Here is a 128,890-nt window from a genome sequence, read left to right on the forward strand (position 1 = left end):
CATTGGTCAAGAGTTTTTCTCTTGTCTAGAGTTTTATCCAGATCTAACCAGATACCAAAATTGGTAATTGGTACTTTGGGTATCTTGTCCTCTGGGACAAATCTTTGAGAATTTCTTTCTCCATCTCTGCCCGTAGGGGCCTTTTGTATAGGGAGTTTCACCTTTCCCTTTTCTCTGGTGATGGAAGTTTTGGAGCTTTCTCCTTCTTCCATTTCAACATCTTGGTAGGGAAGGAGTTTTCTTTCCTTTCCTGGATTGAAATTTTTCATTTCTTCGATTAGTTTTTCTAATCTTTCTGGATTTTCACAGAATTCTGCTTCTTCATAGAGATCATAGAGCTTTTGTGCTCTAAGCATATTGACTGGTCTGTTTAGATCAGCTTCAAGGTCTTCTTCAGTAATTGGATCTTCAATAGTGGATTTTGTGCCACTAGTACTAGCTTCTCTAGTGCTGTAGCTTCTTCTGAGAAGATTTTTGTTTATCCTGATATTCTCAGGACAAACATCACTTTTTCTGTGATTGTCAAAATTTAGACTGATTTCTCCAGTCTTTCTGCTTTCATAAATTTTAGCTTTTGCACTTTCTGCTGGTAGCTTCGGACCAGATAATTTCCATTCAATAGGAAACGTTACTTCATTCCAAGTAACCTTGTGGATCTGTTGTGAATGGTTCTTCTGACTGGTGAGGAATCCAGTAGTAAGACCAGGGATGTTTGATATCCTTGTCTTTGGCTCTACTGTGGTACTCATCAGTTTATAATATATTCTGTATACTATTGCCAATTCTTGCATATCATTTTTCATAGATATGCCATCTGTCTTGACTCTCAGTCTGAGACAATGAGCTGCATCTTTCAAGCTAGTTGAGAAGTTGGGGAAGCAGTTGAAATATACCACTTGGTTGCACAAAGATGCTTCAAGGGTTCCCAACAGACTGGCTTGAAAATCTGTTAGTCTGTTGTCTTGCAGGACACACAGGACTGAACAGTTTATGCCTTCACGAGCTAGAAGCTTTATGCCTACTTGGACTGCTCCAATATGCATAAATTGATAATTTTTTGATCTGGCTCTGGCGACTTCAGCTGGAGTGATCATCAGTAGATATGTTTCTCCTGTTGTAGAGGGGGTTGTAAATTCTAGCAACTTGAAATGATGGCTGTCCATCAGGTCAAATGTTCCCCTTTTGTATATTTGCTTGAAATCTAGCTTTGGAATTGAGGCATTTTTTACCTCATGCTCGATTTCATTGTATTCAAATTCTTCAGAATTTAGGAGTTGTACTCCTTTCTTTTTCCCGAAGATGCTCATCATATTGACATCTCGAGTTTCTTTAGGGTTTTCATACCGAATACTAGTAGAACTAGTTGAGGGATCCAGAAAAATCAAGTTTGGAACAGGATTCTCTGGTCTTTCTAATGGTTTGAATCCATTAGCTTTCTTTTTTACTGTAGGCACTTTCTTGTCCTTCAGTATATTTTTCATAGAATCCAGCGTTTTTTTGCTGTTCATTGATTTTTTTACTAACACTTGTTAGCTTTTCTTCTTCCGTTTTTGGAAGCCCTTTGATATAATCTAGTTTGTTTTCCAGTTTTTCTAACTGGTGGATTATAACAGGAATTTTTTCTAGATGTTCTTGATATCTAGATATTTCTTGCTGCAGGATCTGATATTTTTCATCAGAAGATTTTAATAGAGAATTCAGTCTCTCTATTATTAAATCAGACATTGTCCCCATCGGGGATTCCCCTGCTGAGCTATTTTACAAGCTCTGATACCAGTGATTTGCGGATCTAACCAATGCTCAAATAATCAAGAGGTTTTTGTTCCTCTCCCAGAATATATAAAAGATTTTCAATGTCTTCTTCTAATTTATAAATTCTGATTTGAAGTCTATAGATAATATCCCAGTAGTTGGGAGTCTCTCTACTAAGACTTTCTCTATATTCTTTTAATTTTCTCAATTTTTCTTTTTCCTTATGCAGTTCTTTGCTAGTATTTTTGCAGATAGCATTTAACTCAAGTCTGTCGACAATCGAAATTATGAATAGTAAAAATAACTGTTTACCTTTGAGTATAGAGGATAGATTTATACCTGCAATATGTTTAAACAAACAACATGCCCACTACGCTCCGTCAATTTTAATTTTTACTGAAGAAAAGGTAAATAACAAATAAGAAGAAAAGAGAAAATGTCCTTAAGTGTCTAAAAACAAATGTAGTGGAGTTTTTTGTGTTTTGGAGTTTGGTCAAGGGGGTAGGTGTAGTTTCCCCTAAAAAATTGGTGTACTTTGATGTTGTTTTTATTTTAAAATATAATGGTATTATTGAAACATTGATACATTTTTACTTTCCTTTCCTGCACCAACCAAACACCGGAAGGGAAATCAAATAGTCTTTCCTAAATATTTTCCCTGCTTTACCAAACAGAGGAAATAAAACCTGACAGGAACTTTAGTTTCCCTTCTCCATGGAAAATATAACGGAATTGATTTCTCTTCCATGAACCAAATGAGGCATTAGAGAATTTATTGTGTTTCCTTTGTGCACTATCTATATCATAATTAATTCATTGACCTGGTTTAAACTTTAAACTGTTTAAAGACACCAAATTAAATTCGAACCAAATTAGTCAAAGCAAATAACACCAATAGTGTAATGAATTCAAAAATGGATGTCGGAAAGCAAGATGCTAGCTAGAACATGATTTAACTCAATCACTTCAGCTAGAAAATCAAGTTAGCTAAGGCCCAGTTTCACATGATTTCTGTTCTGCTAAAAACTGTTTAACTTATAAGTTAAGTAGTAAAACATGTTTGGTAAAATTAAAAGAGAAGCTCATTTTAAAATATATACTATTAAGCTGCTACTTATAGAACTTGGTAAAAAGCTAAGTTATTCCAAATTGGAACTAACATGAAGTTTTTTTTTTATAAGAGAAAATATATTAAATAGCAAAGCCTTTGAGACAACCAGAGTTTACAAGATCAAATAATAAGACCCTAGAGGCCTGAGGGGGAACTCTATCTCTCCAAGTGGAATACAAAGTAGTAACTTGTCCTAAGTTGGCTAAGGCATCAGCAACGAGTTTAGCCTCCCTCAAAACATGTTTGAAAGAAATTGAGAGGAAACTGGTGGCAATGTTTCTAATATCTTGAACAATTTTGATTAATCTCCACGGAGGAGTAATCACTCTGTTCACTGCATCGATTACTAATTTGGAGTCTCCTTCCACTTCCACTTTCCTGAGACATTTTTCCTTTGCGGGAATTAAACTATTGCGGAGAGCTGTTGCCTCAGCAACTGGAACAGTTGAGCTTCCAGTCGGTATAGAGGCTGCAAACAGAGGCTTACCAGGCCAACATGGTTTCTAATGACAAAACTTCCCGCCGCTGGTTCTCTATGGATAAAGCCATCAAAATTTATATTCACGTGATCTTCTTTTGGGGCTTCCCATCTGATTGTGAACAGTTCTGAAGTTCTCCGGTCTCTACCTGGTTTCACATTAGCATCAGTGAAGCTTTAAGCATGGCAGCTGAGGTTGCAATGATAGATGAAGGATGCTGAGTTATTCCTCTGAAAATGAGGTCATTTCTTGTTTTCCAAACCTACCAGCAGATAGTGGAAACTAACAAGTAGTTGTTTATGTATATATGAACTACAATCCATCACATAATCAATACTAGAACAAAACACATCCGATGGGTGTGAATAATTAATTAAATAAATGTGAAAAAAATTTGAAAAGAATTGAAGAATTACTACATACAGTGAGAAGTTTTGTTACGGGTGAAATGCACATAATGGATAAGTGGGAAGTTATTCATAGAGGAGTGAAATATTGTAATCTTATATTTTTCAATTTTAATTTTGTTATTTACCTTATTTTCCCTTAATTATTAAATACAATTTCAAATTAATATATGATATAATTAAGGATCTATAGATAATTTTACAACCACTTTAATTAACAAAGCATTTCTCTCTTAATAATAGTATCGATAAAACCATTAAAAAAATGAAGAGAATCAATATATATCCTATTGGCGAAATGAGTATTCACACGTCCGAAATGAAAACTTAACTAGCTAGGTAGGAAGAAATTAAGAGAAATTACTAAATTTATAGTCTCTGCAGCAAATACAAGGAGGTAAAAGCTAGAATCTGAATCTGGTTTTGTATACAATTTTAGTTGTTGATGCTGTTGGTTCCTTTGCTGGGTCCAGAAGGCGTCGTCGGCCCTTTCGGAAGCATATTAAAAACCAGCGGCACGTACTTCCTGTTCTTCGCCGCCGCATCAAATCTCGGAGTCGGAGAAGCTCGAATTCCGGTAATTACTTCAGTCTGCTGGTTGGAGTTGCCTTCGCCGTCGGTGTGGCACGGTAACACCAACACAGGTGGGTTCTGCAACACGTTGTCGACGTTCAAGAGCCTAGCAGATGCTGATGAAGACACTACGAGGAAAAAGAAAAGCAAGATTTGAAGCTGCGCTGCCATTTTTTCGGGTATGAACTTGAGAGATTTGTGAGAGTTTTGGAATGAGATAAGTGATGGGGTGTCGAAGAAGAAATGGGGGTTTATATGGGAAGCCAGCTAGGGAAGAGTAGAGGAGTGAAGAAGTATGGAAACTTGCTCTAAACTCGATTCGTCGTTGGTTTAGTTGACAAAGTCGGAAGCTCATAAAAGTCGTACAAGTCCATCTACCAAAATGAAGAGACATACGCACTGCTTAGGACACGTTTCTACCACTAACTCGGAACTTGGCTATCTACTTACTAACATCGACTCCCATACCTCTAAAGACTAAAGGCCTAATTAACGAGTCCGGAATTATATGCATATTGTTTTCTCTTGGTGTTTGGTTTATCTTGTAGTTTAATTCTGCTCAATTTTCACGGTCTGACGTCAGGTGAGCCGAGTATAAAACCCACTTCGTGTGCGATTTTCAATCGTAAACATGGTCTAAATATAATTAAATGGAATGTCATAGTTTAGATCTAGCTCAATGATAAGCAAAATCTCGATCTTCCATTTCAGTTGTTTATAAGTCGGACATAAAAATATCAAGTTCAGACCTATTAATTATCCAAAGTCTGACATTAAGTGAGCTCAGTATGACACTCACCTTGTGTGTGATTTTCAATCTTAAACGTGATCTAGATAGAATTAAATGCGATCTAATGTCATAAATTTAAATACAGCTCAATGATAAGTAAAATTTCTGTCGATGTACGCATTTCGGATATGAAAACGCCAAATTCGAGCCTACTATTTTTCCGCTACATTAAACATAGTTTTAGACATTGAAGAAGATCTAGTTTCTGTGCCCTAACTTTTTTTTTTTTTGACTTTGTCAAGAGGAACTCAAAGGCTTCCTAGGCCTAAGATAAACTTTTTCGGCGCATGTGAAATGCTCAAACTAACTGTGCCCTGACTTAATACACATCTTTTCCAACTAATATTCAAGGGTCTTTGAGTTATGTTACGGTCCATGATTGGAAATTCTTGTACGTTGAGAAAGCGCGTGGAGAGGACTGAGAGTGGACAAGGTCCCCGTGATTACACCTGCACACACGTCACAGGGCTTTGACTATTGAAACGTTTCCAGCTTTAGTCCAACGTAGATTCTTTCGTAGGACAAAGTCCGCGTAAAATACTACTCTACAGTCTGCACGATCGATTCTTGTGACGCACACTTCCCTCACACTTCCTCCTCCTTCTTTATTTAACCCACCGTCACAAAATTTTGTTCTAATACTTTGGCCTATAACTGATAGTAAAAAATGAAAACCATTGTAATATTTTTCCAACATTAAGTGATTCTATACTGTAATAAATCAGATCGGTATGATATCTTTTGAAATCCAAAGTCATAAAGTGAAAGTGAAATTCATAAAATTCACATAATCTAAAACAGAAAAAATTAATCGCATGATCATTACTGGCACATATGATGTGCAAAACATAGATATTTATGGCCTTATTAGGTGTTGAATTGAATATTTTGCCACACTTAATTGGATTCATAGGACCAACTGTGACCAATATCTTGGACCATAGAGTATGTGACTGTGTCTTTTTCAAGAGGAAAAGGTGATGCAAGAGGATGAGGCTCACCTGCTTCTATTAAACAAATACGTTTGGGTTGACAGCCAATGGATTAAACCGCGTTGATGTCACATTTTCTACTTTAATTTGATTCAAAGTAGGAAACTAAAAGAGTAATGGAATTTAAGCTTCTTTCAGTTCTATATCCATATATATTACAAAGCAGATCTTCTCGGAATCTTATACAAACGTTTATCAAAATAACATGATTTGATACTAGACTATACTGTGTTTGAGTACAAATGAACTGATAGTGACTAATGAGATGGCTAGGCGGCCGTAGCTATCGATCTCCAAATCGAAACGAATTGGTACCGGCCGCAACGGTGAAGTTAGCTAGGAATTTATGTGGGGGAGGCTAGGGCCGAGTTTTTGTTTGTCGATCTATTAGATCGAGCATCAACTAAATTCAAATATATTGGAGATGGCTAATTTTTGTTTCTGTTCAAATGAAGCAGATGCACTTGTTTCATTTCGTTTTCTTCCTTTTTTTGCCAAAGATAAGATTTGGAGAGAATCCGGTCGCTCTCTAAATCTTAATCAAATGGTACATTAGTACCGCATTTAAATCGTAATATGTAACTGAGGTTGATCGGCGGTTGGTTGACCTAGCTCTGAATATTAGTCACCGACATTGGAAACATTTCATTTCATTGAATTTGAAACGAAAGCGGGAGGAATCTGATCAATTCTCTGTATTGATTACGTAATCATATATGATCGGGAACAAAAATGAAAATGAACAGGGACTAGATTTGAGTACCATAAATGCGTGATTAGGTCATTCTCTCGTAGTTGTTGCGTCAGTTCTTTGATGTAGTAAATGATCGGTGGGGTTGAAAGTTTATGTCGGACGTTAAATTTGGGATTGAAAATGGGAGCTAGTCTACCTCGTTTTTCTCTTTTCTCTAAGGCTGTTGGGAAAGATCGACCGGTGAAAATTATATATATGAGAGTCAGCAATACTTTTTGTAATGGCTTGAATTGCTGGATCAATGTCATTATTAATTGGTTTGGACTGGTAACCGAAAGTAGTAGTTATATTGGAATAGCATTAATTGTAGCCTTTTCGATTCCATTCCTCTGGCCTTTTGGCTAAGATCATCGCCAAATTAAGACCCTTTTTTAAAGCAAGAAGAAGAATTGGAGAATCAGCCCCATGACTACTTTGACAAGTTCTAAGAAACAAATTTACATGATATCCCCAGTCCCCACCACTCTACCCTTTAGTCGCCTCCCTTAATTAACCTTATCCTTCGTCGGTTGTAAAGAAGGAGAAGGATAAGGAGGAGGAGAAGAAGAAGATAGAGGTGAGAGTTTTCACCTTAATTTTGACAAGGTATAATGTTTGACTCAACACCTTCACACATGTATGTATATTTGCAGGCAGTAGGGGAGTGATGGAGGAAGTACGTAGCAAGATTATAACAAAGAGGTGCATTCTTGAATAGTAATAGTATATATACACGCCTCCATATATATGTCTTGTGTTATATATTATACATTTTCTCGAAACATCTTTTTGCTCTCCCAATCCTGAAAAGCACGTAGAATGTACATATAACTGTTACCAGAATTCGATCGGGAGATTTCTTTTGTATGATCACCAATCTTGAATTAATCCTCCCATACAGTTGATCGATACAGGTGAATGCTTAACTACAACACAAGCTCATTAGATTTGTTTATCAATTTTTTTGTTTGCAAACACAGTAAATTTATTTAAGGCACGTTCCTAGTCTTAATTGGTGGCAAAAACTCTTGGTTCCTTTCGGACACGTACACTAATAGGACTAAAACTCCTAAACCCTAAACTTTGCAATGATCGACACGAATGATATGAAGTCCTGCGGACTGGGCAGGCATGGTAATCTGTTCCTCAAGGAATCACGATGCATAGTTTTCATCGCAAGATTCCATTCATGCAGTAAACAGTAATCGATCGAAAGTCCCTACGTAGTAACCTTCTTTGTTTCACCCACCATTTTCCAGTTAGATGTTTGTACAATTACTAAAGCATTTGCTGCCTCATCGAAGGCAGGCATGGTTATTTTACTCTTACACTGAAGGCAATGACCACCCAAACAGTACTATAATCAATGCAAATATATATAATTTGAGTAAGCTATCAGTGACTGAAGAAGCTGTCTAAGATTTTTTAATCCACGTTTTGGTAATTAAGTAATTTCTGGCGTAAAGAAAATCTCAATCAATTGGCAAAGCTTTCTACATACGATTAATTTCGTATGTTTTAAGTGTCTGGACAAGTTAACATGCATGGCTTCTATATGGCCCCAAATTGTAATGATGGATATATATTGGGGTCAAAGATTGAGAAAAAAGTATTTAAAAAAACTCAAGACTTTATGATATTGCTCATTACCAAAGCAAATAAACAATGTAGAGTCGTGTTTCTACATCAAGTCATCAACTGTATGTTTGTTGGTCCTCTTTCTGGGCCAACTTTCAATTATGAAGTTTAGCTTTAATGTATATATGCATCTCTCCCTATTAGCTTTAATTCTTGACACATTGACACCACCACCTTATATGATCATGGCATGCACTAAATAAAAAACCAGAATTAATGGGGCATGCATATATATGTCCTACCCTGGCCTCCTTCTTAAACTTGTTCTTCTCCACCACTCATACTTCAACATTTTCTCTTCTGCAGAGAGATTATATATGAAATGATGATGGCTAGGAGGATGGAGTACTGCCTCATGAGTATTGTTGTGCTACTGGTGCTGGTTCTTCTGTCTTCTTCTACGGCGTTTCCGAGCGCAGCAACATCTACCGGAGATGGCTTTACTGGAACAACGATGTCGTCTCAAAAGGGTATAGAAGATACGGGTCATGAAGAAGCTGCTGCTAATTATGGTGGAGATTACGATTATTATCGACAGTATGGTGATGTTCCAAGCCCTGGAGTTGGTCACTGAAAATGATCAAGTCTCCCCTTCTGCTAGCTATGCCTTGTTTTGTTGTTTTTAATTTTCTGTGTGCATCTCTCTGTTAGATTTGTAAGTACCTTCTTGTTAATATATACATATATATTATATATATATGTCCTCTTTATATATATATACATACATGGATCGTTTATTCTTTCTAAGAATAATTTTCTCTTCATCTTCTTCCTGCTACATGTTTCTTCTGAAGCAAATTTAGCGCTGTAGCCCCAAATTACGTATACAATTGGGTTATATATGTAAGATATATATGGGTTATTTTGCTTATAAATCTTGTGGAGTGAAGTGTTGTGTGGCTTTTACTTTGTAAAGCCGGCCTGCAAGATAGATCAAGCATATATATTCGTTCTTAACCAATCGATCGATCAACTCCTTTTCCCATTCAAATTTGTTCAAATTTAATTCAGCAATATTCCGTTTGCTTCAATTCCATAATTCATCAGCACTTTTCAAGAAATTAAGTTCTCAACAAATAACGAAGTCCCACATGGAAAAGGTAAGTTAAGAAGGAGTGGAAGGATTAGTATAAAAGTGGTGGACTATGAGGTTTCAAAGCATACATTTCTCGGCCTCTTGGCTAAGATCAAGTGTATTATCTGTTCTTATCAGTTTAATATCTGATATGTGGGTCACTTATCCACATGATATTAAATTAATGTGTTGAAGGGAGAAGGCCTGCAACAATAGCTTGCTATTGAGAGGTCTTCAAGCGTTGGCCATGCGTTGCACTATAGCATGGTGTTGGCGCACCCTACAAACTTAGGGGGTGTATTGTATTTGGATTTGTGTGGAGTTTTTTTAAATGATAGACTTTTTCAAAAGTCCATGGACTCTATAAAAAGTTCATAGACTTTTATTGATTTTTTAAAACCATTGACTTTTAGCATAGATTTTTTATTGATTTGTAAAAATCTACAGACTTTATATGAATGACTTCTATAGATTTTCACAATACTTTAAAAAAAAAAAAACCAAGCTAGTTTATTAGTCAGAGAATAAAATACAATGCCGTAGCTATGTTAACTAATGTCTATCAGGTGTGTATATCAATATAAACATGCACCAATGTCTTATGTTCATAGTCTCCTTAATTGCTTTCTGACACAACAAATCAATAAAATAAAGAAGAGTTGCTGGTATCCTTCATCAGCTTGAATCTATTCATATTAAGAGCAATGATTTTGGCTACTAGGGATAAGGAATAATTCTGGTAAGAAGCATTACTTCAAAACGCGTACAACGTTTTTTTTTCTTTCTTTTCTTTAAACATGCATTAAGCATACAAAACTACAAAAGGAACCAACTCAGACAATTGGGTGTAGAGACAAAAATAGCAAATTTTGATACATTGTTCTATCCAGCTTCTCTTTGATTAATTTTTCTTTGTTTCATAATTCATTCAATTACATTTTGATCCACACTTGTTTGTTTTTTATAGCATGGCATACAATATAATTATCAACAGTACTCAGAAATTGCACAAATCAGACTCTCTCATAACCCCAAAACTTGATCACGATCTGTTTCCATGGGAGGTAATTATAATTCCCTTAGCTATATAACCCTATCAATCTCATTTGTAACAACTGCATTCCAATTTAAGTCCCATCTCAATGCAGGGTAAAATCACACACACTATTTTAGGTATAGAAAAGGAGGTCTGGTATATAGGACGGCACAAAAAAAAAAAAAAAAAAAAAAAAAAAAAAAAAACACCCACCGTTTGGCTTATCTACCCTAACTTAAGAGCAACAAGGCCAAAGCAGTAGCAAAAAAAAAAAAGAACCATGCCATATAGGACGGCAACAAATGCAAAAGAAACATAAAACCTAGAGAGAAAAACAAATAAGAAGAAGAAACATACACAGCAAACAATTAGGACGACAATAGGTAGCAATAACCACAATAGTGTAAGATATTATGATCGAACCGTAAAAGCATTAGGCATATACATATAGACGACAAATTTGGCTTTTACGGTTTTAGGAGTTGGTGATAATATTTGGGTTATTAGGGTTCCAAGCATCACAATTGAAAAAAAAAAAAAAAAAAAAATCAAATTCAACAACAACAATGAACATGTTAGGTATTAGAGGTTGATATCACAAAATATTAGAGAAAAGAAAAAAGAAATCATGAAAGAGAGATGATGAAGGACCAACCTTTTCACGCGCAGAGAGAAGAAGTTTGACAGACTTTTCCACGCTCAAAATCTTTGCTCTGGTGGCTGGAAAAATATTGGAATTCGGTATTTATACTGAACACTACAAAGTCCATGATTTTCCATGATTTTCTAATTCCGTATGTATGAATGATATTTTGAATACCCCTAAACTTCTATTCATTTTTAAAAGTCCTAATTGAATACCCCTAGACTTTGGTGGAATTCATAAAGATTTTTTTAAATCCTAATTGAATACACCCAGACTTTTATGGACTGTTAAAAGTCTCTATTGAATACACCCAGACTTTTAAATTCCATGGATTTCTTTAAAAGTGCCAGTAATTCCATATACAATACACCCCCCTTAGTTCAAAGTTTTATGATTTATGGGCAAGCATGTTAGTATCTACAACCCTACTATTATGGATGCGTAAATGCAATTCCTCTTGAAGGAAAAACAATATTAAATTCAATTTTATAATTCAGTTTTGTATTTTTACTAAAAATCATTTATTTTATATTTTAATGGTTTTAATTAAATCTGAAGGCTAAAAGGTGTGTAAAAAAATGTGTCAAAATATATGTACATTAATCTTGACCCTATATATTCTTAACCAATCAGTTAATGAACTCCTTTTCCCATTCAAATTTGATCTTCAGTAGTTCAGCAATTTTCTCTTTTTCTAAGTAATTAAGTCCTCAACAAATTACGGAGTCCCACATCGAAAAAGTGTGCTAAGAATGAGTGGAATGATTAGCATAAAAGTGTAGTATCTGTTCTTATCAGTTTAATATCTAATATGTGGGTCACTTATCCACATGATATTAAATTAATGTTTTGAAGGGGGAAAGCCTGTAACAATAGCTTGCTATTGAGAGGTCTTTAAGCGTTGGCCATGCGTTGCACTATAGCATGGTGTTGGCGCACCCTACAAACTTAGTTCAAATGTGACTAGGGTGTTGGCGCACCCTACAAACTTAGTTCAAATGTGACTAGACGAAGTTCACTCGCCAACACCATGCGTTGCACTATAGCATGGTGTTGGCGCACCCTACAAACCTAGTTCAAAATTTACATTTGTATTTATATTTTCAGAATTTATTGAGTAAACATTCTTTTGAACTATTGCTTATTATTTGATTGTGCACGTAGCATTGAGGCTTTTCGCTGCTTTTGCAAATCTAATCGATACATTTTTATATTCGTATCATTCGATTGTACACGTATTATTTGCACTCTTACATATATGTATGTTTTGCTACTCTAAAGTCTAAGGTTTGTCTATTCTTATCCTTCTATTTTACACGTATTATCGTACATGTAGATACGTGACATGTTTTTCTACTCTAAAGTCTAAGGTCGATCTGTATGGGCTCTTTCCACTATGATGGGTTTGACACCATTGTTTTTTCCTTTTTATCATATGCGTTTGGCTCCATGATAGCAATGTCACTCGGGAGTTTGATCCAATCCTTCGTTACAACAACAAAGTATTGTTATAAAATTGAATTAGCAGACAAAAATAACTAGAAACCCACTAAACATTCCCATTCTGATCCATCAATACTTTTTGAAAGTGACAGATTCCCGCTCATGTCTCAGGATCAATACAAGTCCTCGTAATTCTTAGACAGAATCAATATCCTAAACTGAACCACGTTCTCCCAGTATTAAAATGCTTTATACAAATCACTCTTTTCTCAATAGAATAGGGAATAGTGTGAAGCTTTTATTCGCAATGGTCGGTTGGTACACACATTTCAGAGACTCGGGTGCGTTAATTTAATCTTCATATGTATAACCAAATCCCCCGCGATTCACTCTCACTGTCATATAAGCATTTTTCATGAACACTCAAATCAGCACCAAATCCACCCCATTTGCTGGCACAAGTTGAGGTACTAATTTTTTTGTTTGTTTGTTTGTTTTGCTTCTAATTTGTATGTTTAAATATAAAGTTGATGACTTTAGCTTCTGATGTTGAAGCACAAAATGGTTTATTGATGGTTGATTTCACAAGGCAGAATCTTGAAGAAAGGAGCTGGCTTTGGGACAAAAATGGAGGCCACAATCCTCATGCTCAGCACAGCGTCGTGATCGGTGAGGAAATCTAAAAGGGTATTAGCCAAAACGGAAAAAGGACAAAGTGGCCCCAAGTGGGTGATAGAGACTCGACCTTTCTGCCTTTCTTGAATGCAGGAGTTAGGCAAAAGCTAAGCAATTAGTACAGTAGTAGTAAATTGCTTCCATGTTCATTATAGTACTCGGCTTTTGAAACCGACCCTGATGCTTCACATGGCTTTTGCCTATGTTGATTAGACTAGATAGCCCTTGTTTGCAAATTTAGGTGCTCTTCAATTCTTCACTATGCGTACGTAGTTGCTGGAGATTCACGTAAGGAATACTCTTAAACAGTGACAGCGACCGTTTAACCTTTTTATTTTCTCTAATTTTTGCTATTAAATGAAGGAGATTAGCAGTTAGGTGGGAAATTTGGTAAGACCAGAAGTCATAATAATAAGCTATTTGATTAATGAAAGATTGTGGGTGGAACTGGGGATAAGAAAGTGTGGCTGTGAGTCTCTGATAAATGGACCTTCAATTCAGCTTTATCTGCTTGGGCACTAGTTGGATGCTATATAGAATTTTTTTTCTTCTTGGGTATAAGTAACTGTTCTTTGATTCACGTGATTCAGCGTTTTTTGTCTCCATAAGAATTTTTCCTCCCATTTGGCAATGTTTTGCTCGTGAAACTTGAAGTGTTTGGTCATTTGCACTGTTGCAATACACTGTTAAATCGGAGGTTGAGATTTGCGCAATCTTTGTTCCATAGAAGGCGTAGTCTTTTTGAGAGAGAGATGTTAGTTTTTTTCTACGCTACCAGAGTAGAATAGGGTAAAGCAATAGTGACCAACTACCAAGGAACTGACAGAGAAGGAATACGAGGGCCCTTCTATATTTATGAGTCATTATCTGAATAATTCTAGTGGATTCTAGTGCAGGTGATGTTCAACTCTTTTGGTTTTTGTTGAGTTCCTCTTCCTACCAAAGGCTGTGGCTTCGGGCTCTATCCTTTTGAGTTTTCTTTCTTTTTCTGGAAATTTGCGAAAAAATTTGCTCAGCTTTCAAAAATTTGGTGGGAATGTGGTAGAGGTATGGAGGTCATGTGGGTTTATTGGAAAGTGGGTTATGTTCTTTCATCTCTCCTGAATAGGGAACTGGATAGTTGTTCTTGGAAGTGCAATCATTAAATGGCTTTTAAAGGATTTAGTAGATTCTGTTTGAGCTGATCAATAAAGGTTGTATTGTGTCAATGCAGATCTGAAGGGTAACTGTGTTCAACAGATGAAATTTAGTTCCAAAGTAGAGAGTTGAGCAGCGCCATGGATCTTGAGAAGGCCAAGTGTTGGGACACTTCAAAGGTTAGTGCTGTATCTTCACTAGTTCATGGGTTCTTAATTTTACTAACTTCAGTAAGTTTCTCGAAATGAGCCCAGTTCTCAGAAAGTTGAACTGCATTTTCAGAAGAACTCTTGGAAGAATACTCTGCTCTTAGCATACCAGAGCCTTGGTGTAGTATATGGGGACCTGAGCATTTCCCCTCTCTATGTCTACAAGAGCGCATTCGCAGAAGATATTCAACATTCAGAGACCAATGAAGAGATTTATGGTGTACTTTCCTTTGTGTTCTGGACCCTTACTCTAGTCCCTCTGGTCAAGTATGTCTTCATAGTCCTTAGAGCCGACGATAATGGAGAGGGTAAGTACTCGTGAACAAGTGAACAACCTTATATCGTCTAGTCTAAGGTCTGAAGTTTTAACCTTTGATTCATGTATGTTTCTGCAGGTGGTACTTTTGCACTCTACTCATTGATATGTAGGCATGCCAAAGTAAGCCTTCTACCGAACCGTCAGCTTGCTGATGAGGCGGTCTCTACTTATAAATTGGAGCACGCACCGGAGAAGGAAAAGAGTTCCTGGTTGAAAGTGGTACTTGAGAGGTCCAAGACCTTGCATACTGCTTTGCTGGTTCTTGTTCTTCTTGGCACTTGTATGGTAATTGGTGATGGAGTGCTCACTCCCGCCATGTCAGGTACACTTCTTTCCAATTAAAACAAAAAGCTGCAATTCCTTGTGGTTTTCTGAGTACTCATGCCTTTGTTTTCTTGCAGTATTTTCTGCAGTGTCTGGCCTGGAATTATCCATGTCCAAGGAGCATCACTTGTGTAAGCTTCTCATCTCCATGTTTACAGGTCACATGACACTTGCTGACCAAATCTATAATTGTGCCAATTTGCAGATGCTGTGGTTCCGATTACTTGTTTCATATTGCTGTGTCTATTTGCACTTCAACACTATGGAACACATCGAGTTGGATTCTTTTTTGCACCAGTGGTGGTGGCATGGCTTCTATGCATCAGTGCTCTTGGCTTATATAACATATTCCACTGGAATCAGCATGTCTATCAAGCTCTTTCTCCATATTACATGTTCAAGTTCTTGAGGAAGACAAGGACAAGTGGATGGATGTCTCTAGGTGGAATATTGCTGTGCATAACAGGTAATATCTCTTGCATAACAGCTATATACGTATTGTTTTTCCTGCATGCAAAGCATAAGAAAAGCCAAAATTGCGTCTCTGAGAACCTGAACTGGTCTGCTATTCAAATGTCTCTGCAATGGGATAATGATATTTATGTCCACAAATAATCCGGTTCTGATTTAAAGTCACCAATTTCAGCAAAAAAAAATCGATGGAAGTGTGTGGGAAAAGAGGAGGTGTATAGTTATTGATAGATTGAAATAATATAATTCAATAGTGAATTCAAATCTTTTAACCAGTCTACACAGACTGGATCCCCTTTTTCTATTGTTGCATAAACTCTTACGACTCAATTTGGCCACAACTTTTTAAAAACTCTATATACCTTGTCATTGGTTTTAACTTGAGGTTTGATTGTTCTAGAGCTTAACTTCAGTTTGTTTTCTGATACCTATACTTTTTTGGATACTTTAGTTATCCTAAAACAGAAATCCCTAGAGTAGCTCTGAATATTTTCAGTGAATAACTGCCTACAGATCCCGATAAAGAGAGAGAAACCAAATAATTGCTACTGATCGATATGTGTGACTATACATGCAGGTTCAGAGGCAATGTTTGCTGATCTCGGCCACTTCTCTTATTCTGCCATTCAAGTAATTCTTACATTCCTAGACCCTATTAGTGTCTTGTATATATCAGGAATACTGATCTGCATACTAATAAGTATGTTTCAACAGGTTGCTTTTACCTTTTTGGTTTATCCAGCACTTATATTGGCATATATGGGTCAAGCTGCTTACTTATCACAACATCACCACAGCAACCACCAGATCGGCTTTTATGTCTCAGTCCCAAGTATGTTTTTGTCATTTTTATTTTAATGGACAAGGATGTTTTTAAGAATCAGGCAAAGGGTTGATCAAAGCTTTTATCTAAATGTTCATGTCTTAAATCTTTTAGGATACCTGGTCATACTATAGTCAAGTAGTTTATATTACTTGTTGTTGAATATGTAATGCCTTAATTTTTTGGTACAGAAATTGTGCGATGGCCAGTCCTTATACTAGCCATTCTTGCTTCTGTTGTGGGAAGCCAAGCAATCATCAGTGGAACATTTTCTATCATAAACCAGAGCCAGTCACTTGGTTGCTTCCCAAGGGTCAAGGTTGTTCACACTTCTGACAAGAAACACGGCCAGATATATATCCCTGAGATCAATTGGATGCTGATGATCCTCTGCATTGCTGTTACCATTGGATTCAGAGACACAAAACACATAGGGAATGCATCAGGTAAGTTACTGTTTTTATATCTTGCTAGTTTCTACGATAACTTCGTCACCTTTTTCTTAGAGTAAAATTAATCCTTGAAAGTTCTATGTCATATGAAATTTTATTTCTAGAATGTCTAGGGAATCAAGCAGTTTTAGGGAAATCTACTACCAGCTTGCCCACAACTTATATAGCAATGCTTATAATGATGTCAGATCCTAAAATTTTTAGATTATTTGTGCTGAAAGAAGCAGATAAGTAAATTGAGTTGTGTTCTCTGAAGGATTAAAAAGTAGCTCTTTTTTCTTTGGTTGCAGGGTTAGCTGTGATGGCAGTTATGCTAGTGACCACATGCCTAACTTCCTTGGTGATCATCCTTTGTTGGCACAAACCACCTATTCTAGCCCTTTGCTTCTTACTCTTCTTTGGGTCAATTGAATTGCTGTACTTCTCAGCTTCACTCACCAAGTTCCGCGAGGGTGCCTGGCTTCCCATTCTTCTCGCCCTGTTCCTCATGACCATCATGTATGTTTGGCACTATGCAACTATCAAGAAGTACGAATATGACCTTCACAACAAGGTTTCATTAGATTGGCTTTTAGCCTTGGGTCCAAGCTTGGGAATAGCTCGAGTCCCCGGAATTGGTCTCGTGTTCACTGATCTCACCTCTGGCATTCCTGCTAACTTCTCCCGCTTTGTAACCAACCTCCCCGCTTTCCACCGCATCCTAGTCTTTGTGTGTGTAAAATCAGTCCCTGTTCCTTATGTGCCTCCTGCTGAGCGATACCTAGTGGGTCGTGTTGGTCCTGCAGCTCATCGGTCCTATAGGTGCATTGTTCGGTATGGATACCGAGATGTTCACCAGGATGTTGACTCCTTTGAATCCCAGCTAGTTGAGAAGCTGTCTGATTTCATCCGTTATGATTGGTATCGAACTCATAGAACTAGCTCAGGCACGGAAGATGATGCGTCACGCTCTACTGATGTTAGTGACTGTAGATTGGCTGTGATTGGAACAGTGGCATTTTCTGGTGTACCAGCTTATGAGATGGAGGAGACTCAGCAGACAAGTGTATCTGGTTTTGCAACTGTTGAAAGTGTCACAGATGTTATTGAGATGGCACCCGTAGAAAGAAGAGTGAGGTTTGCAATTGATGATCAGGAGTCTCAGGCTGATACGCTGACTGACAATGACATGTTACGAGAAGAGCTCCACGATCTGCATGAAGCTCAGCAAGCCGGGACCGCGTTTATACTTGGGCATACACATGTTAAAGCAAAGCAAGGCTCATCTGTGATGAAGAGATTGGCCATTAACTTCGGATACAATTTCATGAGGAGGAACTGCAGGGGGGCGGATGTGGCGCTCAAGGTGCCACCAGTGTCGCTTCTTGAGGTTGGCATGGTCTATATTGTTTAGGCCACACATGTAAGTACCAGATAGTTTTGCCTTTGTTTCAGATGAAGGGGGTTGTGTAGTTAAAGATATTTGTAGAAAAGAGTTCTGCTACTGTAATCATAGATGCTGCGTTTGCCATCACTTGGCAAGATGAAATTACTAGCTATCAGAAAACTGTAAAATTTTATGACTTTTACTCTAATCCATATCAGGCTTGACTTTCCATGATGATTGTGTCCTCTAGCAGTTGCAAGAGTTTTGCAAACTTAATTATGTAGGGCAATATTTACTGTAATCCAAATGTTTAAAGAAGAAGCTGCATTTCAAAAGCAAATAATAAGGTTCATCAACAAGAAAAATCCAGTCTCACAATAAGGAACCGAGTGACTGATAGTCAATTTGGTCCAATTCCCAGTCTCAATCAATTGGAGACACGAGAAAAATCAAGACGCTAAACAAAGTGGATGTAGTTCGTCGTCAATTCATCTTCCATCGTTTCAGGTCTTTTCATTATTCAGAATGAGAGACAAAAAGAAAGACGTTAAAATCTCACATCTAGAGCAGATTTCTGATTGAGTTTGGTATTTATACCAACCACACTAAAATACACTATAATCCAGCATAGGGGTCATCATTTGACCCTTTGGCACTAAGCCTAACCCGACCCTTGCATTAAGGCGGGCCGGCTCGACCCTTTCTTAAAAAGGGTAGGGTATGGGCCATACAAATGAAGTCCGGCCCGACCCTTTAAGTCCCACCAAATTAAGCCCTAATAATTTTCTATTTTTTCTATTTATTAAATATGTTTCTCCTTTTTCTATAACATACAACTTATCTCTTTCTTTGTAATTGATTTCCTAAGCTTTATTTTCTTTAATTTTTGTTTCCTTTGTTAAACAACAATTAATTTTGAGAGATTTAAGGAAATAGTTAATTGAATATAACAACCTTAACTAATATTTATAAATGTTATAAGTTAATTCCAACATATATGTATGTATCAATGTATGTATATGTGTGTGTGTGTGTGTATTAAATATGATCAACAAAAAATAATGAGTCTTGTATTATTATCTAGATAATCATTGAGTCACATTTTGAGAACGGAAAAAAAAATGCATTTCGACTCATTTCGGCCCATATTTGGCTCTATTCGGAAGGCCGGCTCGACCTAGCCTTTTAGGCCCTAGTTGCTCGGGTTTTTCGGGCGGATAAAGATTAACACATTTAAGCCCAGACCCGACCCTACCCGGCCCTAAATTTTGTTGACTTTGACTAGACCCGCCCCGAGCCGATCCTAAGCCTTAAAATTTAGGGTAGGTCCGGCCCATGATAACCCCTAATTCAGCATCTAATAAATTCTTTGTTTTTTTAAGAGCATCTGATAAAAGCAACGAATTCCACCAGGCTTCTTAAAATCCTAATTGAATATTTATAGCCTCTCTAGACCTGGGCAGGTAAAGCGTAGCTCATCTCTCACCACGTCGTCACAGAGTGATTCCGATTTTGGCCCTGCATGGTCTTTTACGTAATTGCCCCGACGCTTCTGTTGAACTCTTATGGCACCACGTTGTTTCTCCTCCACCAGTGAGTGAGAGAGAGAGAGCAGGCGAGCGAGAGAAGGAGAAGGAGGCTGTGCCCTCCGGCGGAATCTCCGTTCTCATCTTCTGGCTCATGAAGGAGAACACCGCTAAAGTATTCTTCTTTCTAGGGTTTCCTTTTATTCGGATTTGATTGGTTTTGTGAGAGAAAATTGTTCGGAAAAGATTTGGGGGGGTTTGTTTCAGGAACCAAAAGAGTGAGAATGGGGAAAGGTCCGTTCTCGTTGAAGCGTAGCAGCAGCAGCCGGCGGCAGCGGCCGAAGAAGTTTATCGGCCCTCCACCTTCTCCTTTCCCTTCGCCTCCTCAGCCTCGGCCCATGGGATCCGCCCCCTCCTCGCCCTCGAACAACAACAGTTCGGCTGTCAAGGCCAAGAAGAAGGCCGGCGGAGGAGCCAGGCTCTGGATGCGATTCGATCGCTGCGGCGGTTCCGAGCTTGTCGAGTGTGACAAGAATGCTATCATCCGACGCGCCGCAATTCCCCCTCGTGACTTGAGAATTCTCGGCCCTGTTTTCTCGCATTCCTCCAGCATCCTCGGTAACATTCTCTCTCTCTTTCTCTTTAATCCACCAACATCATTTCCGCCGTAACCTAATTGATTTCAATTGCAATTGCAGCCAGGGAGAAGGCCATGGTGGTGAATTTGGAGTTTATCAAGGCTATAGTTACCGCCGAAGAGGTTCTGTTGCTTGATCCTCTTCGGCAGGAGGTTCTTCCATTTGCGGATCAACTAAGGCAACAGCTTCCTCAATCAAGGGTTGATGAACAAGATAATCAACTGGATGCGTCAACAGCAAGGCAATGGCTACCTGTTCCCGAGGCCGTTGAAGGTTTGCAATGTGATCTCCCATTTGAGTTTCAGGTTCTCGAGATTGCTCTAGAAGTTGTCTGTACGTACTTGGATTCCAGTGTGGCAGACCTTGAGATGGAAGCCTACCCTGTGCTCGATGAACTCGCTAGAAATGTCAGCACCAAGAATCTTGAACTTGTTCGCAGTTTGAAAAGCAATCTCACCCGTTTGCTTGCACGAGTACAGAAGGTATATTTGCTCTGTATTCTATTTGTCCAACCGATCCATGACTGCTGTTAACATGTCTACTTTCCTCAAGTTTTAATCCTTGGAGTGAAATTTAATCCTCTTCTGCTGTTAACTAAAGTGAAAATAAAGAGAGGAAAGGGAGATATATACAATGGAGGCTAAGGTTTCAGTCACTATTTTATCATCCAGTCTATACCAAAAGTTACAGAACCAAATTAGCCATGCATAACATTACAATCACAAAATAGAATGATCAAACAGATAAGTCAAAATTTGTAGTTTCTTATTGGTAGGACTCTCGTAATAGGCAGTGTTACTCTTGTGAAAAGTTCTTCTCACTGGGTTTGAATAGTTTTGCACGTGTGGTCTATATGCCACCTTATAGAAACTATTACTATTTTTCTTTTCAAGTGAAACATATATCTATTTAATTTCAGGTGAGGGATGAAATTGAACATTTGTTGGATGACAATGAAGACATGGCACATTTATATTTGACAAGAAAGTGGATTCAGAATCAACAATCTGAGGCCTTGTTGGCACGTTCTGGCTCAAATAGAAGCAGCCCTACTGCACCCAATCTCCGTCGGCTAGGCTCTAATAGAAGCAGTAGTTTGGTAACTAGCAACAACATGGGTGAAGATGATGTAGAGGATCTAGAAATGTTGCTTGAGGCTTATTTTATGCAACTTGATGGAACTCGTAACAAGATATTGTCTGTAAGTGCAAATCCTCTCTTAGCAACCTTATAATGAAGTACTTGACTCTTAAATTAAATTTTCTAGAATTCCAGAGATATCGATCCTTTTAAAAGAAAGTACCTAAAGATAATTTGTTGTCACTCTCACATTCAGCCTTATAAATTGCACATTTTTCTGGTTGCACTTGATCCTGGAACAATCTGGAGGCTTTAGACCTTGGAGGATTTTAAGTTGGAACTGACTTAATTATCATTTGTATAGGATTTTTAATTTACAAGCTAGTTGGTTTCTAAAACAAGGGAAGAGTTACGGATTGTAGAAGATTGATCAGTCTTTAGATATTAATCTTACAATTGACCAACCCACCACTTGATAATAGCCTTTTTAGTGGTCTTCTTGACTTTGAATATGATACTCTCTTTGAGGAATCGGTTATGTTCAAAGATGTGATAGTTCAGCTAAAAGCTGACTTTAATGTGAAAGACGTCATCTGTGATAGGTTTATGATCTCTTACTTGTTTAAAATGTCAGGGTAACTACTGGTGATTACTTTTATCTTCTCTCTCTCTTTTATTGTTTATTTTGTTTTATGTAAATTTAGATAAATGGCAGAGGATGTAACTGTAGTGCTTGGGTGACAGTTGTATTGTTTCTTCATTGGATGTAGGTACGGGAGTATATAGATGACACAGAGGATTATGTCAACATTCAACTTGACAACCAGCGAAACGAACTCATTCAGCTCCAATTAACATTGACCATTGCATCATTTGCTATAGCCGTAGAGACCTTGATCGCTGGAATATTTGGTATGAACATTCCCTGTGTATTATACGACAAGAAGGGGATATTTGAGTTCTTTGTTGGAGGTGTCACTGCATTTTCGGTATTGCTTTTCTTCCTTGTTTTTGGGTATGCAAGGTGGAAGAAGCTGCTTGGTTCGTGAGTCCCCTTCATGATCTTTCGTAGATATAATAGATTCACAAACTTGTTTACCTGACTATCAACCTCTCACCAAAAAAAAAAAAAAAAAGGACTGCTGTAGCAAGTTGCATCGACCTGACTTTTACGACTGCTCTAACATCATTCGAACTTTCTTGTATGTAAAATATATGTTAGTGTACAATTATTGTATATTAGAATACAGAGAAAATTTTCCATTATGATTACATCAACTGGGTTCAATTATTGGATTAAAAAAATTTCAGGTATTGATTCTCAACATTATGATTACATCAACTGGGTTGTCTTCCTTTGGTTCCTGGGCATCTGTTTTCGTAATAGTTTGTGATGTTTGTGTATATTACTGCAGCTTAGTTTTGGTCTTTTCATCAAGTACTTTATTCAAAGTTTTAAGCTAATATATGGCGATATAACCATTTAAAGGTTTTTTTTTTGTTGGTACTAAATGATTTATCTTAATGACATTTGAGTAACGGGATATCTTTGATTGCAAGGGTGCATGACTTGGGATGTTGACAGAAGTCTGGAAGTTAATAGTGTCATAACAGGATTGTAGATATGTGATAGAGAAACCGTGCTTAAAAGAGAATAAAAGTTTGCGTCCGACTAAAATAATTCACTTTTGCATTGAGAAAGGTCGTATGCTTTGAGAATAGATGAGATGCAGCGCAGCATTGGTTATTGTGTTACCACTTCTACAATACTTTCTATCATTTTTACAGTATACTAAAATAATTCACTTTTGCATTGAGAAAGGTCGTATGCTTTGAGAATAGATGAGATGCAGCGCAGCATTGGTTATTGTGTTACCACTTCTACAATACTTTCTATCATTTTTACAGTATCAACTACAAAAAATACGATGATCTCGCATCTTTTTGTGTGCTTAATCTCGGCATTGACATCGTTATTCGTTAGCTTCACTTATTTGCATGAACTTAATTGCCTATGTAACTTCGTTGAACGGGCCTCTCTTGCTTTCAAGCGATGTACGTTATTAGCATCACTTGCTTGCATGAGTGTGGCTAGCCTTGCTGCAATCCGGAGTTAATTAGTTAGCCAGCATATCTGCAATCTTTTAGCTTGATTTTGCGGAATGTTGCAAGCAGGATTTTTTATTTTATTTTTTTATTTATTTAATTATTTTTTCCAAAGACTAACCATCCCATTGACTAGCAGGTTTCCAATGGTTACAAACAATCATCCCATCAACTAAAGATAGTAAAATAAGATAGATATTTCATTTCAGTAAGACTCACAACTCATTACATTATTTTTATAAGTCAAGTATAATGATCAGCAGAATCCTAGATATAGATAACCCTCAAAAATGAAAGAACGGGAAAATGGCCATTGGCCGGCATCTTGCAACAAGGTTCTCTCGGATTCCTAGAGTGCACCCCGTTCTACTGGTTCAGACTTGTTATTGCACCCTTGCATTCCAAAAACCTGCATTATCAAACATGCTTCAGGACATTCAGATACCATCAAACTATGCAAATCAATGAAGTGAATGAACAACCAGGAAGAAGTGTCTCCTCCTATACTATATTTTTACAGTTTCCTCAATTGAGAGAATACAGAACTGCAATGTTTAAAGAAGATGTTCATTTCAAAAGCAAAGAAACGACAGAATCAGAAGAAAAATATCTTAACATTGTTCTCGTATCAGAATGAAAGAACATTTTAAATGGTCATATATATCACCAAACATCAGTATCATATAACATTAGATTCTACAGTACGTTAGAGATTGAAGAAACAACAAAATAAGCTAGCACAGCATCAGCATGCAGATCCATTTAAGCTGCATCGTATCATCTCAATAAGGTAAGGAAGGCCAGTGTCACGCATATAAAAGCAGGTCATTATGTTTCTATGCTGTGTTTTTTATATTCTGAGACAATGGAGATTTAAAGTAGATCATTGGGAGTCTCTTTCAACAAACACATCACAAATTCAACATCAGAACCAAAGAGACAAGTACCGTATTCAGTTTGCTTCAGACCATCATCATTGTTCATACATTTACTTAAGTAACCAACTTTCAAGGCTCGACTCTTAGTAGAGGTATAAATTTAATCCCATAGCAGTTGATTATTTAAACCAATGCAGATTGCAGAGTATAAGCAAAGTTCCCAAATAATGAAATACAACGACCACGTTGTATATGAAGCCAGTGAAGCAAGCATCAAGTGTACACGGAGTCGATAACAACGGAAATGCATCTTTGTGTAATAGATGGACTGGTCCACAACCAAGTATGAACTCAAAAGGACACTGAAAATTGAGTACTAAATAACAGCAACAAAGAAAAACAAAAAACATTTTATCATATGCATCAAGAGAAAATTGAATCGTGATCAAGAAGAGTTGAAATTGAGGAGTAACACTAACCAGAATTTGAATCATGCATGAGGCAAACATTCCTATTCATTTCAGCAGCTGTATGTTGGGTTTAGTCCTTTGACCTTATCTTCCTTCACCCCATTACAACCATTAATCCAAAGTAGAGTCTCTTCATATACAATCAAGTCAAGGTTTCTACCAAAGTTGTTTATCTCAATGACATACTTCTCTCCTTCACTATTCCAAACAAAATAGATGACAGGCTTTCTTTCTTTATGATCAATCCTTACCACCCAACATCTCCCAGTAGCCAATCTTGCCAAAACGGAACTACTTTCCATAACCAATAGTGGTATGAGCATGAAAGAGGTATGCCGCTCGGAAACCTCAAATTCATATAGCTTAGTCCAAGACTCGCACACACCATATTCTTTCATGACCCACAACCCAATAGGTTTTATGTGTAGGGTCCCAATGAACTAGATACAGGCATCCTCCACAAACACCAAGATCATAAACCGAACTATTCTCCTTGTCTTTGTCTCTCCCACGCCGCCCTGTTCCTTCAAAATCAGGAAGACACACCAAGAGTGCCTCCAAAAGCTGTTGGGCCCAATGGGTACTAAAATTTGAACTCCAATGGGTCGGGCCCAACGGCTTTTGGAGGCACTCTTTTGGTGTCAAAGGGTTTCACCAAATTTTGAAGTGCCTATAATACCATTCAATAACATAATTATCAAAGTTTCTATTGAGACCTCCAAATTTGCTCATTTGACATCTCATGCTCTTTACACCTCCTTTGTGCTTTTAAATACAAATATTTGCTCATTAAACCTTCTTTTGAATTCCTCAAATAACCTTAGTTATATTATTCACATACAAAAAAATAAAATACTCATTATACCTCAATTCACTAACTACCTCTTGTAAAGAAGAGGACCTACTCATACCCCAAATGCGGTTATGCTAGTTAGAGAAAACTTATTCCCATTACTGGAATAAAAACAAATGAAGAAGTTAGCCACTTAGCCCTATTCCAAATTTCAACTGGACTCACAAAATTTATTAATTAATTATTTTTTTTAATTTGTTTTTTTTTTAGTGAAAGCTAATTTGGGAGAAGATTGAGATATTTTCATTAATAATAAGGACCTCTATTTATAGATCCTACAAGTATCCCTAATATCATCCAGTACAAGTAGGAATTACAACCAGGCTAAATAATTCTAAACCTATTTGGACAATTGGACTAGACATACAATATCTTGATTTCCTGCAAAACAGAAAGTGTTGTTTTTTTTTTCCTGTATGCTTACACACAATAAGGAGAATATATAAGTGACTCTTTTTTCCTGTGAGTTGTGACCTGTTGGTAAGTTACAATTCCAAACATTGTAAAGGTCATAGGTTCAATTCTCACTGACATATGTAAGAGTAGGGGGTGGACTAAGGGTTTTTTTTTTTTATCAAAAATAAATAAATAAATCTCATTCGGGATTAGTAGATGGAAATTGGCTTCTTTGCTATAACTATAATTTGCTAGAAAAAAAAAGTGCATCATCTGGCCCTTAAAACTTCTTGATGTTTCTTGATGTGGCATCAGCTGACCCTTAAAACTATATCTGACGGTTGTGATAGAATTCAAGCAAATTATAGCATGTTATATTATAGCAGAGAAGCCAAGTCCTAGTAGATGACTCTTAGGGCATGTTTACTTACTTGGAATGGGAGTGAATGATTACGGGGTAAATTTATTCCTGCGTTTACTAACACATAAAGGAATTGGAATGATTCCGGGTAAAAGTATTCATGCATTTACTAACACATGAAGGAATCAGAATGAGTGTAGATCCTCCCTCCTTATAATAAATCGATTCCTGAATACTCAGGAATTTAATTACGAAGGAGGGGAGATGAGTTTAGGAATCAACTCCTCCGGAATCAATACTGATTCATTTATTCTCTCATTCCAGTTGTCTCCGATTCATGATTATTTCAATTCCAAGTAAGTAAACGTGCCATTAATTTACAGTAAGTAGACACGAGAACTACGAAATGACGATGCTCTTATGGTTGAAGATTATGGCCTGACTGTAAGATCAAATATGGACATAACACATATCATCATAAAGTAATTGATGATTAGCTTAATATCAATCCTAGTTTAACATGGATATAAACAGTAAATCAATACTAGTGACTTAATGAAGTAGTGTATCAATTCATTAAGGATAGTAATCCATTGCTTAGTCGACAAGAAAGGCTATAAGTTGTGATACATTAGGAATCTAATAGTGAAACCTAAACCGACAAGGAATGCTTTAATGGGAAGCTTCTTGAGGTTTAAGTCTCATATATATACAGATGAATTGGTCCCTGATTACTACCACGACTATTGCATAAGTTCTGTCCATTGAGAAGCAAGTTGGTAAGTAACAGAAGACCACATTCAGTGATCGAGTTAAGCAGTTGCATAAGATGGAATCCATGTCTGTTATTGCTGAAGGTAAGCCTTAATCCTTTTATGATTGTTGTGCATATGTTGTGAGCATGTAACTATGGTTTTACAATTGGTATCAGAGCATAGGCTCACAAATATGAAAAATCGTTTTAGGGTTTTGCAAAACAAACATAAAATTTTTTAAGAGTTTTTTGCTTTACGGGTCAAGTAATTGATCAGGTTACTGACCAAGTCACTGGTCATGTAACTGGTCAGGTATCTGACCAAGTAAGTAACTGACCAGGTAACTGACCAAGTAACTGGTCAGGTACCTGATCAAGGTAAGTTACTTAAGTCGACTGCTGCATCTGGTTAATTATAAAATTCACGCTTCCGCTATGATTTCTTAAGCAGCAAATTGGGGAAAAAGCAAAAACAGGTTTTTCTGTGAAAATTGTTTTCGATTCATAGCATGATAATTAAGTTTTGATTGTGCCCAAGAACCCTAGTTGCATTCCCGGCGTGCGTTAGGCTAGAGTAGATGGTGACCGGATGAAATTTACAATTTCTTGATTGTTCCCTGGTTTCTTGGAATCGAATCAACTTTGGTTATGCTTGAATATGCATGTTGAATTGATTGATGATATGGTATTGTATCTGTGATTGTGTAAAATTGTATGAAGAACAGAAATCTCCCAGATTTTGTTTACACGTTAAAGTTGACAGATACAAGAGCTTAATTTTCTTACAAGGATGAATCTGGATAGAATGTAAAGTAAAAGAGCTCATATGTTTTGTGGTTTTCTGTTGGCATAAGTGATTATGATGCACAAAGCATCCTTCATTGATGTTGGCAGAAAAACATTGATCAGGTACGTGTAACTGGTCAAGTAACTGACCAAGCAACTGACCAAGTAACTGTACCTGATCGAGTAACAAAACTGAAATTGTGTTTTGTGTTTTAAAACTATGCTTCAGTTTTATCTTCCAAAGAAGTGGTTAAGTATGGTTTTAGAATACAAAACAGCAGTATGAATGCTTGATGAAAATAAATACGGATACTTAGAAATTTTTCTTCTGTCTAAAGATGTGGATAAATTTCTTTGGATAACTTGTTTTCATTGAACATGGCATATTGATAAAGAACTCCAGGATATTAAGTTTCTGCTCAAAAGTGATGCTTAATATTGTTTTGTTATGGACTGACATGAATGCAAGTATGGTTGTTTAGGTTTTCTGTATGTTCTTGTTTTGGTTACTTAAAGCTAAATAAAACACAGAAAACTTAAACATATTTTCTTTACAAACTGAGAACTCACTCGAATTTTTTGTTTTGCTCCTTAGGCAACTCTTACATGAACTTGAACAGTGTCTTGATGTTAACTGGAACCAACTATAGAGCTTGGCTAGACTCTGTGGAAAATTATATGGGAATGCATGAGAACATAGACTACTGCTTTACTGAGGATAAGCCTGAAGAGTTAAATGAAAAGAGCACCAAGAAAGATACTGACCTTTACAAGAAGTGGCATAGATCCAATAGAATGGCTAAGAACCTCATCAGAACATCTATGTCTAAGACTGTCAGGGGAAGTATAGAAGAGCCTGAGCTAGCATCAGATTTTCTGGAACTCATAGGTGCTAAGTTTAAAGAAAGTGAAAAAGCAGAAGCAGCTAGGCTGACTAAGGAGTTTCATGATTTGAAGTACATGGGTTCAGGGGGAGTTAGAGAGCATATTATGAAGATGATCAATATAAATGGCAGACTCAGGGAACTCTTAATGGGGGTTAGGGATGAGCAAGTAGTGCATTATGCACTACATTCCTTGCCTAACAGTTTTAGTCATCTTAGGACCAGTTACAACTCTCAAAAGGGAAACTGGACTCTAGATGAACTTATATCCATCTGTGTGGATGAGGAATCTAGGATCAAGGAAGAAAAGGAACCTGCTACAACCATTAACCTCATTGAGAAGCCTAAAAGGAAAAAGCCCCAGAACAAGCTCAAGCCTACCAAAGCCATAACTAAGAGTTCAACAGCTGCAGTGGCCAAGGAAAACAGGCCATTCAGGTTCAAGTGCTACTTTTGCAAAAGAGTAGGACACATGAAAAAGGACTGCACTGGCTATAAAAATTGGTTAGCCAAAAAGGGTAAGATTTTTTCTAATACAGTTTTTTCCTTAGAAATTAATCTTATAAATGTTGAACCACAGTCTTGGTGGATAGATTCAGGCTCACCTATTCATATTACTAATTCTTTGCAGGGATTCATAAGGAGGAGAATCCCAAAAAGTGATGAAGTGAACCTGTGTGTAGGCAACGGCATGAGAGTGGCAGTCAAGGCTATTGGAACCTTAAAGCTCGATTTAGGATTAGGAAAATTATTAGTTCTGGACAATGTTTTTTATGTACCTTCCATGAGAAGGAATTTGGTTTCAGTTTCTCTTTTAGTAAAATCTGGTTGTAGACTTGTTATGGATAGTAATGGAATTCTTATTTCTAAAAATTCTGTTCAAATTGGTTCTGGTGTTATTATGAATGATTATTTACAGTTAAATTGTTCAATGGCTCAACAAGAAATTTTACTTGTTGAAAATAACACCAACAGTACTAGCACTTTAACAGGTGTTAAAAGAACCAAACTAAATGAAAAGTCTGCATTTTTATGGCATAGAAGACTCGGCCATGTTTCAAAAGAGAGATTGAAAATTTTGGTGAAAAACAACATCCTAAATGAACTTGATTTTTCTGATCTAACAGACTGTGTTGAATGCTTTAAGGGAAAAATAACTAATACTAGAAAGAAGACTGCATATAGAAGCCAAAATTTATTAGAACTCATACACACCGATATATGTGGACCATTTAGGCATCAAACTATCTGTGGGAATGTGTATTTTATCACATTTATTGATGACTTTTCTAGATACAGTTATATTTATCTACTTTCAGAAAAGGCACAAGCATTGAAAGCCTTTAAAATCTTTAAGTCTGAGGTAGAAAATCAACTAGAAAAGAAAATCAAAACAGTGAGATCAGATAGAGGAGGTGAGTTCTATGGCAAGTACACTGAATCCGGCCAACAAAAGGGTCCATTTGCCTTGTTTTTACAAGACAATGGAATTAAAGCTCAATATACAACACCCTATAACCCACAACAGAATGGTGTTGCAGAGAGAAAGAATAGGACTCTTTTGAACATGGTTAGATGCATGATGTGTACAACAGGTTTGCCTAAATTTCTGTGGGGTGAGGCTTTAAAAACTGCAAATTATATTTGCAACAGAACACCTAGCAAAGCCATAGAAAATACTGCTTTTGAGCTTTGGTGTGGCAGAAAACCTAGTCTTCATCACTGCCATGTTTGGGGATGTCATGCAGAAGCTAGGATTTATAATCTAAGCTTGAATAAACTTGATCCTAAGACAGTTAGTTGCTATTTTATAGGTTATCCAGATAAATCTAAAGGCTATAAATTATATTCTGCTTATCATTCACCTAGAATTTTTGAAACACATCAAGTAAAGTTTCTAAGTGAAAAAGTTCACAATACAAACCTTGAGGATTTATCCTCAGATTTTGAGGAAATTGTGTCGGATGAGAATATAAGCGTAGCATTGCCTTTAGAACAAGAAGTAACTGATCAAGTCACTGGTCGAGTAACTGACCAAGTAACTGATCACGTACCTATAACTAGTCAAGCAACTGACCATGTCACTGACCGAGTAACTGTCACTGGACAAGTCACTGACCATGTAACTGGTCAAGTATCTGACCAAGTCACTGGTCGAGTACCTGTAACTAGTCATGTCACTGACCAAGTAACTGGTCAAGTACCTGTCACTGGTCATGTCACTGACCATGTAACTGACCAAGTAACTGTCACTGGTCAGGTAACTGACCACGTAACTGACAACCCTCAGCCTAGAAGATCACAGCGAGCAAGAAAACCAACTTATGGGGGGGAAGATAGTGACTACATTGTTTATCTGCAAGAAGCAGAAATTGAAATAGATTGTGCAGAGGACAATGATCCAACTACATTTAACCAGGCCATTGAAAGTAGTGAATCTCATCAATGGCAGCTAGCAATGGAAGCAGAAATTAATTCCATGAGTCAAAATGCAGTTTGGGAATTAGTTGAACCTGACCCAAATCAGAAACCTATAGGTTGTAAATGGGTTTTCAAAACCAAAAGAGATGCAAATGGCAATATAGAGAGACATAAAGCAAGATTAGTTGCCAAGGGTTTTACACAGAAGGAGGGCATTGACTTTACTGAGACTTTTTCTCCAGTTTCTACAAAAGACTCATTTAGAATAATCATGGCTTTAGTTGCTCACTTTGATATGGAGCTACACCAAATGGATGTTAAGACAGCCTTTTTGAATGGTGAACTAGATGAAGTGATTTATATGAAGCAGCCAGAAGGTTTTGTGCAAGCTGGAAGTGAAAACTTAGTATGCAGGTTAAGAAAATCAATTTATGGCCTTAAACAAGCTTCTAGACAGTGGTACAAGAAATTTGATTCTGTGATTTCTACTTTTGGATTTACAGAGAATCTTGTTGATGAGTGTGTTTACTTGAAGACAGTTGGGAACAATTTTATTTTCCTAGTTCTCTATGTGGATGATATACTTTTGGCTAGCAGTAACATTAAACTGCTTAAAGACACCAAGAGCTTTCTGTCAAAGAATTTTGACATGAAAGACTTAGGAGAAGCATCCTATGTACTAGGCATTGAGATTAAAAGAGATAGAGCACAGAGACTACTTGGTTTGTCTCAACAGAATTATATTACCAAAGTTTTGAAGAGATTTGGTATGGAAAAGTGTGCAGCTGGAGAAGTTCCCATGTCCAAAGGTGATAAGTTAACCAAGAAGCAGAGTCCTAATAGTGATGTTGAGAAAGAAATTATGGAGTCAAAGCCTTATGCTAGACTTGTAGGAAGTCTCATGTATGCACAAGTCTGCACTAGGCCAGACTTGTCTTTTGCAGTAGGGATTTTATCGAGATTTCAATCTAATCCAGGCCATGAACATTGGGTAGCTGGGAAGAAAGTGTTGAGGTACCTGCAGAAAACTAAAAGTCACATGCTAGTTTATAGGCAAGTGGAGGATCTGAAACTCGTTGGATTTTCAGATTCTGATTTCGCAGGGAACTATCCAGACTCCAAGAAGTCAACTTGTGGATATGTGTACATGCTAGCAGGAGGTGCAGTTGCTTGGAAAACCATGAAGCAAACACTAGTTTCAACCTCCACCATGCAAGCTGAATTTATTGCAGTATATGAAACTGTGTGTGAAGGACTTTGGATCAGGAATTTCTTGATGCAGACCAAAGTGTTAAGTCACATTGTGGCAGGCACACTTGTGATTTATTGTGATAATGAAGCAGCAGTTTTCTTCAGTAAGAACAGTAAAAGGTCAAATAATTCTAAACACATTGATTTAAAGTATTACAGTGTTAGAGAAAGGGTTAAGCATGGTGAGATAGCTGTTTTGAACATTGACACGAATTCGCAGCTAGCAGACCCCTTCACCAAGGCCTTGTCAGTAGCAGCATTCCAGAAACATACAGCCAGCATTGGAGTTTTAGCTAATCTAGATGCTTAGGTTCAGTATAGAGTTAATCCAGTTGGAGCAATTTAAATTTTTAAAGTTTTTGAGTTCTTGTATTTTTTAGTTGTGATCTTTTGACTTTATTTATCACAACTTATTTGTAATGACAAATTTTATTATTAATAAATTTTGAGGTATTTTCAGATTCTGGTTATTGCTGCAGTTTTTGTTGAATGTTCTGAAAATTATCGATTTTGTGTTTAAAGTTATACTTGCTATCAGATGGCTTAAATCATGTGAAGCATGATGTTAAGGTTCAAGCAATATTTTTAAGCCATCAGTGTTCAGTGAATTTGCTTGAGTTTCTGGTTTTAGAAACATAAAGTAGGACCTAATATATGTTTACTTGTTGATACACATTAACATATATTATATCACTTCTGGTTGAACATATGTGGATTGCAGAAGCTTGTGTTAGTGGTTTTGAAACTCTGCATTTTTGTTAAAATGTATACTGTTTCTTGCTCTGCATAAGTAACTGTGATCTGACCATGTTGGAATGGATTTTCGATTTGAGTTTGTTATCTGGCGCGCACTTCAGTAAGTTAAGTAGGTTTTGATGTTCTCTGGTGCAAATCATCGAGCATGATATGTGTGAGTCCAAGGGGGAGATTGTAAGATCAAATATGGACATAACACATATCATCATAAAGTAATTGATGATTAGCTTAATATCAATCCTAGTTTAACATGGATATAAACAGTAAATCAATACTAGTGACTTAATGAAGTAGTGTATCAATTCATTAAGGATAGTAATCCATTGCTTAGTCGACAAGAAAGGCTATAAGTTGTGATACATTAGGAATCTAATAGTGAAACCTAAACCGACAAGGAATGCTTTAATGGGAAGCTTCTTGAGGTTTAAGTCTCATATATATACAGATGAATTGGTCCCTGATTACTACCACGACTATTGCATAAGTTCTGTCCATTGAGAAGCAAGTTGGTAAGTAACAGAAGACCACATTCAGTGATCGAGTTAAGCAGTTGCATAAGATGGAATCCATGTCTGTTATTGCTGAAGGTAAGCCTTAATCCTTTTATGATTGTTGTGCATATGTTGTGAGCATGTAACTATGGTTTTACACTGACCTCACATTTTGGGACGCTTTAAAGGCTACGTGTTCAGATTTGAGGAGACTACTCTAAACTTCTCATTCGAACAATTCAAGGGGTGCTTTTCAAATTCTTGACAAATAGCTTCAATCAGCTTCCTTCGCTCGTGTTTCAAGAAGCAAATATACTGGCAAATAAACTAGCTAGCAGCTTATATTCATATATAAAATAGATCACAATTCTGTATAGTTCACAGTTTGTTGTTAAAGATCCCAAAAACGTCATATTTGTTACACTTGATTCATAGACCCTTTAGAGTGTCACGATTAAAACCTCATGTTATATTGCTAAACGCTAAAGCAGATTCGAGGTAGCACGTACACTTCGAGTATCTAAAACCTCATGACCATTGAAAATTGGAGGCTCAGGCTCACCGGCCATCACTTTCAAATTCCATTACCATTAGATACTTGAGCTTTGAATGAATGAATGACTCGAGAAACACCGAATGACTGCTATGATAATTGGCCACGTACTATTATACTGACCACGAGGTTTCTCTTCTAAGTGGCAGTCCTGCAATGTATCTATACACGTGGCCGTTAACCAGTGGTCCAAATAGGCTTAATACAGACACCCTCGAATCCAAAATATAAGGAGCAATTAGCTTCAGTAGTTGCAGAATCAGATTATCAAAGTAAAGCAGACATGGGAGTACTAAGAACACTTCCTGTGACACCCCCACGTGGAAGTTTCCTTTCAAATTTTGGAGCTGCAGAGAGTTCATCTAAATCCAACTTCAAGTTCAACAAGAAGTCCCAGTTCAGAGTTTTGGCCAAAACAGAGAAGGGTGAGAAGGAAGAAGAAGAAGAGCCCAAGAAAAGGAAACAGTCACTGTTTAGCAGTGTAACAGAGGCGCTTGATTTCTCTCAAACCAGGTCTGAAGAAGACGCTCTACTTCTCGAAGATGCGAGACAGGCCACCAAGTCTGGAGAACAGATGTCAAGAGAACAGGTATGTGATGTTAAAGTGATTTCGAAGTTCGAATCCCTTGTTTTTTGTGTTGTGGAATTGCTAAGTGGAGTTTCTCATTTTTGGTGTAGTATGGGGCTCTCAGAAGGAAAATCGGAGGCACTTACAAGGATTTCTTCAAATCCTATGTTGAAGGTATATATGTTCATGAGACTATGAAATTTTATTTTGCGTGTAATTTCACTCTAAAGGAGACATCAGACATCCATGTATGTATAGCATAGGAGAAAGCATCATAATTAATTTTGCAAACCCCCCAGATTTAGAGTACTTCTAGCTAACAGAAGAATGTACTTGCATTGGTTTCTCGCTTATATATACAAGAACTTAGTGCAAATCATAGATTCGTAGAATCGTAGGTACCATAGATTTAGTATACATGTTACGCAGTTATGCTTCCGATGTTTTGCAACGAAAGTACCAAAAAATTTGCACTAAAAGTTACCTACAAGTTTGCTTAGCAACTTTAGAAGACAGAATTAATTGAGGAAGAAACTAGACTACCATGGACAACAGACCTTTTCAATTATCATGCTTCTATGCTTTGGTGATTTTCCTAACTTTGGTTTCGTTCTATTTTCAATTAGTGGATGGGCAATATGTAGAAGAAGGGTGGGTCGACAAAACGTGCAAGGTGTGCAAGAAGGACACCGGCGGCGAGCCAAGGCAAGTGGACAAGCTCGGCAGATACGTTCATGTGGCGTGTATGGGGAAACAGAAATCCGGCAACTTCTTTACCAGACTTTTCTCAAGTTGATGAAGAGTAGATCAAATGTTTGGAGTGATTGTTTCCGAATGTTCATTGGTGCATGACAGATAGCATTGTGGAAGTTGCTTTTATATCAGATATCCCAGATCCTAACTGATGATATCAACATTTTTTTTTTTTTTTTTTTGATAAAAGGATAGCTTCATTAACTAAAGGCCAGAAGACACATATATCAGATGTTGTCTCATACCTAAAATCTAGATGACACAATCCGCCAAGCAAAAGACAAGTACCTTCACTGTTAACACATATGCTCACTTATTGAGCCTAGAATACAAGAAATCCAATTCTCACTACTAACCCCATTTGAAAAGAAAATCTAGTCGCCTAGAGACCTCAATTGGTGTACAACTAAGTAGACTGAGAAGAAAGTAATGATGAACCCAATTTCCAGTAGTAGGCAAAGGAACCAGGAAAGTCTAAAGCTTTCCTTTGCCATTATCTCTAAGGCTAGAAAAAAAACCCTGTAGAAGGTCTCCTGGGTCCCAAATCCAGACCCATGGAGAGGTCTGACCCACGAAATGGTGAAAATGGGCCAAAGGAGTGACATAGGCCCGATAGCAGCCCAAAAGTTGGGAAACCCAGATTGATTTGGACACCCACAGTAGGGCACCCAAACTTAGCCGCCCTCCACCGTCAGACGTCGTCTGCCTCCATCCCAGCCACCAAATCAGAGACCGCTGCCTCCTTGGAAAGCTTCTATCAGTCCCAGCGGTACCAGCCATGCATGCCCAAATGGATCTGAACACCCAACCATAACCATCGATCTCCCTATTCGTTGCCACCGCAAGTAGCGAATTCGGTATCGTCGCAACCCAGTACAGCCACCAAAGCATGAGCCAACTGCCGCCCAGAGATCGATGCCGGAGACGGCCACGTCTAGGTCGTGGCCAGAAGCCACCCAACCCAATTGTGACCATCAACCATAGCCACAAACAAACCCCGAATCGGAGGAAACTCGGCTTGAAAGCCGTAGGCGCGGCGGCAAAAGTCGCCGCTGGTGGGGAGACTCCCATAGATGTCGTTTGTCTTTGGCGGCGCTAGAGCAGCGAGAGCTTTCGCTCTCGAGGGTTTTCATATTAAATCAATATATCCTTTTAGTGTTATTAGGGTTGATGATATCAACATTTTTAGATGTAATGTGATGAAAGAAAATAGCATTGTTAGAGTCTGAATGAAAATTGTGGGTATTGCAGAAATTTCCAGAGTATCACATTAGAAAATTGGTATGGTTTTTATAAAGTGATGATGATCTTGTCAACATTAAAAGTTGGAATCAGATAAACGAGTGGACTTGTGATTGATACATTAAGCACTTATTTTTTTTTTTTGAAAAGGATTTGATATTATTAGAAATCAAAGCCATAACCAGGCCAGAGTCTAACAAAACACTTACACAAGAAATCTGATATAGGCACCAGATATCCTATCTAAGTCTATACTAAACTCATTAAAGTCTAAAGGGACACTCGCTGGAGAGCAAGCCTAGCTAAGCAAGAAAAACTCGCTTCCTAAGGAAAACTCAATCAACTAGCCTAATCTGCCAACACTCAATTGTGGTACAAACAAAGACTAGAAACATCTTAGAAAAGCTCATAGAGAAATTTCCCGCTTGAAAAGACTTGCATCCAGAATGTCTAGGCACCATAAGATTTAAGACAGCACCATCTCCTTCCCCTTAGGGTTGGAGAGAGTACCAGCTTCAATCCCTTCAGCAGCTAACAACCTCGGCATCAGGTTGGTCTTCCTGCTCGTGTTTGGAACCTTCTTTGCCGAGTCACCCTCATTCTTAGTATTTTTCCCTTTTCCCGCCATGCCATACGGCAATTTATTCACACTTCCTAGAGGCCGGCCTCTCTTTCTTTTCAGTTGTTCAACCTGCTTGGACGACCCTTCCAACAGTCCCATAGTTACTGCATCCATAGTCTTTTTGCCAATAGCCAAACTCAATTTCATTTTCTTGGGAGAGATAAGTACCTCATCACCATCTTTATTCCGGGGTTTGACCAAGGACAGACTCGACCTGTTGTTGTGGTTCTGTTAGCTCCCTAATCTGTACCTGTCTCTTTGCTCGCCGGGCAGCAACTTATGGAGGGAGACAGAACGCTGGAACAGTGCTAGGTATTGTTGCTCTGAAGATTAGAGTCGGGCCAGGAGCCAAAACCTTAGATACATTGGAGCTGGTCCCAGGTTCTTCACGAAGGATCGCTAGGGCAGATGGTTGTGCCACTACTCCCGCAACCTCCTCTTCAGCCTCCTCTAGTTCCGGGCCGGAGCATGGGAGGCCAACGTGGGTAACAAATCCACACCGTCCACACCGTCCGAAAATCTTGTCATATTTGAACTTGACCAGAAACTGGACATCATCTTCAACCCAGAACCTCTGTTTGAACAATATAGGTTTCGCATACTCGATCTCCACCCGTATACGCAGAGTCCGTTGTCGGAAAGCTGTTCTATCAAACTCTTTGAACTCGCCCACGGTGCTACCAATAAGCCTCATAATTCTTTCAGATCGAAAGGCCGGAGGAACCCCCAATAACGTCATCCAGTACGACGACGTCCACAATGGCACCTCCGAGATCCGTCCGATGCCATCGTATTCTGCAAGTGCAATCGGAGCTTTATTGAACCCCCATGACCCTCCCTTCCAAACCCTACCTCTATCGGCCGGATCTGAAAAAGAGAACAACACACGGTCATCTTCTCTAGTTTCCTCCACCCGGAGAGTGCCATTCACCCTCCATGCAGATCGGAACATCCCCAGAAACGAGCGGCGCGTATAGTCCCGCGCTGTGAGAAGCTTCCCCACCATGAAAGCCTCCTGTTGTCGCAGTCCTTTGGATGGACGCAAATCCACAGGCCTCTTCCCCTCCGCCAGAGCAAGAGAGGCAGCGAGACGTGAGGCCATTGCATCAATTGCCATTGATGTTTGAATGAAAGCTGCAGACGCGAGAAAACCCTAAACCCTAGATGCGGTTAGAGAGAAAACGCGGCTGCCTAGGTTTTTTCGATTGAGTTTTTTTTACATTAAGCACTTATTGATGTAATACGAAATATAAATTAAAGATTGATCATTAAAAAAAATCCAGAAACTCACTATTTGAAATTTCTTTAGTAAAAAATAAGCGCTTAATACACAATTTTTCACAAGTGATAATATAGTGCTAGGATCCCGACGAATTTATTATTCATACAAAAAAAAAAATTATCAAAACATTTTCATTCAAAAGACTATTTTTAAGTTTTTAACGACATGTTGTCACCAAAAGTATCACTGACGATAAATGTCGGCCACAGCAATGAAGCATCCCTATGATAAGCTTTTAATCATAATGCATCAATTATCAATACCTACGATAATTTTCAAATATTTACCGACGATATTCCGTCGCCAAACGATATTTTGACGCCAAAAGTGTTGCATGGGTATTTTTTTGGGTTTTTGTCCATTTACACTATTTTTAGAGATTTTTTTCCCACTTACCCCACTAAGTTTTTTTAATTCCCTCTTACCCAAAACACTCTAAGGAGGTCTTCCCTAATACCCCATTAAGTTTTTTTTTTTTGTTTTTATTATTTTTTTAATACCATTTTACCCTCACCTTTGTTACTTAGAGAGAGAGAGAGAGAGAATGGAAGAGAGAGAAACCATAGGGGACTTCGCCGGAGTCCGATCACCGGCAGCCGAATTCCGGTCACCGACAGCCGGATTCCGGTCACCGGCCAACTTCGCCGGAATCCGGTCACCGGCCGCCGGATTCCGATCACAGGCTACCACCCACCGGAAAGTTTTTTTGCCCCCAATAGACGTCTATTACCCCCTAATAGACGTCTATTGCCTCCCAATAGACGACTATCAGCCATGTATTGCCCCCCAATAGACGACTATCAGCCATGTATTGCCCCCCAATAGACGTCTATCAACCATGTATTGCCTCCCAATAGACGTCTATTAACCATGTATTGCCCTCCCAACAGACGACTATCAGCCATGTATTGCCCCCCAATAGACGTCTATCAGCCATGTATTGCCCCCCAATAGACGTCTACTATCGCCCAATAAGACTTTCAGTTGCTAGAATGAGAACTAATCTCTTTAAATTTAGACAAATAAAACTTTGATTATAGGAAAAAAACAAGGAGATTACATCAATTCAAAACGTCTATTGCCCCAATAGAACCTTTTTTTTTTTTCATTTTTCTTTCATTTGGTCTTCTGCCCCATTTTATCTATAAAAAAAAAAAAAATAGTTTGGGCACCCAGAGAAAAGCTCTGGGCACCAAATCCTTGTTATCCTCCACCAATTTCCCGTCTACCAGCAGCCCGGCCGCCACCTCGAAGAGGGATGAGAGAGAAAGTGCAGATCGGAGAGGGATGACCGGTCTCCGCTTCCTGCTGCCGGGACGAGTCGAAGGCGAGGTCCAAGCAACCGGTGACGGCTTCGTGCCAGAGAGAGAGAGAGAGAGGTGCCGGCGACAGAGTCGTCCTTCGACCCAGACCTAGAACCGGCGCCGACGATCGAGGCTTTGACCGCCGGAGCTCCATAGCACCAGCTCATCTCTTGCGCCGACGATCCATACCTGAAACCCGATGAGATTTCTTCGATCCGGTGTGAGAGCGTGAGGGACAGAGGCTGAGTCGGAGCTTTGCAGGTGGTAGTAGGTGGAGTTGGTGTCGGGGCTTTGCAGGCCGGGGAGGGCCGGGGAAGAGAGAGAGAGAGAGAGAGAACGCAGATCGGAGACTGAGAGAGAGAAAAAGAGTATCGGCGTCCAGAGAGAGAGATGAGACAGAATGGCAGTGGGTAATTTTTTAATTAGTTTGAGGGTAAAATGGTGATTTGAGCTTAAATTGTGTATCTGAGAACAAAAATCTGTTGCTGAGGTAAGTGGGGTAACTTTTGCTTATTTTGGTGCTTTGGGTCAAGGACCCTATTTTTTTATTTTTAAATTTTATCTTCGTTTTTTAATCACGTTTCCATTCCACTTGGGCTTGTGTTCCAACCCAGACCTACCTCAAAGACAGGCCAGCCCAAAACTTATGACAGAGCCCTATGCCTCCACACCGTCCAGTAATCTCTAGGACCAAAAAAATGGCGGGAGCAAACAGGTTCTAGCGGGAAAAACCCAACCACCTCACTTAAAAGCGCGGGAAGCCGATCCCAAGAGGCACAGAGAAACCAGTGAGCGAGTTTGAGAAAGAGAGAGAGCAATCAGATATGGTGGGAGTAGCGTACGACTGCCTGGCCAACCCTCTCGGCGCCGTCCGATCAACTTTCGAAAAGGCCGTCTCTACCGGATCCGACCCGATCAACTTCGCCGGCAGCGACTGGGGTGCCGTCGACCTCTTCCGCCGCTTTCTCTTCGACGACGGCGGCCTCTCTCAGGTCAAAATCCCCAACCTTTGACTTCCGGTCTTCAATTCAAAACCCTAATTCTCTTTGAAATAGCAGCCTCTTATGTGAAATGTGTGATTTAATTTGATTATTTTTTTTGTGATAAAATTTAGGTTCCGATTTTGAATTCTTCAACTATTAGATGGATTCAGCCGAATACTCTGGTTCGGTTTCGGGGGATGGTGCAAGATATGCTGGGAAATGAGCTCTATGTGGGTGCTTATAAGGTAACATTATGCCCTAATTTGGTGTTGATATAAGCAATAGAGGCTGATTTGTATAATAGGGCTGAATCGATTTATTGGGGGTGTTTTGAAGGATGGCTCGGTTTGGAGAACTAACAAGTTTGTGGATGTGGCTCAATACCCTATTGATTCTTGTTCCGAAACTCGGATATGGGAACGCCGTATGCTCTACTGTGTTCCGGTGAGTTTTCTATGAGGTTATAGTTCGGTTGTTTGTAAATTTTCATTTTTTTGTTGAGTAGAGTGGCAATGCTTAGACTTTAAGGAGTTTGCTAGCATTTTTAGTTTGGATATGAGGAATTGAGGATTAAGACTGTGGCTTGTTATATGATTTGATTCATGTTGGATTGGTGTCTTGTTTGCATTATTAGGTTCCGGGACTGAATTCGTGGACTGAGCCTCCGGCAGTGGTGTATAGAAGTGTGGATTCGACAACCCAACATGGAGAGAAGCGCCAGAGATTGGATGAATCTACAGATAACATGGATTTTGATGTAATTTCTATTCCTGAGTAATCTGTGTATTCAGATGTTTAATTCGACTTACTTTTAAAGGATAATCATGTATTTAAGTGGAAAATGGCAACTGCAAATACAATGCAAAACCTCTTTATGCTTCTTTGTGCTCGGCTTTAAAGCAGCTGAAAGCAGATATTATCTACATTTAGGATTTCTTCACTTGCCAAAATGAGTAGGAAACTTGTTCATTTCAAAAAGAAAAATTTAGGAACCTTTGTTTCGTTTCAATGAAAAATTGGATTGTCATAATTTAGTTAGTAGGTTAAGAAGCATTCGCCGTTGGTACTTTATTTTGGGCCTTGACATACTGCATTTATTGGCAGGTCTCAGATGAGGGATTTCAAGGTTCTCCATCCCCCAAAAAACTGGTAAGTAGGAGTCACTTTCGATTAATATTCCTCCTTTTTTTTAGTATTTAACATCTCTGATAGAATAATAAGTTTTCTTCATTTTTCTTCCCTTTTCCAGAAAGAGGACGGACATCCTTCCCCGTCTCAGGAGTTGACCGTTGAGGGCACCAGCTCTAGTATGAGAATGCTGCCTGATGTTAACAGGGATTCACTTCCTTGTCTTGTTAAGGTACATTATGCAGTTACTCTAAAACTACGATAAACTGAGATGGGCTCTCACTTATTCTTGAAAACTGATGAAATTTGTATTATTCTGTTTGATCAGATATATGATTGTCCAGAGTCTGACATGAAGCTAAATGAGGTTTTTGAGTTTGTTGGAGTGTTCACTTTTGATCCAGAGTTTAAAGTGGAAAATGATGATGATGAGTTTGCAAATGGTTTTAGTGAAGATGTCTTGGTTCAGTTGCCCCCCAATAAGGTACATCTCCATATACAAGCACATTTGCTTGTTTTGCTCTGTACATGTAGGAACCTAAGGGAATTGTTGTATGAGACTTATACTTGGCCTATTTATGCAATCCCGTGACATATTGCATAATTTAGAATATTAATACAAGCAACATTTATGAAATAGCAAATTGGTGGCAAATATGTATTTCCATAGATTGGTGTTGTCAACCACTCACTTACACTTTCACACTCTGCTGGTTAGAATCTGGTGTTAGTCTGTTAGACTACAAGTACATTTTCCCCTTTAATATGTTTGTTCTCATATTCTTTCCTTGGTGCAGGTGCCACGTCTCCATTGTCTTACTCACAGGAAGCTTGCAGTTCAGGACTTCCTCCCTAGCTCCCCCACAATGGAGGTACTTCCATGCTCACTTTAGTCTCATATTTCTTCAAAAAGGACGGATTAATATGCTTTACCTGTGTATTTCTGGTTCTCTGGGATCTGTAAATATTATCATGCAGTTTCTTCTCTTTTTTATTTTGATAGTGTTTATAACGTTGTTACTTTCTGATCTTGTAGGTAAAGCCCAACTTGGTGAAAGATATCAGAAATGCTCTGTTGAGGCATCTTACTGCTGTTCTTGGTAATGATGGTGTAGCTGCTGAATTCCTGCTCTTGCATCTTTTGTCCACGGTAAGCTCATGTCAGAATTGTCAGTGCTGGATCTACATGATGGCACTTCATTGTTTTTTGCACATCAAGATCACTTGTGATTCCCTTTTTTATTTCAGTCTCTTAAACTACCGCTGTTTCTGTAGCTCTCCTGAAACCTGAGGTATATGATAGTCTTTCTTATTTGTCAGGTGTATTCTAGAGTTGGCACTGTTGCTGTGGGGAAGCTTTCTCTAAATCTCAATTGTTTCAACAAAGAAAGTGTGCCTGTGTTTGGCCCTCGGCTTCTCCTTGCTATCAAGAATCTTTTACCTTTCACACACTGTATATCTCTAACAGTGGATTATCTTAACACTGCTTCTCTTGCACCAAAAAAAGATTATGAGACAAACAGGTGATCAGACTTCTGAATATGTTAACTGAGTGTAATTTTTCTTTTAAATTTAAAACTATAATTTCATTATAGTTTCTAACTTTTCACGTTGCTCCAGACTGATTACTGGAGCTCTGCAGCTGGCTGAGGGTTCACACTTGATCTTTGATGAGACCCAGTTGGAAGCTGGGACTCTCAACTCTGTTGGGGTTGAAAATGCAAGATTGCTTAAAACTCTAATGGAAATGCAAAAGGTGATTTTTCTGTTGCATTATGCTGTAGTTTTTGTGATATCTTTTTGTATTACTGAATCAAACTTGGCATGGTTACCCGTGTTTTTGCTTCATGAGATCGTTACTAAAGCACTTTGCTTCAACTTTCAGGTGGAATATGATTTTCAGTACTATAAATTGGACATGGACGCTGATGTCCAATTGCTTGTTCTTTCTGAAGGCAAATCAAACATCTTACCAGCTGACATAGTTTTACCTTTCCAACCCTCTTCAGTGGATTTGTTTGAAGCCACTGCAGAAGCACTAGAGGCTTGGAGATGGTACTTGGCTACTATTAGATCATTGCCCCATTCTATAGAGCCAGAAATACAGAAGGTAAAAATGTGCATAGTCTTATGAAATATTAAAATCATCCATCTTTACTTTGCTGTTATAGATGTTGTGGTTTCTGATTTCATCATTCAATACCTTACAGGTGATAGAAAATGACTTGGTTGAAGCAAAGCAAGCAGATAGGAGTATAGGCACCCAAGACTTCAGCAGGTTAGAGACGAGAAATTTTTCCAAAATGTTCTTTCATTTCAAAAACAAGCCTTGTTAATAGTCTCCTTGCTTGCAGATTGCTGACAATGGGTCGACTGTTGTCTATGAGTTTCGGTGAAACCAGCCTATCATTGGAACATTGGCAGATGGTCAAGGAACTGGAGAGGTTAAGAAGAGAGAGGATCAAGTGAAAGTAAAGTTTAGTTACTGATTTATGTTACTGGTGTAAATTCTAGCCAATGCGCTGTACTTCAAGTTCAGAGGCTTTTGTAATCAAATGATGTGCCGTTTAATCTAATATGCTGCCTGTCAATTTTACACCGAAGTTAAGAATTGATGATCATTCTATTTGGTTCCTGATTAGTACTTTATAGATTCTCTTAGTCTTTCATCTTATTGCTGGGATAAGTGTGAGGTCACATAGAAAATGGAAAATTACTGAGTACAGAGTGAAGAGTAAAAGAACTGGAGAGGTTAAGAAGAGAGAGGTTCAAGTGAAAGTAAAGTTTAGTTACTGCTGTTTGAGCCCAAAAGTAATTTTGGCAATATCCTTTAGTGGATCTAGCACAGCGGGCCGATACCTGCGGCTCAAAAATAAGCCTACTGGGGTTTGGGTTACAGCTTCGCCCATTCCGGAATCCATGAGGAAAACGAAACCTTATTGGAGTCAAGTAGCAGAGATTGACTAGGAAACTTCAATCAATAATCCTTCTACAACAAGGAGCAGTCAAAACCCTAGGTATATATACCAGGTTTCAAGGACGAATTAAGGACCTCTCTCATATCAATCAATCCTAGCGATTACAAAGCCTCCCCGGAGCAAATCTTCAACCTTGTTGAAACCCGGTGACCGTGCGCCAGTCCTAGTCTCTCCAAGAGCCGACTGTCAGCATCACCAGACCAACCCGGCGACCGTACTTCCAGTCCCAGTCTCCCAGCGAGCCGACTGCGAGCGCAACCGCCACCGTTACTACCAGCGAAGCAAGGGTAACGCCCTCGCAACCCAGCGAAGCTAAAGTCACGCTTTAGCGCAACCCGTGCTTTCTCCAAACTACCCAGTGATTGCTCTGCTTAGTCTGCAATACTAAGTATCGATTCGGTGACGCGAAGAGATCACACTCAAAGTCCTTATCCGTAAGGCAGAAAGTCCTTATCCGTAAGGCTAGAGAAGAACCCTGTGGCGAGGTTGGTGCTCTCTGTAGACACCAAAAATTTAATGAAAATAAAATTCATTAAATAATTCGGTCACCACTTGAAATTATGACCGAACAAATTTAGTCAGCATGTGGGTCCCGCAAATTGTCCACATGGCTTGTGAGTCAGCAAAATCACGCAGACTCAGAGAATGACAGTTGGCGATGCATGAAAGGCTCGACGGCAATAAATGAATTTGCTTCGGCTAAATCAATTGATATTAAAGCGGATCAATCAAATTAATTGATTCCGAATAAAATCAAGCATTAAATCTCGTCTGCTGATTAGATATCAATTTATTTAAATTGATAATCAAGATTAAAATCAGCCATCAAACTAATTGGCTAATTGCTTAATAGTCATGATTAAATCAGTTAATTAAAGCTGATTGATTTGATTATGCTATTAATGAAATACAATTAAAATCAGCCATCAAATTGATTGGATAATTCCTTAATAATCGTGATTAAATCAGTTAATTAGGGCTGATTGATTTGATTATGTAATTAAGGAAAATACAATTAATTACGTGTCATCAAGGCATTCCAAATTGAGAGAGGCGCTGACACTATAAATAGCCCCTCTCAAATCAAGAGAAGGACTTCAGCAGAAGGAGAGAAAAATCACTCCCAAAGTTCAGAAGTCTTCATACGTGTGAAAAGCCCTCAAGCTGCAAAATAGCCGGTTCATCACCAACCTCAAGCCAAAGCACTCGTCACGTGTCAACCCTCGTGGCCATCATACGACTCAAGATCAAGCGTCAATCGCCCTTGAGTCAAGTACACCATTGACGACGACAGACAGAGGGACGCAAGCAGACGGAAGAAACCTCTCCAAAGCTTAGAAGTCTCCCAAGTTCGTGAAGAACCATCAAGCTGCCAAATAGCCGGTCTCTTCACCTCGCTGACTTCAGACAAGCAGGGGAAATCACCTATAAGCTCGAAAGTCGTCAAACACGTGGAGGATCAACAAGCACCAAACACACGTGCTGATTCATCCACCATCAGAAGCCATACTCGCCACGTGACACCGCTCGTGGTTCAAATCTGATCAAGTTCAAGCCTCTACAGCCCTTGATCATCCGTCGTCTTCAAGTCGTCAACAAAGCAAAACTTCTGCCAAGTTCTTCATCAAGCTCTTGGAGAATCAACAAAGCACCAAACACACGTGCTGGTTCATCCCCTACCAAAGCCGAAGAACACTCACCACGTGACACCACTCGTGGCCTAAATCCGATCAAGATCAAGCTTCTACAGCCCTTGGTCAATCATCTTCCTCAAATCGTCAACATAGCAGGAAGTCCACATTGCAACCGTTTGATTCAAGATCATGTGCTCGCCACCCTTGGATCAAATCAACGTCAGAGATCGAATCAGAGGAGAATTTTGTGAAAGAGCATCTACAGAGATTGTAACCCGCAAATTCATTAATAAAAATATATTATTTTGTACACGTGTCCTTCTTTCATTCATTGCATGATTTTTCGTGTTTACACTCTCCTCGTCCACAAACGCTTGAAGAAGAAGTCAGGTCAAGGGACTACCCCGACGACTGCACCCCACGGTGCTGGCACGCCTGCGCACACGCTCAAAAGAGACAGTTTGCGAGCCAACTGGTTTTGGAGCCAAACATTTTGGCACGCCCAGTGGGACCAACTAAGTGTCTCTTCGTGAACGTTAGCCATTGGGAAGTCAAGCGAAAACCCTTACAAAAAGGGCTACGCTAACTGCTCAAAACACAAGACCTCCAGTTACAAACCGCATCCTCGCGCGGATTGTCGTGGTCTGTCAGAAGAACAAGTGATTCAAAGATTCTCTCTTCATCCCCAATTCTCCGATATGTCAACTGAACAGGGAGAGAGTCACTCGACCGCTACTGAGGGTCAAACTGTCATTACTAATCAGGCCAGTGAGCCTGTCGCTACCCCTGTCTCCAATACGGTGGGGAGTGAAGAATCAGAGGATTTCGTTGAGAAGCCTATTCCAGAGGGAGCGACCGTCGAGGTTGCATGCGCGATCATCTCAGAAAACATTGAAAACCATCGCAAGAAGATGGCTGCTGATCTGAAAAGGCAAAACGCGAAAACAGATAGAATCTTACGCGAAATAAACCAGCGTATTTCCCAACAAGCTGTGGAAACTGAGCAACTGATGTCGCAAACTGAGAGTGCATTAAAAGCTCAAGCTATAAGCGTCGCAGATGCCCAGAGTCAGCAGCAGAAAAAGATCATTGATGCTCTTGCGAATCATACCAAGCAAACAACATCAGATATGGCAGGTCTTCGCAAAGATGGAGCAACTCTCGCAACCGAGGTGGCCATGCAAAGAGCTGAGTTGAACCAAGCTAAAGAAGTGTTGAATAAGACGTTAGGAGATCCTAACGCTATCCTTGGTTCCCTTGGCCAACCATCTGGTTCAGGTAAATATGTGCCGCCAAATCAGCGGGAAAAGGTTAGCAGCAGTACCGCTACACCTGCTGCTACACCTGCCGCGACCGTTGCTACTACGCAATTGAGAGATAAGGAACGAGCCTTGGTTATTGGCGGCAGCAAGGAAAAAACCACACTGTCAGGTGGACAGACCGCCAGACAGAAGCAGCAGGCATCGAAAGGTGTTGAAACTTCGTTCGACTCCGCTGTGTTCATTCAGTACGACAGCGATGGGGCAGAGAATGTATACCAAGAGCTGCTAGGAAGCTATTATGGGATTGACCAGGCTGGTAACCCGGTCAAGATAACAGCTTTGGATAAAGAGATGCCTATGCCAGCAGTGACTCTTCAACAACCAGCTACAACCCGCGTTGTGCAGATAGGAGAAGGGACAGCGGCTGTAAACCAAGCAATACCTGTGCAGGCTGTTCGCCATACAGTGGCAATACCACCTCCTCCTCCTCCGGGTCCAGAATATGTGAGACGAGATGAGGTAGAGGAGATGATCAGACTGGCTAACCCTAGGGCCCAGATGGATGGGGTCTATGAGGGACCTTTCCCACCGCACATAATGCTCGCGCCCTTCCCAAGGGGTTATAAAAACATCATATTTGCTACTTTTTCAGGGGAGGATACTGAGAATGCGGCAACTCATCTGGCCAGGTTCAGGGTACAATGCGGCCAGTACCAGAATGATGACATCCTCAAGTGCAGGATCTTTGGCACTTCCCTATCAGGGGCTGCCTTTAGGTGGTTCTCCAAACTGCGACCAGGAACTGTGGCAGATTGGCCTGCAATGGAAAAGCTCTTCCGAGAGACTTTTGGGGCCACAGAACCTGAGGTAGACTTGGCTTCTCTCACCCAGATGGCCCAACAGCCCACGGAGTCCGCTGTGGCCTACCTTCAGCGCTTCCAGATTCAGAAGGCCAAACTGAATGTGATCCTGCCGGAGAAAGAGTTGATCAAGTTGGCGATTAAAGGCTTAGAGCCACGCCAGCGAAAGAAGCAGCATGGAAGCATGATTCAGTCAATGGGAGAGCTCATCACAGAGGTGGGAAGCTTCGAACATCTCCTCAGAGAAACTGATGCCAGGAAGAATGCGTCCAGAAGGACATATGTACCAGGGAAAAATCGCACCATAGCGGCCCTGAGCTACCAGCTGGCTACGTATGATCCTTACTATCACTATCATACTGAGGATTTGGTTCAGGAGGACGATGAGGAAGATGAGAGCGACATCGCCGCTTATGAACTGACAGGGAGAAAGAACCCAGCCTTGAAGCAACTGAAAATCTCCAAGGAACCTGTCAAGCTCAAATCGATGGCCCTCACTAAACCTGAGTTCGCGGCGTATACATATGATGCCAACAAGGCACACAAGATTCTAGATGAGATGATCGCCGCGAAGATGGTGAAGACCGACTTTGGACCTTTCCCTCGACCAGATCAGCTGAAAGGAAAGAAGTATTGTAAATTCCATAACTTGTGGAACCATAATACAGTTGACTGTGTGAAGCTCAAGGACCAGATTCAGGTATGGCTCAATAACGGTAGTCTTCAAGTGGAGGCTCCAGTAACTGCAGCAGCGCTTGTTGACCTAAACCCTTTTCCTGATACTGGGATCAACATGGTCGATGTGAACTGGACCAAGCAGAACCAGAGGAAACCAACCCTGGATTTGAACACAAAGGGGCGAGAAGGAGAGCTTAACGAGGCCCCTGCCCAGAAGAAGGCTAAACCATTTGGTCAAGCCTCACCCGTAGTGTTATGCTCGCGGTGCAAGGAAGAGTGTGGCATCCAAGTGTCGCACGAAGAGGTCGAGCAGACATTTCATTTTGGCTCTCTCCCGCCCATCAAGTGGGCCTCGCCATCGCGAAACTATCAACCTTCCAGCCCGAGAGAAAGGGAGGAAATGGGGTCACCTACAAAGGACTCCAATCTATTTAAGAAGCTGAGGGCAGCTACGGTTGATCAGCAGACAGAGGAGAAGGCTGCAAACAAGCACAAAGACATTCTGACAAAACCCTACATACCACCTGCTTCAACCGCTACCATCAAGGAAGGGAAGTGGTACACCAGGGAGAAGGGGAAGGCAGTGGAGATAAGTCCTTCCAAAAAGCGAAAACTGCAGCGCAGGTTTGGGGCAGCCAAGCGCGCGCTCGAGGCTTTAGACCAGGGCCTGATCAAACCTTCACAATTGGTCAAATCGCCTGAGCAGTATCAGAATGAGATGGAAGCACTTGCTGCCAAGCCATTAGTGGCCCCTCGCAGTTTGCGAAAGCAAGCGAGCTCAGCAATAGGGGCTTCTGAGCCCAGTGTTTTTTGCAGAATTACTAAGGAGAGAACACTTCCGCCAGCCAGAAAGGAGAGCTCGCCGTCCAGGCGACCGCACGTCTAGCGCCGTGTGTTTCGCGATGAACCAGAAGCCAAATCCTCAGTTTTCGAGAGACTGGGGGGCAAGGATAGGACTACCGACACTTTACAGTGGCGACCTAAGAAAGTCCAGAATGTAGTAGCTGCTCCCCTAGAGGCGGATTTTGCTAGGAAACCAAAATCAGTTTCCCCTGAAAAAGCTCCCGTGGTTCAGGAGCATGAGCAGTGTGAGGTAAAAGGCCTCACTGAGGAATCCTTAGTAGACAGGTTGGCTAAACAGTTCAACACGGTTATCCCTGTCAACGAACCCAAGCTCAACCTGGAGGACGACATAGGTGAATTAGATACGTCCTGCAATATGGTTTATGTGCTCCCAGCGCGGTATGCAATACCGGTCGCGGCTCAGGAATGCGTAGAAGCTGAGGGATGTAATACACAGCCCCTGCAGATCACGTCTGCGGTCACAACACCGGTAGAAGAGACTGTCTGTCTGGAAACAGAGGACGCCAACAGTAAAGAATTCTTCATGAGCTTCACTAGGCCAACGCCTGCTATGGTCCAGCACATGAGACCTTTATACATCACGGCAGACGTTGGCGGTACCAAAGTTAGCAAGATCATGGTTGATACTGGAGCTGCTGTTAATGTCATTACTACTAGGACCATGCACTTGCTTGGAATCAAGAAGGAGAAGATCCAGTCAACGTCTCTCACTCTCAAGAACTTCGCGGGGACTGTAACAAAGACCCTGGGATTACTTTTCTTGCGTATCAAGGTAGGTCCAGCAGAGGGAGTTTATGCTTTCTTTGTGATAGATTGCTATGCGGCCTACAGCGCTATCCTGGGAAGGGACTGGATTCACCGGAGCTACTGTGTTCCGTCAACCCTCCATCAGGAACTTATTATGTGGAACAGGGAGACAGATAAAGCTGAGGTGATCAAAGCGGATCCTCGTCCATTCCCAGTATCCACAAACTATGTAGATGCCAGGTACTATTTGGAGCCTATCGCTCCATTGCAAGTCAGTGGCCTCGATAACAAAGGCCGCCCTACAGGGGTGACGGCTTCTGAACTGGCACAGTGGGGGCTTACGCTCGCAAAAGAAGGCTTGGAAAGGCCTGGCCACGCTGTGCCTAAACCCTTAAACGATTAATGGATTACGACCTTCCAGAGGAAGGGATAGAGGCCCTCCACTCGCTGTACGAAAGATTATCATCATATCTAGTGGAAAAAGAGGCCTATGAGCGAATCGCGACTTTGGAAATCGTTGAAGAAGAACTCTCTGATCAGGAACAAGAGGATGAGGTGGAGATTCAGCTCGCTCCGGCAGCGTTGGACGACACGCCTCCCAAAGTCAGAGACCCTACCGAGAAAGTCAACCTCGGGACAGCAGATGAGCCCATGGAAGTGGCTATCAGCGCTTACCTAGAGCCTAGCGAGAAACAGAGGCTTATCGACTTATTGCTAGAATTCAAAGACTGCTTTGCGGAAAAGTACGAGGATATGCCCGGCCTGTCACCGGACTTGGTTTGCCACCAGCTACCAACACTCCCTGACAAGAGGCCTGTGAAACAAGAACCGCGAAGAATGAATTCAGAAACTCAAATCCTCGTCAAAGAGGAGGTTGAAAAAATGCATAAATCAGGCATTATCAGGGTGGCCAAATACAATCAGTGGCTATCTAACATAGTGCCTGTCCGCAAGAAGAATGGCAAGATGAGGGTCTGCGTAGACTATAGAGACCTTAATACTGCTACACCTAAGGATGTCTACCCCATGCCGGTCGCGGATATGTTGGTCGACGCCGTTGCGCGACATGAATTATTGTCCTTCATGGACGGCACTGCAGGATATCACCAGATTCCGGTCGCAGAAGAAGACAGACACAAAACCGAGTTCCGCTGCCCTGGGTTCGCGGGCGTTTTTGAATATGTGGTTATGCCTTTTGGACTGAAGAACGCTGGTGCGACTTATCAAAGAGCCATGAACCTAATCTTCCATGACATCCTTGGAAAGATTTTGGAGGTTTACATTGATGACGTGGTTATCAAATCTCAGAAAAGAGGGGATCACATCACAGATCTCAGGAAAGTATTCGAGCGCATGCGACAGCACAAGCTTAAAATGAATCCCGCTAAGTGCGTTTTTGGGGTTCAAGCAGGAGACTTTCTTGGGTTCATTGTCCATCAGAGGGGAATTGAGGTCCCTGAAGACAAAGCGAGAGCAGTCATCAACGCATCTCCGCCACGCACGAAGAAAGAGCTGCAACGTTTGCTCAGTAAAATCAACTTTTTGAGACGCTTTATCTCTAACTCTGCAGGTAAGATCCAGCCTTTCTCTCCTCTGCTGAAGCTACAGGGCCAGAGCGAGTTCGTCTGGGAGCATAAACACCAAGAGGCTTTTGATAAAATCAAGGCCTACCTGGCGAGCCCACCAGTGCTCATTCCTCCTAGGGCTGGATTCCCATTAAAACTATATATTTCAGCAGCTGAGGCCTCCATTGGCAGCCTGCTCGCCCAAGACGATGAGGATGGTGTCGAACATGCCATATTCTATCTTAGTAGGACACTCACAGACTGCGAGACAAGGTATACTCTGATGGAAAAGCTGTGTCTCACATTGTACTTCTCAGCATGCAAGCTGTGCCACTACATGTTATCCTTTACCACTTGCATCATCGCTCAGACTGACTTGGTCAAGTACATGCTGTCGCGGCCTATTCTGAGAGGCCGCATTGGCAAATGGGTATTGGCTTTATCTGAATTCTCGCTACAGTACGTGCCACAAAAGGCAGTAAAGGGACAGGCTATCGCAGACTTCCTAGCACACCACCCTACCTTGGACATCCCCGTAGTGAAGGAGTTAGAGATAGCAGCTGTGACCATAACTCGGCCAGATTTAGCGCGCATCCCAGAATACGCTATTCGGTATCAAGCCACAGTCTCCTTGCAGCCCTGGATACTGTACTTTGATGGTTCAAGAACGGAAACGTTAGCAGGGGCAGGGATTGTTCTGGAGAATCCAGCGGGCGATCGTTTTTCTTATTCTTTCCAGTTGGAGTTCAAATGTACAAACAATCAAGCAGAGTATAAGGCCCTGATCATTGGCCTAGAGGTTCTGCTAGAGTTGGGAGTAAGGGACGTTCAGGTACACGACGACTCTTTGCTTATAATCAACCAGCTCCAAGGAAAGTACAAGTGTGAAAGCTTCTTGCTTATACCCTATTTGCATCGCGCCATTGAGCTTCTGGATCAATTCGATGATGCGGATTTGGAGCACATACCCCGTGAGCGCAACTTTGCGGCCAATGAGCTCGCTCAATTGGCTACAGGCATTACATTGAAGTATGGCGTTCGCGAGCGCATTCTGAAGGTCGAGCGCCGCACACTGCCTTCGTGGCTCGCGCGGCCTGACCCACCGGATGATCCAGTTGTCGCGGTTCTCGAGCCTATTGACGTCGATTGGCGCATTCCGCTGATTGACTACCTCAAGCAACCAGACCCTACAGCAGACAGGAAGACTCGTTTTCTTTCCTTGAATTATTTCCTCAGAGGTGACGAGCTGCGACGACGTGGGGAAGATGGCGTAGACTTTCGCTGTGTCTATGGCCGCAAAGCCAAGAGGTTGATGCGCGAAGCGCACACGGGAGTATGTGGAGCCCATCAAGCAGGCCCCAAGATGCGTTGGCTTATCAGAAGACATGGGTATTATTGGCCCATCATTTTGAAGGACTGTATCGCGTTCGCGAAAGGTTGCCAAGACTGTCAGGCGCATGGTCCAGTGCAGCACATTCCCAATATTCCCATGCAACCCATTATTAAACCTTGGCCTGCCCGAGGCTGGGCTTTGGATTTGATTGGGATGATTCACCCTCATTCCTCGCTCCAGCATAAGTTCATCATTGTAGCCACTGATTTCTTCACGAAATGGGTTGAGGCTGAACCTTTGAAGGAAGCTTCCGGCGCTACCATTCGCCAGTTTATCTTTCAGAATATTATTTGCAGGTTTGGCATTCCAGAAGTGTTGGTCTCAGACAGGGGGGCAGCCTTTATGGGCGGTGAGGTAGAGAAACTTGTCAAGGACTTAGGCATCCAGTTCGTCCACAGCACACCATATTATGCCCAATCCAATGGTCAAGCAGAGGCCAGTAACAAAATTATTATCACCTTGCTCAAGAAGATGCTTGTTGCAAACCCTAGACAGTGGCACGATACGTTGTATGAGACCTTATGGGCTTATCGTACCTCCAAGAGGAATCCCACTGCTACGACCCCCTATGCACTAATGTTCGGTCATGATGCCATCTTACCTTTGGAAATCAACGTCCAGTCTCTGCGCGTCCAAGATCAGCATCACTTGATCGGGGAAGATTATGTTCAGGCGATGTGGCAAGAACACGAAGATCTCAGCGAGCAACGTTTGGCAGCTTTGGACAACTTGGTTTTGGAAAAGCAACGGATTGCTCGCGCCTATGACAAGAGGACGCGTGGCCGTAGTTACAAAGAGGGTGACTTGGTTTGGAAGGCTGTTTTGCCTTTTGGCGAGTAGTTGACCGGCCGCGGTAAATGGACTCCGCGATGGGAAGGACCCTTCGTTGTTCATCGCATTCTGGATCGCGGGGCCTTTCACCTCAAAGATTTGGATGGCGACCTCCACCGCAATCCCATTAACGGGCGTTTCCTGAAGAAATACTACCCTAGTGTTTGGGAGTTTGAAGATCCACCGGATCAACCTTCTTCTCAGACAGGGGGGCAACCTTAGTCTCCCCAGGTTCGCTTCATCCATATTCAGGCCTTTTCTGTGGCCTTAGTATCCTGTACTTGCTTCACCTACGAATACTAGGGGGGCAACACTCTGTACATTCAGGCCTTATTTGAGGCTTTATTTTCGGTCAACAATTTCAAATTTCTTGTTATTGTTGTCAATTTTTCTTTTCTTTGACATTATGGTGTTAAGAATGCATGTAATGGCCTATACCTGAGGCCTTATTTTATACATTGATTTGCAAAAAGTGTTAAAAACTTTCATTCATAAAGTGGCTTTGCGGCCAAAGAGCAGTACAAAGTGCAAATCAAAATAATTACATTTGCGGTTTACAAGACCAGAAGTGGCTTAGAGTAAAAACCATAAAGTTACAGATCTACTAAGAGTTTCTGGATCTTGTGGCAGCGAAGGGGCTGTGCTCGGGCATTCATACTCTTCCTCTCTTCACCCACATGCCTCCTCTGATCTGAGTTGCAGCCGCTACCGTCTGTACCGGACGAAAAAGGAAGGAAATAATCCATCGCAACCCTTTTGGTTGGATTATCCTCTGGGATGGAGATGGTCTTCACGGAGAGTGCGACTCACAACCACATCTACCTCCAGGGAAAAACATAAGTCACGCAGTCAGACCCTGGAGGTAGGCTGCGGAGCAAGAACAGGCGACCCATATTGGTCTTCCGCCCTTCTTCCTCCTGCTCCACGCGGGCAATCTGAGAGAGGGGACCCCTCAGAATCGGGTTCCGCCGCGGCGGGAGCACCACATGTTCTTCAGTCTAAATGAAACCGGTGGATTTCACCGCAACTTCCAGAGACCAAAGACATGTGGTTGGACCTGAGGTTAGGCCATAAGACCTACCCAGGTATTGAGGTTAAGCCATAAGGCCTAGGAATTTGAGGCTAAGGCTGATATCGTGAGGAGAAGATTGTAGAAACTGGAGGAAGAGAAGTAGAGATTGTGATACTATTTCTAGGAAACCCATATTCATTTGTGTATATCATCTCCCCAGAGTGCAGGTATTTATAGTGCCAGTCTCAGTGGCCTTGACCGTACGATGGGTGGTTGTGATATTCTCACTGCCATCAATGAGCGTATCAATTGGTGTTAAATGCTAAGATCTCGGAAATGAAGATAATTGAAAGCGCGTGGGAGGCGGGGCAGTCTCCAAGGAGGTAACCGCTCCATTTCGAGATTATCTTTTCAAACAGTTTTAAAAGCATTAAAACAAATTAAAACGCTGAACAGTTTGAGAAGTTAAGTTGATATGTATTTGGGCCAAGCAATGTGGGCTAAATATTAAGTTAATAATAATATTATTGTTCACACGAAACATGGGCTTAAATCTAGAGGCCCAAAAGTCTGCGGCCTGCATGGGTCAGGCGAAGGAAAAGTTCATCTAAACGAAAACTAGCATCCGCAGCAGCTTGTGCGGCTTGTTGGGCTGCCACGCGAGCCTGAGCCAGTTCCTGGGATAGCGTCTCGAAGGCAGCGAGGGGTTGTTGTAACTGAGGCTCCGCATGAGTAAGCCTTGTAGTAACGTCAGTTAACCGGGCTTGAAAAGCCTGAATCTGGGACCTCAAGTGGTTCCTTTCGAGCGTCAGTTCCCTGATGAGGTTAGCTTGGTCACCCAAGAAATCGCGCGCGGTCTCTGTGTGCTGAGTGAGGTTCTGATAGTGCGTCTCGATCTGCCTGGCCTGCGCGTTCGCGACTGCCCGCTCATTGAGCCCTTGAGGGAGATTTTGCAGCAGTTGATCGACCTCTTGGAACTGATCTTCAGTGATGGCTCCCTCGCGGAGAAGTACCCTCAAATATTCTAAGACTCTCACGGGCGCACCAGGAATCAAGATATCAGGGCCCAGGAAGCGACGAAGGCCTTCTCTAGCTTCATCTACGACCCCAGGAGGGGTCACTTCGAGTACGCGAGCTAACCTTTCCAGAGTGGAGGGAGTTGGTTGCTCAGCGACAGGGGCCTCAGGAGGTTCAGCGACAGGTGCTGCCTCTGGCATTGGTTCAGGAAGGTCTCCCAATTCTCCGGCTTCAGTGACTTGGGGGGCAGGGGGAAGAAGTTCCTGACCAACCATATTAAGAGCGGGCTCAGCAGCTTCTGCCTCTACAGCTTCAGCTACAGCGTCCTCAGTGTTGAAGGCATTTGGATTCTGGAAGAAGGTATTGTCAGAATAGAATATTTAAGCCAGGAAGTAATAATGAATTAGTTAGTTAAAGGAAATACCTCCTCGGCTGGGGGCTCACGCACAACGACCGCTGGCATTGCCTCTGGGTTAGCTTCGCTGGGAATAGGAATTGAGTCAGGCGCTATCTTTTCCAGGACATGTATATCGCTTGGTTCCTTGCGAGGTGCATCCGGTAGCGGTACTCTATCTTCGGCCTCAGGCGAGCTATCATCTATGATCTGCACTGGGATCAAGGCCAACTGTGCACTACTGGCAGCACCCGCAGGAGGTGGAGAGTTGTTCACAATAGTTGGCGCTTGGGCTTGGGAAGCAGATGTGCCTTCACCAGCAGCTGAAGATCCTTCTTCAGTGTGTCTCAAGGACCTATGGCGAACCTGCGAATGAGGATTGTTACATGGTCGCATAGAATGGAAAGAAATTGCTAACAAGTACTGAGTATGCTTGTGTCTTACCAGTCGGTCAGCGATTGGTTCATCTTCTGCCCATAGGTCAGTTCGAGGATCAGAGCGACTGCGTTTCCGAGCCGAGAGGGCGGCGATCTGTTGGGGTCAGAAGATTAGGTTTGATTCGTGGAGGAAGTATGATTTACTCAAACAAAAAGTTCTTACCGTCTGCGAGTCATCATCATCAGAGGAGGATTCTTTGTCTTCAGGCTCTGTCATTACTGCCTTTTGTTTCCCAGACTGGCCAGTGGCTTGGGAAGTGTTGGCTGCGCGACTGCCAGAGGATGGCGCGTTTCCCTGGAATAGTAAAATTTTGAATTAAAAGGGAAGAGCAAATGAACAAAGGACAAAACACGAGTCAGGATATTTACCTCTTGAGGGGTTCGCGGATTACGATACCAGCCTGGGCCTGACGTGGGGCTCGCGCGGGTCGCGGAGCCGGCTCGGCAGCAGGAGGAGGAACTTGTGCAGCGTCTTCAGGGACGCGAGCAAGTAGATCGACGTCGGCAGTGTAGGGGTATCGCAGTTCCCCGAAAATGGCAGCGAATAGCTCATCATGCTGTTGCCTCCAGCAGTTAACAGAAACTTCTGCCCACCATGCCTCGTATCCTCCCTCAGTCCCATCCACAGAGTCAATCTCTTTAGCCTAGTCAGGGAGGTCAACCAGTGCGAGTGTGCTTTGTGCTGGCGGAGGCCCAGAAAGAGGCCCAAATCTACGCCAAGAGGTGTTATAGTTCCAAGCATCATACAGAGGGAATGGCACTAATTGAACAAGGCCGAGTTGGCGAGCGAAGTGGTTGGGAGCATAGAGTTCGTAACTGAGTTCGTCAGCGGCAATCCTGATGTCGGAACAGGAGATTGCGCGGCGAAAGGCCAAGCGCGCGCGATCACTGTAGCGAGAGGCGCCAGGGAGAAATCCGTGTTCAAGCGGAGCCGGGAATCTTCTACTCAGCACTAAGTCGCAGTATGGCATCTCGTGCAGAAGGTACAAGTATGTGAAGCACTCAGAATAAGGAGGGGATGTGTACCTTTCATCGCGACTGAGCCATCGTCCCAGGAGTTGATCAGTAGGTGGAAGCAATGGGATGTCGTCGCGACGAAAATATGGGAAGTAAATTTGAATCCAGAAGTCAAGAATCCAGAAAGGGCCAGAAATGCCAGTCTCGAAGGGATGCATTGTGGCTTGGTACAAAGTGCGATAGAGGGCACCCAGCACTGGTTGTCCTAACCCCACGCGGCAACCGTTGTAGAGGGCCGTTGCCAGAAAGGTCCAGGCACGAGTGGGCTTACAGGAGGAAGTACAGAAGATAAACTTACAAAGCCAGTACTCCAAGAAAGCAATCCCGCCAGTCGCATTGTGCTCCTGGCGGTAATAAGCCAACCACCGCGGATAGGAGCCGCTATGAGCGCTGCGACCATGTTGGGCCATGGTGGAAGTAAAAGTATTAGAGTCGAATTGGCCATGCAGATAAGGCTCGCTGTCGATGGGTAGGCCAGTGATGGTGAGAATGTCCAATAAAGTGATACTCATTTGGCCAAATCGAAAATCGAAGGTGTTGGTGGCGGTGTTCCAAAAACAGAGAAAGGCAGCGAGTGGCGAACGATTGCCACCGCGCGGAAGACGAAAACAAAGATCGATAGTATGGGTGATACCTGCTGCGTTCCAGCGAGCCAGATCTCGAGCTCGCGCTTCACGATACCAGGAATGCTCCGCCGCACTGATAAAAGATGGCCAATGCCCTATTTTTGATCGATGATTAGGGGCACTCCAACTGGTAAAATCCCCAGGAGTCCTTCGGAGGACTGGGATGGGGCGGCGAACAGGTAAGCCATAGAAGGCGATGGTGTCGGCCGGGAAAGAATCTCGCGGCGTTGGACCCAGTCCGGCATGGTTGTTCGAGAGTCTGAGGAGCAGGGGTCTCTGGATAATGGTCTGGAGGATCAGGCTGGCACCGATGTTGGCTCCCCAAGAATGGGCGGCTTGTTCATTCAGTTCTTCTTCTTGATCGATAACTATTTTTTTCGGGGGAGCCATTTCTGGGTTTCGAAGAGGAAGATGTGTGCAAAAGAGGGTTTCTGGGTTTAGGAGACTAAAAGAGTTTCTGATGTGACAGGTCTGAAGTGGCTGCGGATTTAAATAAGAGATTTTGTGAGGGAAACGATACTACAGAAAGGCGTTTCGCGAGCGAAAGGACGCAACCCTCATTAATGACATCGTTTCAAGCATTGAACGCGTCGTTTTAGTCCCCTTCAATCAGTTACATTTTCATGAGCCTGATTTCGAGGCCTGGGGGGCAATGTTTGAGCCCAAAAGTAATTTTGGCAATATCATTTAGTGGATCTAGCACAGCGGGCCGATACCTGCGGCCCAAAAATAAGCCTACTGGGGTTTGGGTTACAGCTTCGCCCATTCCGGAATCCATGAGGAAAACGAAACCTTATTGGAGTCAAGTAGCAGAGATTGACTAGGAAACTTCAATCAATAATCCTTCTACAACAAGGAGCAGTCAAAACCCTAGGTATATATACCAGGTTTCAAGGACGAATTAAGGACCTCTCTCATATCAATCAATCCTAGCGATTACAAAGCCTCCCCGGAGCAAACCTTCAACCTTGTTGAAACCCGGTGACCGTGCGCCAGTCCTAGTCTCTCCAAGAGCCGACTGTCAGCATCACCAGACCAACCCGGCGACCGTACTTCCAGTCCCAGTCTCCCAGCGAGCCGACTGCGAGCGCAACCGCTACCGTTACTACCAGCGAAGCAAGGGTAACGCCCTCGCAACCCAGCGAAGCTAAAGTCACGCTTTAGCGCAACCCGTGCTTTCTCCAAACTTCCCAGTGATTGCTCTGCTTAGTCTGCAATACTAAGTATCGATTCGGTGACGCGAAGAGATCACACTCAAAGTCCTTATCCGTAAGGCAGAAAGTCCTTATCCGTAAGGCTAGAGAAGAACCCTGTGGCGAGGTTGGTGCTCTCCTCGTCCACAAACGCTTGAAGAAGAAGTCAGGTCAAGGGACTACCCCGACGACTGCACCCCACGGTGCTGGCACGCCTGCGCACACGCTCAAAAGAGACAGTTTGCGAGCCAACTGGTTTTGGAGCCAAACAACTGCTTTATGTTACTGGTGTAATTTCTAGCCAATGGCTGGCTGTACTTCAAGTTCAGAGGATTTTGTAATCAAATAATGTGCCTGCCAATTTTACACCAAAGTTATGAACTTATGATCATTCTATTTGGTTACTGACTTGACTATCACTTTATATGTTCTCTTGGTCTTTATTGCTGGGATAGTGAGGTCACATAGAAAATGGAAAATTACTGAGTAAAGAATAAAGAGTAAAATGGAAAATTACTGAGAAATCAATCAAGTATTTGATTAAGGCGACAGAACAAAGTAGCTGCCCAAACTGGTTTTACAAACCTTCAAAGATACTTATCAATCATCACATGGAAAATTGCTGTTTCTAGAAAAACCATAAACTCACAATTTCCACTATATAAATTTATATCATTATCTATATAGGCCTAGCAAGCGGGTGTTAATGAGCCACCTCAGCAATAGACGCCCACGTGGCGTTGCCTCTCCCTAATCTACCCCACAAATCTCACCCTCCTCTTTTCAATCACAATATTACATATACAGTCACCAGTTTTCACCAGAGACCTCAAATGGTAACTTGGTAAAAGTCTAGAATTGACTGCCCGAAAATGTTTGACCGAACTGCCAGTTACCAGGGGCAACGTTGTTGCTGGTCATAGTCCTACCGTCACTGGTTGTGACCTGGAAAGAAAGGGTTTGTCCATTGAGGTAGTTGTTGCTCTGCCAGTTCTGGCCCCAGTTCCTTGACATGGATTGCCAACCAGTCTTTGAGCCCTTGATCGAAACCGAGTGCACATCTCCTGCTCCTCCAACGTTTGTGATCAAAACCAAGTTGAAGTAGGAGTGGCCATTGATTGTGAATCTGATTCCTCCCTTTTTCACACAAGCAACCCTGAAAAAACAATAACCGCAACCATGTTAGACTACGTTGTCGCATTACGTAACATGTCATATTGTCCAGTAAATAATATTTCATCTTCGAGTGTACTTTAAATATCGTTTTTTTTTTACCTTCTGAATGAGACGGGGACGATTCCAGCCCGGTACTGAGCGATTTGCAAGAAAGCCGGCTCAGCCAAATCGAAGTGCTGGAGGGGAGGGTTGCACCAGCCACCATTGTCATTGGACTGAGCCAAGTTGGGAGGGCAGAAGTTGGTGGCGGTGACGATGATGCTTCCGGGAAGGCACCATTTAGGGTCATTGTCACATCGCATTTCGTAACAAGACCCGCAGCTCAAGCCATCGTTGAACAGAGCTGTGCTCAGTGCTGCAGTGTTGGTTCCATACCCTTGGCTGTACAAGTTTCCATATCCACAAGCACCTCCTGCAATAACCAAAAACATACCAATTAGTCAAACTGAACTAGCTAGCCACTAGCAAAAGTTTACCCTTTTGGGCATTTTGGGTTTTACTCGTACACAATGAAGTTTTCAACTTTAACCATCAAAGTTAAAAATGAGATTCACCCATTGTGCCAGATGCATCACCACCTCCATAGAAAGTGGCATGGCCACCAACCCAACCGCCTCCATAGTCGCCATAGGTGCCTCTGATGCAGAGGTTGAGGACACAGACCAGAAGAGTAAAAGCTAAGCATGAAGTAAAAGCCATTTTGTGAGAGAGAAAGTGAGAGCTAGAAGAAGAAGAAGGTGGAAAGTACTATTGAGTATTGACTGCTCAAACACTTGAGTGATATAGAATTTGGGGAACTGGGGTTTGCTTATATAGGAGATGAGAATTAGGCAAAGGGGGTGGTGGGGTTTATGAACCAGAAAGAGACAAGGCAAGTGAGCAAAGTTGAGCTTGGAGGGAAAGAGCCAAAACCACAGAAACAGAAACAGAATCACATTTTCAGGTCAGTTTTCGCAAGAATCAATGGTGCACATGGAAATGTTCCAGTTAGACTACCAACTGCAAAACCCAAGGACCCTACCTGCACATGCAATTCTCAACTGATTTCTTCAACAAACAAATACTTTATACCACTATTTTTGTTTATATGATTATTTAGTGCTTATTACGTGTAGAAATGGGTATTTTCCTTCTTTATTTCATTTAGTTTTGCCCGAAATTGCGCAAAATTAGTAAGCCAACAACTTAAACCCTTTGATTGGGGTTGTTTAGTTTCACATGAGTCCAATTTGGTGGGCAAGTCCTGTCTTCATCTTAAATACCTTGAATCCATATTGCACGCTTAAGAAAAGGTGATTCCACACTTTTTATAGTTTAAACCGAAAGATTATATTATTCATTGTTACCCTAAGTCTACGTGTAGTTCCGCCACTAAATCAATTCGGCGATGTATTAGTTATCCTCTGCGCAAGAAATGAAGCATTACCCTATTACCCATCGGAACCCTAGCTATAGACCTACATGTAGTTTCACCCTTGTATTACTTAAGGCCTCGTTTGGTTCACGGAAATGAAAGTAATTCCTTTGTCTTTTTTATAGGAATGGAAAGTTATCATTCCGATGTTTGGTAACGTAAGGAAAGTTATCAGGAAAGTTGTTAAAAAGTTTATAAATAATATAATAAAATAATATGTTGTGAGTAATAAATGCAAGGAAAAAATGGGGAAAGTGATTCCTTTGAGATTTGGAATGAACCATTTTCCCCCTTATTTTCCCTTCCTTTAGGAAATGATTTCCTTTCCTTTTGCATCCCAAACGCAGGAAATGAACAAGTTTCCTTTCCTGATGCTTTCTTTCCGCGAACCAAACGTGGCCCAAAAACCAAATCTCTAGAGAACAAAATGAATAACATCAAATTTCAACAGTGCAACCAGCACAAAGAGAGAGAACAAATCAATAAAAACGAAAGTTAGGGAGATCAAATTTATCTCGTCGACATTGGTCATGAATGAAATGAGGAGACTCGTTCCAAGCCTTGTATTACTTGTTTGTAAGTTTCGACAACTTATTATTTACCCTCTCCTCAAGCAATGAAACAAACTTATTTACCCTTTTCGTTTCTTTGCTTAATTTTTTGCTAGAAACTCAAGAATGTTACAAGAAACAATCATGTTATTTGATGCATGAAGGATGCAATGAATCAATGAAGATTGTTCTGCTGAGGATCTTCTAGTGAATCCGACATGAAAATCATTAGCATCTTTAAGGTGAAGATTGAGAATCATGAACTATTAGTTCCACGTGTGAGTTTTGATCATTATTGGCATCTTCAAAGATAGAGAATCTGTAAATATGCTTGATTTGTTAGACATGAGTCAAATTAATCAAACAAGTAAATCTAATTTCTTGCTACAAGTTATGAACATAATTTTAATCATTCAGATATGAGTCACCATACTGTAGCAAAAGGCCAAATATGTAGAAAGATTTCGAGAATAGTTTGTCGGTTGAAATTAAAAAACGAAAACGTTTAAGACAAATTAAAGTATAAATAAATTGCTAGTTGAATTGTCAACCCAAAAAAATAAAAATAATGACTAGGGTTAATGTAATATCACTGATGCACGTTTGTTACCTTCAATACGACGATATGTGAATAATTAAAATAACAGTAGCATGTTACTTGTTGACGGTGTAATCTATGATTATTAAAAGCTTCTTTCTAATAAATGTTCACCTCTTCACAAGTAAGATCTTCTTCCTAAACATTTATTTATTGATGAAATTAGCGAGTGTGAATGAAACTGGCAAACCAATTTGTTTTTTTTTTTTTTACTTAGTCTTTTTTTCTTTTTCCTTAGATTAATTATTCCAACACTTTATTAGTATATTCATACACTCATAACTTTCTTAGATCTCTTGCTTGCATTTCAAGAAACTTATTACCTTTAGACGCAGGCCGAGAATACAAGTCAAATACATGCAATTATTATACTTCTCAATCTTTGCAAAATATAAGAGAGAAAAACATATCTAAATCTACACCTCATTTTTGTATTACGTTAGATTCAAATAATAATGTACCGAAATCCGTACACGCGTTTTAGTTACTGTCCTTTCTTAAACTCCGGCAGTGTTCACATACCATCTCAGATCACTATTACCAAAGTAAACCCATACAAGTAGTTCCTAGTTTTACCAACTCTCTTCTTAAGTTATGTCAACGGTGATGAGTGAAAGTTACTTCTCCTCCTCGTTAGTTAGAGGCAAGTATGTCATTTTCTCAATCAAGATTTTATTCTTTTAAATTAGCAATAGTATTTCTTTATCTACTACTCGGGGAGAGAGAAAGTTGGAGGAGGAGTCAGAAAACTTGGATTTATTTCGATGATGATGGACCTACCATGTTAGGGCACATGCAATTCCCGCCCTTGGCGGTCCCTTAAATCCGTGCATCACTTTCAGATAAATTTGGTGACCAATGCTTTCAGTTTCTAAGATATGATATAAAAACCACACAGATGAAACTGGGAATGAAAAAATGCAGATAAATCTGTGACCGTGACTTGTGCTAAATGGAAGATAGAAACAAAGAATAATCGTGAATATTTATATATAGCTCTCCTATTTTAAGAGAGGATGATATAACATCCATAGCATGCGCAATAGGGATTTCCCAAAACCAAAATCGTCATATCTGTCTCTTCTGCACAGGAATATTATGGGAGATGATATCTAGAATCAAAATCTTTATGGTTCCTTGAGTATCAATGTGTTTCACTTCCATGGGCTTCTTTTCTTTTCGGGGGATTATTTTCTTTATTAATGAGCAAGCAAATAAATGACAATGGTCCAAACTGATTTTGCTGCACCGAATTCGGTGCTCAGTCAAAATTTGTGGCTTCATTGTTGAATTCATGGAAAATGTTGTAAAGGAAACATGGATATAAACATAAACCTTTTTATATCTTTGACATGAGAACATGACTTTGAAGTTTCTTCTCCAGTCTTCTGTCCATGGAGAATCGAGACCGGAAAGTTTCATGCATTGATAACAAGGAAAAATCAACTTTCAAGCAATAATTCCATGCATAAATATAACGTATTGCTTTCATCTCCGGAATTTCACTATTATAACCAACGGAACATGACATTTGTGTCATTTAATATATGTTTTGCGATCGCATTACAAGCTTTGAGCCATATGCACCCTACCAGGAATGTCTTCTCCCTTTCATAATAATGAAAGAAGGCAGAATTCTAATGTAATATATGTGAACCTAGAGTTGCTGAGACCACCTTAATACAAGGACAAGGTTGATGGAGTCATGGAGCTCGAATTGAGATCCACAAAGGGCATGTGAAATTGTGGATAATCTCCGAAATCTTGTCTCTAGAGGACCCATGAGAGTGCCCTTCGCTAGGGGTTGTCTGCTAGTCTTTGCATGAAGTTCAAAGTTCAGAAAAACAAAGAATGGACCATATGGCTATTGGTTAGAGGATTTTGAAGGGTCACTTTCTATAGGGTAGTTAATAACATGGTCACTGCTTGCAGCCACAAACAGACCCACATGTACTCTAGCTTCCAATATAGGGGCAAATTCAGACCAACAGTGTCCAAACCCTAGTGTCTATGCCCTTGTAAAGTGACATGCTTTCCATTTGGTGTTGTTAGCTCTGCTTTCATGTATTCATGTATCGTATGTATCTAATAGAATGATGTAAGAAGTGACATGGAGTAAAAATATCTACATTTAGAATATTACTCATGGATTAGTTGATATTCACAGAATCCCTGAATTTAGTTTGATATTCACGGAATGGATCATCTATAAAATGAACGGTTCAAATGAAAGAGAGGAACATAGGGTGGAAATGATCATTCAGTAAGCATTATTCCTCTCACTATCAGCAAATCTTTAGCTTTCAATGCATCCAAATTCGTAAGGAAAAGGATCAGCAAAGATAAGATTTGGCACCGTTGAGAACTTATTTAGATGGATGAACTTCACTGTTTTAAAATTGACTATTACTTGCACATCTTTGTTAACAACATAACATCCATAATAACTGGGTGAGATCAACATTTAAAACGAAGGTGAGGGGGCTTTAGTTACACCTTCGATAAGTTATTCTCACCGGAACAGTATTGTCACCATGTTATGTCCAAGATTCCGAGTATCTACTTCATTTTGTTCATCTTATTCAAACAAACTTACATCCATTTGTGGAAGTTCATACCGAACGCAGAACCAAATCCACAGTTGAAATTATGATGAACAGTAACATGTGCGGATTAATATCCACTTGTGTCTAGCTAATTTGCAGGAGTATTCATTCATCATGATGTCCTGTTAAAGACACCATGTCTGGGCTGCATTCTTTTTTTCTTCAATTAATCCACCACAATTTACAATACAATCTTTCTACAGATTTGAGAATTGCTGAAAGTTAAAGCAAGTTACTACAATATAAGAGAGAAACGTAGAGTTCAACTAACGAGAACAACACTTCACAGAACAACACATATTATCCACAGCATGACATTTCCAACGGTCAACAAATGAAAAAAATACATTATAGTTAGGGAAAAGGGGTCCCTGGCATGAAAAGCTGCATGTATCTCTTTCAATCACAAGAAATTAGAAACAATGCTCTATTCCCATATGAGCAACCCAAAGGAATGGACTACGAAGAATCTACGAATCACTCGAGGCCTATATCAGCTACCAAAAATTGCAAGAGCAATCAATTCAAAGAATCAAGGTCCAATGAAAGGTTAAACCATACCTTTGGCTGAGGTCAGTCTATGAACAATTCAACAAATAAGGTGACCATGGGTCGGCCGGCAATCAAAATCTTCTATTGGTTTCTCCAGCAGATATAGAGGAGCCTTCGGGCTTCACTAGATGAGAACCTCCTCTGTTATTGATATCGAGCCCCTGGAATCGGCCAATTGAATCCTGCTGCATCATCTCTGAGCAAGCATGTGATTGGGCTGCTGCACCAAGCATAGGCTGATGCGGAGCTTGCATATTAGACTGGAACTGATGAAACTGTGGCAGCTGAATGTTCTGAGAATCACGTGACCCAGACTGTGGCTGACCGGGAAAGTAGGAGGATTGCGAATATGGAAAATGGTGCATTCCCAGGTTGTAAGAATCAGTGTGTGTTAGTGCTTCTCCAGTTGCAATCTTGAGCCTCTCAAGTTCTTTCTTCAGTGCATCATTCAGAGCTGTATTGTGGAAACAGTACAACAAGTGATTGGTGGTTAGCAATTGCCATAGTAATTTCAAGGTAAGAAATGCACATGTTAATTCCTGGTTCAAAAAACTGTAGTGACCAGACTAATGTGCTCAGAGAGACCACATCATTAAGTGTGTGAGACAACTGATGTTAGCACCTACTTTTAGTACCTCAGACTCAAAGGAGTCTTACACTAGTATTCTGTACTAGTGGATAAATTTGACTGGTAATAACCAGTGATGACACTGAACCAGCTGAGACCAGTACCCAGATAATGGTCCATTTTGTAGTAAAAACAGGAAAATCTACGACAAGTTGCTGGAAAGTGAGATGCAGCCATCAAAATAATATAAATGGTGGGTATGCATGAGACGTACCATCGCGTAACTGAGCCTGTTGTTCCATAGCTTGCAACCGAATCTTAAGCTCTGTGTTCTCAGACGACAATCCCGTTGTATCTCTCTGAAAAATACAACAAGAAAAACATAAACCTCACATAGAGCTATGTAGGCAAGCAGGTACAAATTGTAATTGGGAGAAAATCTTGTAAGTTGGACTTAAAAAAATTTCCATAGGTAAATGTAGGAAAGATAGATAATTTCTTAAATCCACACCAAGGTGCGTGAATGAAGAATAAACAACTCCTAATTACAAGTTTTATCAAAGTAATCCCTCTCTCTCTCTCTGATGTGGCATGCAGCATGCCCATGCAGATGAACTATACGAACTAAATTACTATAATAGGATAAGCCAAACCAGCCGAGTATTTCAAGTAAGAACCTGGAATAGAGTGAGTTGAGCAGATAGAGTAGTCGCTTCTGTTTGAAGGGTCTGAACTTTCCTTTCAAGTTCTGATATGTACCGGGCCTTCCTCTCTTTTGACCTAGCAGCGGACTGCCGATTTGCCAAAATCCTGTATCAATTGGCAACTTGCTTAGAAAATCACCACCATAAATTTCATTCAACTAACTATCTACACATTCTTGTGCGACAGAGTGAGTGTTCACCATTAAGTATTAAATGAGCAACATGCTGTATGTGAAGCTGTATACCAAAAATCCAATGAAAAACTACTTCAATGAGCCATAGCCATCAGACAACAACCGAAGGATGAATGCTTTTAGCCATGTGACTGAATACAGATCTGTGTGTGTGACTGGGATATCTATGTGTTCAAGTAGTTAGACCTTAGAAGACATAAAGGAACAAAATGATGATGTTCCTACTAAACACTAAATAATTGAAAAACTTCTTGGCCATTTGATGGAAAACATAATAGAAATAACCTAAGAATTGTATGCCAGCTCTTGTGGATATCAGGATCAGATCTACTTCTAATCTGATAAATTAAGTTCCTTGGTTTGATAACTTGAACAATAATAACTCTTCTACCAAGAATAATACTTTCTCAACCACAAAAGACATGGCTAATAAATGTTTTTCCATCTAAGTCAGAGTGTGCTAAACTTCACTCTGATGGCTTGATTAAGACAAGATAGCAACACAAAACGCACTAATTAGACTAGTAGTCATGCTAGAATATAAGGATGCACAAGTCTTCATTCAATAAATCGGAGCTCTACTGCAATATATACTGAAAATTATGAATAACCAAACCGTTTCGAAAATCTGTTCTTTACATATTTAGCTCCAAGCTGATTTATATGAAAATTTTCAACCACAGATTAAATTCAAGCTACTACAATTATCAAACAAGTAATCTAAATTCGATACTGAAAGACAGAGAAGAATATACCTCTTGGCTCGCTTGGGATCGACGGCCCAAAGCTCAGCGAGCTTCTCAGGAGCCATGGCCTTCTTAGCCTCTATCGATTCCAAGGACCCGTCCATGGAGCTGCTATGCCTGTGCCTCGGCCTGGCGCTGCTCCCCTCGCCGGAGCCGGCCTCCGCCTGCGACGTTGACCCGGCGGCATTCTCGGGTTTGGGGCCGGAGGATCCATCCTCGAGCTTGGATCCGAGCTTCTCAATGTCCATGTAGGTGCAGAAGAGGTCGTCTTCGGAGCCGAGCTCCTCGAAGCTGGCGGATGGGCCGTCGAAGGGGTCCTGGAGCAGATCCAGGTCGTCGGGGATCCGGAAATGGACCTCCGATTGGGCGCGGCGGTGGTAGGAGCCGCGGAGGGTGAGGCTGGGGGTGGGGTCCTGAAACGACGTCGTCATAGGGAGGCGGGAAGAGTCTTGAGAGGCGGCCGGGTTCGGATCCGGTTTCGGGTTCGCCGGATCTTGCATTTTTTCTTGGGGTCCACCTCTGGGAGCTCTCTCCGCGCTTCGGGCTCTCTCTCTCTCTCTCTCTCTCTCTCTCTCTCTGTCTCCGTACTCTCTGGTTCTTTTGGGTGTTTAGAGTGAGTGTTACCTTTACTCGTGATCTTGGGGGGACCTTTGGAGCGAAAATGAGAGGTGGGGATACACCACGACGTCGTATGGGGTTGGTTGACCAACGGTTTGGGCTTGAGGGTCAAGGACATGGGCCTACGTCCAAAACTCCAAACCCTTTATGAGTGGCATGTAATAAAGAAAAGTTTTACAATTATCTTATCAGTAGTTTCAGTACTATTCACTGTTTTTTGGCTTTCAAGTCCACCCTTTGAAGTTGGCTAGTCAAAACTATTCACTGCTTTTTACCTTTCATTTCCACTATTTTTCTTGACCAGTCAGATACTGTTCACAAAAAGTCACCACTCTGGGTCAATTTCTTGACCTGCCAACTGACATTTGGTGACTTTTTGTGAACAGTATCTGACTGGTAAAAAAAAAAGGTGAAAATGAAAGGCAAAAAGCAGTGAATAGTCTTGATCAGCCAACGTCAACGAGTGGACTTGCTTTAAAATGTAGATCAACTTCAATCGATTAGTTCGATATCAGGCTAAGCAAATATGGAGCCGTTTTATTTTTGTATTTAACTAATTTACTTGATGTACAAATACAGTAATGTATTGTAGACGAACTTGTAAATTTATTGTCGAAGATTAGAGTACGTTTTGAATGTCTTGGGGGAATTTCAATATCCTCATTGTAAAACAAAAATCATTCGGAAATGAGTTTTGAGACTGGCTTAAATTTAACTTATTTTGTGTTGATTGAAGAAAAAGCTGTAAGTAGTGGACAATTAGGAATTGAATTATCCTATGAAAGGAAGAGTATTTTTTTTAATAAGGGCTAGTGCGACTGCCCTCAAACGTTGATTAGTGAAAGCATTGAATACATGATGCCTAAACTCCATATTATAATACTCTTAAAGATAACATCCCTAATAATATCAGAAATCTTCACAACTGAATAAACATGCAACAATTAGTAAAGAAAAGAAGAGTATTAACACCTTAAGAGCTCTACAATCATGGCCATAAAGTTTTGGAAGGAGAAGCTGTGCGTTCAAATACCTAAGTAACAAAAAGCAATAGAAACTATAAACACGTAGAATTCTGCTCATTGCTCATTTAGAAAAGCAAAACCCCCTCTTGAAGATTGCCTCTGCCGTTAAATTGTAGCTCAATCCCATGCACGTTTTGGAAACTCAAGGGGAACCAAAGTACCAAACTTCTCCCATGTAAAAGGGGAAGGAAGTGGTGGAGAGTTCGGTTCGTAGTCATATTTCACATACTTCTCACGACGATCCTCGGCGGAGGAATGATTTTTTGGTGAAAAATTGAAATGGATGTTGTGCCATTCGACAAAGGCAATGTCGTCGTCCATAGCCTCTGTCTTTATGTCGATACATTCTCCATACCCATACGGTATTTCCTCCAATGCAATATATCATTAGTGGAATGAAGTTCCGCTGTCAAAACAAAACCGACTAGAAAGACTAGTTCTAGTTCTTTCTAATCGGTTTTAAGGCCATCAACAACAAAAGACTGCTTATTTTGTGATGCCTCAGTCGTAGAAGGCTTCCCAGCAACTTTCCTTGCTTTTCCTTTGTGCTTTGAAAGCATCACCCTTTTCCACAACACAAGCTCCTGTGGTAGATATTGTATGGGTTAGACCAAATAACCAAATATAACTAGACCTGAAATGTATAAATGGTCTAAACCACCATCAACTATATATGTCTCTAGCCTATGATATATAGTGTGACATGTTTGGTTGTTTTTAGCTTGTGGCAAACATCGTGGTCTAAACTACCAAATGGGTCCTTTTAATCGGCTACGAAGGGACCAAAGTACCAAACCCAGAACTATTATTGAAGTAGTATAGTACCTTAACTATTACAAGATTAGCAACTGTCGACATTAGCGTTACCTCAATAATAATGTAATAAGAATATAAGATTAGATCGTTCTGGGATTTGACTTATTTTGATAAAGAGTACGTGTAGGAGTGGAACAAGCACTTGTTCTGGGAATAACCTTTTCTTCTAAACTCATACTTGAGGTTAGATTAGGATCAGGTACTTTAATCCAAAATTCTTAGGCAACCTTTTCACTCACCTTATTTTTTGGTTTTGCAAATGACTACCTTTTTCTTTTCCTACATGATTCTAATATTTAACCTTGTACGTGGGTAACCGAAAATTCTAGTATGGATCAAGGTCCACATGCACCATGAGTGAACAGTACTGAGAATTAACTCATGATGCATGTGAACCTTGGTCCATCCAAGACTCTTCGGTGTATAACATCTCAACAATAATGCACACCAGAATGAAAAGACACCCATCTTAATCTCATTTGGTATCCTATCTCCAACTCAAATGCCCATTAGCCACAATCCAAATACTACAAGACTTTCACTGTAATATTTGTCCATATATAACCCTCTCACAATCCACAAAAACTATGATATATCAATCACCCTCCTAGCCTCTCTCTGCATCACTTTATCTTCTTCCCTCTTCTTTCTTACAAGTCTGTGTTATAAAGGTGGAGTCTTGAAGATTTGCAGTATAAACTAAGGTGATCAATTAGTTGATTACCCTTCAAGTTTCAACCTTTATAGTCTTTGATGAATAGTACTATTCATCACCCTTTACCTTACCACCAAATTATGCTCTTTTCAAAGTCATATTAAAGGCCCATATCAGACATTAAATCCTCACTCTTTTCTGCTATTCCAGCCTTGAGCATCAAAAAGGAGCTAGAAGTGGAGCAAAAAAGAGAGAGCTGTGTAGCTTTGTACATGGGGGAGATGAATTCCCTTCTCTCAATCTCCTTCGTGGTTCGATTCTGTGCCAAAGAACCATGGAGAAGCCCAAATCCAAGCCATTTTGCATAAGCTCAACAAAAAAAGAAAAGGTACGAAGTTTTTAGACTACTTGCTCAAAATTTTCTTCTTCATCATACCACTCATCAATGGTAAGCACTGTTCTTCATCACCACCGTCCACACCGCCTCCTCCTCGACCCAGGCCAGCCTGCCAATGAGAGCAGAACACATAATGGACCATACTCGAACGAAGCGAATTTCGACACCAACATGGTGATCATCCTAGCAGCTCTTCTCTGTGCCCTGATATGTGCATTAGGTCTAAACTCAATAGTGAGGTGTGCCCTCAGATGCAGCAGGAGGTTTTCTTTTGAGACCCCAGATGAGGCAGCAGCAAGGTTAGCAGCCACAGGGCTTAAGAAGAGCACATTGAGGCAGATACCCATTGTGTCATATGGGACTGGGGTGCTTAACATTCCTAGTGCCACTGACTGCCCAATTTGCCTTGGGGAATTTTCAGATGGGCAGAAAGTTAGGGTTTTGCCAAAGTGTAACCATGGGTTCCATGTGAGGTGCATAGACACATGGTTCTTGTCACATTCTTCTTGCCCAACTTGCAGGCAGTCATTGCTGGAACCACAACCACAAGGTTCAGATTCTTCAGAAGCACAGAATGATGCGGTGGTTGCTGTTGCTGGTGATGAAGCTAATTGATCAGTGTTTGGACTTTGGACATTAGGCAAAATAGAATTGTGAATATCTTTTGTTTTGGTTAAATGTAGCTAGCTAGTTGTTTTTAGTTGATTATATTAGTTATGGTAAGAGATCTATCTGAGGTGCTATAAGCAAATGCCTAATGAGGTTTTTGAGGTTGATAAATGTTTGTTATCTGCTTCTTCTTTTTTTCTTTTTTGCCGAAATTGCACTATATATGATGGATAATCTGCTCTATGTTGCTCTAGAGGTGGTATTTAACTTGAAAGTGAAAATCCCTTTTCCAAGCCAGGGAATACCAATTGGAAAAAGTTTTCGAGTGTAAACTTCAACCCTCTAATCTCCATATTTAAGGTGTAAATGAATCCCTTGCACTCTTGGAGTTCAGGGGAATTACATTAACACATCCTTGTTAGACTTCCATATACACATACTTCAAAACTCGAGTACATGTTATAAATATAATATGAGCAGCAGATTTAAGAATTTTTTTTCATGAGACTATAATTTCAGTTTTTTTTTTTTTTCATTAAGTTATGTCTTTATAGCAATTCATCAAACATATTACATTATCCTTATTGCATTGAAGTCCTTGCTCGTGCTTAGGTCTTATTTGTCAAACATACCGTCCCATGAAATATTTTCAATCCCAATTCAAGACCAAGTTATGTACAATTTCCACTGGACAAGTGATTTTCCCGTTCTGTTTTCATCGCAGCAATGTGAAGTATAAACAAAGAGTTTTGTACAAGTACAAGTTTTATCATTCAGACCAAACAAAAAAAAAAGTGCGAGTTTATCATCCAAAGCACCTTCCTATTCTGCCCTGTTTGATTTGATGGGCAATTATATATACTGCCAGAAGCATATTGAAAAAAACTCAAAAAGGAGCACCTGGTCAGGAAGTATCACTCTGTGCTGAAAAGAATGGAATCTCAAAACTCTTTTTTCCCTTCCATTCTTCACCTCCACTACCTTTTTCTGGTCCACAAAATAAAAAATTTGATTCCTGCATCACTATCTCGAACCATGTTTTCCAAGTAATGAGCTGGTGTGATGATGACATTATATTAAGCATAATATATCAATTGGTCTACAAACCCCTCTCTTTCTTTTAAACCTGATTGATCTGTAACTTTCTTTTAGATTTTTCTTGGATTCCAAAGATTGCGGCAAAGACATTTTATAGAGAAACTTGTGGTACAATATTCTGGGTCGATCTCTTGTGGGAGCTAGGTAGTCACGCAGTCATGTTCTACAATTTCTTTCGGTAGAATCATTCCACAATTTGTCCACTGAAAACATGCATTACAGTATTATGTTATGTGCCACTACTAGCTATGTCTATATTCTATATCATAATAGTACTTGATTGTACGAATAGGGTACCAAGAAAATGAGTGCGAAACTAGATGAACTCTAGTTACGGATCATCAAACCACGTGGTGATGTTGAAGTGGTTAACTCAGAGAAATAATATTCGAATGCAAAACTAAATATGACAAATATACGTTACTTGTGACTTAACGGTTACATTAGAAAATTTCTCGATAAATATATTACGGTCGATGGATAAGAAATAAGATGTTCCGAGGAAGTTAAGCATATGTTTTCGGTAGGCTGATAGTTAAGCAGTTGAGCATTTTTTAACTTTGGTTGTAGTTTTGGGCACTTTCCATTCAGATTTGAGCTCATGTTATGTTTCATTTTGGACCAATTTTGGCTTAAAATTAGATTAGATTGGGCTAATGTGGGTTGGCAGGGTTGGCCCAACCCAAGTTGCAACCAGGTTGGAATGGTCAAACATTTCTAAGACAGGCTTCGGTCCAATCCAACCTACCATTTGCACATATCCAAACTTAACTTTACCATTCAGGCTCCAAGATTAGAATGAGGCTTGAAAAAGAATGAAAGCCTTAACAGGGAGAACACATCAATGGCTACTGCCTCCTTCTGATGATCTCTGAAAAATGAAGCAGTTTGAACAGAGATTTTTGGATGAACTTCATGCAAGTGTAACTCTCCTAACCATTCACCCTCAACAGTCAAAAGAAATGGCACTCCAACGGCTCTACATTCATATCAGGACCAATTTATTACATATATAGAACAGCTAGCACAATAAGCAAAACCAGTACCAACCCGCTAAATTAAAACCATTACAACCACACAACAATGGCCAAGTGAAGGTTCACTTGGTCAATTCAGCAGAGAGTGTGTTAGCCAAGGAAGATATGGTTGAAGGAGAAACCCCTCTTGTTCCACCCAAATACCATTTCTGGATCGTCTCGACAACATTGGCATTTTCCACTTTGATCTTCGAATCCTCCTTCCCTTCAGCAGTAAACACAATCTGCACACACAGTCTCAAGTGTTAATCATTTGCCTTGTCAAATATCGCGACATGTTATATGTGAAAGACTTGGACCGTGAATCTTGACCACATATTTTAACAACCCGACATAATCACTTGTCCAAAACAATCGTTTCATAACATAACATTCAAATACGGTCACATGTTATATAGTAATAGATCGTGAATCTAGACCATATTATTGCTTAACAAAGTAACATGATCAATAGTCCTATAAAATTTCCTCTTACAAATAATAGCATTTTCTTTAAAAAAGTAATGATCCTACTAACTACGGACTTCCTACCATTTGATTATTCTTACCTCAGCTGTAGGGGAAGTAGCTGGAAAATGAAATGTGATGATGGAATCCTTCTTAAAATATTTTGATTGGAAGAACTCAACAATCTTCTCCAAGGCTTCCTCCTCCTCTTCCTCATATTTGTCATCAGCTGCCAACCTATCCCTCACTGAACTCTCAAGCTGCACCCCATATTGAGACCCTTTGATCTCCTTGATCACCACAACTCTTAGAAATTTCTCAACAGGAGCTGCATATATAGGTACATAATTTGTTCAAAAGGGTATTCTTCATATAATTCAGATTGATCATCGATATATGATATTCCAACTTTACCAGAAATAAGAGCATCAAAGAAGTCATCATCTTCTGCAAGCTCAGTTCCTTTCTTGGTCTTCCATTTCTGCAGATGTCCCACAATCTCAGGGTCCAAGTAAACCCCAATTGCTGTGAACTTGATTTGCAGAAAGTGTATCTCAATGTCTGTGATCCCTGTAAAAACCCAATTTACCGATCAGTAACTTTTCATTTTCTCTTTGATAAAATCAGACACAGAAACAAATAGCTTACCATGACCCAGCAGAGCTAATGGCTTGGAGGTTGTGATCACTGAAGGAAAAGGGATTTCATCCACCAACACTACTTCTGCACCTACTGCACCCACTGTAATGCATCAACAGAAAGAAAAAGAATTAGTTTTGGTACAAATCAAAACAAAAACTGAAAAAGATGAACATTATGTTTAAGAGGAAGAGAGCTCTTACTAGCTGTGTTCTTGAGGATCCTATTAGCAATTTAGAAATCTTGAGATTGAAGTAGTTGTCTAGCAGAATAATGAGGGTAGAGGTGATGTTTATAGCCTCTATATATATCTTGGGGGGTGTTACTTCAGCTGACACTCTTACAGGTCCTCCAGTCTTGGCCTAGGTGGTAGGTTGTGGAGGTTGCCAAGCTTGTGATCATCTTACCTTCCCCAACCCAATATGGGAAAATTCCAATAAGATCCCCAAATGTTTATTAGAATCCAACATGTGTAACTACCAACAATTTGTTGTCCTCATAATCATCTCATGTTAATCATACCGAATACAAGATGAGCTGTAAACTCAAACGTTATGAGTTTTGATTATGTGAGAAGAATAATTAATTTTGATATTAATTTCCGATACACTCACACGTCAAGAATTTTTTTTTTTTAATTAAATAAGGGATAAAGCGATATTAACTCATCAAAAGTAGACGATTTAGGAAACAATTCCCACCCTCAAACCCGAAGATGAAGGATCAAAGAATTTATTTGTTTGCGAGGCGCAAAGATTGCCACTTTCTTATTTTTAACAAATTTTTGTTAAACTAATAAAGATTTTCATTGCCCAAAAAAAAAAAAAAAAAAAACTAATTAAGATTTTCTTTTTCTTTGAATTAGTCCAAAATGTCGGTTTTGACTTCAACATTTCAAAAAGTTAACCCTATTCTATTAGGGGCATTTATGAAAATTCCACTTTTGTTTGTATTTTGGCCGTAAAATATATTCAAAAGGCCTTCAACTACCCACGTGGTCATCGAACTGAGCTTGTAACCACCACTCCTTCTACCAACCCTTGGCTGCTCTACTCTACGTAATTGGATTCAAGGCTGTGTTTGGTAGTTGGTACCATGGATTAGATTGGATTTCTTGATCAGACTTGACTAGATTGGATTGGAAATGTCTTGCATCTCTCCAATTACACGTTTGGTAAGCATATATTTATGGCTGATTGGATAAGCCAAAACAGCCATGTTAGTCAGGAAGAGCTCTCCGACCACGTTTGGTAAGCATATATTTACGGCGAGGTGGATAATAGCGAGGGGTTGTTGATGGAGATGAAGTCGCTGTGCTTGAAGATGGATTCGGGGCTAGTGGCGATGAGCTTTTGCAGTTTTGGCGTTGTCAGGGATGGGTCGAAACGAAGTCGGATTTAATTTAATGATACCATTTCAACTAGATTTGTAATCCATGTCAGATAGTATTCAAATTTTCCAGCCCACCCATGTCTGGGCCTCCAAACATGACATGAGGTCAGATTGAATTTTTTTTTGCCATATCCATCCCTTATATCTGGGATTCTGGGGAAACAAACGTGGCCCAAGGGAAGTCCCATTTCTTTTGTTTATACTTTGATTTGATTATTCAATTCTGGCCCAACATTTTTTTTTTTTTTTTTGAAAGGGGTTTGGAATCCAGCCTAGCTGGAGGCTCAGCCCCACGCCCGGATTCTGGCCGAACATTTATACAACTAGAAAGTATAATTTGTATTGCCAAAATATGGGAGGTGGTGGTGTTTGATGTTGATCGTGGTTTTAAAATCTGATGTCTTCTTGTTTATGTTGGTTTAAATGTTAAAGAAATTTGATGTGTAAGTCATGTGTTAGGATAAATTTTATTTTATAGTTTAATAGAAAGAAAATCACTTTAAAACCAAAATCAAGATCCTCTCGATTTATCCATATCACTTTAGAATTAGTCTCCTTAAAGTATAAGAATCGATTATTTGACTCTTCTGGTTTTCCCTAATGTATGTTATATAGTTCTACATTGTGCTCTTTATATATATATATATATATATAAATCTAGAATTTTGAGAACACTCTACTGTGTTTCTACTCTAAACATCTCCAACAATCATAACTATCTTCATAGCTAAAATTAGCTAGAAATGAAATATAGCTAGCCAGTTTTGGAGTTATGCTCCAGCAAGATAAGTTAACTCTCAAGTTAAGTTAATTTGAACGTTAAAAAATTTAAATTTTAGTTAAATTCTCTCTCCTATCTAGCTAAATATAGTTAGAGAATTTAACAAAAGTTTAACTTTTGAATTTTATCCTAAAATTAGCTAAGTTTTAAAATTATTTTGAAATAAGTAGTCTGTTGGAGATAATGATATATAAAAGGAGCTAGTGAGTAGTGATGTTCAATATTCCTTTATGAAACATTGGATTTTTGGTCTATGTCTATGTTCATTTTTATATGAGACATCGATTTGTATATTATAACTCGATATGCACTGGTTTATGGTACATCGATTCTAACCTAATAATTCAATATTCACTGGTTAATGGGACATCGGTTTTTGTTTTAAGACTGATGTATTATCTCTTAATTGACTTCATTTTTACAGTTATTTATATACTAATTTGAAATTTATGTATATACACAAGTCATTTAGATAAGCATGATGTCCACAAACTTTGGAGCTAGGAAATCTAACCCAAATTAGTCAACATGCAATTTAAGAGTCATATAAATATTACTGCATTGCATCAATATCTATCCAAAATCATGATCCTTAATACTTCACAAAATAGGCAGAATAAAACCCCTACCTACTACAATGCTAGCCCAGCAAATACTTACTGCAATAATTACAGTTTTGTTCACAATTGCTGCAATCACTACTTCTAGAAAAACTTGCTTTAAGTAGAAAAGAGCATCTTCAAGAGCTGAAAGTGCACAGATGCCATTCTCCCCAGCTCCGACCAGCTCAGACAACACATCTGGCAAGCAGCCCAAGCCATCTTCTTCCATATGAGAATCATCAACACGGCTATAGATACTTTTATCTTCACAAACAGTTCTCTCAGCATGGCCAAAATTCCAAAAGTGGAACTAACTCGTTCACTAGCGGACTTCTTGTATGCCTTTAGCAATACTTTTTTTCAGGACTAAGTAGTTCAACAAGTTCTACTAGTTCCAAAGGCCTCAATTCAGACAACAGACAAGACAAGGCACTGCACTCTGAATCATCTGCAAACTGGCACAGGATCACAATAGTCAAAAAACATAACCATGCATACATAAACTTGTGATTCATTAGGCAGCCAAAGTACAGATGACATTATGATATATGGGCAGAAATTGCAATAAGGATTAAGGAACAGTATCAGAAATCTGATAATCACATATGTCCTCAAACAGCTATAAGAGATAATAGGAAATAATACGCAGGCACACATTTTGACATATAAGAAGCAAAGGACAAAGGACAGTGCATATATGGACACAAGCATAAGAAATCTTATTTAGCTTACGAGCAGCAAACAGGAGTAGCAATATCACAATTCTGATGATTACATATGTCCTCAAACAGCTAACAAATGACAAACAAAATGAAGAGAGACCATTTCCAGCAGACACATATTTCCAAACGAAAACACAGGCAGAAGATGACATAATATGGTCCTACCTGTCCAAGAATAACCCTACTGGTAGCAACATCAACCACACAAACTCCAAAAATACGCTTGGGGAATTTTGGTTTGCTAAATTTTGAGAGGTTTCAGTCACTGCCATTAGATAAGAAGCATCAGGGTTTGCAGACAGCATCTCTCCCTCAGTTACTGTTCCTTTTGTAACTACTGCACATTCTTCACGTTTCACAACCTGCAAAGAAAAACTCAAGAAGTTTGGACTAGTTTTTCATGAAAAGCTTCAAGATGAGAATGATATTATATAGTGCATTTTAAAGAATTTTGAAAATAGGTTAGCTGTCTTGAGAGAAGAAGAAAAACATACGCGTATAACGGATAAGATTAGTTTCACTGCAAACTTCGGTGATTCTATGTAAAATGAGCATACCTAATCTTTAGAGCCACCCTCTTGGCAACGAAGCTCCATCTGTTCAGGTGTTTCTGTCTACTCTACGAGAAGAACTCGGTAAACCTGCGATGCCATTGAAAATGTTAAACTTTGATGAAGTTACAACAATGTCTTCAAGATATAACAACAAGAATAAAGCTGACCTTCCTAGCCAGTTTCTCCACATTCATTGAAAAGTTCTTCTCTGGGAATCCACAATGGGGTTGTTCGCCCTAGTATTAGCCAAGGTCAAATTACTACTTAGGAAACAAATAACTAAAAGTTTCTATAGAATCCAAAACAATGCTGATAAATATATCAAAATATTCAGAAGAGAAAATCTTGTATCTCTTACATTGGACTTTCTTTGCCTTCAAAATAAATCAATCTTAACATTGGTCAAGATAAAAAGTTATCCCCCCCCCCCCCCAAAAAAAAAAAAAAAAACACACACACACAATAGTCAGCATCAAGATAAAGTTTCAAGATCAGTTACCTTCATATATATTGAAGATCAAGTTCTTTTCCTCCTATATGTGCATCCATTTCAATTTGCCCATACACAAAAAATAAAATAAAAAGAGTAGATTTTCATCACTTGACTAGAGCAGTTACCCTGAGAATTTGTGCGCCATAACATACCACTACTTGGCTACCGTAAAGGACAAGCATACCTTGATAAAGAGAACTTTGTCCATGTGCTTTGACTTAAACTCCCACATTTGTATCTGAATACATATCACTAGATTAATATTGTTCATGATGAAAAAGTGCCTCAAAACTCTTTAGGCCACCTATATAACAAAAAGTAATTACCTGGCCACCTGATAAACTCTTTAAGAACTCAGAAGCTAGATACAGAGTTCTTGGATCATAATTTGCATCCCCAGGACGTCTTGCTTTGCCATCCCTGCGTATTCTGTAACCAGACCAAAGCAATTGAATACATGTATGAAGCTCGAATTCAACATATAAACATTAGCTAGATGATTCCAAATTAGAAAATATACTCGGATTTGGCATGCTAATGTGAAAATATTCAACAAGGCATCAAACACAAACCTATATTATAATGCTGTCATTGCCATACGCATAATCACATTATTGATTGCAAGTAGACATCACCAAATCAAGATATATTAACTTGGACATCCTGTGCTTGCACTAATAAAGGTACATCTAAATAGAAAGACAAAAATGATTTTAATGAAATACAACCACATCCACTTTAGCCTGACAACATAGTTCAAATTCGTACGGTCTTGGCAATTAATTCTGATTGTGGAATGAGATAACTCTAGTTGCACTTAAATATTTCAAAATCTGGCAAAGAATAACAATTCAATATACTTTCGCTGAGGATTTTATGAAATGACATTTCAAGCACACCCAATCTCTTCTACAATTTCACAAATCAATATGAACAAAACCGAAACCTGATGTAGGACGAGAATGGACCCGATTCAATCAGAAAACCATAAAAGTAAAGAAGCGGCATAGAATCAAGAAAAGTGATTGGAAAATAGGTAACTCACGTGTAAAGAGGTTATTAGCTGCTGGAATATTCAAGAAAAATTGGTTTTGGACTTTTCGGGTTTCTCGTGCGAAAAGTCAGGTTTTGATTTAAATCAGATTTGACTAACTTTTGGGCAGAATGTCCGTTTGAGACGCACAATACCTTTCCAGAATGGGAACGACGAGATCTTCAAGACTCACTTTAGTGAGCCCTAACGGATTTAGGCCAAAATATGTCGTTTTAATTATCCGATTCGGGATTTAATATTTTAGGCGCAAATTCTTTTTATTTTAGGTTTTCTAGTTTGTTTTGTTTTTACCCATGGGCTTTAGGGTTCAATGTTAGTTGCCCTAGGGTTTTATTTCTCTTATTTAAGCAGCCGTATGTGGCTGCAGAACGCATCTATTATCTTTTATCAATAAATTTGAGATTATTCTCTTTTTATCTCTGGTGGACTCCAGAATCTTTGCTTAGGTTTATTGCTGGTAAACCTAGTTTATCAATCCGATCATTCCGTCTGCGTCAAAACCAATCCGAAAAGAGAAGCGACTGAGTCACCTGGAAGTATCGTTATCAGGGTTGTGGCTGATACCAACAGCATAATCACCAGAGGTCCTAGCGAGAGTTCCACCGGTCGCCGACGTGGTGCTAGACGTTGCTGACAGTAGCTCCCTACAAACCATGGTTTTTCAAATCAAATCCAATTTGAGTCTCAGCACCAGCTCAAATTCACAAACGCAGAAGCAAAGTGAAAGACAAGCAGACCTTTCTGGATGTTATAGTTGGCCAAGGTGCGGCCGTCTTCGAGCTGCTTTCCGGGAAAAATCAAACGTTGCTGATCCTTGATTAAATCGAAGGCCAAAAATTAAATCGATGTTAGGCGTTAGCACATATTTTTACATCGCGTGCTATCACGACCGATTTAATTGAGATAATCTCTATAAGCATTACTCTAGTTTGCTGTTGCAAAACCCAATTTGACTCCCAAAAATCAAAACCCAAGAACGTAATTTTAACTTGTACGTGATATATAGTACATAGCTTACATACCGAATTAAGTAGCATCGTATAAGCTTTACAACTCTGATTCCAATCTAAATGCTCCAAGCTAGCTTCAATGTGAGCAGTACATGTACGTAGCGTGGTGCGATTGTGGTCTGCAATAAATACCGAGTTAAAGGATTCGTTTAGTTTGTCTGTAACTTCTTTATTAGACCACAAAAAGAGAAAAGAAAACATCAATTAGAAGAAGAGATGATCCCTTACAAAATTATTGAAAATTTAATTTCTTACCTGGAATTTTGGGCACAACAGAAAGGTGGCGAGGAGTGATCTTGTCTTGGGGACTCCAGCAAGCCTTTCAGGTGACATATATAGCTTGAGGATAACAAGCTGTGAATATAATAATAAATTAATGGTAACTTAATAATTTAATTACCAGCACATGAATATATGCATGCATGTGTATATAGATAAGAAACTAGCCAAAATGGGTACTGAAAAGCACTTACTCGAGCATGGAAGGCACGTAGACGCACGTACAACTGGGATCGATCAGTTCAACAAATTACACAGCTGGTTACGCGTGGAATAACTTCAATATCGTCACCCTTGGGATCCTGTTCTTCATTATAGATCCAATGGTTGCCTATTCTGATTTCTGGGATGTGAGATATCTTGGGCCACTCCTCACCTCCTTCTCTTTGGTAGACATTTGGAAGAATAGCATCACTTGCAATGTCTCTAATGTGTAATTTCCGTAGTGGTGTCCTCCACAGGAAGTCCGGCAACGCTTTTAGACTTGGGCACTCATAAACTCCCAAAGAAGAAAGGCGTGGCATTATCTCCCAGCTGCAGTCGCCCACTCCTTCCCACTCTTTCAAGGCCGGTATCCAGTTGAAGGCAAGTTGTTTCAATTTTGGAAATGAGATAAAGGACGTCGGTGTTCCTGGTTCTATTCCCAGAAACTCAACTCCTAGCTTTTCCAGAGCAGAAAGATGCACCAGATTCAAACTTTCAAGGGACGGCAACTTTCCTAAAGGAGGCAAAAACTTGCAATTGAAGCAAAAACCCAGGGTAAGCCATCTCAAGCTGTGGAAAGACAAAAACCAATCGCTGCACAAGCTGCGGCCAATATAGCTTGTGATTGACAATGATTCCAAACCCGGAGGTGGGCGCAGTATTTCTTCGTACCGAGAGATCATTTCTTCAATTTGTCGCTGTTGATCATCATTAAGGGAACCGGAAGAAGAAGAGACCCGTTCAGCTTCAGCTTCAGCACGGCATTCAAGGTCCAAAGTCAAATGAAGGAGATTCACCTTATTCACCAAATTTGGTTGCTCGGACTCGCTCGTTAATCTTCCCGCATTTTTAATAGCAAGACATCCTTGAAGCTGGTTCAAGTTTTTCAAATCTCCTAACTCGCCATCACCGTGGACATATAATGTGTCAAGGGTTTCCAGATTTATCAACCTAGAAAGCCCCATTAACTTTAGATGCTCACAGCCCTCAACATAAAGATGCCTGATATTAATCAGCCTTGCCAAATCTACTTTCTTGAGATGAGAGCATTTCACAAGTCGCAAGGTTTGAAGATTGTACAAACTACTCAGGGCGTTGGGTAGTTCCTTTAAATCATTATGAGATAAATCAAGATACCTCAAATGGATCAACCCACCCATTTCTCTTGGAATTTCTTCAATGTTACTCTTAGACAAGTTCAATGTCCTAAGGCATTTCAACTGTAAAACTAATTCTAGGCAAGTTGAATCAATTGATGAATCAAAAGCTATCAAGGTACGCAAATGTTTACAATTGCGAAAAGAAGCCAAAAGTTCACTTTGTGACAACTGCATCAAAGTCAAATGACGAACCTTATCAACATCCGGCACTACCATTCCCTCACTATCCCCTGCCTTAAAATCCACAATAAGACACTCTTTCTTGGTCAAATATTGTAAAAAATCATGTACAATATCATGCATTTTGCAGCTTGTTTCTCCATATTCATCCACCATAAATTCCTGGAAGAAAGATCGCATCAGTAAGTCATGAAAACACTTTTGACCTTTTATTCTTTTCTCTTTCCTCCCTTCCTCATTCAAATAATCTTGCGCCATCCATAACTCAATTAAATTATCTCTATCAAGCAAGTAATCTTTTGGGAATATAACACAAAACAAAAGACAACGCTTGAGTATTGGGGGCAAATCATGGTAACTTAGTAGTAATGGCCGAAAAACATATTGTTCGATCTCTTCCAATTCCCATATCTCACTATTTAAAACATCACGCCATTCCTTAATTGTTATCTTGTCGCGCATGTGGCTACCTAATGTCTTTGCAGCAAGAGGCAACCCTTTACACTTTTTTACAATCTGTTTACCAATGGCTTCAAACATTTTACACTCACTTTCATCAATGCCTGCACTGTAATAAAACAACGACAAACAAAGTTCTTCATTCAACTCTTTCAAATAGAGCTTGTGAGTAGTTGCTTTCATCACAGTAGCAACCTCGTCCTTCCGCGTAGTGACCAGTACTCTACTACCCACAGCACAACTACGGAAAGGTTTGATAAATTCCTCCCATTGATCACGGTTTGGGTTCCACACATCATCTAGGATAAGGAGGAGTTTTTTGCCCTCAATCAATTCATATATCCATTGCAATAAAGTTTGCAACTCATTTGAATTCCTTGAGGTATTATCTTTACCAAGACCTTCAATTATAGCTTTAGCAATCTTGATCTCATCAAAAGGGTCTGAGACACAAACCCATATTCTATGTTCAAAATGAGCCTTCACTTTTTCATCATTGTAGACAAGTTGAGAAAGTGTTGTTTTCCCCATCCCCCCCCATCCCTATAATAGGGATGATAATAGGGACTTCTTCCTCTTGACTACTCTGGCTCAGCAACTTGCTTAGTATTATTTTCTTCTCATTATCTCGACCAAACGTTTTGTCACCTGGGAAAGAAGTTGTTTTTTGCCTTGCAGGCAGTTCAAGGCTTTTTGTGGTGTTTTGAAAATTAAAGCTTTGTTTTTCTTTTTCAATCAAAGCTAATCTTTCATTTAGTTCTCTTATCCTCATAGCAATATCGCGACGATGACTTAACTGCCTGACTTGGCCAAAACGAAAGCAAGAGGAAGGAAAGGGGAAGCGTACCTTCTTCTTCGTAGCAACAAGAGGATTTTCACCTTGGTTTTCTTGTTTCTCCATTTGTTGCTTTCGAACTTCAGTGATCCACTCATCCAACACTTCATCCATCTCGTAGGAAACTTCATTCAGTTCATTCAGCCAGAGTCTCACACTGGACTCTGTCACTTGTCTCTGTTCTGCATCCTGGAGCACAGCTTGAATAGCTCTGAGATTGCGGGTGAGACTTTTGACTTCTTTCTCAACCCCAATAACCAGATTCAGCTCTTCTTGGACCTTGTCTAAGGTGATCGTAGCCAAACGCTCAAGGAGAACGTTAACTAGAGCTTCGGCCATGTTCTTGAAGATTGGAAAGAGAGAAATGCAGAATAACGGGGGTGATGTTGTCTCTGTTCTACCCACTCCACTTTATATAATGACTCTCAGGCTCTCAGCACACTGATTCCAAACAATTGGTAAGGTTTGAACCATACTTTATAACTCGCACTCTATATCGTTTCTTACTTTCTTATCTTGTATGTGGCCGTGTGGGACTCATGCTTTCGGCTATAAAGTAATGATCCTCCCTGAAAATATACGGATGATTTTGGCACAATGGAATGGTGATTGGTGACACAGCGCATTTTTTGTGGCGTCGACGTCATTTCTGTGCTGGATTAGAGCTGCTTTAAATCTTTGATGTTGATTTGCTTTGGAGTGTCATGGACCAGAATGAATTATTGAAGAGATAAAAAGGGGTCTCTACTCTTTAATTACTTTTTCCGAGTGATCTGATTCACACACTTGAAAACAAAAGTGAAGACAATCTGGAAGCTAGCATCCATCTTTGTGGAGATAAAGGGGAAAAATTGCCTAAATTGGTTTTGGCACTTTGGCTATGTCAATGTGCATAATTGAGAGGATGATTGATATGAGAAAATCATGTGTGTTTAATACAAAATTAATTAATCCAATTATCTCATAAACTATGTATGTGTGAATGTATCTACAGAGATACATAATTACATACATTTAGTATGGAATGATACATTTTAGCAATGAAACTAGTTTATCATCATTGGACTTCCTTGGTTGTTGCTTAATTTCTACAGTTGTTGGATGCGATCGTTACTCCTAGCTACTTGTTCCCAACTGTCAAATACCTCTTCTGGTTTTTATATATGAGTGTTGTAAAACGAAAGTAAAAGAATTTGAGAGAGAGAGAGAGAGTTTAGACGCAAAGAATGAAGTATTTCTATTCATCTCACCAAGAGGTTTATATAAGACTACCTCAGGTATACAAAATGTAACTATTTAACGATTGCACCAATCACTCATCTGATTACAAATCAATCAATCGCTAATTATATTCTGTTAATCACCAATCAATCTTAATTGGCGTATATCAAGCAACACTAATTGCTATTACATGAATAGCCACATTAATATTTACAATAATAAGGTCTTTATAACAGATTTGTTGCATTTTTTTTTTTGGAGAAGCAATGTAAACACTTTTATTGATCGGACTTAAGTACAATCAGTTGATAACAAATCCACCAAGAATTTTTTTTTTTTTTTGGGGGGGAGGGGTGGCTGTGTGGACTAAAAGAAGAAAAAACTTTAGAACGAAGAGACCACCCAGCCAAGTGATGAGCAACTTCATTCTTCTCCCTAAACATATGCTTAAAATAACAACCAGGCAACTGAGAAAGAGACGACTGCAAATCCATGTAGAGCAATCGAAGGCCAGGTTGAGACTCCAAAGGGAGAGCTACCGAACCAACCGACTGCAAGCAGTCAGACTCAAACTTCACCGCCTGCAGACCCATATTCCGTGCCAACTCCAAAGCTTCAAAACCCGCTAATTATTCAACATGCTCAGCTGAAGAGACACGTACATTGAAAGTATTTTGCCCGTCCACCAATACATGTCCCGTTCCCACACCCCCCTTCCAAGTAAGAGGATTAAAAGCACCATCCATGCAAATGCTCACCCAACCCAGCAAAGGTTAATTTCACCCATTTAGACCTAGCTTGGACGACCAACTCGAACCGTCGTATGGTTAGCCTTTAAATAATTCTGAAAAAAAAAAAAAATATATATATATATATATATATATATATATATATGTTCAAGTAAATCCAGAATATGTGTCTTGCCCAAACTAGAGGTTACTTGCTCTAGTTGAAATAAGGTTTATATTAGAGATATTCTCGAAGATTTAAATCCAATCAATGTACGATTATGTTTTCATGTACAACTGTATCTCTATGTTTGTATTTTGTAATCCTCTATATAAAGATGTCCCTATTATCAATGAAAGTACAACTCAATTCTCTCCCAATTCAGTTTTCCTAAAACAATATATATATATATATATATATATTATGTAGTATCAGCTCACATATGTTAAATATATATTGTTGTTTATTTTTTATGATGATCTTGCATCAAGCCACATAACCCTAATATCTATTTCGGTTGCAGGAACTCGATGGCAAGGATGTGGTGCAACTGGTGGCTTTGGTGAAGAGACTAACATTCAAGGTTACTTGCAGTTTGTTTTTTGGACTACCAGAAGGCAAAGACAAAGATAAATTGTTTGAAGACTATACTATTGCCAGACAATTGCATTAAACCTTCCAGGCACTCAATTTTACAAAGCAGTGTAGGCGCGTGGCAGGATAACCAAGCTCCTCACGAAGCTCATGAAGGAAAAGAAGAATAAGGCAACAAAAATGACCCCCCGGAACAATGACATCATCTCAGCCCTGATTCTTCTGAGAGATGAAGATGGTGAGCCTCTGCAAGAGCAAGAAATCGTTGAAAATCTCATCACAGTGATAGTTGCTAGCCATGACACCACCTCAATTCTCCTGAGCCTCCTTTTAAGGCATCTTTCTAATTTACTATATGTAAATTAAGATCCATGTCGATCACCTTGTTTGATGTACGTTCAACATAACTTGCTGTATATACGAGGACATGCAGAGCAAAAAGAAGTAGTTAAGGCTGTTGAAGGAAGTGAAAGAAAGGTTATTACATGGAATGAAATCCAAATGATGAAGCACACATGGAGAGTGGCCCAAGAGCTCATGAGAATGACTCCCCCTGCTTTTGGTAACTTCAAATGTGCATGGAGAGATACTAACTTCGATGGCTATGATATCCCCAAGGGATGGAAGGTGCATGCATGTTACCCTAACTCTAAATCTAACCCTAGCCTAGCTAGCCAGCTTCAAACTCGGTATTTTGAATTGAACTTGATCGAGCATGGAACTTGGCTCGGATACAATGTTATAATTAAGTGAAGCTAGTTCAATGCAAGATTAATTTAGGGTTTAAAACCAAAGTTACAAACAGAATGTATGTTAACTACAATCATTTGCGAGATAAGCTATGGTACTGTGATGTTTATCATAAACTCATTTTACATCTATTTGAACAAAAATTACAATTATTTGAATCAAAATTACAACATTGAGATCAAAGTTACCATATTCATTTACACTATTTGCATATAATTAAACAAAAATTACAACATTGACAACAAATTTGTTTAAAAACTTGTAACAATGTCGTAAATGGTGTAGTTACCAATATTATAACTAAGATTACACAAAATATGACTCAACATACATTACCATTTTGACAACAAATTTGTTGTCACACTTATAAATGTGTGTATGAGATACGGGTATGTATTATAGAATTTTCCATCATTTGCAGGTTTTCTGGGTGGCATCTGGTACACACATGGACAGCAACATATTTGAAGATCCAAACAGGTTTGATCCATCGCGGTCGAGAACTCAACGAAATCATTTCCTCCGTACACATACATTGCATTCGGATCAGGCCCGCGAATTTGTCCCGGGGCAGAATTTGCAAGGATTGAAGTGCTGTTAACGATTCATCATTTGTTAACAAGGTACTCATGGACGCAGATGATCAAGGACGAGCCTTTAAGACGTGAACCCTTGCCTTATCCAGCCATGGGACTTCCGGTCAAACTTCACCAAAGGAACGATATATAATAGTACCATATGAACCACATGCAAGAGAAAGCCATCGATCACCATATTTTATGTACCACAAGACTATCCAAGTGCTTTTTATATGTACGTAGTTTCATAGCTAGCGCGGGATATTTGGTATTATATACAGTTACCAATAATCAATAAATTAATGAGGAATGAATTCTCGTGAGCTAACAAACGATGAGTATACTTAAAAAAAAAAACGATGAGTATTGTTACACTCTCAAGTGTGTTTCTGCTCTAACCCAATCCCCTAGAGCTTTTGGTCTAGAATATTCCAGCAGTTATGGCTAACAGATCACAGTACTATTGGAGTTAGGCCTGGCAACGTGCGGGTATAGTGCGGGTTCTTAACGGGCCTACCCGATAAGAACCCGTTAGCTTAACGGGTTTCGCAGGCTAAACCCAGCGGGTTTGCGGGTTATCCGTTGGAACCCGTTAAGACCCGTAAACATTTTTTTTTTTTTTTGGTTACTTTTTATCAAAGCAACAAGAACCTGTTAAGACTTATGTATATAATTTTTTTGACAACAACATTACTATATCACAAGACACTGCAAGTAGCTTTTTTGACATTGAAAGGCAATTAAGTTGCCTATAAGAACGAAACAAGAATATACAATTAATTACCATTCAAACAGAAAAGGGAGATTCCAATATTCAAAAGATAACTATTGGCTTTGCAATAACTATTTGTCATAGTCAAAGTAGTATTAGATCTGAAGCCATAGTCATAAGGTGCTATATATAAAGCAATCCTCCAAGAAGATTACTAATTCAAAGTTGAAGATCTAAATACATACACACGCGGGAGTAGACCATAGCATCACGTATTTTTACAATTAATGCCTCGTTTGGTAATGCTTGCTAGAATAAGATAAAGTTTGAGAGTAAATCAAATTTAAAAAAAATTAAAAATCCTAAAAGTTTGCTAGAAATGGGTTTTTGGGAAGGGTTTTGAGTTAACGGGTTCCAATGGGTTTAGCACGCAAAACCCGTTAATTTGCGGGTTTTTTGCGTGCGGGCTTTTTTTAGCCCGAATTAATAAACGGGAGGGTTTGTGCTGGTGCGGGTATCGTGCGGGTTTGCGGGTTACGGGTTTAAATGCCAGGCCTAATTGGAGTGATCATATATATGCTTTATTAGAGAAGATCGGAATAAAGTGGTAGCTATTTGAGTCCAATAATTAATAAAATGTACCAATATAGTTGGAGTGATCTTATATGGAGAGGAACGGGGAGAGGCTTCATACTAAACCAGATGTTTCTCGATTTCGTGCTGTTTGTCATTCATGGCGTCTCTCTGTTCCATACTACACGAAACAACAACTCTTTCCCTCCAAACTGACATGTGATCCCGATCCGGTTACAAATTCCGAACAACAACTCTTTCCCTCCAAACTGACATGTTATCCGATCCGGTTACAAATTTCTATTAGTTAGTGGACATTACCTTCCACTGAGGAAAGTTCTATGTCGTTGCCGTCTCGCCAAGAAAGGGAGAGCTATAGTGGTTGATTCTTCTTCTTCAAAGTGTTGGGGTTTATATACGTACGATGAAATTTTGTAGAATCATTGGGAGAGCTCCAATGTGGGAGTTATATTTATACACATTCTCAACACGCATCCGCACGTGTGACGATTTCTCAAGTCACACACGTGAACAAGTTATATTGGGTGACGGTGAGCACGTGTGGCCATCCCTGAAACCAAACACGTGGGTAACCCGTTCTGATATCATGATAAAGTAATATGGGGTTCACATTCAAAACCAATTGGCAATGGATGAAGTGACCCAAACCCTTATAAACTCATAAGTAAAGTTATATTTTTCCAATGTGGGAGTTATATTTATACACATTCTCAACAATGACTACTGCTTCTCTGAATCTACTCGAAACTTTTCGGGCCTCATACGAGATTGCATTTACTATTATGATTCAATATCACCATTTATAGTGGTCGACTTGCCTGTGGGTAGTTCTTCTTATGCAATATAACAAGTAGTGGGCAGATGAATCAATAATGTCTCCCCCTTGTATTCGACAGTTTTATTAATCAAGGTTTGAGAGCAGCCGCACTAGCCATTTATTAAAAAAAAAAAAAAAAAATCAAATCATTGCATATGTGTTGCAGTAGTTTTGTTATATGGATTATTTATTATTTAAATTTTCGGATCAATCTGCTTCACACTAGGCTACATAAGACGTTTCAACTGTTCTTTTTTTTTTTCTTTTTTTTTAACATTCTCCGAGTGTAAATTTTAGGTATCTAAACGTAAGACCAACCAATAGTAGATAGAGAGGTCTAAACTTTATAAACTGTCATGTGAAGTCTCCTTGTTTCTGCACAACTCATGCTCGTTGATACGTGAGTACTTGCTATTCCATTCTATTTATTGAATCTAGAAATAACGTACAATTCGCATTCCATTGCTTCATTCCTCTACATAGTATAATTATGTAAAAGCAGGTAGCTGGCATCTAATGGTGATATAAACAAAGTAGCTACGAACGTACTGTCATCAGTAGACCATGGTGTCACTCTGTTGACCATTATCTGTGGCAAACAAACAACAAGGACAAGAACGGTGATAAAAATGAGTGTCGCCTCAATTGCATAGGTATCTCTGGCCAAAGCAAAGCACCTATTGCAACTTTACTCATATGTAACATACCAAAAGTACAAAGACGTCGGTCCTCTTTTAATTAGTTTTAGGTTTGGACTGCCTTCTTAGATCTTAACCTATACTTTTGAGCTTACTCGAAATTCAACATCTTATGATAAGGTTAACTCATTTGGTCTTGCGTCATTTAGACCCCTATATAATCCATTATGTCACGTACCATTTTCTTCAAACTTTATCACATTTGTAAATTAAGATGGAAGATCTCTCGTTGATGATACTAGTTTTGACCCTCATATCACTTTTTTCTGGGTATTTTATCAAGTTTAAAACATCACTAGGGAAGAAACTTCCACCAGGGTCATTTGGTATTCCGTTAATTGGAGAGTCCATAAGCTTCATCCGAGCACAAAAACAGGACGGATCCGATGAGTGGATCCGGTCCCGTATCCGCAAGTACGGACCCGTCTTCAAGACCTCGCTCATGGGGTCTAAAACGGTGGTTATAACTGGCCAAGCTGGAAACCGGTTTGTGTTTGGTGGAGGTGACACTGGTATTGGAGGCAACCAAGTAGCAACTGTAGCCAGAATTCTCGGAAAGCACAGCATATTTGAGATTTCTGGGTTTAGGCACAAGCTTGTGAGGAGTGCCATAACCAACTTCCTAAAGCCAGAAAACATTCAAAGAATTGTAGGCGAAATCGATTTGTTAGTCAAAGACCAAATTTTCAAGGTAATGGTTTAATTTCGTCAAATTATACATGTTCTAACCTGTCTTGTTAGGCAAGGTATCTCTAATGAACTCATCAGGACATCAGATATAGGTGTAGGGTTTTATCTCAAAAGAAAAAAAAAAAATTATTATAGTTTGTCGTATCGGCTCACACACACACACACACACATATATATTGAATATTGTTGTTTATTCAATAGAGGTTACTCCTCTCTTTCACTCGATCATCTTTCAGCCAAAAAAAAAAAAAAAATGATGATCTTGCATCGAGCCACATAACCCTAGCTAATATCTATTTCGATTGCAGGAACTCGATGGCAAGGATGTAGTACAATTAGTGCCTTTGGTGAAGAGATTAACATTCAAGGTTACTTGCAGTTTGTTTTTTGGACTACCAGAAGGCAAAGACAAAGATACATTGTTTGAAGACTTTACTATTGCCATCAAGGGTCTGTGGGCAATTCCATTAAACCTTCTAGGCACTCAATTTTACAAAGCAGTGCAAGCACGTGGCAGGATAGCCAAGCTCCTCACCAAGCTCATGAAGGAAAAGAAGAATGAGGCAACAAAAATGACCCCCCAGAACAATGACATCATCTCAGCCCTGCTTCTTCTGAGAGATGAAGTTGGTAAGCCTCTGCAAGAGCAAGAGATTGTTGATAATCTCATCACTGTGATAGTTGCTAGCCATGACACCACCTCAATTCTCCTGAGCCTCCTTTTAAGGCATCTTTCTACAGATTCCAAGATTTTCACTGAGGTCCTTCAAGGTAACCAATGAAATTGTAATTACTATATAATTTACCATATATATGTAAATAATTAAGATCCATGTCGATCACTTTGTTTGATGTACGTTCAACACAACTTACTGTATATACGAGGACATGCAGAGCAAAAAGAAGTAGTTAAAGCTGTTGAAGGAAGCGAAAGAAAGGTTATTACATGGAATGAAATCCAAATGATGAAGCACACATGGAGAGTGGCCCAAGAGCTCATGAGGATGACTCCCCCCGCTTTTGGTAACTTCAAATGTGCATGGAGAGATACTAACTTCGATGGCTATGATATCCCCAAGGGATGGAAGGTGCATGCATGTTACCCTAACTCTAAATCTAACCCTAGCCTAGCTAGCCAGCTTCAAACTCAGTATTTTGAATTGAACTTGATCGAGCATGGAACTTGGCTAGCTTGGATACAATGTTATAATTAAGTGAAGCTAGTTCAATGCAAGATTAATTTAGGGTTTAAAACCAAAGTTACAAACAGAATGTACGTTAACTACAATCATTTGCAGGTTTTCTGGGTGGCATCTGGTACACACATGGACAGCAACATATTTGAAGATCCAAACAGGTTTGATCCATCGCGATTCGAGAACTCAACGAAATCATTTCCTCCGTACACATACATTGCATTCGGAGCAGGCCCGCGAATTTGTCCCGGGGCAGAATTTGCAAGGATTGAAGTGCTGTTAACGATTCATCATTTGTTAACAAAGTACTCATGGACGCAGATGATCAAGGACGAGCCTTTAAGACGTGAACCCTTGCCTTATCCAGCCATGGGACTTCCGGTCAAACTTCACCAAAGGAACGATATATAATAGTACCATATGAACCACATGCAAGAGAAAGCCATCGATCACCATATTTTATGTACCACAAGACTATCCATGCCAAGTGATTTTTATATGTACGTAGTTTCATAGCTAGCGCGGGATATTTGGTATTATATACAGTTATCAAATGAGGAATGAATTCTCGTGAGCTAACAAATGATGAGTATACTTTAAAAAAAAAAACGATGAGTATTGTTACACTCTTCAAATTAAATCATTAAAATTAAAATAAATAAAATTCGTACGTACGCAAAATGTTATAATGAATTATATATTATGTACATACCCGTGTTTAACATGATTTGTGATAGTCATAAATTTCGTTTTGTAGTTAGAAGAAAAACAAGAAAAAGGTCATCATCAACGTTTTGTCAAAACTTATGTTTAAGGCCATTGAAACGGGCACGCATTAATTGCTCGTCAGGTGAGAGGTTGGTGTTACACTGACTGAAAGTCTGAAACCCTCAGGTGGTGTGGTGTCTACTCTTGAAACGCATACCCTCTCTGCCGTTTCGGTACCGCCACACATTCTGCATTCTTCTCCAACCAAATCCACCTGGCCATCATGTGACACGTGGACTTCCAACTGAAAACAGAAACGTCCTACGTAGCAAATCTCGCTGGCTTGATTGGCTCCCCTTCCCGCCAAGCTTGTGCCCCGCTTGCGTCACCCCGGGAACTCCATACACTTTCCGCGTGTCAACACACGCAAGTCGCCAATTCAGACCGATCCTCCACGAAACCCGCAATAAAAACATGTAGTCAACCGTACCACACCCTCGATCTGACTCCATCAACGGCCCAGATTCAAACATCGAGAAGAATTCAAAACGCGCGTTTCGTGTGAGGCTCGTGCTCGAAGCAACCGAACTCGTGCCCCCCTCAGCAAGGCAAAGCCTCTGGTTGCTTAAAAACAGAGATTGCCACTTCCAAACGGTATTCGGAAAATGCATGCTATTTAAATTCCAAATCTCACTCTCACATTTGGATTCCTAATTAAGATCACATCCCACACCTGACTCTCTATCTACCTGCTCCAAGTCCTCGGAAACCTGAAAAAAAGCCCAAACGTCGTCGTTTCGGCCGGCGAATATTGGATGGCGTCGTCGCTGGGCATTCACTGCGGAGGCACCCGATATGTCGGTCGACGTCAAGATCAGAATAACCTGTGCAGTTCTTCTGACTACGCTCCTCGGCGGTGTTCTTGTTCCGTCGCGGTCCCTTCTCCGAGGAATCGCTGCAGGGGCAAAATCGTAAATTCGTCTTGTGTGGCGGTGGCGGAAACTAAGAGGAGCGTGGGGCGGGAAAGGAGCGGGACGGCGTCGGCGTACGAGAAGGTGGACGAGTGGATGAGGGATTCGGTGACGGAGATCGTCAAGAACCTAAGGGAGGCGCCGCTGCTGGTCCACGTGTACGGTCGGGAAGAGAAGCGGAGGATGGAGACGGAGAAGAAAGTGGAGGAGGAGAATTGGGACGCGCTGAAGGGGAAGTGGGAGGCCGGAGAGGCGCCGTTGCCGGAAGGCGTTATATTCGTGGAGGAGCTCATGGACGACGGCGAAGTTGACGGCAAAGAAGATTCCGGTATCGATGGGATAACGCGGGCGTGGGGGTTGGTGGTGCAGGGCAAAGGGGAGGAGTGTGGGCCAGCTTGTTATTTGTTGAAGACGAGTAGAGTTAATGTCGGGTCGGGTTATGGGCTGGGGATGGGGATGGGCTGCACTCATTTTTGTTTGGTCCGGGTCAAGAGTTTTAGGGAGACGGCCCAGTCGCAGCTCAAGAACAGTTGGTTGTTGCAGGCACAGATGTAAAGGTCAGGGAAGATGATATTCGGCCAATTGAAAATCGAAGCTCAGTTTGGCCATTGAAAATCGAAGCTCAGTTTGTAAAAGAACATTTACTGAAGCTCGAATCCCAATTGATTATTGATGTTCTTTTGAATCATATTGGTTCATCAATCATCATGTAAATTCCCAATTGATTATTGATGTTCATTTGAATCATAGTGGTTCATCTTGTAAATTCGTGTGAGTATTGAAATTCAAAGAGAGTTTATTGAACATGATCCATTTTTTTACCTTTTCCTAAAATGGCGGCTTCGTTATTGATGGGTGATTAGTATAGTAATGCAGAAGTTTGGTTTTATATGAGTAACATATCATATATGCGATGCGGGTAATATATGCGATGAGTTTACTTTGAATGCAAACAATGAGTTGGTAAAGAGTTATTTGTGAAACCCGATTACATATCGAGGATCTTTCCGCTGTGTCACTGCTATGTTAAAGCAAATGGATTAGTTATTTGTGCCCTCTTTGTTAGTTGGTGCTTGTTAGAATACAAGTCTCCTGTAGAGATTTCTGATATTATTTCGGAAAATACTCTAGATGCTTATTGTAATCAGGGGTTTAGGCTCAATGTCCCCCCCTGTATTCGACAGTTTCATTAATCAAGGCTGAGGGTAGCCGCACCAGCCCTTTATTCAAAAAAAAAAAAAAGTTATTTGTGAAACATGAATCGATTCGCTTGACGTAGAAGGGATGTACTTCAATAGTTCAATTGGTAAGCATATCATTAGCTAACAGGCATGTGTGAGGCATGAGATGGACTTGCATGTAAATTAGTTTTGGTGTTTGGTCCACTAATGATGTGTCATAAGATAATGACTCACATATCTAGCTAGCTTAACCTCCATCATACATTGTGGATTGTTTTGATGTTTACCTTTTACATTTTGGAATTATCCTTTTTCATGTAATTAGCTCTTAGTATTTTGGACGTTTTGCTTTCCTTTTGAATTGATTGCCAGATTGGTCATTTGAGTTATGCAAATGGTGAATGCTGGCTACAAACATATGCTTCAATACAAGTACTGTAATACAATTTCTATTTATAAGATTATACAAATTAGGGGTGGGCGTCCGGACCCGAAAGACCGAGGACCCGACCAGAACCGAGGAAAAAAGACCGAATCGGTTCGGTTTTAGAATAGAAATTTTCGGTTTGGTCTAAAGCCTGACCCGAAGATACAGTAATCGGTTCGGTCTCGGGTTGCATATTTTCAGGGCCCGAAAGCCCGAACCGGACCGAATACTGTAGCACATGCCACATGTCAGTCCATGATTGGGTGTTATAATAATAAGTTTAATATTAAAAAAAAAAATACACAACCCTAAACTCCTAAAGGCCTCGGTGTCCACTAACTCAACCTCAGCCTCCCTCTCTTTGCGACTTTGCTTGTATCGAAACTATCGACTATCGACCTCAGCCCCAAAACTTCAGATCTGATGAAATCTCCCTCTCACTCTCTCAGTCCCTCCCTCACCAGAAATCTGAGTTCAACCCGGTCCCAGTGAGTTGTGTATCTCTCTCTCCGGTCTCCATTACCAGCTCCTGCTCGGCTGCTCCGGTCTCGAGTTACCCACCAGAAATCTGAGTTCTTCCTCTCTGCCTAGTTACCCACCACCGCTCCGCCATTCACAGAGAGAGAGAGAGAGAGAGACGATGATACCGCAGCAATGGGGTCCTCCTTGCAATCACGAATGCACGCACAAGTACGCAGCCCTTATGCAGATTCCATGTAAAAATCCCTCTCCTTCCTCACTTTCCCTCAACACCTTCCCCGATCTGTAGTTTCTTTCATCATTTTATCAGATTCTTGTTTCGCTCTTCTTGTTTTTAAGCTCCGGCGACACTTTGTTTCTGTAATTGTGGCTGCAAATGATACTATTTGTGTTTCATTTAATCTCGTATGTTACTGGACATAATTTGCAAAATTAGGAAAACCCTGATTGTAATCAAATTTGAAAGATGTAGCCTCTATTAATGTTTTGAAATGCATGTTTCCATGTACAGTTGTTGTGATTAAGCAAAATCGCATTTATACTATTCCAGCTCTTGTTTTGTTGAATCACATTATCATACATTTCGCTAGCTGTGATATTCAAGGCTTGGTTTCTTCTCCGCTCTCTTCTTTTACTGATTCATTTGGATTTTGGAGTGTTTTGTTTCTGTGTTGTCCAAAGCTGGGTTCTTTTTTTTTTTTTAATCTTAGTTTCTTGAATATGGAAGCTCTTTCTTTCTACTCACCCCTGTTTTAGTTCAGTAGTATACCCAGATAACGTTTCTGTAATTCTGTTAGTATCAATTTTAAAGAGTGATTGGCTTCTGTTAGTATACCCATATTCACTACAAGCTGAAAAAAAAGAGTGATTGGCTTCTCATGTTTCTGTAATTCTGTTGGTGATTGGCAAGTGTGTGATTTTCATGTTTTATCATGTGAGGCAGCTTAAATATGCTTTTCATGTTCACGTCTTTAGGTAAATTTTCTTTGTTATAAATGGAATAAAATTATGTTCTAGGATTCTAGTTATGTACAGGCAGAATGTGATAAAAATGAAGGTTTAAATAAATATTTGAGATATCCACCGAATGTGATAAATTCTTGATACTTTTGTTTTATTTAGTGTACTGATATATATGTACTTCTTTTCACAGGTCATATGCCTGTTGATTTTGGTTGCTGATTTGCTGGCTTATGTTCTCTATTTGTCTCCAGTTGCCTTTGATTCTCTCCCTTTACGGGTTGCTCCATATATCAGAGTCATCGATCTTTTTCATATTGAACTTTAGGTATTGTGCGATAAAACCCTAGTCTGTGTTTATTTAAGTGGGATATATTGTTTAAAACTGTGCGTTTCTGCATTTAGTTAGCAATCTGCATTTATTTAGTTAATGTTCTGCATTTCTGCATTTGGCCATAATGATGTTAATTTCTGCATTTTATTGGTTATTGACTTGTTGCTTTCAAGATATTGGATTATTGGTTACTGCTTTAATGTTGTGTTGCTGGGTTGGTATCTTTGTGATTTGGTATCTTGCAGATTTGTGCAGTTGTCGAGTTGTCATGGAGGTTTGGACTTGTGGAGCAAGGCAGCAGGCCGAGCAAGGCAGCAACAAGGCGTTTGTGCACTTGTGGACAGTTTGACTTTGTGCAAAACTGCAAATTGTGTTTATGCATTTGGATTGTTTAATTTCTGTTGGACAATTTGGATTGTTTAATTTCTGTTGGACAATGTATTCTGACTCTTGAGTTTGTGTTGTAAAGTGTAAACTCTGGCTAAACTTGATTATTGCAAATTGAATCAATTGATTATAGTTATGTTAATGAGTTTATTTCACAGCATTATATAATTTGATATGCATTCTAGGTACCAAAACTGGCAAAACAGGCAAAACAGTCATTTTGGGCCCGAAAAAGCCCGAAAACCGAACCGGCCCGAATGGGTTCGGTTTCTGTCGGTTTTCAGTTTACAAAAAGCCCGAACCGGCCCGAACCGACAGTTTCGGGTTCGGTCTCGGTCTCACCAATTTTCGGGCCCGGCCCGACCCGAGCCCAGCCCTAATACAAATCGTTAAACAAAAAAGCAAAATATAACGTACACTTTATTTTTTTATTCAATCGTAAGTTTATTTGTATCAATAAATTTTTTGAAAATAATGAATAAGTACTTGGAAATCGTGCTATGTCAATGCTAGAATATTGTACCGGCCTGTGCTGATGAAACAATCTTATTAAAGACTTGAGATAGTTGATTAATTCAAAAAAAAGAAACATGATCAAATAACAACAAGAGTTCCTTGAGTTGCTTATTGTCCTACAACTAATAAGCTGAGGTGAGCTCAGTGTTGCATCAAGAGGGTTTAACCTCATTTTCTACGTATCTTATTGATGATACCAGTAGTGGCACACCGCATCTTCGCAATGAAGGGTTGAACTTTTGCTCTAGACCTTGGATCAGAAACACCTTCCACATTGTTCAAGGTTCCAATGATCCCAAAGCTACCATGCCAAAATTTATTAGGTAGAGGGATAGAGGAAGAATGACTAAGCATCTGAGTAACAGAAGACATGGTTGGCCTATCGGTTCTAGTCCTCTGCATACACAATAATCCGATTCTGATGCATCTCTCCATTAATTCAATTCCTGAACCAGTCCACAACGTTGGGTCTATTAGATTTCTAATTGTCCCTTCTGCCCAATTCTTCCATGCCTGCATTTTGAATATAAAGAAACATACATAGTCAGCATGCACCCAGCAGAGATCTTTAATTTTCATTGCATTCCGCTGCAGTAAGTAATACATCAAGAGTATATATACTACTGCAGTATTACTTACAAATCTCAGAAGATCCTTATCATTTAGCTTTTCGGAAGCCAAACTACTAATTTCTTGTCCACTTACTATCTCCACGACTAACGCACCAAAACTGTAGACATCAGATTCTGCAGATGAATGTCCAACAATTGCCTCTGGAGCCATGTATGTGCTGCATCTCAACAAAAAGAATTATCGATCAACTTTAGTTAACAACTTGTATATTACTTATAATTGATTATGGAATAGTAAATATATTACTTAGACATCAGATTCAGCAGATGAATTCCGTTAACGTTGCCTTGTATTTGATCGCTTTGACAATACTTTTTTTTTTTTTTTTTTTTTTTTGATGATGAAAACTAATACAAGAGGGATGGAGGACTAAGCCAAGGCCAATCCCAGAAAAGTGACACAAATATGGAAGCACAGCAAGGAACATTCTAGAATGTTCATAACCAAACTTAATTGTGCTTCACATGGCCTCCCTCGGACAAGGGAAAAGATCCTGACTTCCTAGACAATGAGAAATGGATGAACACAGTGGGGGCTGCAAAGAATCTTGCCATGTATTTGATCAACCGCAAAGAATCTTGCCATGCCAAAATTTGAAATTTTGGGATTCATTTCTGCATCTATCAAAATGTTACTAGCGTTGACATCGCCATGAACAAAGTGACTGTCATGAAGGTGAAGGAGTCCCCGTGCAATGCTCACTATGATGTTGTACCGGATCTCCCAATCCCATTGTCTGCTCTGCATTCGGTCTACATATTATGTAAAAGAAACATTCTATTACGTACTTGCTGGAGTGCTGGACTAATGTTGCAAGCTAGTAACACGTTATTGGACTAGTAAATTTTTCCTTTACCCTTTGACAAAAAAATGAATAAACAAATTTTTTTTTTTTTTTGCTAGATACCAAATATGATGCGATCAAGAGTTGCGTTAGGGAAAAGCTCGTAGACAAGAAGCCTTTCAGAATTTTCTTCCAAGGCACACCCTAGGAGCTCAACTAGATTTGGATGTTGAAGCTTGGGCGCCATTAACAAAACCTCTTTCTTAATTTCCGTATACTCTTTCACATAATTTATTGAAAGCCTCCTCACTGCTATGCTTTTGTCGTTGGAAAGACTACCCTGAAATTTTTTTTAATGAAAATAAACAATTAAAATGAAATACCATTAAGCCACTAAACCTGAAAATTAAATTGTCGAACTAGTAGTGTAATGTGCAAATAACTGGTATAAGTTAATTAACCTATTAATTAACATAAATATGTTAATTACTCCTCACATATATACTGAGGTTGCCTTACCCTGTAAACAGCGCCATATTCATCATCTCCAAGTTTATTTGCTTCAGAAAAGTTATTTGTGGCAACTCAAATGTCGCCACAGTCGAATTGCAAGGATTCCATTGTCTCAAAAATATTAGGTTGCATCGCTGAGATAGGTTGTGGCCTTCTCTTCTCTACTTTCATGTAAATGCCTACGGAGATCATTAGTCCAACAGAAACAACCATTGCAAATAGTATAACGATACGGACTGTGCTATCAGTTCTAGACCTCCCACGGCTTCTCTCAGGGCTATGACGTGGAGCTATCCCAGGGCTTTCACTTGGAGATCCTGCTAAAATTCACAGATTGAGTCAATCTATATATATGTACGTAGGCACTTAGCAATATTCCTTAATTTGTTGTGCAAAAGAAATATAACGGAAAGATCAACATAATTTTACAATGCATACATGTATATGCGTCAATGTATCTACCCTTTTTTCTTTTGGGACAAATTATGCATCTACCTGACTCGGGAATTGTGGTATTGGTGGGGTCAACCTGGTCCAGCTGATAGTTGAAGTTACAGCTGGGTCTAAGAACTCGCCCACCTTCCTTTCCATCACAACATTCCGGTAAGTCTTCAAAAGCCCCAAGTAAGCAAGTCCTGCACCGTAACTCGGACAAATCAGGAGTGCACTCTACAAGTGCCGTTAAGGATGATAGTCCGCCGTTACTATAGTTGAGAATGGTTGCGTTATCTTTCGCAAACTTCAGAGAACCACCTGCTGCAGCTTCAATTCCTAATCTTTCGAGTAAGATGGTGAGATTGCGAAAAAACATATCAAATTTGGATGATGTTACGCTTTGTGTGCTCCACATATCAAAAGTTGGCTGCGTTTCCATGACACCATATATGGAGCGGTTTGAGTAGCGCAGCATGCAGTTGTCGTACCAAATAACGGCCTCCTTCTGATTGGGACATAGATCCATGAGAGCACTTCTAGATGCATTGAGGCATTGAAGGCAGTCGCTTGTGGTTCCGATATCTCCTTTACACAGTCCGATTGCATATATTGCCTCGGATGATGTATTTCCGCCATAGGAGGAATTGTAAAAGCCAAAGTCGCTGCCCTTGGTAGAGGGAAGGGATGAAAGAAGGTGGTTAAGGTTTGTGCGATAGGTGTCGGTCGTGGTGTAGTTACCTTTGTCGTTTGAACAGAAGTGATTTAGCAGATCAGCCGCCGGCTGCGGCTGAGCAAGGGTGGCCGCTTGATCGGTGGTACTAATGATGATGATAAGTAACAAGATGGGAGAAAGGATTAGACGTGAGGAAACCATTATGTCTGTCATGTTATTTCCACTGGCCATGGATCGCGCGCATTATTTTATAATTAAACCCAAATCTTTGTATGGAACTTTCTGTGGTATTTCAAGGAAGGAGTGATGTAGGACGAGAATGGACTTAGTTTAGCCGAAAAACCATAAAAGTAAAGAAGCGGTGTAGAATCAAGAAGAGTGATTGGAAAATAGGTAACACACGCGTAATCAGGTTACTAGCCGCTGGAATATTCAAGAAGATTTGGTTTTGGACTTTTCGGGTTTCTCGTGCGAAAAGTCAGGTTTTGATTTTGAATCAGATTTGACTAACTTTTGGCTAGAATGTCTGTTTGAGACGCATGATACCTTTCCAGAATGGGAACGACGAGATCTTCAAGACTCACTTTAGTGAGACCTAACGGATTTAGGCCAAAATATGTCGTTTTAATTATCCGATTCGGGATTTAATATTTTAGGCTAGTTTTGCATTCTTTTTATTTTAGGTTTTCTAGTTTGTTTTGTTTTTACCCATGGGCTTTAGGGTTCAATGTTAGTTGCCCTAGGGTTTTATTTCTCTTATTTAAGCAGCCGTATGTGGCTGCAGAACGCATCTTTTATCATATTATCAATCAAATTGAGAGTTTTCTCTTTTATCTCTGGTGGACTCCAGAATCTTTATTTTAGGTTTATTGCTTGTAAACCTAGGGTTACTTCCGCCCGCGTCAGTTGGTATCAGAGCGGGTATCGCCCGCTTCTTAGCAGACGACGATCCAAGGGAGAAGTTCACTACCACCAACCTCAACGACGCTGGTCGTAGAGTATCTATCAAAGAAAGTTTCGTTGAAGAGGAACATACCAAGGGATTTGCCCTAGGACAACCTCATCAATCAAAAAAAAAAAAAAAAAAAGGAAAAAAAAAAAGAAGAAAGAAGAAAGAAGAAAGAAGAAATATGGAACATTGGATATTCACAACGCCGGATTATGACGACTTCCGAACTACATGTGTCATCAAAGACAATGTATGCTCTGTAATAATTGACAGTGATCTACGAGAGAATTTTGTAGCAAACAAAATTGTGGATTATTTTCAATTGCCGACAGTGAAGCTGAGTGATCCATACTGGATTCCATTTGGAGAGGATGAATATGCACAAGTAACAAAGGTTTGTAAAGTTCCTGTCTCTATGGGAAAATTTTATAAAGAAGAGATTACTTGTCATGTGATTGACATGGATGACACTAATGTGCTTTTTGGAAGGCCATGGCATGAAAGCGTCAAAGGTGGTTATTGCAAAGATAACACATATTTATTTAGGTGGGAGTCACTCAAAATTAAAATCAAGCCTGGAAGGAAGAACATCAAGAATTATCCTCCTAAGGTTTTCGAGAAGAAGTTAGAGTCCAAGTTTTCTTTGCCGGTTGAGATTAATAGTTTAATTGAAGAAAAGCCAGAAGAATTTCTAATGGAAGAACCTCCACAAGAATTCATGGATGAAGACCAAGAAGAGGTTAAAGATGAAATTGCTCATGAAGACATGGTTATTTGTACTGATGAAGTCTTGGAGCCTAAAATAAATCATTCAGAGCCAGATGTTATTCAAGAGTACAACCTTGAGAGCTGTGAAGAATCTACTAAGGTTGCCTATAACAGACTCATCTATGGTGTTGGGTTCATGATTGTGTCATCAGAATATGCAGAAGATCCAGCCAATAATCCACATGTCCAATTGTCTAATTTTTTCTTAGGTCTTTTGTCTACCTATTCCTATCCTTTATTCAAGAGGAACTCGAGGGCGAGTTCTTTCATAGTGGAGGAGAATGATGTAGGACGAGAATGGACTCAGTTTAGCCGAAAAACCATAAAAGTAAAGAAGCGGTGTAGAATCAAGAAGAGTGATTGGAAAATAGGTAACACACGCGTAATCAGGTTACTAGCCGCTGGAATATTCAAGAAGATTTGGTTTTGGACTTTTCGGGTTTCTCGTGCGAAAAGTCAGGTTTTGATTTTGAATCAGATTTGACTAACTTTTGGGCAGAATGTCTGTTTGAGACGCATGATACCTTTCCAGAATGGGAACGACGAGATCTTCAAGACTCACTTTAGTGAGCCCTAACGGATTTAGGCCAAAATATGTCGTTTTAATTATCCGATTCGGGATTTAATATTTTAGGCTAATTTTGCATTCTTTTTATTTTAGGTTTTCTAGTTTGTTTTGTTTTTACCCATGGGCTTTAGGGTTCAATGTTAGTTGCCCTAGGGTTTTATTTCTCTTATTTAAGCAGCCGTATGTGGCTGCAGAACGCATCTTTTATCATATTATCAATCAAATTGAGAGTTTTCTCTTTTATCTCTGGTGGACTCCAGAATCTTTATTTTAGGTTTATTGCTTGTAAACCTAGGGTTACTTCCGCCCGCGTCAGTTGGTATCAGAGCCCAACATCAAATTTATCTCTGATACCAACTGACGTGGGTGGAAGTAACCCTAGGTTTACAAGCAATAAACCTAAAATAAAGATTCTGGAGTCCACCAGAGATAAAAGAGAAAACTCTCAATTTGATTGATAATATGATAAAAGATGCGTTCTGCAGCCACATACGGCTGCTTAAATAAGAGAAATAAAACCCTAGGGCAACTAACATTGAACCCTAAAGTCCATGGGTAAAAACAAAACAAACTAGAAAACCTAAAATAAAAAGAATGCAAAACTAGCCTAAAATATTAAATCCCGAATCGGATAATTAAAACGACATATTTTGGCCTAAATCCGTTAGGTCTCACTAAAGTGAGTCTTGAAGATCTCGTCGTTCCCATTCTGGAAAGGTATCATGCGTCTCAAACAGACATTCTAGCCAAAAGTTAGTCAAATCTGATTCAAAATCAAAACCTGACTTTTCGCACGAGAAACCCGAAAAGTCCAAAACCAAATCTTCTTGAATATTCTAGCGGCTAGTAACCTGATTACGCGTGTGTTACCTATTTTCCAATCACTCTTCTTGATTCTACACCGCTTCTTTACTTTTATGGTTTTTCGGCTAAACTGAGTCCATTCTCGTCCTACATCAAGGAGCTAGCTAGAGTAGTGCAGGACCGAGCTCATCCATGCGAGCCTAGTGTTATGTAACTTCCATGAGACTCGAACCATCAGAGCAGAGTTGCTTGGTCAACTGTTCTCCTAATTCCTTTTTTTTTTTTTTTCAAAGAAGCTGCATTCCTTTGACCAAAGACAAAAGAATTGAAGAAGCTAGATTCCAACCAAACAAAATATGATATGATCACGCGTTTCGCTAGGTAAAATCTCGTAGAAAGAGAAGCCGTCAGAATTTTATTCCAAGGCAAACCCTAGGAGCACAATTAGATTTGAATGTTGTAACAATTGCACGAACCCCTCACGTGACGTGTTTGATGATATCTTGATAATCTTCTCCTCTTTATTTGCTGGCTTGATTAGAAATATTAGGGCTTAGTTGTCACAGAAAAGAAAGAAAGAAACAGTCTTGCCGGTGGCGACTTGTTTCGCAATCAATATTGGGCAGCCGCTCGCGACGACGGTTGGGTTTATACGAGGATGTTTTATTAACGACTCCAGCAGTGGGAATAGTAGGTGTAAGCCGCTGCCTAGGTTTTCAATCCAAGAACGAACCTCGGGGCTCCAGAACTCCTTGGTAGTAAAGCTCCTTCCTTCCCTTATTACTATACAATTTTATTTTTAATGAATCAAGTTTCACTACTAGCAAAATAACCTATCCACACTGATTTTATACATACTGATTTTAACTAGCCACAGATATCTGTGTGGAATATCAAGTGCTACAGACAACCGTAACTATTAACTTATATGGACCCCACCAAAAATACATTCATAATAGTACATACAAACATCTGTGTGAAATGGAATAGTCACAGATATCAGTGTGAAAATTTATACTGATATCTGTGAAAATATAGATATACACGGATATTTGTGCAAGTTAGAATTTATTTATAATATAAAAAGTATAATAAAATGTAAAACAAAACGTAGACCCACAAATATTTGTGACAATATCTATCTCACACAGATATTTGTGACAATACCCATCTCACACAGATATCTGTGTATATTGTGTTTGTATTTCATACGGTTATCTGTGTAAAAGATAATCATTAAAATGTTTAATAAAACGTAGACCCACAGATATTTGTGACAATATCTATCTCACATAGATATCTGTGACAATACTTAGCTCACACAGATATCTGTGTATATTGTGTTTGTATTGTGACAATACTTAGCTCACACAGATATCTGTGTATATTGTGTTTGTATTTCATACGGTTATTTGTGTAAAAGATAACTGATAAAATCATTAAAATGTTTAATAAAACGTAGACCCACAGATATTTGTGACAATATCTATCTCACACAGATATCTGTGACAATACTTAGCTCACACAGATATCTGTGTATATTGTGTTTGTATTTCATATGGTTATCTGTGTAAAAGATAGCTGATAAAATAATTAAAATGTTTAAAAAAACGTAGACCCACAGATATTTGTGACAATAGATATCTCACACAGATATCTGTGACAATACATATCTCACACAGATATCTGTGTATATTGTGTTTGTATTTCATACCGACCTTAGCCCAGTTTAACATTCTTTTTCTTTAAACTGCTTTGCTTCGTTTTCTTATCTTCTTATCCGCCCTCTCCATCATCTTATTAGCCTCTGATCATCAGGCTAGCTTTCTTACCTTTCAAAACTGACTGTCTCTCGCTCTCTCTCTCCATCTGCTACGAGACTATGAGAGTCCTAGCTTTAATTAGAGTCAAAACTGAAAAACTGCATTTATCTCATCTCTTTTCCCACAGCCTATTTCAAATACTCAACTATCCCAATCTCAGTCTCATCTAACTTCTAATTGAAAAACCACTCATGTCCACACCTGCACGGATAGATCGGGAAGAAGCAGCCCCAGAAATTGAAGGCGGATCTTGTTGCTGGATCAGTTTTGGTGGATCGGAAAGGAGATGATGTTGGTGCTCCGATCGGTGTGATTGATGACATCGTCGGAGTATGCACTTCTTTCTGGTTGATTCACCTCTCCAATCGCTGTTCTGTTTGAGATCCCGCCTGTGTTAGGCTGGATCTGGTCCGATCTGTTGGTTGGCTGGGAAAGTGATGCTTAGATTGACATTTATCGCGGCGTTTTGAAGTCGGATCTGGGCTGCATCTCTCTTTTTTTTCTATTTATCAGTTTATGTTTTTTGTTGTTTAAATTGTTGTCAATAAGTTCTTCTACTTATTGCAGATTGAGCGACTAGGATTAATCTTTATGCTATAGTCTGTTCTTTTGTTTGATCTCTCTATTCTTGAGTGTAATGGATCGCGATCTATGTTTTTGTTGGGGAAAGGTTCAAATATCAGTTTTATTTTTCAATAAATTGAGAATTTTTGCTAGATATAATGTTTAATTAAAACTAAATATTATCTTTCTTTTTTTGAGAGAAAACTGAATATTATCTAAAAAAAAAACTGAATATTATAATTTTAAAATTTAGTAAATGTGAAAATCTTATTAGGTTCACACTGATTTGTAACGTATTTAACTCACACTGATTTGATGGATATGCAACAAATCAGAATTTGGGTGGGTCCCCTTTAAAATCTCACACGGACTGTTTTTTCTGTACGCAGAGGGCAATGCCCACCCCCCTCAAATGAGACAGAAATTTAATCCGTGAGTGTAGCGTGGCTAATAACCATCACACACGGATTTCAGTGGGCAATTAGAGTTATACACACTGATTTCAATCAGTGTCTAATGGCTGTTTTACTGGTAGTGTTTTCCATCAACTTACTTTGTGTCAATCTCTTTCGTTCTGATTTGCCACCATTACAATTGTGTTTTTACTTTAGGCACATTATGACTTCCACTAGAATTTAGAGTCTTGGAGCTGCTTACTTCTTATCATTACAACATTGAGACTTTGGCTTGGTTTATGTTTGCATCTCACTAACTTATGCAAGCTTGAATGTTATCTCATGATTTTAAAAATGCTTTGTTCTATTTTATAGGCAAATAAATGGTGAATGTCGAGGAAAATGAGATGATGCAGAACAGGTACGTTGTATCTGGATGAATATGAACTAAAAACTAAAATGTGGCCAGTGTCGTTTCAAAGCTTTCCATAATCATATATACCAAGCAAATATGACAAAGAGAATTGAATACTTGTTATTTTTCCTTAAATTCGATGTAAGATGATTTATTTTGTGCTTTGCAGATACAGTGATTTGTGTTTCACTTTTCAACATTAAGCAAATGCATGTTTTCAATAGTACTTATATGTTAATTGTACCACATTCTCTTTCTCACATCCTTTTGGTGGTCACAGCACTCAAATTTATTCCATTTTACCTCTTTTCTTGTCCATTTTCTTTAGCACAAAAGCAACCACTACGGTCGTGTGCTGTGCTACTGCTGCGTCCATTTTTGATAGAAACCGGCCAGGTTTTTGTCAAAAGCTTTTTCAAATGTGTAATCTATAATTACGTAATAACAAAGATTAAGCTTAAGCTAAATGACATAGAATATGTAGATATGACTCTATTCTAGTAACCTGATGAACTAGTATGTCTTTCATTAGGGATAGAGTTCCATTTATCAGATTATAAGATTAATCTTATGTGATATAATATCTTAGGATTCTAAAGGATAAAGGCAAGCCACTTATGAGTAGGGTTCAAATTAAGTTTAACTTAGCCTATATATATGATTATAATTAGTCTCTGCACTCCCTGCGGCATATATCCTAAGTTCTTGCCCCATTCTCAAGAGGCTAGACTTTAAAGATATGCAAAAGATCACATGCCTTGCTGCTACTGCTGTGGAACTCTCAAGTATGACACGTACTGCTGTCGTTTCTCTAAGTGATGATTTGAGTTGGGACTTTTGGAGATTATGGCTTTGTTCCCCTCCTCTTGCAATCTTTTTTCATTTTTTAATAAAATCTGGAAGCTAAGAACACTCTTTGCCTTGCTTAGTTTTCCATTTTCCAGCCATAAAAAAAAATGATAAACATGTTATTAGGTAATAGGAATGTTTGAGGCATCAAATGAACTTCGACAGTTCCATTTAGTATTTGAAAATTCTAAAGCTGTGTCATAAGATATTGAGTCACCAATCTAGCTTAACCTCCATCATACATTTTGGATAGTTTTGATGCTTACCATTAAGTTAATGGAATTATCCTTAATTTCCATTCAATTAACTATTAGTATTTTGGATTGTTCATCTAGTATTTTGAACCTTTTGCTTTCCTTTTGAATTGATTGGTCATTTGAGAAAATGGTGAATGCTAGCTTCAACACTAAATAAAAAAATATGGTTCACTACAAACACTTTAAAGTAACTCCTATAATATATTAAGATGATACAAACAGTTGAAAGAAAATGGTCAAATGACTTTTTGAGATGACACTTTCCTTCCTTACTCAATTGTAAGTTCATTAATTTGTGTCAATGAATTTATGAGAAGAATGACTACATATTAAACAACCGTGCTAGCTAGGCCAACATCATAGTATTACACTTGTGTCGATAAATTAGTTTGATCGAAGACTTAATATGGGTTAATCCAAAAAAAGAAACATGATCAAATAACAAACCAGAGTTTGTTGAGTTGTTTATCATATAACCCAGCTGAGGCTGAGCTCACTGTTGCATCAAGAGGGTTTGACCTCATTTACTACGTATCCTATTGATGATGGCAGTAGTGGCACACCGCATCTTTGCAAAGAAGGATTGAACCTTTGCCCTAGACCTTGGATCAGAAACACCTTCCACATTTTCGATGGTTCCAATGATTCCAAAGCTACCATGACTAAATTTATAAGGTAGAGGGATAGCGGAAGAATAACTAAGCATCTGAATAACAGAGGACATGGTTGGCCTATCGGCTCTAGTCCTCTGCATACAGAATAATCCGATTCTGATGCATCTCTCCATTAATTCAATCCCTGAACCAGTCCACAACGTCGGATCTATTAGACTTCTAACTGTCCCTTTTGCCCAATTCTTCCATGCCTGCAAATCATTGTGAATATGTAGAAACACATACATAGTTAGCATGCACCCATTAGACATCTTTTCATTGCATTCAGCTGCCGTAAGTAATACACCTAAGTATGACTTACATAGCTCAGAAGATCCTTCTCATTTAGCTTTTCGGAAGTTAAACTACTAATTTCTTGTCCACTTACTATCTCGACGACTAACGCACCGAAACTGTAGACATCAGATTCAGCGGATGAAAGTCCAACAGTTGCCTCTGGAGCCATGTATGAGCTGCATCTCAACAAAAAGAATTGTCAACTTTAGTTAACAACTTAACATGCATATATTACTTATACTTAATTGGTTATGGAATAGTAATGATATTACTAACTTAGACATCAGATTCAGCAGATGAATTCCATTAACGTTGCCTTGTGTTTGATCAACCTCAAAGAATCTTGCCATACCAAAATTTGAAATTTTGGGATTCATTTGTGCATCTATCAAAATGTTACCAGCATTGAAATCACCATGAACAAAGTGACGGTCATGAAGGTGAAGGAGTCCCCGTGCAATGCTCACTATGATGTTGTACCGGATCTCCCAATCCCATTGTCTGCTCTTGATTCCGTCTACAATTTATGTAAAAGAAACATTTTATTAAATACTTGATGGTCTAATTTTGCAAGCTAGTAACACATTATCGGACTTCTCTGTAAATTTCTCCTGATTTTTTCTTTTTCTTTTTAAAGAAGCTGGATTTCCTCCTTTTTTTGACAAAAATAAAATAAAAATAAAAAATTGCTAGATACCAAATATGATGCGATCAAGAGTTGCGTTAGGGAAAAGCTCATAGACAAGAAGCCTTTCAGAATTTTCTTCCAAGGCACACCCTAGGAGCTCAATTAGATTTGGATGTTGAAGCATGGCCATTAACAAAACCTCTTTCTTAATTTCCATATACTCTTTCACATAGTTTATTGAAAGCTTTCTCACTGCTATGCTTTTTGCGTTGGAAAGACTACCCTGAAAAAAATGAAAAATAAACAATTAAAATGAAATACTATTAAACCACTAAATCTGAAAATGAACTTAATGATCACCAGTAGTGTAATGTATAACTGACTGGTACACGGTTAACATAAATATGTCAATTACTGCTCACACATATTCTGAGGTTGCCTTACCCTGTAAACAGTGCCATATCCATCATCTCCAAGTTTATTTGCTTCAGAAAAGTTATTTGTGGCAACTCGAATGGCGCCACAGTCGAATAGCAAGGATTCCATGGCCATATGCTCATCCATTTTCTCAAGAAAATTATGTTTCATCCCTAAGATAGGTTGTCGCCTTGTTTTCACTACTTTCGCGTAAATGCCTATGGAGATCATTAGTACAAGAGAAACAACCATTGCAAATAATATAAGGATGCCTACTCTTCTATCTCTTGCACGACGTCCTGCAAAAATTCACAGATTGAATCCATTTATATCACTATATATACGTAGGCACTTAGCATTCTTTTGTTGTGGACAAATAATGCACATACCTAAGTTGGGAATCACGGAACCTTTCGGTTTATTGACCTCAATAACCTGGTTCAGCTGATAGTTGAAGTTACAGCTGGGTCTAAGAACTCGCCCACCTTCCTTTCCATCACAACATTTTGGGAGTTCTTCAAAAGCACCAAGTAAGCAAGTGCTGCACTGTAACTCGGACAAATCATGTCACGCCCCGAATTTTGAATAACCAATTCAAATCCGAAACATGAATAAACAATTAATACAAATAACGTTCTGAATTTTTTTCTCACAAACAAACACACCACTCGCCACTCAACACAAAAACTCGAAAACCTCGAGTTAATTATTACAATTCACTCTTACAAAGTAAAATTGCAAAGCTCTAAATGAGCATAACAAACCTCACAATATAATGCTGTAATTCACATAACACTACTCTAAGCAGCCCGATCACCGTCCTGGTTCTCCTGACCTGTAGGATTTCCCGCTACACAATTTGAATAGTGTACCGGGAGTTGCAACAACACAAAACCCGGTAAGCTTTTTACAGCCAGTATGAGTAAACAAGAAAGAACTGTTGATTTTAAATTACAATTCTTATAACTCAACAACACAACCAACAATCTCAACATCCACGACGCAAACGTCAAACCCATTCAATATCACCACTTTGGTCCTATCTCACAACACTATCACCACTTGGGTCCCATCCCATAACACGTTAGAGCTCTAACTGCCTCGTTACCTCTGACACCTTGGCCTAGGGTCAAGCAACGGCAAAAATACTTCGGTTAACACTATAACCGTCGCGCTTTGGACATCCCCGTCCTCAGCACCATATACTTCGGTTAATAATAAACCGTCGCGCTTTGGACATCCCCGTCCTCAGCACACAACTTCGGTTAATAATAAACCGTCGCACCTTGGACATCCCCGTCCTCAGTACACAAACACTCCGGTTATCCTTAACCGTCGAACTTCGGACACCTCATCCTCAGAACCCTACATTCTCTGACTCTATACATCCTCCAATGTAAATCATGAATATTAACAAGAACTCATCAATCATGTTCATCACATATAAATATGGTAAGTCACATGTCAATTTATAATAATTTAATCATCTCAATTTCACACTCTTCAATGTCACGCCATTCACATATAATCACGTAAATATATATATACGTAATTATCCGCTCAGGGATAATCACTAATACCAACTATAGTTCACACAAGAAAATCGTGAAATTCATTTTGTATAATTAAAATCATTTTACTTACCTATGGACCGTAATTGATCAAGTCCATATGATTTTAAAACAAATATTTATTCCATAAATATTTTCACACAATTACGACAAAATAAGGTAATTAAATTTATTCGGTTCGTAATATGAACCACGTGAGGTTTACTCACCTCTAAATTCCCGCTGCGTCTTCTTAACAGCTCAAAATACACTTTCACGAATCGTCCACCAAATCAAACTGTCGATCACCTAATCAAACATGACCTTAACTTAGCCAATAACTCAAAAACATAATCAAACGACAATCCAACGGTCGGATTGAAATTAAATGATGATCCAACGGTCGGATCCTCACGGATCGCCTTCCTAATCACTGTTTTGCATTTATACGAAGATCCAACGGTCGGATCTTCGCCCATGACCACACAAAGCCGCTGGGACAGTCATAAGATCATCATATCAAAACTACAAGTCCATCTGACGGTCCTAACTTCACATATCATGAATCAAACGATCGAAATCGATCGAAACGTAAAAATTCATAACTTAATCATATGATATCCAAAAATTGCGTATAATATATCAAAATGATCGTATTGAAATATAGAATCTGAAAATGTACAGAAACCATATTTTTGACCCCCGGAGGTGGCCGGAAAGGGCCGCCGGAGTTAGGGACAGAGCCGCCGCCGACCACCGCCAATGGTGTCGGGGCCAGGCTGCTCCGCTTCGTCTCATCATGCCTAATGATTTTCTTAACTAGCATGTAAGCTGAAGATGACCGGAAGGGATAGAAATTACCTCAAACCAGTCGGGTTGGCCGGAAAAAACCCAGAAACCGGTGAGCTCCTAGTTCGACGTAAAAACTGCAACTTCAGGCCTCGATACCTTCTGGAAAGTTGTTCAGATCCTCACTCTGAGTTCACCAGTTCAAGAAACACTCAAAACAACATCCTGTAGCGCGAGATATGTCGATCGAAGCTTTGGTTTTCGATTTGATCGGGTCTGGCTTCCAGCCGCCACCACGAGTAGCGCCGCCGTGCAAGGCCACTTCTGGGAGCTTCAGGACGTTGAGGTGAGCTTGTGGATGGAGTTTGGTGAGGAGTGGTGAATGGTAACTTGAGATATCAAGCTTGAAATCAAAACGGGGGTAAACCGGCCTCGTGCTCCACCGCCGTGTACGGCCCACGAGACGGCGAAAGGCTGTTACCGGCAGCTGCGAAAGGAAGAGGCGAAGCTGTGGAACGTGGTCTGGGTCGATTCAAAGGCCTGTGGAGCGAGAACAAGCTTGGAGAAGGAATGCTCTGTTTTGGTTGCTGGTTTCGGCAGAGAGGGAGAGAGTGAGAGATTTTCTTTCTTTTCTTCTGGAGCTGGTACACCACCATCTATCAACATGTAGAGTAAAATACAACTAGTGTCGCACTACCTCTCTTAATGCTTGAAACACAAAGAGCACACCTCAATTTTTTTAAACAAAGTATTTGCCACTATAAATTTGTGATAAAACCAGAAAATTCAATAACTAGTAAGTGGAAGATGAGGTTATTACAAATCAGGGGTGCAGTGCACAAGTGCCGTTAAGGAAGACAGTCCGTTACTATAGTTGAGAATGGTTGCGTTATTTTTCGCAAACTTAAGAGAACCCCCTTTCGCAGCTTTGTTTCTTAGGGCTTCTAGTAACCACCTGAGCTGCCGGAAAAATACATCAAACTCCGATGATGGTACGCTTTGAGTGCTCCACAAATCGAAAGCAGGCAGCGTGTCCATGACGCCATATAGGGAGCGGTTTGAGTAGCGCAGCATGCAGTTGTCGTACCAAACAATAGCTTCCTTCTGATTGGCACAAAGCTCCATGAGAGCACTTCTAGAGGTATTGAGGCAACGAAGGCAGTGGCGCGTGGTTCCAATGTCTCCTTTACATAGTCCGATTGCATATATTGCGCCGGATGTAGTGTTTCGGCCATATGAAGAACTATAAAAGCCGTTGCCGCTACCCTTGAAGGGAAGGGATGAGAGAAGGTGGTTAAGGTTTGTGCGATAGGCACCCGTCGTGGTGTAGTTACCTTTGTGGTTTGAACAGAAGTGGCTTAGCAGATGATCAGCTGCTGGCTGCGGCTGAGCAAGGGCGGCCGCTTGATCGGTGGTACTAGTGATTATGATCAGTAACAAAATGGGAGAAAGGAATAATAGACGTGAGGGAACCATTATTCTGTTCAAAACTCATGTTATTTCCATTCGATCAATCGCATTTTATAAATTAACGTCATACTAAACCCAACTCTTTGTATGGAATTTTCTATGGTATTGCGACGAAGGAGAGTAGTGCGTGACAGAGCTCACTTATGCGCGCGACCCTAATCTTATGAAACTAATTCTTTGAGAAAAATTAACTCTAATCAACATAACAGAGTTGCTTGGCCAATAAGGGTCTGTCATAGTGCACAACAGATGTGTGTTGGGTGGATAGCCATTTTCCCTAAACCCAATATTACGACAGTCTACTCTGAAACGGTTAAAAATGCATGCAAAAAGTGATTTCCAACTGAAATAACACTCTGCCCATTGATTAGTATATATAGCTTTGAATTATCATGAAGTTTGACCATGTAGTATATATGTTGAGTTTACTCCTATTGCAAACAATGGGGTTACTAAGAGAATGAGTGACTTTTCAAAAATTAAAAGTTGGAAGAAATGCCGGTCCATACAAGTTTGGGTCTCTGTATCCATCCAGCACTGTAGTTTGAGAATTTAACCATTGAAAAGTTAAATTCTACGAAAACCAATATAAACATAAATTTTGTATTCATATAATTGCATCAAACAACTAGACATTTGGTCATGAAAATGTTAACTTCACAAGAATCATTAATTCCGATGATGGCGGCGTGCTATCCCAGATGCTGCTTGAGTTTGTTACCCACTGAAATCAAAACCTTGGACGAAGTGATGTTATCTCAGTGTTTAGAGCACCCACTACCTATGTACAAAATCATGAGTTCGAGTCACCACGAGGACAGGAGTGAAACATTTTGATCATCTTTTAAAATTAAATCAAAACCTTGGAGACTTCATTTATCCTCTCACTCAGATGTAACGTTCATTTAACGATGGCTCGCTGCTTGTCGAGCCCATCATAAGCTGATATGTAGTTCATGAAAACACAGCTACAAACTAAGGAAAAAAAAAAAAAAAAAAAAACCAATCCAGCCATGGTCCAGTGACCCAGTCCAGGCCCGATACTCAGCCCAACCAGCAGTATCCGGATCTCATTTTGTATAGAGAAAAAAAAAGAAATTAAAATCATTTCGAGGCAACCAAACAGGCCCCAAGCATAGTACGCGTGGGAAAAAGGCATATGGCGCTTCCCGTTTGGAGGGCCCCACTCCCCCCCTCCAACAAATTCAAATTCAAAAAAACACACTCCTCTCTTCTCTCACGTTGTTTCTCTCTCTTCAAAAAAAAAAAAAACCGAAAAACAACGTTTGTGTTTGTAATAAGCGCGCTATTCCTGTTTTGTCTTTTTCTCTCTCCCTGCAAAATTCAAATTGAAAAAAAATAAAATGAAACCCCATATATCCCAAATTAAATAAAATCCTCCCACGGATCTGATACGCGCCCTTCAAAACCCTAACCCACCAAACCCACACCCCTCTCTCTCTCTCACTCTCTCCCACTCCCTAAATCTCCCTCCTTTCTACGATTCAGACCCGAACTTCACCGATTCCGACTACCCTTTTCGCATTCGTCCCCAAAGTTCGAGTCTTTTTTCGACCCCCCATGACCCAGATTTGGCGGGTTCTGGAAGAGGGGTTGTTTTGAAAGTGGTGAATTTTTTGAATTGGGGGAGGTTTTTGGAGGTTATGGCGAATTGGGTCGATTCCGGAAAAGGGTCGGTGCCCAGATCGGATTCCAAGGTGGGTTCTTGATATTTTTGAGTTTGAATTTTTCATGGATTTTTGAGTGTTGTTGTTCATTTTATTGAGTGGTGGGATTGTTTCAGGTTTTGGGGGAGAAGCGGGTTAGTGTTGAATTGGGAGGTGAAGATGAACTTGGGCCTAGAAAACGGATTAAGATGCGAGATCTTGAATCAGTGTGCCGCGCTGAAGGTAAGTGTTTTACTTGTTTGAATTTTTGTTTTGTTGGGGGTTTTGAATGATTGTGAACTTGTGTGAATCTGGATTTTCAATTTCAGTAATGAAGTATTATGTGTTATTGGGTAATTTGGAGTCAAAAGTAGTCTTCTTTATCATTTTCGGTCTCCTCCGGCGTTTGAAATGGTTAACTGTTAAATATTTCCCCCTTTTTTTTGTTCGTTTAGTTATATACTATAGATTGGAACACTATCGAAAATAGTTCTGCACTGTTTTAAGAGCTTTTTGTCTTCAGTATGTATTTGAAGCAGTGTCGAATAGTATTTAGAGTAAAGATGGCTTAGACTCTAAGTACCTTCACGTGGTTCGTATATGGCTTATTTTTAAATTCAAAGTTAAATGTTGTTCTGGTTTTCTGTTGGAGTGATTTTTGGCTTCTATTATTTACTCTTACTACTATTTATGTCACAGGAATTAGTAAGAAACAATCCAGTGGTCAATTTCAACTCAATGATGAAGAGATGTCTGAAATTACTGAGGTGCCTGTCACCTCTGATTTGGATGCTTCTCGAGCTGGAAAAGCTGTGAGAACTACATTCCCAATTGCGGTCAACCCTATTCCCAAGTCACTGGATCTCAACAATGATGCGTGCATTGCCAAGAATAAGGTTCAGAATGGCAGTCAGCAATGCTCTAAGAGTTCAGAAAAGACCACATCGCCTAGGGATCAAGTTACTGAGGTGCATAAAAACTCTGATTTGGATTCTTCTCGAGTGGGAAAATCTGTAAGAAACACAATACCAGCTGCGGTCAACCCTATTCCTAAGCCACTGAATCTCAATACTGATGTGTGCATTGCTGACAGTACAATTCAGAATGGCAGTCAGCAATGTTCTAAAGAAAAGACCACATCGCCTAGGGATCAAGTGACTGAGGTGCGTAAAACCTCTGATTTAGATGCTTCTCGAGTGGGAACATCTGCAAGAAGTACAATTCCAGTTGTGGCCAACCCTATTCCTAAGCCACTAGATCTCAATACTGATGCATGCATTGGCAGCAGTATGGTTCAAAATGGCAGTCAGCAATGCTCTCAGAGTTTAGAAAAGACCACATTGCCTAGGGATCAAGTTACTGAGGTGCCTAAAACCTCTGATCTGTATGCTTCTCAAGCAGGAACATCTATGAGAAGCACAATTCCAGTTGTTGTCAGCCCTATTCCAAGGCCACTAGATCTTAATACTGACTCGTGCATTGCCAGCAATACGGTTCAGAATTGCAGTCAGCAATGCTCTCAGAATTTAGAAAAGTCCACCGTGCTTAGGGATCATGACAAAGATTGCCATTCTAATCATGGGAATGGTAAAGGTGTTTCAAGCTCAGAAAACCAAGATCCTTTTTATCCTTATAAAAATCTCAATTACTTAAAGTCAAGAGACGTCTCTGAATGCGGGAGCAGCACTGGCCCATTGGAAGAGAAAGATCCAATGACAGTGTGGAAGGAGATGAAGCAAAATGGTTTCCTCTCATCTACTCATGGAGGCATATCAAAGCCAAAGCAACCGGTAGCAATTCCAACGCCAAAGCAGCAATATGGAGGCATGCCAATTTCAAAGCAACATGGAAGCATACCAATGTCAAAGCAGCATGGAGGCATACCAATGCCAAAGCCACGCCCCAAGAAAAATAAAAGTGAAGAGCAGAAGAAAAAGGTGGAACGTGCAAAGAAGGAACAAGTGGATAGGTTCGCGAAGATTGCTGCTCCAAGTGGACTGCTGAATGAACTGAACCCTGGGATCATCAACCATGTTAGAAATAGAAAGCAGGTTCATTCTATAATAGAGGCTCTTGTAAGATCTGAAAGACTTGAAGTTAGCCGTGTGGAAAACAAGCAGACAATCCATCAGCAGAGTGGAACTGTAGAAAACAGGCAGGATCTGGAAAATATGAGGGAGAGTTGGCGTCCAAATACTTTCTTCGAGGACATGCAGGCACAAGGGTACACTATACTGATGAATAAACCTTCGTTGGTTCAAGTGGACAACAGTATAGAGGGTGGTGACCCAACCGCAAAAGAGAGCTTTGGTGGAATAAGTTTTGCATCACACTCCGCCCTTGTAAGTGAGGAAGAGACGCTTGCATTGAAATTGTCTTCATCAAATATAGCACCTGAGGAGGATACTCCTTTGTCATCTAAAGAGGAAACAACATCCTATCTTTCTTTTAAAGGTGATTATTTAGATTTTGATATCTTACATTTGCATTATCTATATACATCATGAATGCTCGGGACATGGGGGTGGGATCTCACATGTTAGAATCATTCTTGAAAAAAGTGAAGGTCCCAATTGTGTGAAAGTATGCTTAGTCTGAACTTGGCTAATAGGAATTTTTTTTTTCTTCTCCAGCTGCTACTGTTGCTTCTCAGTGGTTGGAACTTATTCAACAAGATATTCAAGGACGTCTTTCAGGTAATACTCTGTCTGTTAAATCATTAGTGGATGTTGTTGAGGTAGAATGGATTCTTATGCCTATTCTATTCTGTAACTGCAGCACTGCAGCGCAGTAGGAAGAGAGTTCGAAATGTAATAAGTACAGATTTGCCGTTATTGCTGAAAAAAGAGTTTTCATCTGATAAGGAGAATGACTCTTCTATCACAAAAAGTTCTGTGGATGGACTTTCCAGCCGTGCTTGTGCAGAGATGCATCGAGCAAGATGGGGCCCACGGTTTGATCAAATGGATAAAGCACTTTCAGAAGAAGAGGATCAACTTGTGAGTGCTAAAGAAACTGTAAATTTATTTCAATGTAAAGATATATCTGGGTGCTTTAATTTGATGAAGTATCTTTGCCAACTGTGCAATTATCAGATCTTGGTTAGTTTGTTGGAACTCAATCTAATATACACTAACAAATTTCAGGAAAGCTGGTTGAACCAAGTAAGAGAAATGCAAGTTCACTGTAACAAGGGCCTGCAACTTATCAATTGGAGTTCTGGCATTCAAGCATTGGGTACATCTGAAACTGATACTAGGTAAAGCTTTTGATGGAAACCAGTGTCCTTGTAGTTACTGTTGTTTCATAAGTTCAATTAAGTCTTGATTTTCACCTCCATCATGCAGCGCCTTGTTATTTAAAAAGGAAAAAAACAAACGTTAATAGTTGAACTCTGTTCTTTCACGTTTCAACTAAACCTCCCATATGCTGTGAGATACGATAATGTGAGAAGTTGGTTAAAGATGAATCATCATTTACCTTTTACTATTGTCTTGCAGATCACATATGATGGATAGCTCTCAGAGGGAAGTGGCTGTTAGGGCTGCTGCAGCGTCGATTTATGCAACGTGCAACTTTATTTTGTCGGCAAATGCATCGCCTTGTTGTTAACTACAATTCCTTCCTTCAATCTCTGTCTAAACCTTTCTGAGCATCCAGGAAATTACTGATTAGCTCTAAAGGCTTGGCTCAGTGTTCGAGTCTGTATTGTTACGGACTCTGTAACAATGGACATGAAGGTCGGTTACAAGAGTGGCAGAGTTATTGAATTAACAGGTGTTTAGGGTTATTACTTTGTTTTTGGTCTGAGTAGAACAATTAGTTGTAAAATATTTCGGTTTGTTGCTACTAATGATTTGTAGTTCCATTTTCTCTCTTTCGTTTGTAACATGTAATAGCTTTGTTTAACAGCCAGTTGTAAGTCTTATATCAGAAGTGATGGTCTAATTTGGCGGATTTGGCCTTCTCTCCCCTCTGCTCGCTTGGTCTATAATCCTTTTAAGTGTGAACTCCAGTAATATTATGGCAAGCAAAGTCAGTCTAAGCTGTATCCGCTTAATTTTTTTTTTTCAATACCTTGAAGGGTTTCATGTTAAAATACTCGATCATCAGTTATTGTCCTCCAAAGCTTCAACTGAGGAGTCTTGCTATAATATCATGAAGTAAACAAGCATTGAAGAGGCATCGTTAGCACGCTTGCATGGATGTGGGCATGTGCACCGTTACCTCATTTGACATTGTCACCGGTTTCTTTGTCTCAGTCTGCGAGGAATCATTAAACTGGGGCTGATGGCTGAAGGCATCAAACGTGATTCAAAACAAAAGAAACTCTCAACCTACAGTAAGCCATACGATTCTTTATGTAATAAGGTATTAAGGTTAGGGGAGGATCCAAATCCTTATTTTAAATACTTCAGGCTTAGTCTATGTAGGTTTTTTGATTTAGGGGGGTGTATTGTATTTGGATTTGTGCAGATTTTTTTTAAATGACAGACTTTTTAAAAAGTCCACAGACTCTTTAAAAAGTTGATAGACTGTTATTGATTTCTTAAAACCATTGATTTTAGCAACAGACTTTTTATTGATTCTTGAAAATCTATATATTTTATTATGAACGACTTCTATAGATTTTCTAGTAAATAAAAATAAAAATAAAAAACAAAAAACACAACCAATGCAGTCCAAATGCAAAGCAAGATAATAACTCTCTGCCTCTTCAATGGTCAAGTATCTTCTAGTAGAACTTGACTCAAATGAATGATTATTACTCTGGTTAGCTAGTTTGTTCTCATTTCTAATCTCTCAATCAACTTAAAGATACAATATAGATTACTTGATGTTTATGGTTAATTATTCTCATCAATTTTGTTTTCACCTATTAACATATATCATAAAAATATTGATCAATGTCTTGATTTATAATCAATCAATCGAAATTCAATTGTTCAAGCTTTCCTTGAACCATGATATAAATTCAAATCGATGAGAATAATTAATAAGACAAAACACAGTATTTCATAGCAACACTATTCCAGGTTTTAGGGGTAGACCACAATATTTGGGTCTTAGGGTTTCATAAATCATTTTTTATTGCTATTAGGGTTCCAAGTATCACAATTGAACAAAAAAAATAAAATCACATTCTACAATGAACATGTTGGGTATCAAAAAATATTGATATCATGAAAGATTAGAGAAAAGATAAGAAAAAACAAGAAAGATAGATGATAGATAACCAACATCTTTGCGCGCAGAGAAAAAACTTCGATAGATTTAAAAAAAAAAAAAAAAAAAAAATCTTTGATAGACTTTTTCAAATCTTTAGTCTGGTGGCTAGAAAATTATTGGAATTTGGTATGTATAGTTAACACTACGAAGTCCATGATTATCCTTGATTTTCTAATTCCATAAGTATGAATGAAATTTTGAATACCTCTGAACTTTTATTCATTTTTAAAAGTCCTAAATGAATACCCCTAGATTTTGGTGAAATTCATAGTCTTTAAAAATCCTAATCGAATACCCCAAGATTTTCATGGACTGCTGAAAGTCTCTATTGAATACACCCAGACTTTTAAATTCCAGAAAAAGTTCCACTAATTCCATATACAATACACCTCCCTTAGTTGAGATTCAGTTTCCATAACCTAATTAAATTCATTGTTATTTGTTTCCTAGTTAAATATGGAGGTTAATTAATAAATCTAAGAATCCCGAAAACTCTGATTCTCGATTTTCTTCCGTGCATATCTTTCTTCTCTTTTTCAACAGACTGATATCAATTGCTTAGGTTATCCTCTTTCTCGATCTTTAAAGCTTTACGCTGTATCCATGAGGAAAACCAAACCAACCAACACTCAGAGGAATACAGAAGAAGAAGAAAGGCAGGACGAGAAACCTTGCAACATTCTGCAATTGCTAGACCACATAACTCAGGAGATCTTCCTTCAAATCCCATTGAAATCTCTCATCCAATGCAAGTTTCAAAGTTTGTGTGCAAGTCTTGGCTCCGTTTTCTTTCTAACCCCGACTTCACGAAAACCCTAGTTTCACGAGCGCCTACTTGCCATTTTCTTCGAGACCTTCACACAAATAAGCACGTCTTGGCCGACCTGAGAAGCGCCTGGAGCCCATACAACATGGTCTTGAAGCTTTCTGACCCCAATGCCTTATACAATAGGGTCAATAGTTCCACTTCCACAAGTTATTCAGGTATTATAGGTTCCAGCAATGGCTTCCTCTGCTTATTCCGTCGTAATCGTAAAATTAAGGCTCTCCATTTTAATATATCCAATCCTATTACTAGAGATTCTATAGCTCTTCCAATATTTAAAGCTAGGGATAATGAACCACTTAATTTTGGGTTTGGGTTTAGTCCCATAAGTCATGTCTATAAGGTGGTGCTGTTTACAGCCTATGGAAAAAATAGGTTTCAAAAAAAGTTGAAGGTGATGGTTTTGACAGTTGGCTCTGGGATTTGGTGAAGCATAGGAAAAGTATCTAAGCTTGTCGGGAATACCAGCAGATATGGGGTCTTTCATAATGGATTTCTTCACTGGATTTGCCACTGTAAACGTTCTCCTCATTTTCCTTTCTTACGTGCCTTTGATGTTGAAAGTGAGCGTTTCAAGAATTTACCAATGCCTCGTTCTGTCTACAAAAATACTGCTCACCTAGGAGTGTTAAATGGTTCACTTTCTATAAGTTGCTGCTCATCCGTTACTTTGGAAGTTTGGCTAATGAAGGAATATGGGGACAAGAAGTTTTGGACGAAAGAGCTTGAAATTCTTGACACAATTCGCAACCCAATAACAATAAAAGATGACACATGTTCGAGGCGTCCTCTATCCATGCATTTTATTGAAGTTCTGAAACTTATAAAGGGGAAAAAAGCTCCAAAAAAAAGCTTTAGTGTTACAGGACTCTAGATTGAGCCTTTATACCCCTGCAACAAGGTCCCTTGTGAGGGTTCAAATTGATGGGATGCCTTGCATGGCTGGGAAGGATGTGGCAGGTGTCCATACTCCAAGCTTTGTTTCACCTAAAGACATTATCAGGGATTACATCTCCAAGGTACGTGCTAAGCATTTTGTTTTTCTAACTATTGTGCAATTCCAAACTTCAAATGCTTTGTTAATTGTGACAAGCAAGGTAGCTTTTGGCAAATATTTACTATTGGTTTTCAATTTATAGCAGTGTTGTGTTTGCCCTAATTAACTAAAATGTTTCTTCAATTATGCAGCATCCAGAGGAAGTAGCTGAAACATGTGATATAGAAATACCAGCATGGACAACTAGTGTTGTGGGATGGGGAGAGAACGATGAGAGCGAGGTAGTTGAGATTCCAAGAGGCCAGCCTACCCCATGCCTGCCACTCCCAAAGGACCTTAAACATGTAATTAAGTAAATACGTTTAGAGTACTACTGGAATATTTTGAGATTGCCTTTCGCTTGTTTTAACATTCTTCTCTTTTTTTTTCTTTTTCTTTTGTTCTTGTAGGTAACTGTAGCTACAGCTTCGACGCTACTGGATATGATTGGTGGCTTGAACGCCCTTCTATTGCATAAGTGCATGGTGGGAAAAGATGAGATCAAAAGGCTTAGGAAGGAGAATGTAAGTTGACCACGTTCAATTGCCTAGTGTTTTTAAATACCATATACAGAGCCGCTTAAACTGCTTGTATCTAATTTGAACTGACATTATTTTTTGTTTTTGTTTTTTTTGGTTGAAGCAAGAGCTCCGTGCAAGTGTAAAGCTGCTTTCGGGAAGGCCAGATGATGATGAAGGTGATTTCGTATGTCATGTTCGTGAGCCACAACCTGAGGAGGATAACTAGCTACCTAGGATGATTTTCGGGTTGAGTCCTTTGCTGTTATTAATCTGGGGCAGGCAATCAGGCATGTTTAATTGCAGTTGCCAACTTTGCTGCTATTAATTATTTGTGGTATTGTACTAGGAATACTTCAGCCACTTTAATTATGATCTTAACAGTTCCTAGTCAGAAAAATGCAGAGCTCTCTTCTTCATCTGGGCATGTTCTTATGCTGTTCTTATTAGCTCCATTTTGTAAGGTCAGCGCTTCATTCTCAGTCTAATTCTAACTTAAATCCCAACCTTGAACGACAAAATCTTCGTCTCTATATTCATAGAAGTGATAATATCAAACAGGTTGTGTTGCCAGATTGTTTGTTTTCTTGCAAATCACTTGGCAATTTACAGATACAAGACTGTATGTCTGTATCTGCCGAGTGGGTACACTCAAATTTCCACACCGTGTATGTTTTTCCAGTCTCAAACGTCAGGGTCTTGTAGCACTTGCACTCTCGGATAAGCACTCTTAAGTGTTCCCAGTCAGTTGTTTTCTAGTCTCCCAACCCTTGAAGAGTTGGCTATAAGCAATTGTCGTTGGTTGAGTGCCAGTGCCATCAAATATCTCTGCACCCAAACTCTTGAAATTGACTATAAGCGTAACCGATGAAGACACTTACAGGAATACGGATTCGGGTCCTTGCAAAATCAGGGTTTCTGCAACGAATCTCATAGAGTATTGTTATGAGGGTGTACTCTTCAATAAGTATTGCTTATACAACTCATCATCACTTGAAAAGGCATGCATATAGCAAGTCATGGTTTCACAACCGAATCAATTCTAGCTCCATTAGATATTCTTGGATGTATCTCTAATGTCATATATGCATATTGTAGAACCTTCTTCTTTTCTTGAGAATTGGCCAACTAGTGTTACATTATATACATATTGAACAACTAGTATCTCTAATGTCATATATGCATATTGTAGAAACTCAATAGAACAGCATAATATACATATTGTAGAAACATACCTTAAGATTAAAGCTAGTTTGACATTAGAGATACATCCAAGATTATCTATTGAGTAGGTTTAAGTCATTTTTACCATAAACCTTCTTCTTTTCTTGTTGAACAATTGCCATAAACCTTACTTAGGTAGGTGAAGAAGCACACTTGGATGATATGTCCCTACAGTCGAAGGCCAATTCTGGAGGACTGATGATGACGTTGCTAAAAAACTCTCCTCATCTTGAAATTCTGAAAATCCAGAGGGTAATTGGATGCATTCAAATGCTGGTTAATCTAGTGTTATCCGATGTCATTAATCTTGCTAATATAGATGCCTGTTTTATTTTCTTGATGATGAACAATCAGGGAATAGTTCCATCCTTGGAAGATAAAGACTTGGTGTCC

General features: G+C 39.7%; 16 protein-coding genes, 4 long non-coding RNA genes, 1 other non-coding gene and 2 pseudogenes across 28 annotated transcripts; 13 read left to right on the forward strand and 10 right to left on the reverse strand.

Annotated features, from left to right (window-relative positions):
- Positions 1–8,464: 8,464 nt before the first annotated feature.
- Positions 8,465–9,228, forward strand: LOC133718458 (uncharacterized). 2 transcript variants are annotated; one of them, XR_009850303.1, is made up of 2 exons: positions 8,465–8,594; positions 8,782–9,228. It is a non-coding gene; the product is annotated as an uncharacterized LOC133718458 (long non-coding RNA). The 2 variants fall into 2 exon arrangements; XR_009850304.1 differs by having other exon boundaries at positions 8,465–8,537.
- Positions 9,229–9,635: 407 nt separating this feature from the next.
- Positions 9,636–9,834, forward strand: LOC133719068 (U2 spliceosomal RNA). Its single transcript, XR_009850800.1, has one exon. It is a non-coding gene; the product is annotated as a U2 spliceosomal RNA (small nuclear RNA).
- Positions 9,835–11,970: 2,136 nt separating this feature from the next.
- On the forward strand, positions 11,971–12,176 carry LOC133719071 (U2 spliceosomal RNA; annotated as a pseudogene).
- A 1,604-nt stretch (positions 12,177–13,780) lies between these two features.
- Positions 13,781–18,685, forward strand: LOC133714180 (potassium transporter 2). Of its 2 annotated transcripts, none has more exons than XM_062140259.1 (10): positions 13,781–14,246; positions 14,564–14,666; positions 14,770–15,004; positions 15,092–15,337; positions 15,417–15,470; positions 15,545–15,805; positions 16,388–16,440; positions 16,525–16,642; positions 16,825–17,079; positions 17,376–18,685. In XM_062140259.1, the coding sequence occupies exons 2-10, from the start codon at positions 14,628–14,630 to the stop codon at positions 18,476–18,478; spliced, it is 2,364 nt and encodes a 787-aa protein (XP_061996243.1). In that variant the 5' UTR covers positions 13,781–14,246; positions 14,564–14,627; the 3' UTR covers positions 18,479–18,685. The 2 variants fall into 2 exon arrangements, with proteins under 2 accessions (XP_061996243.1, XP_061996242.1); XM_062140258.1 differs by lacking the exon at positions 13,781–14,246 and adding an exon at positions 14,253–14,397.
- A 1,254-nt stretch (positions 18,686–19,939) lies between these two features.
- Positions 19,940–23,031, forward strand: LOC133715813 (magnesium transporter MRS2-4). Its single transcript, XM_062142474.1, has 4 exons — positions 19,940–20,595; positions 20,676–21,097; positions 21,535–21,816; positions 22,466–23,031. Exons 1-4 carry the CDS (start codon positions 20,262–20,264, stop codon positions 22,742–22,744), a joined length of 1,317 nt encoding a protein of 438 aa, XP_061998458.1. The 5' UTR covers positions 19,940–20,261; the 3' UTR covers positions 22,745–23,031.
- An 11,863-nt stretch (positions 23,032–34,894) lies between these two features.
- Positions 34,895–36,131, forward strand: LOC133714182 (uncharacterized). The gene is made up of 3 exons (XM_062140260.1): positions 34,895–35,244; positions 35,334–35,397; positions 35,850–36,131. The coding sequence occupies exons 1-3, from the start codon at positions 34,939–34,941 to the stop codon at positions 36,017–36,019; spliced, it is 540 nt and encodes a 179-aa protein (XP_061996244.1). The 5' UTR covers positions 34,895–34,938; the 3' UTR covers positions 36,020–36,131.
- A 4,963-nt stretch (positions 36,132–41,094) lies between these two features.
- LOC133715457 (mini-chromosome maintenance complex-binding protein) lies at positions 41,095–45,133 on the forward strand. Its single transcript, XM_062141963.1, has 14 exons — positions 41,095–41,418; positions 41,541–41,654; positions 41,746–41,853; positions 42,044–42,166; positions 42,514–42,558; positions 42,659–42,769; positions 42,866–43,021; positions 43,335–43,409; positions 43,574–43,687; positions 43,858–44,060; positions 44,158–44,293; positions 44,423–44,647; positions 44,748–44,815; positions 44,892–45,133. The coding sequence occupies exons 1-14, from the start codon at positions 41,251–41,253 to the stop codon at positions 45,004–45,006; spliced, it is 1,761 nt and encodes a 586-aa protein (XP_061997947.1). The 5' UTR covers positions 41,095–41,250; the 3' UTR covers positions 45,007–45,133.
- On the reverse strand, positions 45,105–58,003 carry LOC133716919 (uncharacterized). Its single transcript, XM_062143555.1, has 3 exons — positions 57,803–58,003; positions 57,200–57,728; positions 45,105–45,121 (listed from the first exon to the last, which is right to left on the reverse strand). Exons 1-3 carry the CDS (start codon positions 57,839–57,841, stop codon positions 45,105–45,107), a joined length of 585 nt encoding a protein of 194 aa, XP_061999539.1. The 5' UTR covers positions 57,842–58,003.
- A 3,555-nt stretch (positions 58,004–61,558) lies between these two features.
- Positions 61,559–63,007, reverse strand: LOC133715459 (expansin-A8). The gene is made up of 3 exons (XM_062141966.1): positions 62,776–63,007; positions 62,321–62,633; positions 61,559–62,201 (listed from the first exon to the last, which is right to left on the reverse strand). Exons 1-3 carry the CDS (start codon positions 62,918–62,920, stop codon positions 61,898–61,900), a joined length of 762 nt encoding a protein of 253 aa, XP_061997950.1. The 5' UTR covers positions 62,921–63,007; the 3' UTR covers positions 61,559–61,897.
- A 4,628-nt stretch (positions 63,008–67,635) lies between these two features.
- Positions 67,636–70,769, reverse strand: LOC133717124 (transcription factor RF2b). The gene is made up of 4 exons (XM_062143779.1): positions 70,164–70,769; positions 69,188–69,320; positions 68,785–68,869; positions 67,636–68,396 (listed from the first exon to the last, which is right to left on the reverse strand). Exons 1-4 carry the CDS (start codon positions 70,652–70,654, stop codon positions 68,014–68,016), a joined length of 1,092 nt encoding a protein of 363 aa, XP_061999763.1. The 5' UTR covers positions 70,655–70,769; the 3' UTR covers positions 67,636–68,013.
- Positions 70,770–73,145: 2,376 nt separating this feature from the next.
- LOC133715295 (RING-H2 finger protein ATL74-like) lies at positions 73,146–74,447 on the forward strand. The gene is made up of 2 exons (XM_062141736.1): positions 73,146–73,317; positions 73,479–74,447. The coding sequence occupies exon 2, from the start codon at positions 73,714–73,716 to the stop codon at positions 74,278–74,280; it is 567 nt and encodes a 188-aa protein (XP_061997720.1). The 5' UTR covers positions 73,146–73,317; positions 73,479–73,713; the 3' UTR covers positions 74,281–74,447.
- Positions 74,448–76,325: 1,878 nt separating this feature from the next.
- On the reverse strand, positions 76,326–77,853 carry LOC133715134 (chalcone isomerase-like protein 2). Its single transcript, XM_062141511.1, has 5 exons — positions 77,699–77,853; positions 77,505–77,597; positions 77,271–77,426; positions 76,958–77,184; positions 76,326–76,633 (listed from the first exon to the last, which is right to left on the reverse strand). Coding segments are annotated over exons 1-5 (639 nt in total). The 5' UTR covers positions 77,700–77,853; the 3' UTR covers positions 76,326–76,471.
- Positions 77,854–80,199: 2,346 nt separating this feature from the next.
- On the reverse strand, positions 80,200–87,755 carry LOC133715747 (putative disease resistance protein RGA3). 6 transcript variants are annotated; one of them, XM_062142381.1, is made up of 12 exons: positions 87,233–87,755; positions 84,577–86,088; positions 84,359–84,457; positions 84,116–84,222; positions 83,831–83,906; positions 83,624–83,737; positions 82,366–82,468; positions 82,224–82,277; positions 81,714–81,782; positions 81,550–81,633; positions 81,158–81,354; positions 80,200–80,725 (listed from the first exon to the last, which is right to left on the reverse strand). In XM_062142381.1, the coding sequence occupies exons 1-2, from the start codon at positions 87,557–87,559 to the stop codon at positions 84,625–84,627; spliced, it is 1,791 nt and encodes a 596-aa protein (XP_061998365.1). In that variant the 5' UTR covers positions 87,560–87,755; the 3' UTR covers positions 80,200–80,725; positions 81,158–81,354; positions 81,550–81,633; positions 81,714–81,782; positions 82,224–82,277; positions 82,366–82,468; positions 83,624–83,737; positions 83,831–83,906; positions 84,116–84,222; positions 84,359–84,457; positions 84,577–84,624. The 6 variants fall into 6 exon arrangements, with proteins under 6 accessions (XP_061998365.1, XP_061998361.1, XP_061998362.1 ...); XM_062142377.1 differs by adding an exon at positions 82,046–82,079 and having other exon boundaries at positions 84,577–87,375; XM_062142378.1 differs by having other exon boundaries at positions 83,831–83,900; positions 84,577–87,375.
- Positions 87,756–88,446: 691 nt separating this feature from the next.
- LOC133716920 (beta-amyrin 28-monooxygenase-like) lies at positions 88,447–91,243 on the forward strand (annotated as a pseudogene).
- A 2,884-nt stretch (positions 91,244–94,127) lies between these two features.
- On the forward strand, positions 94,128–96,210 carry LOC133716921 (taxadiene 5-alpha hydroxylase-like). Its single transcript, XM_062143556.1, has 4 exons — positions 94,128–94,604; positions 94,912–95,374; positions 95,498–95,691; positions 95,902–96,210. Exons 1-4 carry the CDS (start codon positions 94,128–94,130, stop codon positions 96,208–96,210), a joined length of 1,443 nt encoding a protein of 480 aa, XP_061999540.1.
- Positions 96,211–97,153: 943 nt separating this feature from the next.
- Positions 97,154–98,282, forward strand: LOC133715619 (uncharacterized). Its single transcript, XM_062142175.1, has one exon. It carries the CDS (start codon positions 97,323–97,325, stop codon positions 98,031–98,033), a length of 711 nt encoding a protein of 236 aa, XP_061998159.1. The 5' UTR covers positions 97,154–97,322; the 3' UTR covers positions 98,034–98,282.
- Positions 98,283–99,426: 1,144 nt separating this feature from the next.
- On the forward strand, positions 99,427–101,336 carry LOC133715621 (uncharacterized). Its single transcript, XR_009849143.1, has 3 exons — positions 99,427–99,802; positions 100,720–100,854; positions 101,106–101,336. It is a non-coding gene; the product is annotated as an uncharacterized LOC133715621 (long non-coding RNA).
- A 455-nt stretch (positions 101,337–101,791) lies between these two features.
- On the reverse strand, positions 101,792–102,689 carry LOC133715620 (cysteine-rich receptor-like protein kinase 26). Its single transcript, XM_062142177.1, has 3 exons — positions 102,643–102,689; positions 102,403–102,553; positions 101,792–102,276 (listed from the first exon to the last, which is right to left on the reverse strand). The coding sequence occupies exons 1-3, from the start codon at positions 102,648–102,650 to the stop codon at positions 101,932–101,934; spliced, it is 504 nt and encodes a 167-aa protein (XP_061998161.1). The 5' UTR covers positions 102,651–102,689; the 3' UTR covers positions 101,792–101,931.
- A 256-nt stretch (positions 102,690–102,945) lies between these two features.
- LOC133715622 (uncharacterized) lies at positions 102,946–104,014 on the reverse strand. The gene is made up of 3 exons (XR_009849144.1): positions 103,700–104,014; positions 103,304–103,520; positions 102,946–103,148 (listed from the first exon to the last, which is right to left on the reverse strand). It is a non-coding gene; the product is annotated as an uncharacterized LOC133715622 (long non-coding RNA).
- A 58-nt stretch (positions 104,015–104,072) lies between these two features.
- LOC133716922 (cysteine-rich repeat secretory protein 38-like) lies at positions 104,073–105,032 on the reverse strand. The gene has a single exon (XM_062143557.1). It carries the CDS (start codon positions 105,030–105,032, stop codon positions 104,073–104,075), a length of 960 nt encoding a protein of 319 aa, XP_061999541.1.
- Positions 105,033–112,713: 7,681 nt separating this feature from the next.
- LOC133716923 (cysteine-rich receptor-like protein kinase 27) lies at positions 112,714–114,479 on the reverse strand. Its single transcript, XM_062143558.1, has 5 exons — positions 114,216–114,479; positions 113,841–114,054; positions 113,420–113,660; positions 113,169–113,319; positions 112,714–113,058 (listed from the first exon to the last, which is right to left on the reverse strand). The coding sequence occupies exons 1-5, from the start codon at positions 114,438–114,440 to the stop codon at positions 112,714–112,716; spliced, it is 1,176 nt and encodes a 391-aa protein (XP_061999542.1). The 5' UTR covers positions 114,441–114,479.
- A 270-nt stretch (positions 114,480–114,749) lies between these two features.
- On the reverse strand, positions 114,750–117,990 carry LOC133718262 (uncharacterized). Its single transcript, XR_009850180.1, has 3 exons — positions 116,600–117,990; positions 115,969–116,047; positions 114,750–115,038 (listed from the first exon to the last, which is right to left on the reverse strand). It is a non-coding gene; the product is annotated as an uncharacterized LOC133718262 (long non-coding RNA).
- Positions 117,991–119,371: 1,381 nt separating this feature from the next.
- On the forward strand, positions 119,372–123,621 carry LOC133715353 (uncharacterized). The gene is made up of 7 exons (XM_062141827.1): positions 119,372–119,715; positions 119,802–119,907; positions 120,364–122,118; positions 122,298–122,360; positions 122,443–122,663; positions 122,811–122,923; positions 123,165–123,621. The coding sequence occupies exons 1-7, from the start codon at positions 119,662–119,664 to the stop codon at positions 123,274–123,276; spliced, it is 2,424 nt and encodes an 807-aa protein (XP_061997811.1). The 5' UTR covers positions 119,372–119,661; the 3' UTR covers positions 123,277–123,621.
- The last annotated feature ends 5,269 nt before the right edge of the window (positions 123,622–128,890 follow it).

This window comes from Rosa rugosa, chromosome 6 (assembly GCF_958449725.1).
Source record: "Rosa rugosa chromosome 6, drRosRugo1.1, whole genome shotgun sequence".
Classification (NCBI taxonomy): domain Eukaryota; kingdom Viridiplantae; phylum Streptophyta; class Magnoliopsida; order Rosales; family Rosaceae; genus Rosa; species Rosa rugosa.

Excerpts from the sequence above, each read along its gene's own strand:
- LOC133717124 (XM_062143779.1), bottom strand. The coding sequence starts at position 70,654 with ATGCAAGATCCGGCGAACCCGAAACCGGATCCGAACCCGGCCGCCTCT. Across the intron at positions 69,321-70,163 it reads GATCCCAAGCGAGCCAAGAG|GATTTTGGCAAATCGGCAGT; the intron begins GTATATTCTTCT and ends CAATTGATACAG. Across the intron at positions 68,397-68,784 it reads ACAGGCTCAGTTACGCGATG|CTCTGAATGATGCACTGAAG; the intron begins GTACGTCTCATG and ends TCCACAATACAG.
- LOC133716921 (XM_062143556.1), top strand. The coding sequence starts at position 94,128 with ATGGAAGATCTCTCGTTGATGATACTAGTTTTGACCCTCATATCACTT. Across the intron at positions 94,605-94,911 it reads TCAAAGACCAAATTTTCAAG|GAACTCGATGGCAAGGATGT; the intron begins GTAATGGTTTAA and ends TTTCGATTGCAG. Across the intron at positions 95,692-95,901 it reads ATATCCCCAAGGGATGGAAG|GTTTTCTGGGTGGCATCTGG; the intron begins GTGCATGCATGT and ends AATCATTTGCAG.
- LOC133715813 (XM_062142474.1), top strand. The coding sequence starts at position 20,262 with ATGGGGAAAGGTCCGTTCTCGTTGAAGCGTAGCAGCAGCAGCCGGCGG. Across the intron at positions 20,596-20,675 it reads GCATTCCTCCAGCATCCTCG|CCAGGGAGAAGGCCATGGTG; the intron begins GTAACATTCTCT and ends TTGCAATTGCAG. Across the intron at positions 21,098-21,534 it reads TGCTTGCACGAGTACAGAAG|GTGAGGGATGAAATTGAACA; the intron begins GTATATTTGCTC and ends ATTTAATTTCAG.
- LOC133715353 (XM_062141827.1), top strand. The coding sequence starts at position 119,662 with ATGGCGAATTGGGTCGATTCCGGAAAAGGGTCGGTGCCCAGATCGGAT. Across the intron at positions 122,664-122,810 it reads CAGAAGAAGAGGATCAACTT|GAAAGCTGGTTGAACCAAGT; the intron begins GTGAGTGCTAAA and ends AACAAATTTCAG. Across the intron at positions 122,924-123,164 it reads ACATCTGAAACTGATACTAG|ATCACATATGATGGATAGCT; the intron begins GTAAAGCTTTTG and ends ATTGTCTTGCAG.
- LOC133716923 (XM_062143558.1), bottom strand. The coding sequence starts at position 114,440 with ATGGTTGTTTCTCTTGTACTAATGATCTCCATAGGCATTTACGCGAAA. Across the intron at positions 113,661-113,840 it reads TCTTGATCGCATCATATTTG|ACGGAATCAAGAGCAGACAA; the intron begins GTATCTAGCAAT and ends CATAAATTGTAG. Across the intron at positions 113,320-113,419 it reads CTGCTGAATCTGATGTCTAA|CTCATACATGGCTCCAGAGG; the intron begins GTTAGTAATATC and ends GTTGAGATGCAG.
- LOC133715295 (XM_062141736.1), top strand. The coding sequence starts at position 73,714 with ATGGTAAGCACTGTTCTTCATCACCACCGTCCACACCGCCTCCTCCTC.
- LOC133715747 (XM_062142380.1), bottom strand. The coding sequence starts at position 86,916 with ATGGGGAAAACAACACTTTCTCAACTTGTCTACAATGATGAAAAAGTG.
- LOC133716922 (XM_062143557.1), bottom strand. The coding sequence starts at position 105,032 with ATGGCCAGTGGAAATAACATGACAGACATAATGGTTTCCTCACGTCTA.
- LOC133715459 (XM_062141966.1), bottom strand. The coding sequence starts at position 62,920 with ATGGCTTTTACTTCATGCTTAGCTTTTACTCTTCTGGTCTGTGTCCTC. Across the intron at positions 62,634-62,775 it reads TGATGCATCTGGCACAATGG|GAGGTGCTTGTGGATATGGA; the intron begins GTGAATCTCATT and ends TGGTTATTGCAG. Across the intron at positions 62,202-62,320 it reads GTCCCCGTCTCATTCAGAAG|GGTTGCTTGTGTGAAAAAGG; the intron begins GTAAAAAAAAAA and ends TTGTTTTTTCAG.
- LOC133715620 (XM_062142177.1), bottom strand. Across the intron at positions 102,277-102,402 it reads ATAAGGATCTTCTGAGATTT|GCATGGAAGAATTGGGCAGA; the intron begins GTAAGTAATACT and ends TTCAAAATGCAG.
- LOC133714180 (XM_062140259.1), top strand. The coding sequence starts at position 14,628 with ATGGATCTTGAGAAGGCCAAGTGTTGGGACACTTCAAAG. Across the intron at positions 15,806-16,387 it reads AATATTGCTGTGCATAACAG|GTTCAGAGGCAATGTTTGCT; the intron begins GTAATATCTCTT and ends CTATACATGCAG. Across the intron at positions 17,080-17,375 it reads ACACATAGGGAATGCATCAG|GGTTAGCTGTGATGGCAGTT; the intron begins GTAAGTTACTGT and ends CTTTGGTTGCAG.
- LOC133715457 (XM_062141963.1), top strand. The coding sequence starts at position 41,251 with ATGGTGGGAGTAGCGTACGACTGCCTGGCCAACCCTCTCGGCGCCGTC. Across the intron at positions 41,655-41,745 it reads TCTATGTGGGTGCTTATAAG|GATGGCTCGGTTTGGAGAAC; the intron begins GTAACATTATGC and ends GGTGTTTTGAAG. Across the intron at positions 42,770-42,865 it reads CACTTCCTTGTCTTGTTAAG|ATATATGATTGTCCAGAGTC; the intron begins GTACATTATGCA and ends CTGTTTGATCAG.
- LOC133715619 (XM_062142175.1), top strand. The coding sequence starts at position 97,323 with ATGGCGTCGTCGCTGGGCATTCACTGCGGAGGCACCCGATATGTCGGT.
- LOC133714182 (XM_062140260.1), top strand. The coding sequence starts at position 34,939 with ATGGGAGTACTAAGAACACTTCCTGTGACACCCCCACGTGGAAGTTTC. Across the intron at positions 35,245-35,333 it reads AACAGATGTCAAGAGAACAG|TATGGGGCTCTCAGAAGGAA; the intron begins GTATGTGATGTT and ends TTTTTGGTGTAG. Across the intron at positions 35,398-35,849 it reads CTTCAAATCCTATGTTGAAG|TGGATGGGCAATATGTAGAA; the intron begins GTATATATGTTC and ends ATTTTCAATTAG.
- LOC133716919 (XM_062143555.1), bottom strand. The coding sequence starts at position 57,841 with ATGCCAGCGGTCGTTGTGCGTGAGCCCCCAGCCGAGGAG. Across the intron at positions 57,729-57,802 it reads GTGAGCCCCCAGCCGAGGAG|AATCCAAATGCCTTCAACAC; the intron begins GTATTTCCTTTA and ends ACCTTCTTCCAG.
- LOC133715134 (XM_062141511.1), bottom strand. Across the intron at positions 77,427-77,504 it reads ATTAGCTCTGCTGGGTCATG|GGATCACAGACATTGAGATA; the intron begins GTAAGCTATTTG and ends GGGTTTTTACAG. Across the intron at positions 76,634-76,957 it reads CTACTTCCCCTACAGCTGAG|ATTGTGTTTACTGCTGAAGG; the intron begins GTAAGAATAATC and ends CTGTGTGTGCAG.